This window comes from Culicoides brevitarsis, chromosome 1 (assembly GCF_036172545.1).
Source record: "Culicoides brevitarsis isolate CSIRO-B50_1 chromosome 1, AGI_CSIRO_Cbre_v1, whole genome shotgun sequence".
Classification (NCBI taxonomy): Eukaryota; Metazoa; Arthropoda; class Insecta; order Diptera; family Ceratopogonidae; genus Culicoides; species Culicoides brevitarsis.
The window spans coordinates 15,330,969-15,474,751 of record NC_087085.1 but is presented as its reverse complement, the minus strand read 5'-3'; the positions used below and the strand labels follow the sequence as shown (position 1 = coordinate 15,474,751).

Here is a 143,783-nt window from a genome sequence, read left to right as displayed (position 1 = left end):
TTTTTTATTAATTTAAATTAATAATTAATTAATTAATAATTATTTTAATAAATAATTTTTTTTAATAATTAATTTTGATTATTTTTTTTAAATAAATTTTTAAAATAATTATTTTTGTAAATTTATGAAAAACTTCTTTCTTTTGCGAAACAAATTCAAAATTGCCTTAGCCTTATTCCAAAATTCAATTTACTTACACTTGCAATTTCCTGGAATCCCAATATTTTGACAGTTCCAGCTATTTCTAAACAAAAAGCATAAAAAATAATTGAAAGACACGCAACGCTTCTTTATGTCTTCTCGATCACTATCATTATTGTTTTTTTTTCGCTTACGGGGCATTGGCCTACTAGCTGAACTCCTGTCCACGCTGGATTTCGTGAATGAAAAATACTCGTAACACATTCTCGATATGCTTAATCACACGTTAATAATAGTAATTGAATGAAAAAATATCTCAAATTTATTTGTTGCTCAAGTGTCTTTTTTTCAACCAACACGACACGATCTCCTGCTTCATGCCAAGTATGCTTCTTCATGCACAACTCACATCATTGATCTCAAGTGACCTTCAACAACGTGTAACAACGAGAGTGTAAGAGATGTTATTGTTGTAAATGTAAATGATACTTACTTTACAAGAAGATACATAGACGAGAAGAACATCATTATCATCACCATGCTAAATAACAAAAAAAAAACTACATGCATTGCTTTTAAAGAGATCTTTTTAAAAGTAACGAGAATGAGAAAAAAACGATGAAAATGCAATAATATTACTCTTTACTAATAAACTGCGTGATAGTTAGTGATCAATATTATTTTGTAATAATGTGAGTCGATAAAAATTTTTTTAAAAGAAAAAATAATGAGAAACCTTTGATATGAAAATATTGAACATTAAGCGTTACAATAATAATCATTAAAATACATTGCTCAATATTTATCCAATATGTTAACGAATCAAACCGAATCATGTGTGAATTGCATTGTTTACTTTTTTCTCCAATCTAATTTGTGTAACTATGTGAAAGTTTTCAAAAAAAAATTCAAACAATTATTAATAAAATATTACATCATTACATTGACACGACGACGTTCATAATTCTTTTTTTTTTAATTAACTGAAAAAAAAATTTCACAAGGAAATTCCTCAAAAAATTTCGTAATAACGGAAAAATTTTAATTTTCACGTTTTCTGTGAAGTTTTATTTTTGCCCGAACAATTACAAAATAAAACATGTCATTTTCCGCGCGTCAAACACGTGGTTCGGCGTATTAAATAATTTTTATTAGCTAGAAACAGATGCTGTTGACGCCCCATATAATGCCATATATATAAAAGTAAAATTAGAACGATCAGTCATGTGCGCGCGCTCGATGGTGAAATTCTAATAATAATGATCGAAAAATAATAAATGAGTAACCAAACCATGTCATATGGATAAATTTATAAATGATTGGAAACTGTTACAGGCCAAAAACACGGAAAAAATGTTTATTTTACTTGTTTCGATTTTATCGTCGCTGCTGTATTTATTTTAATCAATGAATCTAGTAATAATAATATTAAACCAGATTTTTTGTTTTTTTGATTGAAGCGCCCACCGCCCGACTCGCTAATGCAATAAAACTATGAGGAAAAAACCACTGCACTGCTTTTTCTTGCTACACTGGCATTTTAATCGTCTTCACGAGAGAAAAACAAAAAAAAATTGTGGCAACCAGATACTTTGCTCCAAATATTTGCGTGCGTGTGTGTTTATTATGTTGAGCAAATGTCTATAAATTTAACGTTTCCTGAAATATTTTATGTTACCGCCACACTAAATAAAAAACGAGTTGCGGATCGAACGGAAAAAAATGGAGCAAGTTAACAAAAAAAAACCTCGGAGATTATGTTATATGTTGTATTATTATGATTTTGTGTCGATCTGAGTTGGAACTATAAATATATCGATCACGTCATCAACACAATTTTTTTCATTTGTAGACTCATGGGGAGAGTCGTAAAGATGTTTTCCGAGGAATGTGCAATAACGTATCGGATTTTACAATGGGAATGCTTTTGGAGATTAACGAGCATTAAAATGGAGTTTTATGACTTGAAGATTTTTTTGAGCTTCTATTTATTTTTTTTAATGCAAGTGATATATATATAAAAACACTTGTTTCATCAAAAGTAATTCTTTTATTGTATTTGTTCTTCTATTGTAAAAAATTTGAGTGTCGGAAATAATTTTTTAAAAGAAAAAAAAATTATTTAATTATAATTTTTTTCTTAAGAGATTTAATAATAAAATTTTAAATTATTTTAAATAATTGAATTTATTTTAAATTAATAATTTTTAATTAATTATTAAAATTTTTTTAATAATTATTATAATTTAATAATAGGTAATAAATTAAAAAATATTTTCAAACTAAAATATCTAAAATAAAAAAAAATTAAAAAAATTTTTAAATTGTTTTTAAAATTCAAATTAAATTATTTTTAAACTGTTTTTTTTTATTTTAATGTTTTATTTAATTAATAATTTATTTTATTTTTAAATTTTAATTTAAAAAAAAAATAAATAAAATAAATTTTTATAATTTGAAACATGTAAGATTTAGTTTAAAAATAAATTTAAAAATTTTTAATATTTATTTTATTTTATTTATTTTTTTAAAATTAATTTAATTTTAATTAATTAATTTTTAATTTATTTTATTTTTTTAAATGTGATTAAAATTGAATCTCGCAAAAAAATTCAAATACCAAAACATGATTTTTTCACAATGTACAAATAAATATTTTCTTCTATGATAAAAATATATATCTTGAGACACTTATTACATTGTTTACTTTTATTTGTCATACTCTTATCATTTCTAAATAAAAACGACGCAATCATAAAAAAAAATTTTCAAGGTTGACTTTTATTATTAAAAAACTATTTTTACTCAACAAAAGCACTTTAGTAAAAATTATGCCAGACAAGTGGATGCTACTTAAACATGTATGTCAATAATTACGATTGAATGACAGTGTAAACACAACCGATCGAGGAGATATTATTAGAACTTACATCAAATTGTAAATAAATAAATATCCTACAAACATTGTATTGAACAGTTGCACAATCGGCATTTGTTTTGCAGCAGCAGCAGCGGCGATATTAAACACATAATAATGACGATGATGAAAATTATGAACATTATTCAACACATCAAAGCAAAAATTAACGGAAACGTCGTTGATCGAGAATTTTATTGCGATAAACTTCTTGATTTCATGTCTTTTGTGTGTAACTTAGTAAATAAAAAGACAAACAGCAGTTCAGTTAATATTCATAAGAAAAATAAAAAATATATTATTATTATGAATTATGCGGTAGTAGAGTCGCATATGATTAAAAACACAACCGACCAACATTAATAAGTAATAAAGCTTGATATAACATGATCTCCTCCTGTGTTGTGTGCAGCAAACATTTTTTTTTATTCTACCATTTTTTTTATTCATCATAAATACATAAAACATGTATGTTTGTTTGTTAATTTTTTGTAAATACTTTGGGTAATGTTTTTTTTTGTTGTATGCATAATCGGCTTATAAACACATGACTGATGTTACTGTGAAAATTTATTATTATGACGAATTCGGCGCGAAATATTAACATGTGGTGCACAAAATTACCAAGAATTGCCGATGTTGTGTCAAGATAAGAAAAAAAGATTAATCGATTGAAGTCTGAATCATAACTAGAACCAATAATTTTACATAAAACACGTTAAAATGACCAAAAAATTTAATGTCACAGTTATTTATTTCAATTTACCACAAAGTTTATGCCCAATAATAGTTCACTTTCGATCATTAAGTGCCCAAAAAAAATTTTAAATTATTAGATACATGCACGGTTGAGCGAGAACAGGTGTTTTGAGTAAAATTTCTCACTAGACACAACGGATTTTGGTGACAACGACGTGTAGTTTTAGACAAATTTAGAAATTCTCACCGAAATAAATAGTAAAGAAAGGGTTCATGACCTCTGCATTAACCGCATTAAGCTATAAGCCACACGAGAAAAGGTAAAATTTTATTACACCCATATAATAGTGGATTAAATTTTTCGTCAAATTCACATTTTTTTGTCACATGTGATGCTAATAAAAATTAATAAATGAGAATATAGCGGCGGCGACAGCGTTACGTCACACAAAAACCAACAATAAATAAATTTTAATGAAAAGTTGTGCCAAGAATATTATTTAGACTACACGGAGTTTCTTTTTTTTTTTTTGAGTTAATGTGCATGTTTTAAAAGAGTCACTCGCGCTGGCGTGCTATTTTTAGGGAAGTAGGTTATATAATTTTATTACACAGCTTTCATTCTTCTGTTTTTCCATTTATATTTAAAATGCATGTAAATTATCAAATTAATAAATAAATAACATGGAGAGAGAGAAAAAAATGTGTGGCACGTCACAAGACATTCTGTCGTCAGTTGTCCCTCTCCGAAATTAACTGCATGACACAAAATGCATACAAAATGCGTTATTTTTATAATAACATTATTATTTATTAATTAATTTTTCCATTTCACATGGTCCGATGGATTTACGGAACGCACTTTTATTTTTTGGGTGAAAACATTTTTATGATCATTTTCCTCTGTCTCTTATTTATTCTCTCTCTAAAATAATGAATAGTTTCATGTTTTTTTTTTTGTAAAATCAAAAACTCATTAGACCAGGTGCAAGCTGATTAGGTGCGTTATGATTATTTTCTGACCAGGAAATGTATCGTAAAAGTTGAAAGTTTTATTATACAAAAAAAAAATAACAATAAAAGGGTTTTAGTTCTAATATTTAAAAAAAATCATAAAATGGAAAAATATTTCTTTGCGGTAAACTACTGAACCGGAACATAATATATACTTACCTATGATGATACATAGCTCATGTTTTGTCAGAACAATGCCTTGTTTTTGACTTCATTTGGCAAATTACTAACATTCAAATAGCAGGAATGCAGCTACGGGTCAAAAGTTTTTATATTTTTTAAAAAATATTATTTTTTAAATTATTTTGATTATGATTTATTACTACACGGGAATTAATTTATTTTGACTGAAATTTATACACTTAACGTGCATGCACAGGAAACTCACAAAACAATTAAAGAAATATTTTTTCGTAATAATAAAGATATCAGAGGCGGTGTTTCAGGCTGGGTCTTAAATCAGAATTAAAACAATATAAATAAAAAAATATGAATATTTTATGATTTTTTTTAGATAATAATTTACAAGAAGAAACAGTTGTAAATTCAGGGAACCGTTTAAAAAGTACTCGAATTTTAGTGTAAATTACAGTTTTTATGAATATTTTATAAAAAAAATAATAAGACGAATAAAATTTATATTTTAATTTTTTGCCCCCTCCGATTTTGTCAAAAAAACTCAAAATAAATAAAAATTGAATAAAATTTTTTTTTTTTAATTTTTGGGCATTTTTTAAATGAAAATTATTTTTTTTAAATAAAATATTATTTAATAAATAAATAAAATAAATAAATTAAAAATAATAAAAAATAAATTTAGATAAAATCTTATTAAGTGACGTGACCAAAATTTTTTAAAAATATTTTTAAATATTCTAAGATTATTTTTTGATTTTCTCCAAATTTTGATTCAAATTTGAAAATAATATAAGATAAAATTTTTGTCAATGTTTAAGAATCAAATTTTGATTTCCAAACACGTTAAAAAATTTCAATAAAAAAATTATTAAAAAACATATATTTTTATTTCCCACTACCTCCCCCTCATGAAAATCTACATGGAACAAAAATATTAAATTTATTCGCCTAATTTAAAAAAAACTCATTTTGTATCATAAACACCTTTTTTTTCAAAAAACATAAAAGTCATAATATGATTTTTTTCTCAGGGCCTCCCATAATGACTTAATTATCAGTTTGCAGACGTTTCTGTACATTAAACATTTCCACTGCAGTAACGGAAAGAATAAAAAAAATCATTATTACAATGTAAGCAATTTGCCAAAGAGGAGAGCACAAACAATGCACAAAACATAACACATTGGCACGTTCTGTTTCGCTCGTTTTTTGATCGACTAATTATAAATGCATTTACCTGAAGTGAACCACAACAATGGCAGTTTGCTACTGTGAATGCTCAAATAAAATGTTTGCATGCTTTTGCATTTTGCCGCAACATGCGACACGCAATCATTCGAGCATTTGATGAGGAATTTAGAGCAAGAGGAAAGACGAAGCATCGCAGTGACAGCTGATTTATTTGCAAAAAAAAACGCGTCACTGAAGTTCATTGATCGTTCATGTTTACTCGATTTTCATACAAAGTTGCTTTTATTTAGAATTTTTTTTTATTCTAGTTTAGGTCATTGATCATTTAAATAAATTTGAATGGTGCATCGTCTCTTAGAATGCATTCCTTTGTTGTGCGTGGTTGGATAATAAAAATAACAAAAATAAAAAGAATTCATTTGTATATATTGACACACATTTATATTTGGGTGATCATCCATTTTTATGTTATTTTTTTGTATTTAATTTAAATAAAACGTCATAACATCGAATGAGAGAGAGACACAAAATAAACAGACACAACGACGATCGTAGTGATGTCGTCGTCGGCAATAAAAAATTCTTTCTTCTGATCAAGTCTTGTAGATCACTTTTCTTTTTTTATTGCTTTACGATACTTTTCTCGCGATGCAATTGAAATCTTGAAGGGAGACAGAGAGAAAGATCATGACTTGTGTACAAAAGTTAGCTGTTGTGTCATCTGTAAATACTTATTACATGGCGTTGTCTCCAAACAAAATTCACTTTCATGTGGTTTTTTTGTGCATCTGTTCAATGTTCAATATTTTTTTTTGTATGATGTCATGATTAAAGTCATTAAATTTCCAGTAAATGCTAAAAGTTTAAAAAAAATAAATTAATAAAATTTTAATAAGTGTTTAGGATGTTTACAAAAAAAATTGTGAAATGAAAACGAATAAAAAATAAATAAAACAGGAACATTTATTAATATTAAATAAATCTTATGTTTCCTTTGATAATGAAAAACATGATTTATTGACTATCAGAAAATTATTAATTGGTTTTTTTATCCGGTAATGTTTATTTATTTCCATTTTATTACAGTTTTTCTAACTTTTTTTTATGAGCTGTGAAGTTAAATAAATAGTTGTATGTTTAAATGATATTTTTTGGAGGTCAAACATTCGTAAAAGCGGATTTCAGTGCAATTAGGTGATCAATCTTACTTCCAGACCGCATGCTAAAAATACAATTGACGTCCATTTTAATGCTAATACCACAAGGAATGTAAATTTTATTGATTTTTCTGCACACCAACACGGACCTCTAAGTGCTTATTTTTATTTTTACTGGAAGCGAGTTCAAGTTATGGTGAAAAAAAAATATAGAGGAAAACTATGTTGATTGCATGTTACATGCATTCCTCGCTTTTATTACCATTTTCCTTCCATTTAATATTTTTCACAAAGAACTCTTTCATTTGTTGACGTCGTGAGTCATCCACATTTAAAAATTTAATGTTTTTTTATTGTAAAAAAAAAATTATGTGGATTTTTTATGTTCGCGTCATCCATCCATCCATTCACGGTCTAATTAAAATTATTGATCACAACGTTGCATTTAATCACAATAAAAACGCTTTCGGTGATACCCTTTTTATGTTTCTCATATACATCAAAGAACGCGTGCAAGATATTTGTTGCTTGATAAACAATTTGAAATATTTTTTCCACATACGTCACCCGGTTTGCTGTTGCTTTAAATGACAATTACGAGTGGCACTCCATACCGAAGAAGAAGAAGCGTGGTATGGTATTTCATTTATTTATTCCATTATTATTATTATTTTATTAAAAAAAAAGTTAAGCCCTAGGTCTAAAAAAAACAGAAATTCAATTTAATACTGTAAGTATTTAAGAATCACACACAGCTTTTAACAGAACAGAAGAAGTCAAGTACAAGACAACAAACAAACATACAAATAACAAATGGAAGAGTAATAACATTACCTAGAATGCGGGTTGGTCACGCTACCACACACACTCTCAGAGTGTTGTATGAAAGAAAAAAAAATAAAATTAATAAAAATTGAAAAATATGTGAACAATTAACAGAGTATTAGTTTTCAGAGAGTAATTCAACACAACATTTATTTATGAAGAAAGAGTAATTTAATGTAAAGTAATGAATGGGTTCTCTACACTTTTTTCACATAACCAAAAATAAATTTTGTTTCGTTCACATTAAGATTATATCACGTAATTGATCAAATTATTCATAATTTAGCTACTTTTTGGAGTGAAATATTTTTTTTTTCAGTAAATTTGTGTGTCGAAAGAGTTTTATTGAGTGTTAAAACTAAAATTTAAAAGTTTGAAAAATTTATAAAAATAGTATTTATATTATTTATAAAAAATAAAGTAATTTTACATTTTTAAATTTAATTTGAAAAAATATTTTTTGGATTAAAAATTTTAATTTTCGGATTATTTTTAAATAAAAATTTAATTTTCAAAATTATTTTTAATTAAAATAAAATTTTATTAAAAATATTTGTAAATTTTTCAATAAAATGTTCGTTTCCTTATTCGAGATAAAAATCAAAATTTTAAATAAATTTAATTTTCAAAATAAATAATTTTTTTTTTTTTTAAAATTTTAAAATTTTAAATTTTTAATAAAATTTCGTTTCCTAAAAATATTAAAATTAAAATTTAAAAAAAATCTTTTAAATAAAAAAATAATTTCTTTTAAATTAAAAAAAATATATTTTTTAATTCTTATTTATTTAAAGAATTAATTAAAATAATTAAATTAGTTTTAATGAAAATAAAAATTTTATAAAAAAAATCGAACATTTAAATTTTTTACGACGAAATGTTGTTTACCAGATAATAAAAACATTTAATAGCATTAAATTAAATGTTTTTAACAGATTAGCAATAATTTCGTTGTAATTCAATGTAAAACGTAATTTTATTGGAATTTTATTAATCCATCTATTGTTTACATGAGCCTATTTTAAGCCTATCCAACGACACACCCAATTCCAATTGAAACAACTAAATTATCGTTATCTGACAAGATCTTTACTGATTTCATAATAAGGCACCATGTTAAGCTAACGCTACGTTCGGTGAATAAAAATGTAATAATTTATCCACGTAGCAAAGGAAAAGAAAAAAAAAGTTAAAAATCAAATAAACCTGACCGCACACGCAGCTTAATTTTCTCCTCCACTAGAGAGAAGATGAGAACTTGATCAAAAGGATTTTCGAAAAAAAAAAAATGAGAAAAATATAACACGAACAAATTAATGAAATTTCTTTAAAGCGTAACACATAATAATAATAATGTAATCAAATCAATCTTCTTCATGCGCTTCGTGTGTTCACAACAACAGACATTTATCAGAAGCGAAGAATTATAATAAAGGATTGTATTCAAGAAATATTTTAATTAGTTCAAAAAAAAAAACAGTCGATTAACTATTTTTTCATTCATTTAAATTTATTTTAAATTTGAAATGAACATAAATCTCGACTTCATTTCATTTTCTGGGTCAAGTAATTTGTTCTTCTTCTATTTTTTTGTACTTTACAATGTAAATTTACATTCTTCATTAAAGCCAAAGAAGAAGATCTATTTCGTTTTTTGGTATAATGTGGAACAAAGAAACGTTTTTAAAAGTCATAATGAAATACACAAACAATATTTTAATGAGAATTCTCAAAATCGTACGAAAGAAGATCCTTTTCACGTGTCTGTCTTGTTGAAAGAAGAAGTCAACAATAGAATGAGAAAGTCCCGCTATCACCTGCACACCCATGAAAAATCATCGATCAATCTGAGATAGTTCACATGGCACAACATTGTAAGACAGGAACGACGAAATGGCTGCACCTACACAACAAAAACATGACAAACACTTTTTTCTCTGTACATTGTTGATCATTCTTATTATTATTAGTTTCATGTCCATATCGCATCTTTCCATCTTTAGAGATGTTTTGTTTTGAATAAAGAATTTTGTAGAAAAAAAATGTAAACTACACAAATGATCAATCATCAGATTTGTTAAAAGAGACACAATTACACGAAGCAACATGAATACGAAGTAAAATGCAATTTGGACAGATTTGTATTTGCACTTTTTCTAACATATGGAGTCACATGTCAGTCATGTATTACATAAACATACAATTTATCAATTAATTCAAATCTCGTCTATTTATTCTTCTTCGGTTAAATTCAGTTTTATACAATCGACAATTTATTTTTTCTAGCACACATTTGAATTCGATAGTTTTCGAATCAAAAAAAATTCCAATAATTGACTTTTTTTCTTGAAAAATGCGTATTTAGATAAGAATCCGGTCTTCGTTGTCAACGCATGGCTTCGAGGCAGAGGAGAAGAAGAAGAAAATATACAAAACGTGATACTCGTTAATAACAAAAAAATAAATAAAAAAAAGAAGAAGCAATCTAATACAAGAAATCGTGAATCAAATCAATAATATATGAGAGTTAGAAAGAAGAAATTCTTTTCACATGATCATTAAAGAAGTGTATCGTCGTGTGGAACGCCAATAATGTTTCTCTAATGAACTCAAGATCAATATGAATTTATGTAACTTATTAGATGGTGACGATGATACAACGAAAAATTCGACCCAAGAGACATTGATTAGGACAATTTGTCAATTTATTTAAAAACGTTCGATGACCGCCGCGAGCGTTGATTTATCACAAAACAAAAAGTTTATGGTCAATTTACTTTTACTTTTGATTGGTTCAAATGATTTGTCATTGAAATTTTATTAAATTTTCGATTGATTTTTGGGACTAGCTTTAGATGCATATAAAAGGTTTGAAAATTAGTTCAATTCTGAACCATTCTGAGAAAATGTTAATGTTTTGGTGAAAATTTCAATTGTAAGAAAGTTAATGAGGATGTTTGTTGTTGTATTTTTTTCCATCATTTAGATGATATGTTACTTTACTATATTTTAATGTTTTTAATCACATAATCTTTTGCTCTTTTTTTAAATTGATTCAATGTTAGTTCACTAATATCACAGGTTTTTGATAATTCGTTGTATAATGCTGATCCTTTGTAAAATACTGAGTTGGTTAGCAGGCTACTTGATGGTCTTAGTTGATTGTTTCTTCTCAAAAGGTAAGGTAAGATGTTTCCAACATGTGATATGTTTACTCTTAGGTAATCCGGCAACAGACCTTTGACACATTTATAAATAAGGACAAGCACATTAAAGTTTATTCCCTCTTTGACACTCAATAATTCATTTTGTTTCAACATATCACAGATTCTAGAAAACCGATTTGATTCAGTCAGTGAGCATTTAAGTATTTTAAGTTTATTTTAAGGCAAGAATTTTAGTCTCCATGTGAATATGTTAGTTTTTCTAGATTTTGCTGTGCGAAGTTTCACAGATGTTTCAGAATTTCTGTGAAAAATTATTCTTTTGAGTGTTAAATTCTGCTGAAATTTCATTCAAAGGAGTTATCTGTAATTAATGAAAAATTAGGTCAAGGTTAATTAATGAAAAAATACTTCAAAAGGATTGAAATGGCGTCACAATTAATTCCAATGAAAAGCTCGTGTAATGGCGTCCTTTGGAGCAAAGTATAAAAAGAGTTAGAAAGTTCCAATTTGTTCACAGTTTGTTTTAATCTCTTACTCAAATAACCTAAAAATTAAAAAAAATGGTGAAATTTCAAACTTTTGAAGAAATTTTTACCTTGTTACAAAAACAAGATTTCCGCAACGGAACTTTTTTCATCACCAAATACAAACCAAAACTAATCTCTCACAATTTGGCCCGCCTTTTCCTGTTCACCGGTCTCATCCTCGAAGTTTTCTTCTTTTCCTCGGCATTTTTCGGGCACGATCTCTTAGTTTTCATCTTGGAACTGATCGTTGGCATCATGTATGCAAACTTCGTCTTCAGTGTCATCGTGTTGAAGTTCAAACCTCGCGATACCGAAAACATTTTCAAATTTTGTCACGAAATGTACGACATTGAGAAAATGTTTCACGAAAAATTTCGCGAAATCGCACGGAAACACATCTTGATCGCACATGAGAGGGCACGGAAATTGATTCGTTGGATCATCTTAGTTTTCTACTTGGACACGATCCTGATGGTTCCTGTAACGGCTTTCATCTTTCATTTGCTACCAGATTCTATTATACCAAAATATAGCTTACCCGTGCCATTTAGCTTCATGTTTTTCAAGAATCAAACGACACCAACTGCTTATTACTTCACGATCGGGGCACAAACACTTTGTAGCTTGCAGATTTCAATTGGAGGAGCTTTGTTAAATTCCATACTTTTTGCGGTGATTTTTCATGTGTTTGCGTATTTGGACATCATTAGTGATATAACTGACATGTTGAACCAAGAGATAAAGGATTACGTTAAGGCTCGTCGTGAAAATAAGATTCAAGAAGATTTTGACTTACTTTTTTGGATCAAAATCATCGTTGACATGACCTCAACTTTGAAAGATGCCATGAAATCATTCAGTGCCGTGTTCAAGGGATTCTTCTTACTTTCTGAAATGGCAGCATTTGGCGCTTTTATCGCTTGCGGAATGGTTTTCTTGGTCTTAAAGAAGCAATACTTACTTGGAATTGGCATCACAGTTGCTAGTTTGCTCTTTTATTTGCTTTGCTATGTCAATGAGAAGATTGTCACGAAACTCTCGAACATCCGATTTAGCTTGTACGACATTGAATGGTACAATTTGAAGGCACGGGATGCCAAAAACTTACTTGTTGTCCTGAATGTTGACCGATTAAAAATTGGCTTCAGTGCATCCGGCATTCATGACTTGACGTTGGACCGATTTGCAACTGTAGCTAAAAGTGCGTACTCGAACTCCCTGATCTTGATGGATATTCTCACAAAATAAGTTGCAAAATTTAATCGCAAATTATGACTCACAGTTATGCAGTCAATTAATTCAATCGTGAAACTTCAACGAAAAACTTGATATCGATAAATATTTACTGATTTCTGTTTGTTTTGTAATTTATTTTAATTTAATGTCTATCTTGTCTTTTATAGTTTAGTTTTTTTTTCAATATCAAGACATGAACAAGCGCACTACCAGTAGAATTTATGTAAAATAGCTTTTAAATTTGCATAATTCTAGTTATTTATTGATAAATGCATGTTTTTATCTGACGCTTGAATGCCATCTAAATTTAGGATTGTTCGACAAATTAACTAATTTATTTATTTTATTGATTTTAAACTTTGCTGAAACATTTCTTCGTTTCTAGTTTATTCAATATCGGACACTTTTTCATTTGAAAATCATCCTGAATGGTGCATTTTATGGCATTCCTTGCTGCTTTAATTGAATTGCAATGCAAAACTAACGATAATGGCACGAATTAAGTGTTTGCACAGCGCCGTGCACGCTGCAAATTGCCCGATAAAGTTCTAAAATGGCATTAATATAACGACCGAGTGACATGCAGTAAACTGTGTTGCATGTTTTTTAATGCTCTCGCGACTTTATGATGGTGTGCTAAATAAATAATTGAAATTAATAAATAAAATAAATGCTTCAGCTTAGAGAAAAATAAGTTTTTTATTGATGGTTGTGTCCTACTTCTTGAATTTATAAGGAATTTTTATTCATGGAAAGTTTTTTCTTCATTTTAAAGAAAATATTAAAAATATAAAATTAAATTAAATTAATTTTTTTTAAATACTTAAAAAAATGAATTCTCAAAAATAAAAAATAAATAAATAAAAATTTAAAAATAAAAAAAAAAAATTAAAAAGAACATAAATTTTAAATATAAAATTTTTTTATGAATTTTTTTAAAAATTTTAAAAAAGTTCGTAAAAATTTTCTTTTAAAAAAAATTAAATAAAATTAAATTAAAAAAAATAAATTAATAAAAAAAAATCTGAAAATATCTAAATAAAATTACGAAAACTGACTTTGAATAAAATTACAAAAACTGACTTTGAATTACAAAAATTAATTTAAAATTGTTTTTTTTTTAGCAAAAAAGTTGACATAAAGAGTTAAATTTTTCATAACTTTAACAAATTTTTAAAGGCACGTTTTTCAATTTTTCGAAAATTATTAATTTTATTTTTTTTAAAGTGATCAAAAACTCTAAAATTTTCTATTTTTTATTTTAAAATATTTTTAAAAAATAAAATAATGAAAAGTCAATAATATTTACTAAAATTTATCAATATTTATTATTTTCTTCTAATATTTTAAATTAAAAATGAAAAGAAATATTTCTAAAAAATATTGCACTTGTTTAAATGTGTTTCATAAGCTAAAAAAAATATTTTTTAAAACATTGACCTTTTTATGCCTAATATCTAATATCAAATAGATCTAGAAAACTGAAGTTTTTAATTAAATTGTCTATCAAAAAAAAACTCCAACTACAACAAATTTGATCGTTAATTTTATTAATTTTTCAATTAAAATTTAACGACTTTTCCCATAAAAATTACTCAGTACACTTGCACCAAGATACCATAACGAAACGTCATCAATTGTGCATTTCATAGAAACGGAGTTGTTGGACACTACGCCCTTTTAAACGTAATCGAGCTCTGAACATTTCGAACAAACAATACAATCACATTTTTAATTTATTGTTTGTTATTTTATTCCATGAATATTTTTTTATAAATACATAAAAAGAAGTATTTCGTGTAAATTGTTGACTATGAGAAGCGCGTCACATGTAAATTAACGTTTGTTTGTTTGTTTGTACAATTGGAATTTTTTTTAGTTTTAAATATTAATTGGAACGTTTTTTTTCTCTCGTATTTGAACAACACTTGACTCATTGCCAGCGAATTTTTTCTGAGACTTTAATTTTTTTTGAATAGAAATATTTTTTTTATGAATGACTCAGTAAATGAATGAATGATCGAATTTTGTTCTCAATAGCTCCAAATAAATATTTAATAAAAAAAATTGGAAAGCAAGAAAAAAAGTGATCTCATTTGAATGTTAACTATTAAATTTTTAGTTTCACTATTTACAATTTTTTTCACATATGCGCCTTCAAATAAAAGTCTTAGACTCGAAAAGTACACAAAAATCCATAAAAAACACGATTTTTGAAGTTTATTATGTTATTTTATTATTTTTTCTATTACTCGTGTTCGGAGTCTTTAAATGCAGATGCTTTGATTAAATTTAACATTTTTGGAGGGAACATGCTGTTTTAACAAGTAAAATAGCAGTTAAACACTTTCCGACGGAATGACGTAATTTTCCGCTTGTAAAATGTTTATTTTACATTTGAAATCATATTCAATGTCGAATCATTTCAAAACATTTATTCCTTATCTCTTTTTAATTCCGTGATTCCTCTATTTTTAAAGAATTATGATTAAATCGCGTCTAGTTCCTAAAAATAATCATAATGAATAAATAAATGTTCGTATCACGCTGTCAAAGGTAATTAATTTGGTCATATCAGTAGTTGATCGTTGAAATGAAAGGTCAATTTTTTTTCAAGTACTCGAAAAAAATTGCGAATTTGTTAATCATCATCATTTAAATTTGAATTGTTCGAAGTTTATTGCCCTCTTTATGAATAAATTCAACTCCTTCTATTTTTTTTTTTGAACAAACCTTGACAAGTTAACATCTTATCCGTTAACTAAATTCTTGGAATTATTTTTTTATTTACGAAAAAAATCGATCGGTCAAGTTAAGCCGCTTTACAAATGAAAATTGGCTGACCTTCCCTATTTTCATGGCTGACAAGGGAGAAAAAAAATTTCCTTCTGTAATAATAAAAATATTTGTTATTGTTATTCTTGCATTAAAGGGCAAACAAGTACTACACACCCTGAAAACGGACACCACCAACTGACTAACTGACCAAAAAGCGTGTGCTCTGTGCGGTTAATGCCCACAAAAATGCGTATGAAGTAATTAAACGGCCTTCGTTTGTATTTTGATACGTATTTTTAGGGGAAATTACATAAAGTTTTGATCTATTTCCGTGTTCTGCGGTTCATCTTTGTCGTGAAAAAAAAACTTTAATGGACTTTCACGCCAACACTTGTCAAACATTTTCACCTACTCCATCTTTTTTTTTGTCTTTGATGTAATCGAATATTGCGCTGGAGGTGCATAAAAATTTACAAAAGTTGCAGTCGACACCTCATAAAACACACTTTGATTACTTTTTATTTGATATCGATACCTTTTGTGCATTTTTAAGTATTTTTAGTGACAGTCAATAATATAATATTTATTGCTTTGTAATATGCGCTGATTCGAAAATACTCCGGAAAAATGTGTAATTCGATATGAATTTCAACTGGGCGAACATATGGTCCGATTGGGTGTAATAAACTCTTAATCCAACGACAAAATTTTTAATTTTTTTTTTCATGTCAGCGTCACACTCAGCGTTACAACGTTCATGAAAATAATTAATATAATTAAGACGATAAATTACATAGTTTAAGTTTTTTAGTCTCTCGCTTACTCTATCTCGCGTCCCCGGCAATGATGATGTGAGTGTTGATAATAGCCGTATCTTCTATCTTTATCGTGCCATAAATACAACATAAAAATTTAATGAACGAATGGGTGCTTTTGCATAAATAATTGCCACTTTAATAACGACCGTTTATGTAAATTACGCATGAGTCGCGCTACCGAGAGCCGCAGTATCTCATGTGTGTGGTTCCAAACTTATGTTTATTAATGAAGTCAGTTTTCAACGAGATATTATAATTAATTCATGCGAGATACTAGGAGAATTAGAGCAGCCTATGGAGAGAAAAGGGGTTAATTTAACACCTAAAGAGGTTGAACAAGAAATATCCGCTTAAAAATTTAAATTTTCCCTAGTAGCATTTAAAGAATTTTAATAATGTTAAAAAGTCACAATTTGAGCGAGAGTTCCTCACTTTGAGAGAAACTACAGACAAATCAAGACGTATTTTTTTCTATTTCTCAATAATAGGTAAAGATCATAATTAAATATTAAGATTTAAAATTAAGGTACATAAAAAGACAAGAAAATCTGTGACTTCAACATTAAATTCTAAAATTTCATCTACGTTTAATTCAGGTTCCATTTTGTTTTTTTTAAATCATCACCTATTTTGTCATCCCCCATCTTATCCAGGGGTTAAAATAATTCCTTAAGTGGACAATCTAACACCTTAAGGAATTATTTTAATCCCTGAGAGAATAAATCTACTCTTCTCTAAAGTAGATCATCTACAACCCTAAAAAATCAATCCTTTTAGGAATCTACTTTGACCCTTGAGGTTATTTTAACCCCTTGAGATGTAAATTTAATCCCTTTTGATCTTTCTTTTTAGCAACAATGGATTGAAATAACTCTTCATGGTCTAAAAAGTAACAAAAGTAATTATAATTTCAACCTTAAAGAGTTATTTTTGATCCCTTGATGCTAAAAAACGATCAAAAGGGATTAATATAACACCTTAATGGCTTTTATAACATTTTAAGGGTCAAAGCAAACTCCTGAAGGGATTAATTGCTTAGGGCTGTAAATGGTCTACTTCAGAGAAGAGTAGATTTATTCTCTCAGGGATTAAACTAATTCCTTAAGATGTTAGATTAACAACTTAAGGAATTATTTTAACCCCTTTAGGTGTTTAGAGAAGATTAATCCTCTCAGAGATCAAACACTTAAAGAATAAGATTTATCCTTTTAGTTGTTAATTTCATCTCTTTTCAAACCACAGGACCTAAATTTAGTATTTTTAGAGTGATTTTTGTGTCCCCTTGAGTTAAAAATTTTTCAAAAATTATTATTATTACTGCGTAAAAATTCAATAAAATTATAGATAGATCGTGTATTAAACATATGTGACAATAATTTCACGAGAGAGACATGCCGCATGAGTAGATGACAAATGACATCGAGATACACATGCTAAGTATTTAATAAGGCATTACAAGTTTTACCATTAATATGCTAAAAGTTATATTGTTTCGCTGTGGGTAACATGTAACATCGGAGAGATTATCAGAAACATTACAACAATTATGTTTATTTAAGTTTCGAGTATCGTGTAACCAGGAAATAGAAATATACTCACTATTTATATAGATAGAAAGTTTAACAAAAATTATGAAAAGTGCTTCGATGCGTCCCTTCGAACAAATATAAAATAGTGCGGATCATGAAAAATAAATATCAAAAGTAAATTACTGCTCAATTGAAGCATGATGCAATTATTATTCAGACATCACAGACATATGTTCACTTTGTGTCAAACTAAGTTCAAGGTACATATATTTCACATTTTATTTATTGACACACAAAAATTTTGTTTTTTTTTTACGAATCACAGATAATTGCCGTGTCGGAAGTCTTTGGACCAGAACAGAACATAAATTTTGGTCTTACCTTGCTCGAGACTCAAGTGCCGCATAAATTTAATCAAATTTTGACTATAATTGCACTAACGGAACGCGATTGTTCTTTAAAAGCTAAGTTAAAGAACAGAAATGCGTTTATTTACATTAAATTGAAAAGTCATGTAATTTGATTTATGAAGGTTCACTCAACTCTGATGATATTGATGAAAGTGAAAAAAAAATCTATAATAAGATAATGATGATAAAAAAATTTATAATCGGTTTAATTTTTTTCTTAATGTTTTTTTGAAAAGAAGATGGAACGTTTATTTAAGCGGCATGATCACCTAAAAATACAACACTCATTAAGAGGGCGTTCATTGAAGGGCGTGTACCGTACCTTTTTGTACAAGAACACAAGAAAAAATTATTATTTTAATTTTTTTCACCGTATTTTTTGTTTTTGTGTAAAGAGTTATTTTTTCTCTTTCGGCACGATCTCGATCGTCTTCCATCCGAACACTTTAGAATCTTTTTTCGAACCTTGAATGCACACATCATCACACGGAATAATTACTTTTATTTTTATGTCTAGACATAAAACTATGCTGTGGCAGTAAAATCAGAATAAATGTACAAATATTTGACAGATAATAAGGTTTCATCAGGTACACCCTAAAAAAATTTTTTTTTTTAAAGAATGATGATTATATGTTGATCTTTCTTTCAACTGTTTGACATTAACACTCGTCATGATGTCACCTTACGTTACATGCTCGCCTTTTGTTTTGTTACGATGATAAATGTGACTTTACTAATCATTTTCTTTTTTTTTTCGTTTATTTGCAGGTATGAAGCCAATTACCGCTGAGATATTATTAAGTGATGACTTGATCCTCGAGGTATTTCAAGGTTGCATAGTTCAAGTGTTTGTGGCGGCATGAAAAAATTGCAACATTAAGATATTTTAATTCAACGGAGGAAAGAGAAAATAGTTATAATAACAAACAAACAATGTTTGCAATCTTTAATAATAATTTATTTGCTTATGTAAAATGTTTGGCCGGTCTTTGAGTCGCCGGTTTTTTACTCTCTTACTCTTTTTGTGTGGCAGAGATGTGGCTTAAAAGTGATGAAATTGGCAAAACATGTAAAAATTGTTTATTTTTGTTTAAAAAATATCAAAAAATATTTTTTTATTAAAAATTTTTAGATTAAATTAAGCTCGTTTTTACAAATTTTGGTTAAAAAATAATTTTTTTATTGAATTTAAATTTTTTAATGCCAATAAGAAGTTTTCAGTTAAAAAAAATAACAAAAGAAACTGATTTCATTAAAGAAAGATCAAAAAATATTTTTTTGCAAATTGCAAATTTTCTGTACAAATATACAAATAGAAGAAGTAAAATTTATTAATATTTATTTAAAAAAAAAAAAATAATTAAGAAGAAAAAATTAATAATAAAAAAATTAAAAAATATTTGATAAAAAATTTGATTTGCTTTTTTTTTTGAAAAAAAAAAATATTTTTAACTCACATTTCAAATTTTTTGATAAAGTAAAAAAATAAAAAAGTTAAAATTTAAAAAAAAATAATTTTAAATCAATTTTTAATTTTTTGTTGAAACTCAAGACAAGCTTTTGTTAAAAATTTCTACATAAAAAGCCAAAATTTTTACATCTCTGCCGTTTGCATCTCTTTCAAATCTCCCATACGGCACAATATTATTAGTTTTCATGATGCATGTGATGTAAAAATAAACATTGAGCATTTCCTTGAGAACACAGTTGAGCAAATATTTGGTTGAGATATTTTCTCATGCCATACAAAAGTGCATCAAGGACAATGGTCTTTCATTGTTTCCCTTTATTTATCTTTTTTGGAAGACTTCCGAAAAGACTCGAGACATTCGAGTGACAGATTACATTAATTTTACACCATCGACTATAGAACACAACCTCACAACTATTTTGACACATCGAAACAGGTTAATAAACAACAATTTTTTTATTACATGACACGGATTAATCGATTGATTGGCCATTCACATGTGTTTCGTTATACCTTTTTTTTTAGCTTTGGCACAGGTGTAAACTTATTTTTTTCTGCTGTTTAATTAATTTTTCAAACATTTTTTTGAATTTTTATTATTAGATTGTCCGTCAACAACTTGATTATTTTTTCGCAGGTTGTTGATGTCACGCTGTTTCAAATAAAATTATTTTACTGTTAATTTTATTGTTGACCGCATTCTGACAAGTAAGGTGCTTAATTGGAAATGATTAGGCGTGAGAAATGTCATTTGCTGAAATATTATTGTGCAAATTCTCAAAAGTCGTTGACACCGAGAATATTTTCTTTTTATGCAACAAAATGTCATTAAACGATAAGAAATGCACTTTTTATCGCTTCCTCTAGCTTGTGAGCACATTAATTGTTATGAAACCAGTATTTTTATTATTTGCTGATCTCATAAAGTTACAAAGAAGAAAAAAAAATAAACAGCGCACACTTTGTTGGAGGAAAAAAAAAAGATGTTGCTTTGTATTTAATGTGATAATAATTGCTGAAGAGACAATAAAATGATAGCTGAGGTAGAAAAAGAAAAGTTAATGTCTCATTAAGTGCCGCATAATGTATGATTGTGTGATACAAATAAATAAACGAAACGACAATGACGACGCTGAGATGCTCAAGATGAGGCGTTAAGTAATAAAGCGTTCTTCTTACCGCAACAACAACCTGTTATCTTAATTTAAATTCTTGCAGGACGTAGCGGAGCAGAGAAAGGTAAATATTTGCTGATGAATGTCAAACAACGTAAAAGAAGAGAAAAAACAAGAAAAAAAATGTTTTTGTACCAAAAGTGCATGAAATTGGTCTGGACGAGGAACAAAACAGGGCTGGAAAAAATTTTAAGTCGAAAGTGGGAAAAAATTGACTTTAAACTTAAGCTTAAGTCAAAATTTTAAAAAACCTAATTTAAAAAAAAAATTATTTTTTTAAAAATAAATTAAAATTTTAAATAATTTTAAATTTTTTAAAAATAAAATAAAATTTTTATTAAAATTTAAAATTTTTTAAATTTAATTTTTCAATTTAAATTAATTTTAAATTTATTTTATTAATTTAAATTTTAAAAAATTAATTTTAATAAAACTTATTAATTTTTTACTAAACAATTTTATTAATTTTTTTTAAATTATAAATTACAAATTAAGTTTTTTAATTTTGATTTTAAAATAAATAATTTGGCAATTTTTTTTATTTTTTTTTTATTTTGCCAATTAAAGTTTTCTTACTTGGTCCAAGTAACTTGGATTAAAATTTTAAATTTAACTTAATCTTAAGTCACTTAAATTTTTTCTTAACTTAAAACATTAAAATTTAAGTCAATTTTTTTTGAAGCCTTGAAAAAAAAACACAGAAAGAAATTTGTTGTTGTTGTTGCTTCTTTTTCTTATTCTTCTTCTAAAATATTTACAAAAAGTGGCGGCAACGACCGACAACTCTTCAAACAGATCATTTTACGATTTTGTTTGCTTATCACTTCTTGGTAATTTTTTGTTGGCACTCTTGAAGAATTTCCAAATTCAGAAGCTTTACAAATTCCTGCATCACATCAATTTCCAATTTGTAACAAAATACTCCCAATTCCGATAACAATGAGGTAGGTTACGAGCGGATTAGCCGATTTGTACATCGCACATTATGGCAATAAAATTGAAATGTTAATCCATTAAAATAGCTTATGGTTAAGGGCATCTGCCACATAATTTTAACCACATACTGTCCATGTACGAAAAACCGATAGAACGTGTGGTTTTTGTTTCCATTAAGACTTTTATTATCATTAAAAGTATAACAATCGGGGATCGGCCTACGTACATGTTACACATCTCCATCAACAAATTATTTATTATGAATATTGATTTGTGTTTTGTTTTTATGACCGATCATTGTCTAAATAAAATGAACCTTACACACTTTTTTCCTCCGATTCGTCATTCGAGCCAAATTTATTCACGTGATTGCCCGAAAAAATCACTTTAATTAGAATTTTAATAGTTATTTTAAGCTAATTTTGGGAAGACAGTCCATTTATTTTATTTTTACATGCATGTGTGGGTCGACACAGTGAACTCATTATTCCTTTTCTGTAGAAAAAAAACACACGTTCGTTCACCTATAAATGCCACGACTTGTTCAGCGTTTTGTTTATTTTGACATTTTGGTCGTAAAAATTCAAAAATTACAACAAAACATAACAAAAACCGAACAATATCGTTGATGCGTGCTTTCGTGATCATTCAACGCACACAAACAATCAGCCAGACATGCTTAATTGATCATTTTTAACACATTTTTACATTGCCCCATGCGCATAAGCAAGAATTATCAATTAAATATTGGCTGACCATAAATTAGGCGTTTTCCGAAAATTACATCGGACCCATCCCAAATTGGCGTAAATCACATGGGTAACTACCGTTGCAGCATAAAACTTGTGTTTTACTGAAAAAAAAGTAAAAATTAGCAGTTTTGATATAAAAAAAGTAGGACACCAAAGAAAATTTTAATCAATAATCGCTAAAATGTACAACGATTCGCAATAAAACTTATATCAGGAAGAGGCCCTGCAAGACACGTGCGTGTTAGATAGCACTAAAAATGGCAACAATAAAAAATTTTACTACCACTATCAAGATTGTCCTTGAAAAAAACGTTCCTTTTGTGGTATTTTTGCGATTTTACCAACAATTTTCCTACGTGGGCACTTCCTTATTTCTGAATCGTGAAAAATCGTGTGATTTTCATTCAATTAAGGCAACGCGAATTTTGCGTTAATGATGATAATGAGTTACAATCTTGAATAACTTCCACGCCTTAATACTAAAAATATAATGATTCCTTCTATTTTCGCGTAAAGTCCTCGTGGAATGGGAATTATTATAGTAAATGATCATGACATTTGTTCATTTAATGTCCTTTTGCCGTTTTTGTGCTTTTAATGATCATTATTAATTAAGTAAAATCTATAGAGACCCGTTTTTGTAAAAGTTGTTAATTAATTCAAAGAGTTTTAAATTGTTTAAAAGGCAATTTACGCCTCAGTTCATACATAAAATTACATCATTAGATTCGTCATCGTTTATTTCTGTACAAAAAAGTGATGGAAACAGGAAAAATTTCAAAGGGTTCAAAAAAATTTCCCATACCGGGAATCGAACCCGGGCCTTCCGGGTGAAAGCCGGATATCCTAACCACTAGACAATATGGGACACATACAAAGAACCGAAAAAATGCGTTATTGAATCAGCTTTTTATTAATAGTACACACAAAATTTGTACAAAAAAATTATATAATGTACAATTTTTGATCGTTATCTGTTTTTGTTAATGATTTTTGTTATCAGCGGCTTTTTTTTTCAAATAATTTCATTAACCTTTTCATTATTTTACATCACTGCAAAATACCGGTAACGTAATTTTTAATGATATCTCGTCTTTTTGAAGCAAACCAGACAACATTTGCCAACATTTCTTATTTTAAAATTCATTATGATACGGACTATTACTATTTCTAGGTTAAATTAAACATTTTTTTTAACTAAAAATTTACACAATACTCTCTTCTTTCTACTTTTCTATGTTTCTATTAATAAACACAATACGAAAATTCCACATAAAAATCATCATCATTGAGATGCATTCATTATATTTTATTAATATTGTTGTTGTAGTAGTACTAAAAGCTGTTTATGTTTCATTCGAACAAGAATACGAGAAGAGAAAAAAGTTAAAATTAAAATAAAACATAAATAAAAATATGTACAATATTTATTATTACATTTCTGTGTAACTTTTAACGATATGTGCATTGCTTTATTTTCTAAACGTAAATACTTAAAGTTTCTAACGTGTCTCTTACCACAAAACATAGAACAACAGTTATTTATCTCGCTCTTTTCCTCTCTCTCGCTCGGTTTTTCATTATATTATTATTATTTTTATTTAAAAGAATAAAATAAATAATAAAACAACATTCACTACTGCCAAGCAAATAAAATATGCATTTTATTTTTAACGTTTCATGTTATAATAATTTTTTGAACTTTTACATGCCTTTGAAGAATATGAATTTTAATTTTAATAATAATAATAATCAAAAAACTGAAAATTGAAAAAAAATTAGCATAATAAATAATAACAATAATTTTAAGTGCTAAAATATTTTTTTTGTCTTTGTTAAGACTCAACTTTGATCATTATTATTGTAATTTAACAAGCTTTAAAAATCTTCAGTTTTGAAATTTAAAAGAACGAGCGTTGATAATGTTAAATTTGAATTGAGAAGAAAAAAAACATGTTTCTCTAATGATTTTGGTTAAAAGCAAATTTTTTTTTGTTATGTGTGGGAATTTCGCAAACGTTTCACGATTATTTTCGCAAACAATTGAAAAAAAAGTACTACGAGAATTAAGTGATTGTTTTATTTTTATCATTTAATGTTTCGTATACATAATTCAATTAAGTGAAAGTTCCTTCGAGACAAAAACAATGTTCTATTGAAACATTGCTTGCATTGATCGATCTCGCCAGAAGGCTTTGATTTTTTTTTTGTATGCAAATTACATGAAATTTAATGTATTCAAAGGTTATTTGCGAAAAAAAATCAAAGAAAAGGTTATCAACTTATTTTTTCTTTGAAATTTTAAACATGTAACGACATTCAAAAACTTTTGAAGCGAAAATAGATTCTGACATCTCTTAATTAGAATTGATTTGTCAATCTATCTCATAATATCAATCAATTAATAATTGCCTTTGTTATTGTTTGGAATGTTAGACAAATCTCTCCTACGATCGTTCGTCTGTCACTAGCTCTACAACATGGTTCACTGAAGATCAATTTATCGTTTTTTATTATTTCAATATATTTCTTTGTACATTTAAACAAATATTAATCAAATAAATTAGTACAAAAGTTAATAAATTTTTTATAAATCAAATGTAACATTTTTATCCCACTAATTTGCCTTAATAAGCATCGTCGATGGCGATAGAGTCGTGCAACTTCCTTAAACAAAAATCTTAAAATGAGCACACCTTGTATTTACGTCAAAAAATGTGAAGAGAATTTACACCTTGTTACTAATAAATCAAGAAGAACGTTCAAGTGAGGCGCTAAGGTCATTACTTAAAGGGCGTTTGTGGCGTCGTAATTGGCCTGATGTCTTCTTAAAAAAAAAATTTTTTCGAATATCTTCAAAGAAGTACATTTATTTATCTTAAAAGCAGCTTTTTGCTGTAGATTAAAAAAAATCTCCTTGTTTGAGGGATAAGGAAGGTAAAAAATAAATAAATAATTTGAAATCTATACCCTACTCAAGAATTTTAGAAAAAAAATTATTATTATTGGATTTCCTAAGAATTATTTGCAGTGTCTAGATTTTTTTTGTTTGTTGTCTGTTCGTTCTTTTCGTAAGAACTTCTTATTTGTGGAGTTGGTTAGTCAATAAAATGCTACCAACTGAGCAAATATCTGATTTTTTTTTTAAATTGAAAATATTGAAAAAAAAAATTAAAACTTGAAAATAAAGCGAAAAATAAAATAAATTAAAATAAATAAAAAAAAATTGAAATTTTTTAAATAAAAATTATTTGGAAATTATTTATTTAAAAAAAAATAAAATATATCTCCAATAAAATATTTTCCATGAAAAAATTAATTTTCAAAATTAAAACAAATAACAATAATTTTTAAATTAATTCATTAATTTCGATAAAAATATTTTATCAATTTTCTAAGAAAAATAATTAAATAAAAATTTTTAAAAATCTCCAATAAAATATTTTTAATGAAAAATTAATGAATTTCAATGATTTTTTTTTAATTTTCTCAAAAAAAAATAATAAATAAAAATTTTGATAAATTTCCTATGAAAATTTTAAAATTCTTGATTTAGAACCTTTAAAATATTACCACATTTTTTCTTCGAAATGCGGTAAAAACTAAAAATTAATAAAATTAAACAGAAAAAGACAACCCTTATCCGAAAGATGTCTCGCAAATAATTTGAACGTTTCATCTTTCCTGTCATATACTTGCAATATGTTCCCTTTAATTTAAAAAAAATCAAGTAATTCAAGGTTCCAAGTAATAAACTTCTCAAAGTGAAGATGATGCATCATCATCTAAAATTTCTTATCATCGCTGGAAATCTCTTGTGAGTGTTTCAATACACAGACAGTTCATTTAAAAATATATTGAAAAGGAATGTAAATCAATCCCTGTTAAAATTTTGTTTCTCTTCTTAAATTCTTGAACAACCAGCAACAACAACAACAAAAAACAGACACACAATGAATCTTTGTCTGTGTTTGTGTGTGTGTCTCTTCTGACATTAACCTTCAATTTCTGATCCTTTTTCCATCCGTTCATAGATTTTTTTTTGTGCTGTGAAAAAGGTAGAAGAGGTATCGAAATGCATCTAAAATAGAAACCTGCTGTTTTTTCTACCAACACAAAGTAATGAATGTGTTACCTTGTTTTTTTTCTCTCTCTCACTCTTTGTTACATTCAAAAAAAAAATTCTAGAATGAGTTGAAAGTTGCACATTTTGAATCTTTGTTAATAAGGAACAATGCTGTTACAGCTGCCTCATTTTGGCATGGGTGTGTGTGTAATTTGTGTGAATCGTCCTGAACAAACCAGATCAAATGAGCGTGATAAAGGATATGAAATTATAATTTTTTATTATAAATAAAAAAAAAATATTTCCTCCTATTCTCCGAGAGACTTCACACGAGGACCAGAAAATGAATAATGACGTCATCGATCATCATCATGGAACCCTTTCAAAGTGTCGATCGACACAAGATTGAATTGAAGTAATCATTCTCTCATCATCATTGACTTGGTAAAAACATGTGTTCCATAAATAATAAAAAATAATAATCGATTGCTCATTTTATCGGTCTCCGTACAAATTTAATCGCAAACAACAAAAAAAGAATCAAACACACCTCTTGGATTATTATAGAGATTTACCTCCTCACAATATTTATCATAACATGCTCTCATAAATCAAAATGCAATGGAAATAAATTTTAAATTTTTTTTTGTGTTTTACTGTTTCTAGTTTTGTTTATAGAGCTGCTGAAGTATTTCAATTTTGCCGGATGATTTGAAACACATTTTGTTGAGAGTTCAATGCTTTCAAGAGGCTGGAAAAGACAAAACGTAAATCATTATATAATATGAAAACTGGAAAAAATTTCAGGGTCAAAAGTTCGACCTACCTTGAAAAAATAGGAGAAAATTTATTAACCGGCCTTGATTGAAAAAAAAACTGCATTTAAAAAGAGAATAGGGAAGAAAGTTGCATTAAAAGAGCAATTTCTCGTTATAAAATGCAATATTTATGCCTCGAGGGCATGCATTAACGACCAAATTGTATCATGTTTCATTATTGGATTAAAATTTTTTTTCGATTGTTACAAGGAAGATGAGCAAATGTGTTGTGCATCAAAGGGCGATTAGAATATATTTATCAACCGCGCCACGGTTCATCGTGAGATAAGAAACGAATTTTAATATTTATGCACTCTCAGTCTCTTTTCACCCTAACTTTGCTCTAAATATGTCACATACTAAAAAAAAATATTTCTTAAATTTTTTTTTGTTATTTTTACAAAGTGAAAGATTTATGTGCCATAAGGTAAAACATAAAATTTCGACCAGGAAGAACATTTAAACAATTTGTTACTTTTTTTTATTGCATTCTTGACTGTTCACATGAAGTGCATTATTATTTTTGTTCCTTCTCTTAAAAAAATGAACAACGCAAAGCAAATAATAATAATGAGGAAGGTCTAGGTCGAAGGGTGTTGTGATTTTCTACTGTCACAATTACCTCATCATATACATGATGGGACAATATTCTACTTCTCCGGCGTTATTTATTACGAACCAAAACCAATTTAGTGCAACAGTTACCGAAAAAATTGCCAACTTGAAAAAAATTATGTTTTAAGGCCAATACAAAAATTAAAAATGTTTTCGATTTCAATTTTCTAAAAATGAAATTTTTTAGATTTTGAATATTTTTCAACAAATTTAAAAATTTTCTTTCACTAAAAATTTAAGAAAAAAAATTATTTTGAACTTCTTTCAATAAAAATTTTGATATTTAAAAAATCTAACAAAGTTAAATCGAAATTTAAAAAAAATTTTAATTTCTGAATAATTTTTGATTAAAATCGGTATACTTTATTAAATATTATTTTTTCTAATAAAATAATATGTTCAAAAAAATTTTGTTATTTCAAATTTATAAATTTTTAAAAATATGAATTATTATAAAAATAATTTATTTTTTAAAAAAATTTTGAAAATATAAGAATGATTAGTAAATTATGAAATTATAAAAATTTTGATATAATATTTACAAATTTAATATACTCAGTATTAAAATTTTTATTAAAAAATGTTCAATAATTTTTTTTCCTAAATTTTTCGAGTTTATATTCGAAATTATAAAAATTAAATTAATTTTTCAAAATTTTACAAAAAATATAAAAAAAACATAAGAAATTTTAATGAAATATTTAAAAAAAAAATAAAAAAGGACGAAATCGAAAACATTATTGATTTTTGTGTTGTCCTTTAGTTAACAATATCAATTATAAGTAAGGGGGAATTAGTGATGCTAAGAGGCTTAAAATCCAATTGAATTCCCGAAAAAAAAATATAACTGAATCGTGCGTATTTTCATTGAGAAGCAGGATTATGCGAGAAGCCATGATACCGCCTTTTGTTGTGTGTTTACAGTTGACTGCGTCTTGCGTAGAAATGTTGTGAATACGAAATGAAAGGAAAAAGCACATTAGCTTTGGTGTCCTGCCAGGTGTTTTGAGTTTTCAACTAAATAATTTTTTCATGACACGAGCGTCTCTTGAATGAATGAGTGAACAAAAACTTACAAAACCAAACAATTCTTGGAACAAGTTTTTTTTTGTCTTTTTGTTTTGTTTCGTTTTTGTCGTGTCTTTAACTGTAAATTCTTTTGATTGACTGACAAAATTGTGATTGGACCTAAGCTACCTATTATTGTTACACTGACCTTTGTTAGCTGCTTCATTACACAAAAAAAACACAAATAAAGCGAAATATCTTATTTTAGAACGGTTGATTCATGATTTGTCATTAATCTAAACACCTGTAATGTCTGGCGGTGAAAAAAAAATTAAATTTATCTCACTTGATTGCAAGTTCGCAGCTTGCGATGAAACAAAAAGATCATTAATAACTCAAGAAAAAGTACCTCGAGGCACGTTCGGACTAATTCTTTTGTCTTTTTTTATGAAATTTTGTTTTGATACAATTTATTCACACACATTTTTTATTTTTTCTCGTTACAGGTAAGGCACATAAACATGAAAATTACGACAGAAGTCACAACATATGAAAGTGCGATGACACGAAATTAAAAAATCAGGAAAAAGTGATCATAAAAAATTTTTTCGTCATTTTTTTCACGCACGTTAATGTATGAAAAATTTTTAAAATACCTGAAATATTTACAAACAACGAAAAAAAAATTTTTTAGACAAATTTTAACGCACGCGACAATTTTATAGCGCATTCTTTGCTGATTTATGATGAAAAAGTATCAAAGCATCCCATAAATTTTTGTAAATTTCACAAGTTGATCCACATATCGCTTGTTAATGTCAAACGTTGTCACTTTTAATTCCCTTCCGCGACTGTTTTGTGTTAGAAATTTACACAAATTGACCTAGATTTGAAAATTTGAAGCGCGAAATTGATCTTACAATTACAAAAAATTAATCCAAGCACTTTATTGACCATGAGAAAAATCCGTCTAATCATGCCATTTAATATTTTATGTAACAAAAATTCGATATTGATCATCATCTCATCGTGACTCTCTCGCGATCAATGTTTTGTTAATTGTGCAATGACTTGACACTTTATTTTTGATATAAAAAAGATGAAAAATTTCTTATTAATAAAAACTAGAAATTAAATTCTCATAAAAAAACAGTAGCGGACACTATTAGTCATCAAATGCGGGAAAAATTTAATAAATTCTCGTTGAATAAAATTTTTAATGAATGAATCTAGTTCAATGTTATATTTTTTTTTACATGAAATAGGATGACGAGTCTCTTATTTATATTTTTAACGTGTCTCGGCGCGTGTAAGATAGCACTTCGGAAGTCCCAAAAATAACAGATATTTGGTTCTAATCAAATCTAATGATGTTTCTGTTTGCCACAAAGCAAAAAAAAATTGAATTTTTGCCAAATAACCGCGTGGTTCGCTGTAAAAATAAAAATATTGATACATAGAACAACAAATATATTATTAGCTGTGCGATGATGATGAAATTAGTAATGTGTCTGGCAGTTAGTAAATTGCTTGGTCTTATGGTTTTGCGGGTATTATTATTAAAAATGTGGTATTTTTCGTCTTTTCCGCCGCCTTGCCACACACATTAGCGGCAGAATATCAATGTCAGATCCGTTTTTGTGGTTTGTTTTGTCTATTCTTAGACTTTTGTTGTAATAAATGATGAACGATGTTTGTTTGTCGTTCAAAAAGAAACAAAAACAAGTCCTTTTCACTTGTTTTTCTGGAGAAAACTGAATTTATGACGTATCAAATTGACCTATATTGACAGGGAAACCCGATAAAAACGCGAAAAATCGATAATTTTCCCCCCGAAAATGCTTTGTAAACACTATCAATAATGTTGAAAAAACATTTTTTCACTATAATTTGTAAATTGTTCGTAAATAAAGTCTTCAATGAGACATTACGAACATTTTTCATTGTTCTAATTTCATGTTTCTAATAATTTTTGGGGAGTCGTTTGGCATTTCACGACTTTCTACCCTCCAAAACGCGCGACAGAGGCACAAATAAAAATATTTGATGTCATTTTTATTTATTCTTATCCAGTCAATGAGGCATATTAATGCGGAAACTTTATTTTATTCGTCATAGTTTAATGATTTACTGTTTCTGTTTCTTTTTTTCGCTCTTTATATGGCATGTCTCGACTGTTGATATGCAAAGAAATTTAATAAATGGGGTGTTTTTCAACTGTAACTCCGGAGGTGACTCATCTTTTATGACACAAAAATTCTTTTCATTCATGCAAAACAATTTGATACAATAAATTCTTTCTTTTTTTTCGTTCCTCTCGTGAATTTTTATGTCGTTTATGTAAATAAACTAAACATATTAAGGGATAATAAATAGTTTAGACCACGAAAAATAGCATGTCCAGTAAGAAGAGCTGATTCAATAAAAATTCGAAAAAATTTTATCTCCAGGGAAAATTTCGCATGACTCATGAATTTTTGTTATTTTTTTTTTCGTGTTTTGACTCAAAATATTCACACATCGCACGACTTCACACATGATTCATTTTGCGTTTTCATCTCGTTGTCTGATTCTAATCACATAAATAATAAATATGTTACAGAAATTTCCTTATCTGACGTTTGTAATCAAATCCAATTTAATAAATAAAAATTTTCTAGATCACGATACTTTCACGATATGCAGATGAAAAAAAAGACAAGCCCATAATTGAGCATAAGTTTACTTTTTTTTAGGAGGAAATATGAACATTGCATTTTTTAGATGTTAAGTACTCTCAATAGGGGTAGATATTACTTTTTTATCAAGATGATACAAAAAATGGATCAATTTCGGTTAATAACAAATAAATTGAGCTATTTTAATTAGATTTCCAGTAAATGTTAGTTTTTGGCGTAAATAAGTGGATTGTCATAATGAGGACTTAATTAACTCCTGCTGCTGCCTGAATGACTTTTTATAATTTTTTTTTTATTAAAAACGTGCCACATATGAAAAAAAAAATTGTTGAGGGAGGAAGCGATAGTTTTTTGTTCTAAATAAATATTTTAAAGGCTAATGCAATTTTAAAAAATATTTCACATTTTCTGACTTTTTCTAAAAATCCCCTAAATTAAAATAAAATGTTCAAGAGATTTTTTTTAATTTTCAAACAAATTTCTTACTTTAAAAAATTTTTACAGAATTTTTTTGAAATTTAAAAATAAATTTAATTATTTTTTTTCGATTTTTCATACAAAATTTTCAAAAGTCAAAAATACTACTAAAAAAATTTAAAATTTTATTTTTTAATATTAATAAATTTAATTTTGCCTAAACTAAAAAAAAATATTTTTAAAAAAATTTATAAATTAATTAAAAATTAAATTCAATTTGTTTTTTATAATTTCAAGAGATCCTTGAATAAAAATATTATTAAAAAAAAAAATAATTTTAAAAATTGACAAAAACAAAAAAAATAAAATTTCTTATTTCAAAATAAATAATAAAATTAAAAATTAAATTATAATTAAAATTAAATTATAATAAAAATTAAATAAAAAAAATACTGAAAAATAATGAAAACTTGTACTTGCCTAATAATTTAATGAAGATGTCGTGATCCATAAAAATATGAAAAATAATGGGTTAATTTCATAAAAAGCTGTCTTCGCTTAAAATAATTGGTAGCAGTAAGTCGTGTCCTTGTTTTATTATTAGCACAGAAGCGCATCTCCGCATCACAGCACTTTACACATAGCGACACGTTGTTGTCCCCAATAAAATGGCAGAGTGCGCATATCCTTGTGCCATACATTCGGAGAATGTCGAACTAACTCCCGTATGCGGACTTACATAAGTGTTGTTCCGATAAAGGTGGCGCCAAACAGGCGGCGCTCTTCTACCCGTACTCAGATTTGCTTTTCTGCGTCGTTGTGTTATGGAGCGAACATCCTTATAGCGCACGTCATGCCCCACATTCCATTTAGAAAAAATCGAGCACAGACATTGTTCTGCACTTTTATATTTATGTACTCTTGTGGCAACGAGAAGAGAGTAGGCGAGGAACTTCTTGCTGCAAATAAAATGTTATTGTCGATTGTTTTGTTATGTATTTTCTCGCATATTTATCTCGGCATTATGTAATAAATCTTCCACACAACTACGGAATTCTACGATCCCATTAACATGGAGACAGATAATTTTGTGTGGAGATAAAATTTCTTCTTTATTGAAAATGAGACGATAAGGCCAAGGACTTGAAAAACATTAGAAAATCAATAGGAGACGACGAAATTTTATCTTTTGAATGTCGTCAAAACAATTTGTCTCCTACCAGAAAAAAATCTAACAATTTTTTTCTTAAAGTTACATAATGTACGTGCATTGACCTTTGCATTGACATGACATGCAAACCAAAAAAAGCAGTGTTGAAACAGTTAACACCTGATAACTATTACGAAATTCATGCAACCAACACCTACCGTTTAACCCATCGTTTTAATTATATAACTCCACAAATCACCTTTTTCGCTCAATTATTTTAATGGAATTAAAATTATTTTTCATTATTCTCTGTTCTTGCTACCTGAAGCTGAAATAAAACGTTTCTAAGTCAGCTAATTACTTATTCGTCACGGTGCGTTGGGAAGACCAGCTGATTCTTTAATAATTTAGATCATTAACTCGTGGTCAAACTCGGATCAGTGACTCCTGCTGGGAGTTGAGAGTTATCAGATCTCGGGAAATGTTTAATGAAAATATTAATTTTGATGGTAATTTTTATTATATTGCTCGCTTTTATTATAATGTTGTTTAAATATGAGTTTTTTTATGAAATAAAATAAAAAAAAAATATTATGACTTTTAAATAAAATTTAAAAATTCGCTGAATAAATATTTTTCAAGATTTTTGTACTTTTTTAAGGTTTATGAAAATAAAAATAAAATATGTTTATATGAAATATTTGTTAATTTAAAAAAAAAAATTAATGCTTTTAATAATATTTAATATTTATGTCTCAATTAATAATATTTAATTATTTATTTTATTTTAAAAAAATAATTTTTATTTTATAAAACTAAAAAAGTCTTTTCAACTTTAAAATTAAAAAAATAATAATTATTTCACTTTTTTTTATTTAATTTTTTTAAAATTTTTTTGTAAAATACTTATTTGATTAAAATAATTAAAAAAAATATTTTTTTACTTTTATTCATAATTAAAATAATTAAAAAAATTTTTAAAAAAAATATAAAATATTTTTTTGTAAAAAAAAGTTTCAATTTTTTTTTATTTTAATTTTTTTTTTTTTGTTAATGATGTTAGAAAAGGTTAAAAAAATTTAAAAAAAAATTAAAATTAAAAAAAAAAAAAAAAATAATTAATTTTTATAGAATATTTTTTTTAAATTCTTTTAATTAACTTAAATTTATTTAAAGAAATAATTTTAAATTTTTAAATCGAAAATATATTTTAAAAAAAAACTTTTAAATTGAATATAAAGGAAATAATTATTTTTTTTAATTTAAAAGTTCAAAGGACTTTTCTAAACAAGAAAAAAAACATCCATATATTATTCCAACCTGACTTTTGTTGTCTGCTAACGGCTTTCTTTCTCCTATTCGTCTAAACCAACAAAGATTAACTGCCTTTTGAAACGCAACACTTTCCCTAATAACAACCGAACATGTCCCGCAAGTCCCTTCGTGGTGTGGCAACGAGCCATATATCGCGACTTCTAATCGCTAGAATCAAAGCATGCGAGTTTTTCTGTCACAATATTTCTGCTCAATTTCACCGAAAACGGAAAATTTATATCGTCAACCCGATACCGTAAATCATTCAAACAAGGAAGGGGGTAGCCGTTTTGGTGACAAATAAATATACGAATAAATAAATAAATTAAAATGGACAAACTTAATTATTTGACAATCACACCTAAAGTTGTATTTATTATTAAAATAGATAATTTGGGTGCATTAAAACAAATACGGGCGCTAACGCCGAACAATCCCGTATTTCCGTTGAAAGTTTTTTTTTTTGAATTTAATTTATTGCTGTATGTGATAAAATTTATCGATTATCGCGAGATTAAATTTTTCGTAAACGGAGATTCAATTGTCAAGGTGTCGGATAACGATAAAACAACTTTTTATGATGATTACTTTAAAAGAAAGTAATTTTATAGATAAATATTTGCATTTATTGTTCGTTGTTCACACATGTAGAATCTATTTAGTGTTCGATGCCCATGGAGTCGAAAAACGAATAAAAATTTATTTATTTATAAAGAAATGAAATACATCGTGTTCACAGCGGGCATTCCTTTATGTTATATGCATTTATTAGTAGTTTAGTTACACGCTAGTTTTTTTCTTTTCTTCAACTTTTATTACACGCCATGAATTATTCGACGCAAGATAATCGCTCCGAGATGCTAGAAACCAAAAGTGTTTGTGCCGAAGACAATTTTTCATGCGATTCTGACGCACGAGATGACAAAAAGTAGAAAAATCCTGCATTGTGATTCACTTCGGAGCAGAAAACAAGTGTGACTAAACCACATTTTGATGTAGGTAAACATTTTTTTTCTTTCACGGGATTTCATACAAGATAAGCGCGACTCATCATTTATTCACATATGTCTCTTTAACAAATCATGACACGTTCATTTTCATTTATATTATTTTGTGATTTTATTTCGATGCACCTTCCATGATGACTTGACAAGCGCGCTAGTATTTGAATGCTAATTATTTCTAGCGTTCTTCTTGTCGATTCCGTCGAGTATAAATAAATCAATAGTGACAAAGACATTAAAATTCCTTCACTCTTTGACTACTTGGTTACGGATTTTGATTAAAATTCCTCTTGAGAAAAGTTAATTTTGGGTTTTAATGACTCTCTTTGCATAAAACACCTTGCTTTGTGAAATTTTTTTATCTTTGTGTTGTTAATTACTTTGTTTGAAGTGGCAATGAATGTTAACCTTCAACATAAGAATAATTAAGATGACATATGTCGAGAAAGTGCCTCATTTGTGTCTGCGGCGACGATGTTGTGAAATGTGGGGCAAATTATTCAAAGGAGTGGTGCTCTCTACAATTACGAGACATTAAAACGCGGGTAAATTACGGGTTGCATAAATCACGTAACGTTTCTTTTCTATTATTATGCTTTTTTTTTCGAAAGTTTCATTAAAATAGAGCTGCTGCAAGAAAATGTGCTTAGTAATTTTTATTGACGAAATATGATGAAAAGAAATTTACATAAACAATTTTTTTTTAATTTTTTGAACAATTTTAGAAATTGAAAAAAAAAATAATATTTGACTTTTTAGATAAAATTTTAAATTAATTTTTAATTTTTTTTAATTTTTAATTTAATTTTTAATTTTAGTTTAATTTATGTTTGTAGTTTAAAAAAAAATTAAAATTTAAAAAATTTAATAAAAAGAATTTTTGTAAAATTTTAATTTTATAAAAAATAGTTTTAAAATAATTTAAAAAAAAATTAATAATTAATTTTAGTAAATTTTAATAAATTTATAAATAATCTAATTAATTTCAATTTTTTAAAGAATTTTTGGAAATAAATTGAATCTGTTAAAAAAATTAATTGTTCTATTAAATTTAAAATAAATTAAATTTTAATTTAATTTTTTTTTTATCAAAATTATTAGGTAGGTAATTATTTAAAAAAAAAATAAGATTTTTATTTTATATAGATGAAAAATTATTTTTCGCTGCAAAAAATGCATTTTTCACAATTTAGTAAAAATTTTCTATTTAACACAAAAAAAAACCTTTCGACATTTCTTGTTAGCAAAATCCTTTCATATTTTTCAATCGATTTGTGCGATTTTATCCAACACAACACGGAGTCAATCAATTGCTGCCTTTCAACACATCGTGCATCATATTTCGCCACCGGCTGCAAGAAAATAACACAAAATAACAAAAAAAAGCAATATAATGAATGAATTGCAATTTTCAATGCAACGTTGCAATATTGACAAGCCAAGACGCAAGACAAACAAGTAACAACCAGACAATTTGTCTGCTTTGTGTTCACTTTAATTTACCTTGACATATAACATCTATTGCGTTGCAAGTAGTTTCTGACCGATAATCATAAAATAAAAATTTCTTATGATTATTTTTATGTGTTTGCACTTTCCATCATGGGTTGTGTCCATTTTTTTCGCTTGCACAATCGGTTTTATTGAAGAAAAGGAAGTAAAAATGCATGTGTGTCATTAAATATCGCCACCTTTTATTGCTTTTTAGCTTTTTTCTAACATAAATGATGACATCATGTATGCTCATCTATAATAATATTTTCACACCTGAGTGATTGACATCAAGGGGAAACTTTTTTCGTTGTTGTTGTTGTAATTTGGCCTGAAAAGTAAAAGCCAACTCAACCCAGGAGAGTAATATTTTTATTATAATTTTTTTCGTTTTTATCATCATTTAAAATCAATTTGCATTGTGAATTATTACGCTCAGTGCTGGACTAACATCTGTTCTAAGCGATTTTTTTGACGTTAGAATAATAAAATTAAAACGAAATTTCTTTTTTCTCTTCTGATACAGAAAAAAAAGATAGGAAACGACATTGGTCTTAGTTTTTTCGCTTTTTTTTATTATTTTTGTTATATAAAAAAGATTGCTAGAGCAAGAAAAGTCCATTAAATACATTAATGCTGATATGTTTGGCAAACAAACCTTTTTCTCATTGATTTTTTCAACCCACTTTTAACGCTGCCTGGTTGTTTTGTACATTTTTTTTTTATTTTTTTGGCAAATCATCGCACCGTCGTACACCACTGACACACTTTTCTTGCCACACGAAGATAAATAGAACCTTGTTATCCTTGAAGGATGATTATCATATCGATGTGGATACGGAATAAATATTAAAAGTGACACATTGAGTTACTTTTAGAAACGAGGTGTGGTTAACTCTAGGAAATTGCTTTTATAACACGTTTCACATGTGTTCTTGTAAGTGTCGGGGAATGTGATTCCTGAAAATCGTAATTCTTGTAAAAGTAAAAGTTCATTTTTTTGGGAACTTATCTAACAGGTTTTGATAAATAATTAATTGAAATTAATGTCCCTAAGGATTTTTGGGAGTGTCTCTTTATTTGTGAAAAAAATGTCTAAATTGCTGTTTTGGAACTGTGAAAAATTATTGTTTCTCAATGTATTATTTTTCTGATTTTTTAGTAAATTTTAAGCTAACTTTGAAAAAAAATTATCAAAATTTTTTTCTAAATATTAAAAAATGATAATTAAAAATTTAAAATAATAAAAAATTAAATAAATAAGTGTTTTTTTTATTATTTTAATAAAATTTATTAATTAAAAAATTTATTTATTTGAACAATTGAATTAAATTAAATTTATTTTTAATTAAAAATATTTTATTTTATTCATAAATTTTATATTTTAACTAAAGATTAAATTTTTATAATATTATTTTAAATTAAAATAATTTAAAATTTATTTAAATTTTTATTTGTTTTTTATTTTAAATAAAAATATTTTAATGAATTTTTTATTTCTTTATTTTTTAAAAAATAAAAATTAATTCTTTAAATATTTTTTACAAAAATTTAATAACAGATCAAATTACTTCTGCTAAAAAAATATTAAATTTTATTATTATTTTATTTTTATAAAATTTAAATAATTTATTTTAAAAAATTATTTTTATTTATTTTTTAAAATATTAATTTTTTGATCGAATTAATAAAGTAAAATTTAAACTCCTTATACCTCGCAAATTATTTTTTACTCGAAAAACTTTCATTTTTCACACTTAACAAAGGGACACACGCGAAATCAGTTCCCATTAGCCGTGCTACAAAAAATAATTCATTCACCTCAGGCCCTACCTTAACACTATTTAATGGTCAATGCGATAATTCAGCGGAAATGTGTGACACACTTATAAAAACAAGAGCTCTCCTTCATCACTTCCACACATTATTAGTGATTTGGCAGCGATATATTTGCACAACACAGATCATACATTGATCGGCAAACAACACCTCGGGTTAAGAACAAACACGGTAATAATTATTAAAACCAACATTATGTCATGCCGTCCAATATTTACGCAAACGTTTCTCATATTGAAGACTTTGCGTGGCGTATACAACTCAATCATGATCGAATCAAGTCATCGACACGTTATCTTTTTTTCTAAAGCGACTCCAACGTGACATTCCTCCACAATTTTTTTCTAAGAAATTCGTATTTAAATGAAATTAATGGTTCGCGTATTGATTTTCAATTGTGTTGTGCAAACAATTTACTCATCAATTCAAATATAGCACAAAAAAAATGATGATGATTCAGTACGAAGTCGATAAATTAAAGCATTTTACGAGTCTGAGATGATTTTCAATTAAAATTCGGTGCTGACTGACAACTTCATGAGTCAAAAGATGCGGTTAGAGAGTCCAGAAGAAAAGTTCCGATGATCACATCGCTCGAAAAAAAAGTATTTGACAAAAAATAATACTTTTACGTGACATGACTCCAAAAATTTCCTCCGCATTCATGATTCATAAGCCTCAAAACCGCACCAAAAGACAATTTTTCGTGAGTTGTCTAAAAAAAACAAAAAAATTTTTGATGACGTTATCAGTTTTGGAGAATCAAGTGCCGTTAATTTAATATTCATAACGAGAAAATTTGAATAAATGCTCAGATTTTTAATTGTTTGGTACATACCGGTAATAAAGTGCGTGTCCGCGACTCAATGTCACTTCTTTAAACGTACCTTTTATTGTTGTTGTTGTAATAAAAACGTTTTAACGTTTCACCGAAACCCGACATTATGACCGTTTCTCATGAAAAGTTGGATGATGCTCGAAAGTTTCGTGTCGGAGAGTCAAATACTTTGTCTTTTGATGTAACTTTTGAGGTCATAACGCACTTTTAACGACTGACAAACAACTACAAAAAATGTTGCTTACATGTAATTCCATCATTTCAACACTAATTAGGCACTGTTATAAATCATTTCTCTCGCAGCATGCACGATAAACGATAAATTTCCTCAAGTCAAGTCCATCTATTTTGTCTGTCGTGTTACTATGTAGCGATGATGATAAAAACAAGAAATTTTTCAAAAAGTGCATAAATAATGATTCTATTAACGAAAATGCATCTGAGTCGTTGAGAAAAGGCGTGGGATTGATGACGCTGCCACTGCAATGTTACACTTAATAAATAGACGTGAGTGAAGACAATCTATCACTTTGATGATAAAAATTAATTAAAACTCACCAGTTTCTTCTATTTATTACATTAAGTTAAATAGTTTGGTGTCATCCATTTCACGAGAAATTCATTCTTCAACGCTTTTCTGACAAATTTTTGTAACACGATAACTTTTCTGGACTGCAAATTCCTTATCGGCGTTCTAGATCTCTAAATTTCTAAGCAATTCTGAAAAATAAAGAAAAAAAATCACGAAGATTAGTTTTACATTTTATTGTTGTTGTGCCATTAAAAGGAATTATTCAACGTAATAAAAATAAAATACCTTGTCAGTCATCATATTGATCGCATCTAACGATAATAAAAAATGAACGCGCGCAACTCTTCTGGTTAGGTCAAAGCAATATTTGAGAATGTTGTCTATTTCCTGAAGAAAATATTTATTATAAATTTCTTATAAATTCTCAGAAATGTATCTAAAATATAAGAAAACTTCAAATTTTGTAAATTTTTTTTATTAATTTTAATTAATTTTTCTTTAATTTAAAAAAAAAAAAAATTTTTAAATTTATTTAAATTTTCGAAAAAAAAATAATTATATAAAATTAATATTTTTGCATTTTAGTAAAAAAAAAAACTTATAATTTTATAAAGAAAACATTTTTTTTTAAATTTATATTCAAAAACATGTAAAATCTATAGAAGTTTTGAGAAAAATTGTAAATATTTAACTATTTTTTTATTTTTAATATTTTTAAATATTTTTTTTAAATATTTTTTGTAAAAATTAATTTTTTTAAATAAAAATTTGTTAAAATAAAATAGTAAAAAAATTTTAAAAAATTTCTTTTTATTTTTAATTTTTTTACAATTTTTTGATAATTTTCTAATTTTTTAAGGAAAAAAATATTTTTTTTTAATTTCATTCAATTTTTTCCTAATTAATTAAGTTGTAATGTTCAGAAGGTCTATGAAAACGAAAAAAAAATTATTTTTGTATCGGCCTTACTCGTTGTCCTACATTTAGAAAGTTAGACATCATCAAACAATATAAAATTATAATCATCTATTGTTCACTATTTTTTATTGTAATGTTGACAATAATTTAATGTACATTTTTACACTCGCCGAAGAATCGAAAAAAGTCATGAAACGCATCTTTTTAGATTTTTTTTCTATTTTCATAAAAAAAAACAAATTGTGTAATCATTTCGCGTACATTTCTACAAAAATTCCATTGACAACTTTTTTTTCTATTACAATTCGATTCGAGTTCTCGTTCTGGAGTTGCTCTGAACTTGTATACTGATCGACACACAATACCGTCATTGTAATGAGTTTTCTAATGTATTTCTCGTACCATGCGTTGATGATGATGAATAACAGACCGATAATAATAAGAAACAAACAAAACAATGAAAGAAAGAAAAAAAAACTTGAGGAAACGAGTTCATATCTGATCAAACAACATAAATCTCAATAGCTCGCTTGTGCTAAAGATATAATCGGGGAATGTTGTTCGAGTCAAGTGGTGACGATTGTGACGACGACGAAGCGACATGTGGTTTATTTTTATGTTATGCGTGTGCATATGCGGAGAAAAGTGTCGCGTTTTAATATCATAGCACAAGCATAACGAATTTTACTTCATCATTATTGTTATTGATGAGTGGAATTGAAATAACATAACTTGATAATATATAATGAGCGCTTGACGACATGATGGAATGTTTTATGGAATTGCATCGAAGGATCGATAAAAAAAAGTGTCTTTTAATTTTATTCATGTTTTGTTGTAGGTGTATGAAAATCACTTCAAAAACGATATTTTATCATGAATTTAGTTACTAAAAAATATTTTGATAAATTTTTTGAACTCAAATTTGAATATTTTTTAATCAAATTTAAGCTTAATAATCTTATCTTGTGTCGAATTTGATAAAAAAAAATACAAAAAATGCAAAACTTTAAAAAAAATTTAAAAATATTTAAAAATAAAATAAATAAATATTTAAATTAAATAAAAATTAAACTTAATTAATTTATTAAAAATTATTGATAATTTAAAATTTTCTGTAAATGATATTTATCTGAAAAAAAACAAGAAAATTACTTACAATATAATTTAATAAATAAATTTAAGAAATTAAATTAAATAAATAAATTATTCAATTTATTTAAGTTTAATTCAGATTCTTTTAATATATATTTTAAACATTTAATAAATATTTTTTCATCATAATTAATTTTTAATAAAATTGAGCGTGAAATATATTAATTAATTTTAAATTAAAAGAATTTCGACACTTTTAATTTTTTTTGAATAAATTCTTAAAAATTTAAACAATTTCCAAGCTTAAAATAATTTTTTTCACTGTTTTTTAACAATACAACACATATTAGTTACGCCCCTACTCATAATTTACATAATAAATTGTCATAAAACTAGCATCTTTCTCCCCATTATAATGATAATCTTCCGAAAAATGCATCGATCGAAATTTCTTATCAAATTAACCCACTTAAGTTACGGCCCGAAGCAGACAGATAGAGACATCACCAAATAAATTTATTACTTTTGCATTCAAATGACACACAGAAGTCATCACTTGAAGCTTAGAGACAGAAAAAAATAAAATAAATAGTTTTTTTTTCGAAACGCGTGTGATCTGTGAGTATTTTGTCTTAATAAGGCAAGAGACACCAACATAAGAAGCTTATCAATCAATTAAAAATGTGAAGAATGTATGGCGGCAAAATACCCATAATGAGTTAATTTAAAGAAGAAGTTGTTGTCAACAATTGAAAAATTTATGCTCTTTACAAATATTCTCATAATTACGAAAAAGTATAGTAACCTAATTAATTTAACGAGACATTTCTGCATCGCGCTTCTTTATTTTTTTTTTTTTTTTCTCTACCAAATTAAATGGGTTAAAGGCTAATTTTAATTTTCTCTTCATTAATTTTATTTTTTTTAAGAGAGAGAGAAAATGAGTTCTAAATATATTTACTCACTTTCGTTGTTTTCAAATTGTTCAACTAATCAAAATAAATGCACTTCGGTAGGTATGCAAAGTTCTTGTGTGGCGACGACTTTTTAATGCACACACAAAAAGAAAAATAAACAACGTGTCACATGAAATACGACCAACTGTGAATGAATTTTACAAATTTTTTTCAATACATCTCCTAATATTACCTTTTTTCCTTCGTCGTTTTTCTCTTATTTACCCAAAACATGTCAAAATACGATTTTTTTTTGTTTTGATTTCGTTTGACACGGAATGAGATCCGAATCTGTGACGAACAAAAATTTGTAGTTCTCAAAACAAAACGGCTTTGTTTGTTTTGTTGCAGCGGATTAAATGTAAAGTAGCGTAAAAATGCGTTGGCAGTGCAATGAAAGAAGAGAAGTAGCGGAGATAAATATATTTCTCTGAATGATGATGATGGCCCTAAGACGCAGATTTATAAAGATAAATATAAATAAATGTTCGTCTTTCGCTTCTTTTTTTTTGTGAAATGTGAAACAAGAAAAAACATTGGAAATAAATTACGAGACGACTTTACCACTGATTACTATGACTCGGTTACTCGTGCTTTGTCTTCGAAATGAAAGGAACGAAATTAAATGTTAAATCAACATTTATGTCTATTGCCCCGTAGCAAACGTAATCCGAAAGTATTGAAATGCAATTTTCATAAATAACAATTTTTTACGAGTTTAATCTTGTTTTGGCGAACGTCTAACTGTCTGTTGACCATTTGATGTCAAAAAATTCATCTGAAAAATAAAAAAAAAATAAATTTAATCAAAACTAATAAAATAAATATTTTGGCGAAAATTTGTCATGCATGACAACAACTAATTTTTTTTTTTTTTTTTTTTGGCAGAACGACATAAATAAATAATTTTATTTTATTTAAAATTAATAATCATTCAATAAATTTGATTTCTAATAAAAAAAAATATGGGCATGTGCCTATTTTCGTCTTAGAGAGTAACTATCTAACTTGATGACATGAAGGCGCATGTTTGCTACTTGTTTTACGTGATCAAGTACACAGATTGAAGCCCTTTCCTTTTATGTCACATAAAAAATGCTAATGCGACATGTTACAAAACGCTTTCTATTTAATTCATTTATTTATTTTTTTTGTAGCAGTGACCACTACAAAGTCGTGCTTATGAATTAAAAATAAAATTTTATGAATGAAACTGCGATCTTGACAATTTTTTATTAATACCTTGACATTTAATTGAAATATTTTGTAACTCGAGCAATTAATTCGAAACAAAGGAAATGCATTTTTTTCGTTTTTTTTTTGTTTTTTCTTGATTGACGACTTGTTTCCGCATTTTTTGATGATTTTTGTCACAAAATAAAATTAATTGACGAATCTCAGGTTAAACTTTTCGTCAAAATAAATCATTCGACCCCTTTCAATTATCCGTGAGACACGATCGGGCGAAGCTTATCTCTTTTTACTTGCGTGACAAACGTCGATTTATATTAATTAATGGTCTCGAGCTGTTTTCGAGTGTGTTGGGAATTAATTTTTGTCTCTTTTTTCTTTGTTTATATTAATTTTTCTTTTTTTTTAATTTTGCAATTATTTTAAAAGTTAAATATTGATTTTTTTATTCGTTTTTTGAACTCCTCTGATGTAAGTAAGAGGTATAAAATTAGAATAAAAGTTAATTATTCCTATTTCGCTCCATATTTTATGAAATTATATGGTCATTCATTACCATAAGCCACCCATCAGACGCTTCTGTGTGGAATAGGACATAAATCTAATTTATTGGTTTAGTGGGTTTGTTCGTCTATAATAGCATAATTGTGATATATGAATAATTAAAATGATGAGGAATGGTCTTAATACTGTAATTATTATTAATTTTAGCTCTCTTTGTTCTTTAACATTTATTTCTCCGACACTCGAAAGTCATGTCTGATTGTTTTAAAATCATGTTTTGCCACGAGCCTTATCTGCATGTCATATTGTACACGATTCATTTATCACTTAACCATTAATTTATTTTTTTTCTCTTATAAACCGAAACCAACAACTGACACCTTGTCAAAACAATTCAAAGAGAAAATAAAAGTTAAATAAAGCTAACCCTTTTCTGCAAATAAAATGCATTTTTTGTGTGTTAAGTCAACAGAAACGGACGTAATCTCATGCATATTGAATATCGCACGCCTAATATTAAGGCTGATACAAAAAGTGAAAATGTTTTCGATTTTATAGAAATTATAAATGTTAATTTTTAATTTTTATTAATTTAATTTAATTTAATTTTAATTAATTTTTTAATTATTAATTTTTATTATGAAAAATATTTTTTTTATGATTTTTTATACATAATTTTTAAAAATTAAGACTGATAATTTTTTTTCTTTTAAAATTGATTAATTTTTAATTCATTTCATAAATAAGATTTATAAGTAAAATTGATTTTTTTGGAATAAAATTTAAAAAAAAGAAGAAAAATTGAATGTTTAATTTATTTTGATGAAAATTTTATTATTTTTTACAAAAATTTCGTTGAACATTAATCAAAAAGTTATTGAAAATTTATTAAATTATGAAATACTTATTTTTAACTGAAATTAGTATCTATTCCCTTATGAGAATTATATAATCAAAAAGATCGAAAACATTTTAAATATTTGTTCTGGCCTTACAACACAAATTCCAGTAAATCTAGAAATCAAAGACATCTCTTATTTCATTAATCATCATAATAAAAATGATCACAAGTCGAGGCGTCACCCTTACAAAAACAAATTCCCATTATTATTAAAGGTTTCTTATTAACCCAGATAGATCAAATTAACATTAAAACAATCAGCTTTCGATGTGATGACAATAAATTACAGTTAAGTGCTTGCGATACCCTTATTGAGCGGGAAATGTTTAATTTATTAATGACTCAGTTTTCATGCGAGTCATTGTTTATGGAGCGAGAACTTGCTACAAAATCAAATTTAACTGTTGTTTATAAGACCAAATTTTGACAACTTCAGCGAAAAATGAGCAAAGTGCGGCGCCAACTTTAATTTAAATCATGTTGTCCAAAATTGTTGAAACATAATGACTCATAAAAAAATACAAATTAAGAAGTAATAAAAATTCGGACGTGATAATTCATTCGAAATTTGTAAACAATCAATTTTACTGTTAATCGGATCTTATGACACAAAAATTCTAACACGATCGAATATTAATTTTTTAATTTTCTTTTCCTTTTCAGGTCTTAGTAGGCCAGAACCTGCCAATGATAATGACGATAATTATCAGAATGATGCAGAAGACGAATATCAAGACGATGACAACGATTATGCGCAGGATTATGATGATGACACCTCGAAGGATCAGTCAAATCAAAATAAGAATAAGGAGGAAAAGGACTCAGCTCCGGCTTATTTTGAAAATGATAAGATGTCAAAGGCAGCGAATTCGTCACAAAATGTTGTTTTAGCTTGTCCCATCAAGAATCTCAATCCAAGTAAGTTTTGCCTAAAAATTAAAAAAAAAAGAATTTTTTATAAAAAAAAATTATTTTTAAAAAAATTATTATAATAAATTAAATTAAATTAGGTATAAATATTTATAAAAAAAAATACTTTAATTTAATTAAATTTAATTTTAAAAAAATTATTTTTTAAAAATTTTTATAAAATAATTTTTTTAATTATTTATTTTATTTTATTTATTAAAATAAAATTATTATTTTAAAAATTATTTTTATTTTTATAAGAAAAAATTATTTTAATTCTTTAATTTTTTTTTTAATTTTTTAGAAAATCACGTCATCATGTGGTACAACTACACAAGCTTATTGTTCCAAAAACTCGCAAAAATCTCGACCGATTCTCGTCTCACACTCGATGACAACTTTTCGCTTCACATCAAGGACGTTCAAGTAACTGACTCGAACATGTATTTGTGCAAAGTTTTCCCCGAAAAGATTACCTACACTGTCAACTTGAAAGTCCATGGTCCTCTTACGCGTGCTTCGATCTTTGCCAATAACGTCGATGTAACGAGCAAAAAATTAACTTATGACGTGCGTCATCCATCTCCCGAGTTCAATGGGGAAGTTTTGCGTTTGGAATGTCGTGCAAGTGGCGGAAATCCCGCAGGACGTGTCACCTGGTCTCACAAAGGCAAAAAATTCGAGCAAGGAACTGCCAGTCATCACATCCATGTCTACAACAATACCTTGGAAGTGCGTCATATTACACGCAAACACGCTGGAGACTACCAATGCTTGGCTGATAACGGATTTGGAAAGCCCGTACATGCCTCTGCTGAGTTAGTTGTTGCACGTAAGTATGAAAAATATTCAAAAAATCACAGATTTTAAGAATTTTCTATGAAATTTTTCAGATAAACCAGCATTCTTGAAGGAAGAAAACGCCGTGAACACAGCTTTCGGCGAAACAGCCCAACTTCACTGCAAATTCGAAGCCAATCCCGAGCCACAACACGTTCACTGGTACAAAGTTGAAGGAGCGCAAGGCAACGAACGCATTCACGACACCGAAAAACACACAATTAAGAACCATTTCAGCAAGGATGGCGGCGTTTCGACCACAACTCTCGTCATTCACAACATCAACCAACAAGATTTGCACGAATACACGTGTCAAGTAGAAAATGCCATCGGAAAAGCCAAATCGAAGATTTTCTTGAACAATACACCAGCTAGCCCACAATTGGTATCGCACTCGTACAAAGCAGGCACATTGACAGCCAAATGGGAAATTCACAGTCATCAACCGTTGGATGAGGTAAATGTCATGACACGTGCCAAGGGACACGAATGGGTCTCACACGTTACTGCTGTCACAACGGAACACAAGCCACGTAACAATGTTTGGACGTAAGTTGTTGAAATTTTCCTGAAAAAATAATTTTTATAATTTTTTTTTAATTTTTTAGCGTCAAAACTCACATTAACTTAGAAAACGGTGATTACGACATCAAAGCCAGAGCCAAGAACATCGAAGGATGGTCCGCAATTTACAGCGATGAACACAAACTGAATCTCGAAAAAGGTAAGTTTTACTAATAAATTTCAAAAAATGTCATTCCAAAAGCGAATTTCCGTAAATATTTCACAAAAATGTAAGAAACGGAGTTTTTTTTATTTATTATTTGAATTTATTACCACACTAATAATATTGCTTGAAGTGAAATATTTTTTTTTCGAGTGTTTTTTTGAACATTTTTTTATGAATTGCCATTTTTAGAGTACACACTAAAATCCTACTTGATTTTTACTTTTTTTTTCTAGAAAAATTCTTAGATTCACAAGATACAATCAATTTCGTTGAAGATGGTAATGATTTTTGCACCATACACACGACGACACAATTTTTTTCTAAAAAAAATGCTTTTTTATGTGTCCACGTTTTTCTCTACACCTATTATTTTTTGCAAAAATTGTCGCTTAAATTTATGTCACGCCTAATTTTTTGTTAGAAAAAAATTCGGAATTGTTAATTTTTTTGATGTTCTTATTCTATCACATGGTTTGGTCAGTTCCTTATTCAATTTTTATGGTTTTTTGGGTTCTCCAATCTATTTTTGATGGAGTTCTTTATCGTTATTTGTTGTCGCCAATGTTGATAGAATAGCGCTTTAGTAGAATAGAAATGTTTTAATTAACAATTTTATGTTTGTGTTGTTCAAAGTGCTTCGAATTTTTCGCATATTTATCCAATATTTCACGATTATTCGATAATTACTTAAATTGTTTGTGAATTCCCAATGTTTCTAATTCAGTGCTCTGTTACATGTTGAAATTATTATTTTTTTAAATAAATTTTAAAATTGAAATTAATTAAATTTTAATAAAATTTTCAGACACTGATGAAATTGCAGTCGCCAAAATCGGCGGAGGAACTGGAGGAAGTCAATCGATATCGAGGGTGTCCGTTTATGCCTTAGCTTTACTGGTTTCTGCTGTGCTATTTATCCGTAACTAAAGTCATATAGTTGTTAATAATGATTTAAAATAAAGAAAATTAGTTTAATAGGTAAGATAATTATTTTTAAATTTTTTGTTAAATAAATTTTAATAATAATTTTTTTTTTATTTTTACAGGAAAAAATAATAAATGTTTATTTTAATTCAAAATACTGGCAAAAATTCAACAAAAAAATGTTATCACGCGAAGATGCTTTGGAAAAGTTAAAGTAAAATTCTAAAATGAATCAAAATCTAATGAAAAATTATATAACTAACTTAATAAGTATTAATTATGCATAAAGTAATAAAAAAAGAAGAAATAACGAAAAGGATACCAAAAGAAAAAAAAACTGTAGTTAAAATAAAAATGTCTTACCATTTAAAATTATAGAGAAAAAAATACAAAACTTCCGTATGATTTCACTTCTAAATACCACACACCGCATCATTCTCCACAAAAACTACAAAAAAAAAATACTTATAAAAAATGTACTATTATTACTACTACTACATATTATAAATAAATAATAATATTAAATATGACTAAACTACTTATAGATGCCATTTTGTCCATTTTCATTTTATATTATTTTTTCTTTTGTTGCATATCGTTGTATTTTAAAAAAATAAATTAATAATAATAAAATAATTAATTAATATTAATTAAAAAAAAAGAGAAAATCATTAATATTTTTTAAGTTATATATTATTAGAATTAAAAAAATACAAAAGAAAACAAATTTATGTATAATGTAACAAGAATGAAAGTGCATTTGAATATTTATCAAACACAAAAAAAAAATAACGCGCCAACGATGACACCTTCTATTTTCATCTTCTTGTAGTCTAGAACTAGAATTATAATAGAAAGTTTATTTTTACGTGTAAAATTTTGTTTGAACGAAGTGTAAACATTAATATGTATTAATAAATAATAATAATTATAAAAAGAAGTGAAAAATGAGGAAAAAAAGTTAACCCACTTTACAGTGATACGACTTTAGAGAAAAGAAAAAAAAAGTAGAGGAAAAAACGAAACATAGTCGATGACAGCAAATATATATGTTACAAGTATTTTTGTCTTGTTCCACTTTTTGAACATGCATAATAATATATAATCTCTACAAAAAAAAAATTGTAATCCACCCGTTTCAAAAAAATATTCAATCATCATCATGAATTAACAAAAAAAAATCTTAAAGTGCAACGAAAATTTTTTCTGCATACATTCAATCATGTCTTAGCGAGTTACTAAAAGAAAAGTATTTTCCTAAATATATCACTTACCTATCTACAAATGAATATACTTAGATATTTACACACGAAGATGAAAAAGAAAACACATATATTTATGTAAATGGACGTACTGTAGCGAAAAACAAGAGTTTTGTCGTAATCTTAAACATATGTAACATGTCTGATAAGTTGTGTGAAGGAAAAAAAACTTTGAGCACACAAAAAAGTCTCAAGTCATACCTGATACTTTTTTTGTGTGTCAGTAGTTTTTTTTATGAATCAGAAGTCGAATGAGTAAAATCGCCAACAAAATATTGGAAAGAAAAGTAGTGTGCACAAATGCTTAAAAAAAAACTCATACAAAAAAATATTTAAAAAGCAACCAAAGCTTCAAAACACGTCCATCAAACTGCATCGAGGATCGTATTATAATTTTTTTCTCTCACTGTATTATATTATCGTGCCTAAAATAATAAAAACGTAAAAAAAAATTAAAATCAAACATTATATATGAAGACTAAACTTGTAAGCGACCTTATCAAAAAATAATAATAATAACATATTTTTTATTAAATATTTATTTATTTTATTATTTTTTGATAAATATTTAAATTATATTTCACATTTCAATCGAAGGCACGCTAAAAAAATAAATAAATAATATAAACTGCACATTTTTGTAAATATTTGTCACTTTAAAGTTTTTTTTTCTATATAAATAAATAATTTAAATAAAATGATTAAAAATTTTTATTTTATTATTTTAAGATTTAATCGTAAAAAATAATGAAATTAATTTTGAATCATTAATTAAATATTAAAATTTAATGAATTTCCTTTGTAAAAAAATTATTAGAGTAACGCTTGAATATTAAGTTAAAGATTTATTAAAATTTAGATAAACAGCCTTTCAAACGGAATTCTCATTGATAATAAATACCAAAATAAAATAACTTCATGAAAATCAATTTAGAAACAATAAAAAAAGTGGCTTCACGATTAAAAATAAAATTAAATAGTAAAATGTTACAAATTTCAAAAGAACACATATTTTAATAAAAATATTGCAAACAAATTAAAAATACAGATCTAACTAAATTAAGCGATGAATGGATGTTGAACTTGTAAAAAAAAATAAAATATAATAAACTACTTAGTAAAAACAAAAAAAAATGATTTTTAATTAAATTAATTTTAATACATTACAATTAACGGGACATGGTTAATTGTTTATGGTAAGTTTTTTAAATACTTTTGATGCAAAATTGCTTTTAACATAGCTGTTTTAAGGATCAAATTTTTAAGTCATTTTTTAAATTAAATTTTAAAAAATTTTGGATTTTCTTAATAGTTTTTACTTAACGTAGCTTAATCTAAGATAAAAGCAAGAAAACTAAAAAAGTTGACTGATTATCAAGAAAAAGTTAAAGACTTAAAAATTTCATCTTAGCAAAATAATTTTTGTAATAATGAAAATAATTTTAAAAAATTTTTAAATTTTAGATTTTCTTTAAAAATTAATTTTACTGAAAACTTTAATTAATTAGGTAATTATTTAATTTTATTATTTTAATTATTTAATTTTATTATGTATTTTAATTTTATTATTATTATTTTACGTTAATTAATTAAAATCAAACTTAAAAACATTTCATACTCACAAATTAAGTTAAAAAATAAAAAGTTTTGTTAAAAATTTAAATTTTTACGTGAAAATGGTAATAAAACGAATTTTCCTTTTCCATAAAAATTTTCACATTACGGTAATTTTGAACCCGACATCGGAAGTTGCGGACAAAAATTGAACTAACGAGTTGTGAGCTCCAACCCATTTACGACTTCTCATTATTTACAATTTTAAGTAATGTAAATATTGCTGATTTCTTCAAAAATATCTAATTTTCGACGAATTTTATTCAATTTCTAATTAAAATTCAATTGAAACAACTCAACTTTTATTGATTTTTCTTGTTGTTTCATTCATAAAATTAATAAAATTTCGTTTTCAAGTTTGTTTTGATAAGCGAGGGTTGGAATACTTCTCCATCGAACAAAGAGAACTGTCAGTTTAGCAAAAAAATGTATTATCGAATGTGATATACGTGTGAAAATCCATTTTTAATTTAAGATTAAAATGCCAAATTTCATAAATTGTCTCTATCTAATAGTCCTAATTGTACAACCGACACTCTATGACGCAACCCGCATCACCGGAAGCTACAGAACGGATGAATTCTTTCACTTCATCAACAAATTCGGGTTCCAGAAGACGGACAAGCACTCGCAAAAGGACAGTTTTGGCTACATTTTCGGCAATATCACGTCGAACGATGACTTGAAGGAGACCCCAATTACGCTCGCGGTGCAGGACAAGTACACCTTCATGGAGTTCTATGGGAATCGCAGCATCAAGGATCGTGATGTGGCATGTGCAAAAATGTTCGAAAAAGTCGGAAGAATCGCCTTCGACAGCGACTGCAACCCGGATGCCAAGGGCGACTATTTTCGGAAGATTCCGTGCAAGCCAGGCACCGTGTGCAAGGATGAGGAAAGGTCGACAGTGATTCCCGGCAGCCAATTAACTTTTGAAATTAGTGACTTAAAGCAACCACGGTAAGAGTCAAGTTACACAATTATTTTCATTACAAGTGCATGTAACTGTGTATGCCTATAGAAAGTGTGGGGCAAAGAGAAAGGAGAAAATAATTATTGAAAAACACTCTTTGATTAATTATTCACACACTTGTGTACTTTTCTCATTGCCATCTTGAACTTTTTGCCCTATCAAGTGGTGTGCGCCAACGTTTCATGTTTCATATTTATTTTTTTTTTGCTCGTTCACAGATTCTGGTACGTGAGCATGGTGGCCTGTTATCGAAATGTAACAACATGTACATGGCACTATTACGACTATCGTAAATTCAATCATGCCCGTGCTCCAATCATTTCGTTCGACTTGTACTTGGTGAACGGAAATCCCAAACAAACTACTGCAGACAATGTATTCGACTCAACAATCAGTCCTCTAGAGTACCATTTCTCGTTCGATCGGCAGTACATTCTGCAAATGTACTTGATATTCTTTGCGGTGTACTTGGTTTTAGTGCCGTTACAAATTGCCGCAGCACGATTGCAAAAGCACCCCGTCACACGGCTCTTTACCGTCAGCTTGACGTTGGAGTTTATCAGTTTGTGCTTCATGCTGGGACACTGGGTGCGATTTGCCTTCGATGGAGTCGGCAATGAAAATTTGTCCATTACTGGATCTATTTTTGATATTTTTAGTCGGGTAAGTTTTTAAAAATTAAAAAGCTTAAAAATTTTTTTTTTAATTACATATTTTTTTTTAGATTTAATTTATCATTTTTAAGAATTTTATAACTCAAAACTGAAAATTACATAGTTTTGTTTTGAAAACTAAATCAAGAGCAAAACTATTTTCATTTGATATCATTTTGAACTTCTAAAAAATTGAAACTTAAATTATATTTTCATTTGATATCATTTTGAACTTCTAAAAAATTGAAACTGAAAAAAAACCATTTGACATAGTTTTGTTTTGAAAACTAAATCAAGAGCAAAACTAAATCAAAAACTGTGTCAAAGCCATTTTTGTCAAATCTTGCTCCAAATGGATAAAAATTTGTCAGAGGGCTCTAATTTATCATTTTTAATCATTTTATAAATCAAAACTGGCAAAAAATTGAAACTGAAAAAAATTGTTTCCTTTGACATAGTTTTGTTTTGAAAACTAAATCAAGAGCAAAACCAAATTAAAAACTAAAAACTTTCAAAAATTAAATTTTAAAATAGATAAAAATTTGTCAGTCAATAAAATAAACAAAAAAAATTAAACTTTCAGAAAAATTTTTTTTTAACATAGTTTTGTTTTGAGAATTTTTTAAAAAATTATTTTAAATCTTAAATTTTATTATGAAAAAATGTATTGAGACAAAAAGTTTAAAATAAATTTAAATTATATTTAATTTTAATTTAATTTTTTTTTCAGACATCATTCATGCTGATATTACTACTTTTGGCAAAAGGATGGGCCGTCACTCGCCTGGAAATCAATCGGATCGATTGGTTAATCTTAATGTTAATCTGGATACCATATTGTATATTCCACATATTTTTGTACATCTGGAATAGAGTAGAAGTTGACATAATTTCCGACATTGATGAGTATCAAACGTGGCCAGGTTGGCTTGTGCTCGCCTGTCGCTCCCTGATGATGCTCTGGTTCCTGTATGAACTACGAAACACCATGAAATACGAACATTCATCGAAAAAATTAGACTTTTTACTTCACTTTGGTGCATCTAGTCTCGTATGGTTTATATATCTGCCTATTGTAGCATTAGTTGCTTTACAAGTCAGTCCATTATGGCGTTATAAATTAATTTTAGGTAAGAACTTTTTTTTATTTTTTACTTAAAAATATTAATTTTTTATTATTTTTTGTAGGAATAACAAACTCAGCAGACTGTTTGGCATACTGCGTAATGATGGGACTCTTGTGGCCCAATCGTACGGGTCAGTACTTATTATTGGCAGCATCGAATTACGCCGGCATGGATGAACTGGATGAATTTAATGAGGCGCCGCACGTTTTGCCGCGACAAAATTTCAATCCGGCACTTGCCAATAGCATAGAAGATGACGACGACAATGGCCTTGATGCCGATAGTGAGACACTTGTGTTAAGCACAGATGATCTTTTAGTGAATAATCACGGTGATAATGCTGAACATGTTATTTTTTCACGCGAAATGAATGGACATGCCGTCCATGACTTTACACGAAATAGTAGAAATGTCGCATAGAAAGTTTCGTTCTCGACCTCGACACACACAAAAAAACACAAAACACTCGTTATTGTCGTTATTTAGAGTAGAAAAAAGACTTTATATTTATTATTGTCTTATGTGTTATAGACATTTAATCAACTACTAGTCTGTGTCTATCTTTTAAGAAAAAACTTTTTTTCCCTATTCTTTCTAACAAGTCAACAATCTGTACTTTCCATCCATCCATCCTCTCTTTTTGAATTAATAGCAATATTTTCTTTTCCTTAATTCAACAAAATACTTACAAATAATTGCCAAAATACATATATACAAATGAAAATTATGACAGGTTATATTGTTGAGATTATTTTTTAAGCAATGTTAAGGCGCGGATTTTGCTCACTCGCCTTTTGTATTAAAATAATTATTTATAAACAAACATATATGTTAATTTTATATATAAAAAAAATATATTTTACTTAAAAGTAACAGATATATATCATATATAACATATATTATTATTGTATATATTATAAAACATATAGAAAAAATATTAATTTTAAACTAGATTTTAAACGTTTAGAAATTATAAAAAATTATATAGACGTGAATAGTTTTTAATTTCACACATTTTAGACAAAAGAAACACTAAACACTATCAAAAACCTATTTTACACGAAAACAAAAAAATATTAATAGCAAAAAAAAATAGAAAAATGCTTTTAATGTTCCTAAAAAATAAACCAGATCAAATAAATAGTATAAAAAAATAAACTTCAGGATAATTCAAACCGCTTTATATGAAAAAATAACACAAATAGTACAAGATAATGTGAAAAGCAAGTAAAAATAACTAAATTTTGTATGCATGCGTCCATTTTTGCTAAATAACGTTATTTTTCAAAAATATTTTCAATTAACATAAATGCACATGTCAAAAAAAAAAAAAATAACTAAAAAATAAGCAAAAATTAATCCAAGTCAATTGAAACGAAATCCAATATTTTTTTAACATTCCCATAATTTTGCGTGATACAAAAAAAATATTAAAATTGTTTGCTTCCAAAAAATACAAATTTATAAAATTGTGTGATTATTTTAATTATTAATTTAAAATAAAAAATTAATTTGAAAATTTAGTACAAACAAAAAATTGGAAAAAATTTAAGAATTACGGCACTAAAAAAAATTTTAAAAATTACACGATAAAAAAAATAAATTTTATATATAAAAAATTATTATCTAATAAAAAGATAAAAAATAAACGGTGGCAACTAAATTGATAAATAAAATGAAACCCATGTACGTAATTTTCGTTGTATTGTAACTTTTTTTGCGATACAAAAGAAAACATCTAGTTGTATTGATAAATTTATGATTATTATTAATTAATTATTAGATAAAAAATTATCAAAAAAAAACGATCATTGATATTATATTTATTTCAAATAAATATTAAATATTAGTGCAAAAAATGTTTTTCATTCAAAAATATCTAAAAATCCTCACTCTATTGATTACAATTGTGTTTTCAGCAAATTTTCGTTATAACTTAGTATGTAAAAGGGTCAACCACATTTTGCGCTTCCGTTCAACATAAATTCACCTTGGACATGAAATTAATTCTGTATGTTGTGGTTGGTTGCGTTTCAATTTGATGATGAAGGAAAAACCTCGTTCTTAACTAAGGATTTTCTTGTGTTACGTTTCTTTCGCACGTGATGTGCAAAAATCTTGAAATTCCTTCAAATATTGGATTTTTTGTTATGAAATTTGGACATGAATGAAAAATTTTATTTTTTTAATGATGCGAAGAAATTTTTTGTGAGTAAAGTCTGACCTCTGTCAAAGTTGATACGCATCACCTTCAAAAAAAAAAGCTTTTTATCGTGCTAATTAAAGCAGTTTCCTCATGTTGTAAATGACCATATGTGTGGAAAAATTTAACATATTACTGTCGAAAATGGGCCGTGATTTGTTTCACTATTTTTTGTGCCTTTTTCGTGTTAAGTTTAGTCATTTCCACAAAAGGAATAATCCTCACAGTAATTCTTTTTTTATTTGTGTAATTTTTTACGAGATACCATCAACGAGACTGTTGCTGTATTTTTCTTTCCATCAAGAATTGTAATTATTTTGGAGGTATGGTCGAGACTTTTGTGCTTATTTTTGGTTCAAACACATTTTCAGCTTTCGTCTCATGTCACAAAAAAAAATCAAAATTTATCAACTAATTTTATGGCAATTAAATGTGAAATCAGGGTTGGGAAAACTTTTAAGTAAACGTTAATTAACTTTTAAGAAAAAGTCAGGTTGAGGTTTAATTTAACTTATTTTAATAAGCAAAAAAATTGCAAAATTTTAATATACTTGACTTTTACTAAATTTTTAAACTTTATCCTTATTTTAAAGCTTTTAAGTCAATTTAATTTCAAAACTATTATTTAAATTTAAGCTTAAGCTTTTAGTTGTTTCGAAAAAATTTTTTTATAGGAAACTTGAAATAATATGGTCTCGAAGTTCATTGAAGTTGTTACCATCAGGAAAGTCCCACGAACGACGAGATCGGAGGCTGGGATCAAATGGGTGCGACACATGTTGTAACCAGTTTATTCATTAATATTTTACTTCAATAACATTATTTTTGGTTAAGTCAACATATACGGAAATATTTACGTAAAAAACTGTGGTGATGATAAGGATTATTAACTAAAGTTTAGTTTGTTGGCGAGTTACCCTTTTGAAAATAGTTTGTTCTGCATCTTCAGTCGACGGATCGTTTGCTTTCGTTTGCTTATGCGGTTCCAATGGAGTGTTTGCCTTCGTTTTCTTGGTCGAAACTGATTGTACGGCGTTTGCCTTCTGAGGAGACGGATATCAGCATTTTTTTTGAAGAAAAATCAGCTTGAAGGCAGGCTCTGAAGTTTGTGTGGTCAACGGTCGACATCAAGTTGGTTATAATGTTTCGAGTACTGTGAAGGAAGATTGTCCCTTTGGCGAATGGAGCGCATTGGTTCTCTTTGGTCGCGGATTCGTTCCCTTTAGGGATGCCAGAATATAACCAGAATATAATTTAATAAATAATAATTATTGATTTAAAGTCAAAATTTTTCCCAACCCTGTTCATAAGTTTTTTTTGTAAGTTTGACTCAGAAGTTTTTTCGACCCTGTCTGAAATGATATTTTGGTTTGAAAATGGAAATTACAATGATTCAACAAAATTTCAAAAAGTTATTGCTCTTTCTCGAATGAATCATCCAAAATCAGACGTGCAAACAAAAATCCTTAAAAAAATTAATTTATAAATAAAGGTCAATGCATGTCCCACTTATTATCCTAAATTAACCCAAATACATCAAACATTAACTGATTACTATTCATTTTGGTCGCGGTAATGAATTATGATGTAAAAGATCGCATTTAAGATATGTTTTTGGGACGTTCCTTGAGCTAGGACACGCTTGACATTTTAAAAACCTAAAAAAAGGTTATGGGCGTTTATTGGCAAATATTTAATTAAAATCTGCCCACACTTCAAAAAAATAATTATTATAATAATACATGATGATTATAATGTGACACACAAAAAAATAATAGTAAACATAGTTATTATGCAAAAAGAGAGCTGTCGTCGCTACACAAATCCACACAACACGCGAAACTCTTGCTCTTTGCCTCAGAGAAAAAGAGAAAATCAAAGTTCCTCGTTAAAGTTCGTTTTCTTCTGCAAAACAAACCGTTCTCCCGTGCAGTCGTGTAGCATGAAAAACCAAATATTGAAGTGTGCCTTCACATTTACTTGCTGCCGTCTCTTGCAAAAATCGCTAAAAGTTGACGTGTCACGCGAAGAAAATGCCTCAACGACTCAGGGCAGCAAATTTTATACTTTCAATTCTCTTTTATGGAATTGACTTGAATGGGGTGGCAAAATTGTAGTACCCTCAATATTAAAATGCTAATAACACCATTACCGTGCTTGCTGCTGGCAGTTGTGTGGAAAAATGTACAGAAAAAAAAGAGAATATCGGCCAGTTTCTGCTACATGCATTGAAATGTGTGTGTGTGAGTTTGTGTTGGCGTTTAGCACTTTAGCCATAGTTATTTCTTTCTTTTTATGACACAACAGGTTCGTTTCTAGTGGTCAAGTGAACTCCTTTTCAGTATATAATCGTTATTTGTTTCACTTGCAATAAGAAATGGAGAGGTGGACTCGTCGGTAGTGATTTTTTTATACAATTTATACTCAAAAAAGAAATTTTTTGGAGAAAAACAAGAAAATTCATTAAAAATTTGTGATAAAAAAAATAATTTAATTAAATTTAAAAAAAATGTGTGAAAAATTTTAAAAGTTGAACATTCAAGTTAATACTCATACCCTACAATATATTATATAAAATCGAAAAACAACGCTTTGTTGTCCTAATTAAAGGTTGTGAACATTTTAGCCGACCGACGTCCACTTTTTTGTACGGCAAGTTTAAAATTTTTGTGAATATGGATTTGTTTAAATAAGAAAAAAATGAAAAATATCAAGAAAATAAAGAAAAGAAGGAAATAATGATATAGGATCGTGATACAAATGATTATCATTAAAGAAAGTGTTATCTAAAAAAAATAAATTTTCGCATAAATAACAAAAGAGAAATAAATGAGCAATTTTAGTTGCACATTACGGCCCACAATCAACAAACACTGAATGGTTTTTGCATCAAATACTAAAAGCATGTTAATTTTACGTAACATTTAGTGGTTTTTCTATATATTGTTCACCCAATTTCTACTTTTGTACGTGCTGCATCACATGTATGTCGTGTAGTTTATTCTAAGGACTCGAAAAAAAAAAATAATAAGAAAAATATGAAAATTTGTAGTTAACCAATTACATTAAATTAATAGTAATAATAATAAATGTGCCATTTTTACCACGACGACCGAGTGTTCTAAAAAAATATATTTATAATGAATAAGTTATTGTAATTTCTGCCACCACGCACAACCCATACACGAAAGACCTCGAAAACATGCATGGAATTTGGGGTTTTTTCCGACAACATAAACAGCAGCAGCAACAACAAAGACGACAAGCTCAATAAAATAATAAAGCATAACGAGTGAAATACAAATAAAACGAGTATAAAAAGAAAAAAATTATTAATAAAAAAAAGAAAGAAATTACCGGAAAAGCATCATCATCATCATCATCGTCATAAAATGGAGCCGTATCAGTTGTCATCATCATTACGATCGCGCTACGACTATTACTACTCCATTTCGTCGCCGCCGCTCATGTCGCCCGCCTGTAACTACTATGACAATCAGGAAGCCAGTTTATTTGGGGATCCAGTGCCGCCAGCACCTTCCACAACCTCCGGATTCTCCGACACGTTTAGCAGCAGTCTTCTTGGGTCCTTTTCGCGTCACATTGATCCAAAACTGGCAATTAGTTGTGAAAAAGCCGATTTATGGCAGAATACAAACAAAAATATTTTCAAACCGCGCGCTTCAACGGCAGTTCAGCGATCGGATAGTCCGTCATCGCAATCTGTGACGTTGGAAAACCCAATGTACCGCACAAAAAATGTCCTGAGAGCAAGTACGAGTATGACGAGGAAACGACCGAGAGCGTAAGTTGATCTTTTTATTTTTCATTTGAGGCGATTAAATTTAATTATTTCAATTTTTGTTACAATTAAATTTTTATGAGGGGAGAAAAAAATTTTTTTTTTTAATTTTTGAACAAAAAAAAAAACGTTTAAAATTAATTGAGTTATAATTTCTTAATTTTAATTTATTTTTATGAATTTAATTTTAATTTATTTAATTGAAAAAAATAATTACATTTATCAATAATTTTTATTTAATTTTTTTTTTTAAATATTTAATTAATTAAATTTATTATGAAAATACACCACAATTAATTTTAATAATTCTCATTTTTTATTTAAAAATTGATTAATGTAAAATTTATTAATTAATTCCATTAATTTAAATTTAACATTAATTTAAATTTCAGTTTATGCCATTTTCTATTTTAAACAAAAAAAAATTATTTTAACTCGCCAAAAAGTTTTTTTTTTTTGTAAAATCTCGAATATTATTTACAAAACTTTTATTTAAATTTTTGCTTAAATTAATCTTAAATAAAGAGTTCAAAAATATCATACAAAAATTTATTTTTTTTTTTATTTTTTTTTTTAAGTTTATAACTGAATTAACTTTTAAAAAAATTTGCGGAAAAAAATTAATAAAAATTAAATAATATTTTTTTTTGAATTTTTAAACGAAAAATGAAGAACTTTCGCTATATTCTCAATAAATAAATAATAATTTTTTTTAATCTAATTCTTTATAAAAATTTCTCATAAAAGCAAATTTAATTAATTTTTTTGTGTGATTTTAATAAAAATTAATTTTTTTTTATTGTTTTTTAACTAAAAATATGAAAACATCTAAAAAATTTTCACTTTTTTATATTTTAAAAATTTTAATCCTGAATTTTCTCGAGAAAATCATATAAAAATGACAAAAATTGAAATAATTTTTAAATAAATTCAATCGCCTAACGTCTTTTTTTATTCATGGTCCTGTCCGTAAATCATTTTTCCTTATCTTATTTCTGAAAAAAATGAAGGATTATTAGTAGTAATAGTGAAGAGTCTAACGAAAGGTATGTTCTTAAGTTATGTTTGCTGTTCTATAGAGCTTCATGTTTTAATGTTCATTACAAAACCAAAAGTTAATGGCAATGCTTTCTTAATACGAAAATTTATTGCTACAACTGAAAAAAAAATAATTATTGTTGTTGTTCTAAATTCAAGTTAATTTTACAACTGAAACGTGTCGCGGTACATTGACTTGAAAAGCTTTCGTTTTTTTTTAATGTTCTTTGGCATGTACAAGAGCTCCATTAATCGTTTTCTCACGTTACAGGGACTACTCGATGATCAGCACAATTACGAAGGATTGTCGACAGCCGTCTTTCACGAAGATTGACTACCCCACGGACTACGACAGCGAAACAAATCATCATTCATACTGTCATTACGCCGCCACTCCTTCGGATAATGGATCGGAATATAATTACAATTCGCGTCTGATACAGTCGGCGTATCCGGGAAAACGGCGCGTTGTGGAAAGTCCGAGTGTGCAAAGTGTTTGTGTGAGACCGTACTCGCGGTTCAGTCAATATAACGAGTGTTGCATCGAGGAGGAGGACGAGGAAGACCGGATGACGCCGCGATCAGCTATTGTTTCAGAAATTGTGCCAATTGGGGATGGATATCGGTAGGAAATTTAACTTTTCTTTAAAAAAATTTAAAAATAAATAAAATTTTAAATTTTTTCTTTTAGGATAAAAGACGCTCGAACCCATAAAATTTCATCATTTTCGGTCATTAATGAGAAAGCAGCAAAACGATCTCGAAGTCCTTATTTAGTAGATCCCCTAAATGAAGTTCTTCGACCCAGATCTGCATCTTTAGACTCCACTCTGACACGACAATCGCGGAATCTCTTGTCTCCCGACACCGTTCGTGACTTTAAATTCGGTAAATTTCCGCGATCGCAAAGCAGTTTGCTGCTAAGTAAGAAACGCGCGCACGAAGCAACAATTATTCGTCCGGAAAAGTTCAAACAGGAACCAAATGCGACAATTGGCAAGTCGCGTCGCACGTATCACGGCAAAATTCCGCAATATTGGAAACGGGCGGGACACGATGCGCGCGTCATGAACAACCTGAGAGAATCTTCGATGGGCACCGACATTAGCACAACCTCAAAGACTGAATCCGCCGACAAAACTGCCACCGATCCGAAAAAGTCTTCCAAGCTTCTCAACATTCCGAATCCGACGAGTAAGCAGCGCGGTTTGTTGCGTCAAATGACGAAGGACAGCAACGATCATTACGAGCCACGTGACGTGACGCGGTCAAAAAGTGCCATTAAAATGCCCGTTATGACGGCAGCACAAAAATTGGCTGCGGAACGAGCGCGGCGAGCAAAATCTAATTCGCCGGCGCCCACGCGAGACAACGAACCGCAATTTCTCGAGGTAAAAAAACGTTTAAAGACCCCGTTTGAAGTTGTCGAGAAGGATGTGAAAGATCCAGCACCTGAACCGCCGCCAAATGTGAAAGGAAAAGTCTCGAAAGCGAGTAACTTGTCGCCGATCGCGGGAACGCCAAGCAAGGAAGGCGAAGAGAAAAAAGACAAGGAAAAATCAAAGTCCTCCAAAAATAAAGATAAATTAAAGGAAGCAACGACGGTACGAGGACGCCTAAAAATTGCCGTGTCTTCGGGCAAGGAGAGAGATAAAAAAGATAAAGACAAAAAAGGGAGCGGCAAAGAAAAAAGCACATCGCGCGAAAAATCCGTCGATAGTGCAGGCAAGAAAAAAAGTGCAGTTAGCAGACAAAAAAGCACCGAAAAGAAAGACAAATCTTCAGCACGTGACAAATCCGCGCGAAAATCCGGAAGAGATTCGGAAAAAGAAAGATCGACAACACGAGAAAAGTCTGCAAGAAAATCCGCGAGCAAAGATCGTCTCGGAGTTTCAGACAGATCGAGTGCGAAATCAACTCGTGGCAAATCTGGAAGAACTTCTGCGAGACCTGACAAAGACAAAGATAAAAAGGACAAGAAAACATTCAAAGAAAAGGGCTCATTAATCAGAAATCTCGGTTTTTTACGTGGCAAGAAGAAACCTGAGAAGGAAAAATCCAAATCGGCTTCCTCACAATCGGGCAAAGATTCTGCCAAATCGCGCAAAAGCACTGCCGTCGAACGCAAAGGACCAAAATTGAAGTTGCAAAAGAGCACATCTGCCGGCACACTGAAGAGTCAAGACTCGATCGACCTCAAAAAGGAAGCGGAACTCAACAAAGCCTCCAGTTTCCGTATGAGTCGCAAAGATTTGACGTCAGCTCTTTCCACGCGACTCAAATCTGCGATGAAACGTGACGGAGACTCCAGCGGGCAAAGTAGCAGATCGTCTTCGATTTTTAGTTTGACTCGCATGAAGGCAATTTCGCACAACAAAGCCAACGAAATCCGCAAAGTTGTGAAAAATCGAAGACTTGAACAGGAGTTGATTGAAGAAGATGCCCGCAAATCCGCGAGACGTCTCGAAAAAATCGAGTCAAAGGACAGTTTGATGTCGCAAGCAACGGCAGCGGGCGACACCCAAAGTATCACGAGCAAAAAAACCGTTATGAGCACTGGGAGCAGCACATCGCTAAAACGCCTCAAAATCGGAACGCCTAAAGGGGGCGTGAACACGACAATTCTCGCCGCGAGCGCGAGCAATTTAACCGGCACGGTAACTGAGTACTTTGACCAAAAAGAAGTAGGTAAGAATAATAAAGACGACAATAACACTGAGATCGGAGCATCAGGATCTGACATTGCGATACTTGAAAAGTTGAAAAGTATTCAGCGTACAGTGAGTGATGCTGCTGACGAAATCCAAAAAACTATCGACGAGAATTTGACTGATTTACAAACTTTAGATAGATCGGTGCCGCCATCCGCCAAGTCCAAGGTGTCAAGCAGGGGCGGAGGAGGAGATGATGGCGTCAAAACCACCTCGAGTCGCATTGTCTCTCAAAAATCCTTCGAAAATGAGAGTAACAACAACAATAACAACAACGTCGACTTGATTGACGTTGAGAATAACAATACGATACCGATGGTTAGTAACTACGAAAAGGACGCGATGCAAGCGAATATGAGTCGCATCGATGTCAAGAGCGACAAAATGTCGATGAAAAACGACATGGATAAAATTGAGAGTATGCATAGCCCCAAAATGACACCTATGGCGGGTCCAAGTACGAGCCAAATGAAAATTAGTGGGTAAGTTACGAAAATTTACATTTTTTTAATATTGCAACTTGATTGGATACGCAATAGATTAAGACGAAACCGCGGTATGACAAAGGTAAATATGCCATAAAACAGTGAATGAATGAACGTATTAAAGAAAAAATGACATGCCAAAGTTAGTAATCTGTGTTAGATATCATGACCTAAACAAAGGATATGAATAACACGAAAAACAATCGTAAGAAAATCAGAACAAATTCGTAGCGGAAAGAAAATGACTTAAATTTTACTCGATAAATTTTTAATTTTCATAAAAGTAAATTTTTAAAAAATGTATTTAAAAGTAATTTTTAAAAATTTAATTTTTTTTAATTAAATTTATTTAATTTTTGAATAAAAAAAAAAACTATAAAATTTAATTTAATTTTAAAAATAATTTTTAAGAATTTAAAAAAATTAGTTCAATTTTTAAATTAAAATTAATTAAATTTTTGACTAAAGTTCATTAAATTTTAAAAATAAATTTAATCTAAAATTTAATTTAATTTTAAAATTAATATCACTAAATTTCGAAATTAAAATCAATTAAATTTGAAATTAAAATAAATTCAATTTAATTTTTTTTAAACATTTAATTAAATTTTTAAAATAAATTTATTTTTTATTTTTCTTAATTAAGTTTTTAAAATAATTTAATTTAAAAAATAAATTTAATTATTTTAATTATTTTTTTTTAGTTTCATACACAAATTTCAATCAAATCCTTCCAGTCGGGTCGAAAAATTCGACCAAAATGAAGAAAAATATCGCGTGACATCAACAAACTAATGAATTTAATTAACACTGCAACGCCGACTCTCCGTTGTAGAAAAAAATTCTCTCTCAAATCCGAAGCTCTCTCGAGCAAAATCAGGATTCGTTACCATATTTTAGCATAAATGCGTGTTAAAAACGAGACGACTGCTCTACTTTTTATTTCATACCTAAAAAAAATACAAAAAAAGAAAAATAACAAGTTACCGGTAGTACACAACACATCAAGTTACTTAATATATTTTGACGCCGTACGAGTTCTTCACGCTCCTAAATGCGTGTTCTGATTCCATGTTCCGATAGCCTCAATATCTTGCGTCGTTAAATTACAACTCAAAAAAAAATGTTCTAATTAAAGGGAAAAAGTATATTTTCCGTTCTGATTTTTCGCCTTGTACGTCATGAAATTTAGAATTTTTTTCCATTATCTTAAGCGAAAATATTGACCCAACCCAATAAAATTTGAAGGAAAGGGCAAATAAATCACAAAATTTTAATGGATGATGAAAAATTTTCAATTACAGTGTGAAAGTAAATGTTTAGGCACGAAACATGCAGGCCCACACCCACTTGAAAAATTGGATTTTCTGCATGTTTTTTTTTTTTAATTTAATTGGAAAACGGGTTTTTTCAATCATGATAGAAGCATCATAAAGCAATAAAGTAATTTTAGATATCCTTCGGTTGTTCCTTTTGCATGTCATCATGCATGAAGATATTTTTAACGGATAATTTTTTAGGTCTATTGAATTATTTTGACATAAAAATTTAAAAAAAATAATAAAATTCTTGGCCAAAAATGATTTTTAAGCGAAAAAATACTTTTTTTGACCAAAAAAATTTTTTATGCGAAAAAAAAAATTTTTTTTGAAAAAAATTTTAAAATTTTCTTCTGTCAAAATAATTTTAAAGACTCAAAAAATTATTTTTGAATGAATTTTTTAACAATTTTTCAAGACTCAAGCCCCAAAGAAGCTCCAATCAGGTAGGTGAAAGCTTCCACACTGAATTTCCGTTTAAAAAAATCACTAAGCACGTGTAGATTGTTACTTGTTTATTTAGTCAATGCATTTTTTGTACTTTTCACGACGTTTTGCTTGACCTCCTATAAATTTAATAACCGGCCATAATTATTATAATGTAGAAATAATAGTTGGAAATGAACCAATACCGTAATAACAGAAGAAGACGATGAAAAAAAGTCGGAAAATCGTCTTCCAAGCAACAAAAATGCCTACCCGCTACATGTAATTTAACGAAATTCATTCATACCATATCATTAGGAGAGCCAAAAAGAAGCTTTTGCGCCGAAAGCTTTTTTGCCATACACACGTACAACTTTTCCGAGGGAGTAAATGTAAGATTTGAGTGTGAGCATAAGAAAGGAACATGTTTGTTTTCATTAAAAAGTACAACTTCGTGGCAAGAGCGGCAACGAGGAAGCCCGAACTCGTTCGTGTAGGCAATAATTAGAAATATGGTAGGGCCTAAAGACGTTTTTATTGTTATTGTAGTAAAAGGTGTATGTTAACAAAAATTGTTTAAAGGAAAGTCTTCATAAAATAGCAATAATAAAGGTTTTTGGTCGGCATGTTTGATAAAATCTCGGCTCGGAAGTGTACAAGTTGTTGTCGAGTAGCGTACGGGAAAACAAAAGAAAAGGGGAGGTGGAAATTTCGTACGTTCGAGCACGCTGTACTGAGGGTTTATAAAAATTATTTAGCATTTTTCAGCGACTCAAGTGGAATGTGCTTAGCTGGACACTGGTTAGTGTTGAAAGGAATGTTGTTGAAAAATGTACATAAAAAATTGTTGAAACGAAAGTTGTAAATATATATTTGAACTGTTGAAAAATACACAAAAATTTTATTCAGTGATATTTTAAAAAAATAATTTCGGGGAAAATAACGCTTTTTTATTGAATAAATTAAAAAAAAAAATAATTTTTAAAAAATTGTGATAATTTCAAACTCTTGAAAAATTAAAAAAAAATAAATTACCACAAAAAAATTAATGAAATAGATAAAGCGGAAAACTTTGGTAATTAATTCCACTATCAAGTCAACAAAGCAAGAAAAAAAAACTGTTGGAAAGTTCAAATAATATGGTATACAGTATAACTTTGCAAGGTGACGACGACTTGACGAGAGTAATTAGTAGGTAAGCGCAGTAAATTAACACGCAAGACGATGAAAAAAAATTGAAAGTTATACCCCGATGTTAACCCTTTCTTCTTTCACGAACAATTTCGTTGACTTGACACACATTTGGGGTGAAAGAAAAAAAATGCTATATTTTGTTGTGTCGTCATAAAATTTGAGGTTGCTCGTAATAATGTAAATCAATAGAGGAAAAATGTGTCGATGTCGCATGTGTGAGGTCATCATCAATGAAAGTGTTTTTTATTTAATTTTTTATAAATATTTTAAGCAATTTTTAGTTATTTTTTCAAAAAAATAAATTAATTTTTAACTAAAAATAATTAATTTAAAAATAAAATAATTAAATAATTTAAAATAAAATAATTAATTAATTTAAAATAAAATCAGTAAAAAATTTTTATTTTTAAATTGAAAAAAAAATTGATACCTAAATTTTAAAAGATTAAATTAATTAATTTTTAAATATTTAATTTAATTTAAATTAATTTTTTATTAAAAAAAAATAATTAAGAAAAAAAAAATTATATAAATTTAAAATATAAAAATTTAAGTTTTAAGGATAAAAAAAAACTAAAATAAATTTTAAAAATAAAAACTAAAATTCAACAGCATAAATTAAAAGCTTTCTTTTAAATTTTTAAATTTATTTTAATCAAATTAAATTAAGAACCTCAATCAAAATAAAAATTTATTGACTTCTACAGACCTTTTATTAAAACGTTATAACGCTATTATTTTTTTTAAATCGATCTTAGGGGCGTACCGACCCTAAAATTTGGGTGCGGCGATTTGAAAAAATGCGCCTTTTTGGCTTTTGGCGCCCCCTCCCCCTTAAATGTTGATCAAAAATTCCTTAAATTTTTCGCTTTTTAGATAAAATTTTTGAATTTAAAATAGAAAAAGTGAATTTGACGCTCTAAAATAAAATTAAAAGATTGAAAATTGAGAAAAAACATGACAAAATAAGTTCAAATTGGGTTCAAAATTAATGAAAATTCTCAAAAAAAATTTTTTTTTCATTATTTCTCATTTTTTTTCCTTTTTCTCCCCGAAGTTGCGCCTTTTCCTTTTTTGCGCCTGCGGCGGATTGCCGCACTCGCCGCACCCTTGTTACGCCCCTGACTTTGAGTAGTAGCAAAGAACTTGACCTCACCAAAATATTATAAACGAAACAATTTATGCATCCATCGGCAGTACCGGAACACAAAAAATGTTTGCACAAACCCATTATTACGGGAAACGCTAATTTCAGTCGGGAACTGAAGTCCCTTCGTATCACTTGAATATATTGACGAAAATTAACATGTTTATTTATTACTCTCCGTATAAATTGCCAAAGGACATGTTAATTTTTCGCGATCCAAGGAGGTTCCTTTTACGAAGAAAATTTTGACGAGTCAGTTGATTTTCATTTTTCATGCGGACAACAACAAAAAAAAAGGAAAAATCTCGAAAAAAACGCGTTAAATGTGGCGAAAACGCATTTTAGAACGACAAAAGTCGTCCATTGAAGACGAAGAATCCGCTCATCCATCAGAAGATGAAACGCGTTCGCAACATTCTGAAAATTCGGAAGAAGGTTCCGACAGAAGTGGCGAAAGTTCAGCGAGATCTGATCGTTCTGACCAATCGGAGGGCTCTGAAAGGTCAGATCGATCGTCAGCTACTTCCGAAAGTTCTGGGTCCTCGCGATCGACAAGTTCATCAGATACGAGGTAAAAAAATACGAAGTTATATAACGAACACAAAAAAAGTAATTTAAACGAAAATTAATGTGGAACGGAACTAATCAAGAGTACAAAAGAGAACACTGCATCGAATGAGGCAATTTAGAAAGTTTTCCGAGCGTTTCATTAGCATAACAATTAAAAACAATTGTTCCGACTATCATAAACCGATTATCAAGTTCTTTAATATTTTTAGGCCGAAACAATAATCTAAAATGTTTTCAATTTCCTACCCATCTTGAGGAATTTTTAGCAGAGATATTTTTATCGAATATCTAAAATTCAAGAAAATTTTCAAAATTTAGTACTTTTTGGTTCAATAATTTCACGAAAATGAAATAAAAAATCGTTAAAATAAGTTCAAAAGTAAAAATTTTATTAAAATTTCTATTTTTAGAATGAAAATTAAACGAAATTTGAAAAAAATTTGAATACTAGGCTTTTGCACAATATAAAAATCAAGCAAAATTTCACTTATTTTATCTAAATTTTTATTTAAAAAAAATTAAATGATTTAATTAATATTTTTTTAAATAACTTAATTTAATTTAAATAAATTAAAAATTTTTATTTAATAAATTAAATTAAATTTAATTATTTAATTAAAATTGAATTAAATTAATTTTTAAGGTTTAAATAATTCTAGAACTTGATTCTCTAAAAATATTTTAAAAATATTAAATTTCCATTAAAATTGTACTTTTCAGCTCGATTTTTATGCTTTTTAATGTTCAAAAAATCTAATGAAATCGAAAACATTTTTAACTTTTGCAACGGCCTTATATGAAAACACTCGTAAAATATAAAGAAAAAGTGCCGAACAATTTTCTCGAATACCAAACCAATAAAAAAGTGAAGGTCACACCAAGCACATTGAAAAAAAAATGTATTAATTAACGTGAGCAGTCAACTAACTCCCGTTTTGATTTATGACTGGCACGAGAAAAAACGTGGAATAATAATTAAATATAATGAAAAGCAAAATCCTTGTTTAGAAACATGAAACGTGTAAAAAAAGGTTAAATGCTTTGATGGATTACTGGATAATTTTTTATGTCTAAAAAACCTTGTAATGCTTGACTTTTCACTGTAATTTAAAGAAAAATTATCAAAAAATTTTCCCCGTTATCAAATCAAAGTTTTGCAACAAATTGTAAAAAATACAGGAAACGCCTCTAATAAACTTAACTTGCATCGCTATTAACTAACTGCTTTTTTGCGATGCATTTCTGAGGGGAAACTCTTGTAAATTAATCAATTTGTCTTGCATTGCGACGTGGCACAGCGCTCGAACAAAAAAAGTTAAATGCAGGTATACTTTTTTTTCAAGTTCCTCAAAACAATTGCGATAACTTGCATTACGACAAAAAAAAAGTTTTCCCACATATCGCATTAGATTATCATGCGAGCGTGACTGAAAACTTGTGTAAAAGAAAATTTATTGTTCTGTGTGGGTGCTTAATTTTGTGTGTGTGTGTGTTTTTAAAGCCAGAAAAAAATTACGTGTCTGCGTTTTTTCTTTACATTTCTTTAAATATCGCATTCCATGGGGTGGTTTAAACCAAGTAGCGGCAAAGTCATTATTTTTAAATGGATCACTAAGTGTTTTTGTTTCGTTGTGAAATGAAGAAAAAATGATCTAAAATCTTTTCAAATGGAAAAAATTACAGGTTTAATTGCTTTTTAAAATTTATTCATGGCTTAGCTTTGGAAAAAAAATTATTTCAATGCATTTTCTAACATTTTTCTTTGTAAAATATTTTTTTCAGTTCTGATGATATTCAAGACGAAGCTAAACAAGGTTGCTTAGGTAAAATTTGTGGTCCGTGCAAACGCAAGAAGCCTGACGACGACAACGAAATGCAGCCTGGAAGTAAATTTGCCGCCCTAAAGAAACTTAATTGTTTCAAAAAACAAAAGAAAGAGGTGAATATTTCAATTTTTTTACAAAAAAAAAATAAAAATTTATTTTATTTAATTTAAGGGCTCGACGGCGACGCTACAATCAAAGGACAGTCAAATGATGGAGAAGCCTGGTTTGTGTACGAGACTTTGTTGTTGCCGGCGAAAAGATAAAGTCAGTGAGAAAAAATCTGTCACAATGATGGATTCTGAACCCAAAAAAGGACTTGCGAAAATTTGTCCATGCTTTGCGAAGAAGGAAGATAAGATGAAGGCATCGAAAGCATGGTCGAACAAGACGAGCATGAGTACCCAAAGTGCACCAAAAAAGGGGTAAGTATTTAATATTTTTATTTTTTGATTCTTTTAATAAATAACAAAATTAATTTTTTTTTAAATTTAGATTTTGCGCACGTTTATGTGAAAAATTGATGTGTTGTCGAAAAAAGCCAAAAGAAGAGGACAACCGAAGAACGAGTATTATCAGTAAGAAGCCAAGTATCGGACCGACAGTCAAAACTGAAGTAAAAATAACAATTTTTTTAAAAGAATTTAGTGATTAATTCAATTTTTGACAGGATTCCGGACCCAAAATCGATGCAAGTCTAGTCGAACATGCGTCAATGATGCGAGCGGCAGTGCCGATACTCAAAGTACCATTAGCGTGGATTTGTTGCGTTTTAAATATAATTATTCCGGGATTAGGTAAGTTTTAGTTTTTCACTAAAATCGTTTTTTAATCATTTTTTTTTTTCAAAGGAACCATAATTTCTGGCTGGCTGTGTCTCTGTTTCGGACATCCCCGATTTTCCACAAGTGATAATTGGCGTGGAAGAATTGGAACGTTCATCATTAACATAATTGTAGGTGTCTCACAGGCATTTACGATTATTTTCTGTCTCGTTGGATGGGGATGGTCAATTTGGTGGGGCATGATGATGATAGAATTAGCAAGTAAGCACCATTTTTCATCGTATTTTCTATAAATTTTTATAAAAAATCAAAATTTTTTTTCATAGAAAAACATAAAAAACTCTCAATGGACGCAGCAATGGCAGAAAATGTGGAAGAAGGCACGATATCGAGCAATAAAACGGGAGCAGGAGCAACAAACCCGCCAGCAGCTGTTCAAAATAACGGCGCACGATAAGAAAATTATTAAAAATTGGTTTTTGTTGTTTTCTTACCTGTACATTTTTACAAAGAAAAATAGCTTTTAATAAGTTTCTTCCTGTCAAAATAAATATTAGCATGTTAATTAATGATAAAAAGTGACTTACTTCATTGATTGAAGATTTTAAAAAGGATTTTTTTTAATAATTTTGTAAGTTATAAATAAAAGACAGTTTTTTTTATCTTACGATACAATTACAGAACTTTATTCATGGTTCATTCAATCATAGAGAGAAGAAGAAAAAATACAAACACATCTCACACTCATTAATAATAAAATAAAATAAAATTGTAAAATATAAAGGATATGCAGTTGTAAATAAAAATTTATTTAAAAATTTGAATACCTAGTTCTATTATTAACTATTATTATTTATGATATTTATATAAAATAAAAAAATAAAAACAAAGAATTGTATTTTTTTCATATAAACTTGAGGTTATTTTTTTTTATAAAAATATGCTATGTGTGTGTTTATAGAGATAAATGATATCCAAAGGAAAACGTTATAAAATTTTGGGGTAAAATTTTCAATAGAAAATGTAAATAAATTTTCTGTACTTTTCTTTTCTTATAATATATAATATAATATTAATATTTTTTGTGATTTAATCTTTTTTATGTTTTTTTTTTAGTTTTCCGTATGATAAAATTTTTAAACTCTTTACTGTACATACATGTATTTTTTTTATTTCTTGTTTATATATAATAATATTTTTTTTTTACTCTTTTTATATTGTATATAGTAATATAAACGTTCTGAAAAGGTGTATACAATATATAATAATGATGACAAATTCTTGAGACAATTTTATGGTCTCTATACATTCATATGAGATAGATCTATTGATTTTATTTCTGATTTTTTTTTATTTGAAAATTAAAAATTTATAGTGAGACAAAGGATAGAATAATTCTTTTTCTGTTTTTTTTTCTTATTTTTATAATTTAATAATTAGTTTTTTTTTTATTTTAATGTAATAATTACAATCTAAGCAAATGTAAAGAAATGTGCTGAGAACGTCGCCATCTACATATCTTTAAAAATTGTATTTTTTTTTGTCCTGCTGAAAACTGCAAGATAATCTAGTAAACTTTATAATATATGTATTATTAACATCTTTTTATAAGTTTTATGTTTTTTTATTTATCGTTTAAAAATGAATTTTCGAATTTGTGAAAATGTGTGTTTGTGCCTAAAACCATTGCTATTTCCTTGTTGAATTTTTGAATGTCCAAAGTGCAATAAATGTGCATGATTTCTACGTTTGCTAAACGACAATGCTTCACAGTATTGCTTTGGATAGAGATTTTAATAGATTTTTTTTTCATTTTAGTTATAAGAAAATGTCTTGTAATACAAATATCAAAAATGTTGCTGTAAAGTTACTATAATTCATAACACCTCTTTGCATACATTTCATTTTATTAAAGATATTCTTTTTTTTAATATTTGCTTATAGTGTATAGACCTGAATTTTTCTGTTTATTTAAATTTATATATGCACAAAACATATATTTTTCTTACAAAGTATTGTATATATTAATAAAATAGATCAGCGCACTTGAATTTAATATAATTTTACTTTTTTTTAAAACATGCTTGTTATTATTGTGTCATTCATCATTTGTTCTGGTTTAACAGTGTATTTTTTAAAGTTTTACAACAAATAAAAGAATATAAATTAAAAGCTGTTTCTATAACAATCAATGTCGATTTGAGTGAACAAAAAGGAAGAACAATCAATGAATACCAGAATAATGTATTTCATTTCATTTTTTTATCTTTTTAAAATTTTTCAGATTTTTAGGGGTTTTTTAATTTTTTTTTGTTTTTTTTTTAATTTTTTTTTATTTAATTTTTTACGCTACAGCTGAAAACTTTTGTCATTTCGAATTGTTTTGCAATGCGTTATTTATCTGTGTCCACAACTCTTTTTTACACGATTTCGATCGACGAATTGACTGGAGCCAATCCTTGAATTGCTGCGGTCCGTCGGGCGTAATTTGGAACGCATTTCGAGCCGAGAGAATTGTGCTCGTGAACACTTCGTAGTCAGCAACCGTCAAATGATACAACTTCTGATGAATGCTCTGAATGTACATTTGTTGGCATTTTTGCACGAGGGGACTCAACGCGGATCTCAGATGTTGCAGTACCAATGTTGGGTTATTTCTCGCGAGATAATGCGCTGATTCGATTGCAACTTCGTGCAAAACGAACGGACTGACGATGGAATTCACAACACACACACAAAATTGATGCAAATATTGCGTACCGAGACGTTTTGAGATACGAAGCAACCATTTGATGTCGTCGCCATACGGAGGATTTCGCGCGTATTTCGCTTGAGGACGATCATCGTGAACGCGACGTGCAAGTGTTTCAAGAGCGAGCATACCAACGTTGTATGCAGCGAGTAGATATTTCAACTGTGTCGGGCTGAATTGATGGGGATGACGAGTTCGAGCGCCCATCGCTTGATTTGCTCCTGGCACATTTCCGGGATTCATGTTGTTATATTGGTTGAATTGCGCTGGATGCGGATGTCCATTTTGACGCATTTGTTGTTGCTGCTGTTGCTGGGCTTGCTGCTGTTGCTGAACTTGCTGCTGTTGTTGCTGAGATTGTTGTTGATTTTGCGGAGCTCCTTGTGGATTGGGAACTTGCATATTGGGATTGTAGAAGGGCAAACCTTGTGGCATGGGAGCTCCATTTGATCCGGGAACGGAAACCTGAACAGGCGGTTGAACCTGTTGGAATTGCTGTGGCGGATTCACTTGCATCTGTGGGAAATTTTGATTTGGTACAGGCGGATGTACCGGAATGGCAGGGAACTGACCATTTACGGAGTTATTGAATGGCTGTGGCGGCTTGGGCTGCTGTGGCCCATATTGGAATTGCGGCATATACATTGGCATCTGATTTGCGTGGAACGGAATGTTCTGATATATGCCTTGTAAGTGATAATTGAAGGGAACGTATGGCTGCACGATACGCGATACGGGGTTGATGCCTTGGGGTGGGAATCCTGTTGTAGGATTTGCGGCAACAACTACAGGGGGAATTGGAGCATTCGTGTTGGGAGCTTGTGCATTATGTTGAATATCTCCCGATTCGATCAACGGCATGAGATTGACATTGAAATAATCATTTTGTTCTTCGGGCTCTAATTCACCTCCAGGAGTATTACGCAAATACAGTTCATACCAATAACGAGCAACTTGGAACAAAACTTCTGGATAAACACCTCCGCTCTTGGCAGCATTTTCCACAGTGAGACATGCTCGTTCCAACATAAGATCACTTTGTTCCTTACACTGCAAAATCGCTCTCTGAATCTCATTGGGATTCAAAGCTGCAGCGTGTGGTAAGACAGAAAGCGCTAATTCAGCAGCTGGTAATACCATATTACTGTCCCATCCACGAGATGATGCACGATCAGCCATAGCTGCGGCTTCTGGCGGCGTTAAATGACCTTCCCAAGTGTCGATCATGAAAGAAATTGCCGGAGCTCCGATTTCCATAGCTTGTCCCATTATCCATGATACGTGTGAAGAATATGTTCGTGACAACCAGTTTGAGCTAACGCAATTATGAAGTCCCAAAGCATAAAGTCCCAATTGGAAAGCACACATATGAAGTGCGCGATGCGGTCCATGATGATTGTTGTTCGTAGAAACTTGCGTAAAAAGCGATGTAGAGCTCGTACCGCCGGCTTTCGTTAAAACGTTCTTCGCTAATTCAAATATAAAGTGAGCTCCTGCTTCGGAAGGTTGATTCGGGATGCTCGGATATGATCGTTTGCCCTTATAACGTGATTCCTTTGATCGATTGGTTATTGAAGGTCCCGGATTAACCATCGACACTTGATTCGTAGTCGGTTTTGCGGGATAACAATTGAGCGAAAGTGCGGAAATATTGTTTTCGAGCTCAGCACTTGTACTGCTTTGCGGACGACTGTTTACAGACAAATCGTTTTGCACAGACTCATTAATGTGAATTCTTGCACCTTCGTGATCTTCCAAGCCTCTCATCTGAGACGATTGACTTCTAATTGGAGGGTTGTTTGAATAATAAGATGGCAAGAGAGGCGTTTTGATCAACGTATGAATATCTCTATCCAACAACTTTTCCATGATACGACAAATATTACGTGGCTCATCTTTGTAATGATAGAGTAAAGTCAATGCTAAATCGCCTCTTTGTCGTCGAGTGCCTTCACACAACAATGGATGCTCTGACTCGGCAACGTTAGCTTTCAAACCTAAAGCAGCAACAGCTGCTTCAAAGCCAAGCTGCTCATCTGTTGGTAGTCTATAGGCAGATAAAACTTTCGGTTTCGGTTCTTTTGACACATTGTTTGACGTCACCAACGCATCAAATATGAAACTCGCCAACATAATTGGCAACAAAGCATTTCCACGAGATTTGAATGTGCCATCTCTCAATTGTTCAGCCTTCTCTCTTATCTTTTTCAACTCTTCCGGACCCAAATTGATCTTTTTCAAATGTGCTAACAAATCAGATTCCTGATTGTTTAATTTCACTTCGAGTGGTTTTGTGCTCGCTGGAGGACGTGCCATCTCCAATCCGAACAAGCAAACACGGAAAGCCAAGTGATAATGATCGCTATTTTCCGATAACACGGTGCATAAGAATGCACACTTGGCCAATGTTGCAGATGCCAATACACTAATTTGATGGAAAATGGGATTGACGTTGTGTTTCTTGCCCTTTCGCTTGACTGGAGGAGCAACATCAACCATCAAATTCGGCGGATTTGCAAGCAATTCTTCTGCCAAACGGATACCCAATGTACAAGCTTCTCTATCGTGACCATGAGCATGTAAACCTTCTGCACGAGCAAAAAGAATATCCCAAGCATCTTCGGTTGGTCGAATATTGGAAAATACGGGAAATTTCGAGGGTGTCGCTTCTTGTTGTTTTGCCTCGATGTTTTTGAGTTTTTCCTCTTCTTCTGCATTTGCTGCCTTATTTGCATCGTAATAATAGACACTAAAGTCATCTTGATGGCTTTCAGAACTAGAGAAGCTTTCGTCTTTCGAAGGTCTTCGATTTTGGGCAGCAAGTGCTTCGGCACCAGCTTCATCTCCTTGTTTCTTCGGCGATTCAACGGATTTAACTTCTGCGATATTTTGTGGCTCGCCACTTGTCGAGGGTTGTTGTTGATCGCGTTCAAATGCCGCTTGCAACGAATTTGAGTCGTTCGATTGAGATGATGACGACGAGGACGAGCTACTGATAGAAGAGTCTAATGCCTGTGTATTTGTTACCAAAGCATTCACTGAAGTTTCAGCCTTTGAGTCTTTTGCCTTTTCTTCGTTCGCTACAGCAGAAGATTCAAAGACATTCGAGCTTGAAGACGCTTGCACGTCGTCGAAGCCAACCGAGTAATTGGCAGGCAAGCACATATCATTTGACGTTGCCGACGATGAAGTAGACAGTTGTGAATTTAATATGCTAGAATTGTTGTTGTTACTACTACTATTTACATTATTAACAGTATCTTTCGAGTTAATATTATTACTACTATTAGAACTACTAACTATTTCAAGTGTAACGGCGGTAACAACTGAATTGTTCTGAGATATTATAGAGTCGTCTTCGTTTTCGCAAAAACCTTCACTACTTACGCTAGAACGATTTCCCGGAGCACGGTCCTTCAAAGCTGCTGCGGCGCCATGTGATGATGTCGATGCGTGACCCTTGCTCTCGGCGCTGCTGTTACTGCTACTGGCCATCTGTTGTCGATCGCGATACGCTTTCTCGCGCTTCTGACGAACAGCATGACTGTGATGATGCGTTACAGCGGGATTTGACGTGCTACTATAATGATGTGTGTTGTTCGTGAGTACCGCCTGACTTGAGTTTATCTTGCTATTTATTTCAGTCTTTGAATCCGTGTGTTTAAAACATGTGAAGGGGCAGTGGTACATGGGATTTGTATCAACTGTATGCGTTATACCTGAAATTAGAACAAACGGCAATTAGTGTCATGCTAGACAACAAATAATATCAACCTTCTAACGTACCTGCTATTGGATAATCCTCCCAATCTAAATAACATGCCTCGATGGCTGGCTTGAATCCGGTAAACAATTCTGCATCGTTTCTCAAATTTTGCTGTTGTTTACTGCTGTGTGATGACGACTGCACAAAACACTTGGTGACACGATCAAGAATTTTCAAATGCCAACTCGTAAATTGTGCATGTAACATGTCTCGTTCATCGGGCGCCAACTCAGGATTGAGAGCTGCTAATCTCCAAAGCACCACTATCTCGTCACATAATGAAGCACACGCGTGTTGCGTAGCATTCGTATTACTGTGTGTGCTACTATGTTTGCCTCCTCCATGGGCTCCAGACCCAACGAGAAGAGCTAATTTTATATTAAACCACCAAACTAAAATTTGATCGCATGCCATGCATTCCTCGGTGATTATTTCCAACAATCGGATGGCATTGCGATCGCATCGTCTGTACATCTCGCGAACAATTGATAACAGATTCCACATTCCTTCGGGCTCTCGACCACGCAAGGGACGTAACAGAGAGCTCCATTCAGCTGCTGCTGGCGGCGCACTGTTTGTCAGATAATTCACATCGCTGAATACCATGGGAGTTGGCAGACAGAATTTTGTCAAGATTTTCTTGATGTTATCGTGCAATGTCTTTTCATCGAGATACCAATTCGTTTGATCATTTACGGAGGCTCCAGCGGTTGGATCAGGCGCTCCACAAACGGTATTGATTGTTGTTGGTTGTGAACTCAACAATTCGTCAAGCAAACGTTGTGCTGTCGGCAAAATTTGTTGAGGCAACTCGCTTATCAAATATTGCGCAAACTTTTGCAGTTGATCGCGTTGCAAGCGTGTCAGCGATTCCGAAACGGGCGCTCTCAAACTCACCTTGCTCGAGCAATGAATGCGATACAGACAAACTGCAACAACATGAGAGCACCAATACGCAGCTGATGTACATGTACAGTTACATGATGAGATCCGTCTTCTGTCAAACGTGACAGCTACATTATATTGATTTTTTGGTTGACTGGTTACAACAGTCGCTGACAAATGAAAACCAATCTGCAAGGGATCCTTGACGGCGCGACTTTTGAAAAGTTGCTCGCCTCGATGAAACTCCTCGGGTGAACTGTTCGCAAGACACGAATACAGTCGAATGTCCTCCTCGTTATCGGGAAAACTCCAAAATGCAATTCGTAGTTGCAGTTGCTCCGGTACGGGTGGAAAAACATTTTCCACTAATTCAAATGGTATATAAGTAGCTACACAAAGTGCAGCTAATTCTGTTAGGGGAATTAGGGCATCTGGCCTTCGTGCAATTTGTCCATTATTTAAGACAATTGAACTGGGTTTCTTCCAACCGCGCCAATTGTTGCACAAACTTTCGGGCTCTGAGCTCCAACTACAGAGGGAATCTTCCTCAAAACGATCGGAATCTTCGAAACTAAATCTGTCGTTCTCATCATTGTTCCATTCGCCAGCAGCAGCTGCACCATTGGCTCCATTGCCAATGTTATTGGACGAATCTGACCTTTGCACACGAGCTCGGGCCGAAGCGCCAGCTCTTTCTCGATCTGACCCGCTCGCCAGTCTGAATGTTTAAAATATTTTACACTATGATTTGCTTTTCACTTTTTTAGACGACTTCTTCTTTTTTTTTGTTAATTATTATTATGTATTTTTTCCTTTCTCTGCACGCACACACACAGATACCTTCTGTATTTATTGTGTATATGTCTGTGTATTTGTATATTAACAAAGACAAAGACAATTGCTGCAAAATATTTTCCAACACATATTTTTCACATTTCCCGCACCTCTAGTCGCTTTTCTCTACGATACGCGTTTTCCTTGGCCAATAAACTCGTGATTTGATAATTTTTTAGACGAATTTTTACAATTTTAATTGAGACAAAATGAATGAAAAATACCCATAAAGAAAGGCGAACAGCAGCGGATCGATGACTATTCCACCCAAACAAAAACCTTCTACTTGTTTGACAGTTGTGTGTTTTATTCAGTTAAAAACGGTACATGTTTCAATTGTGCACTGGCAAAACTTCATGAAATTAAGAATTTTTGTTAATTTTTCGTAATTTTTGAATGAAAATCTTTAAAAAATAAATTAAAAATGATTTTAATTGATACTTACATCAATTATTTAATTTTCTTCATAAAATTTTCTGTTTTGAAAATGAAGCCAAATGAAAAAAAAAACAAAATTTATTGTAATAATTCTTTATTTTTTATTTTATTTATCAATAATCATATATTATTATTATTAGTGTGTACACGTATCCAAAAGCAATAAATACATTATTTTATGTTACCTTTATCATACTTACAGATATTTTATGAGTTTATTTATTTAATAATTGTTTAATTTAATGATTTTCTTTAATTAATTTATTTATTTAATAGAAGACTTATCCTGTGTGTAGTATGCATAATATGACCAAAAATTTCGTTATGGCCTTTTTTTACTGAAAATTGAATCAACCAATTTGTTTCAAAGCTTTATAAGAATATTCTGTATTTAGTTTTTCTTTTAAATATTTTTTGAACTCAGAAATACTTTTGATTTTTTGAATTTGTTTGAACTGTTTTTGGCAGACAGTGTATAATAATAAATATATGTTAAAAAATAAATTGTTTTCTTCACACACACCCGTGGAAGATCATTTGTCTATGGAAATTCTACTGTTAAAGTTTCTTTTATAACAAAATACTTGTTTTCCTTTCTTTAAATGGTTCATGGTTTGTGTGCGTGTGTGTCAAAAATCTAAACTCAGCTAAATGTTTTGTAATTGTTCTTGTTGTTGTTGTAAATATTGATCATTTTATTTTATTTATATTTTTTTTTAATTTTTGTATTTTTTTATATTTTATGAAGATGTATAAAAACTATTCATTAACCATTTACTTATTTTCGATGTAACACAAATTTTCCTTAGAATTTTTTCCTTAATTTATCGAATATTTTTTTTAGTATTTCACGAACATTCAAATGGATTTAATTTTGGAAATCATATCTCTCAAAAATTGATTGCTATTCAAATTAGGAATATATAATATTTTATACTAAATCTTAAATAAACTATATTTTAGACTATAAATCGCGCGAGACATCAGTTGCTTTTTATATTAAATTTTCAATAGAAAATAAAATAATAATCAAATTCTAGCAAAAAATCAGCAGATTCTTTCAAAATAAAGCTCATCAAGAGCCACACAAATACTTAATTACTGATCTTTTTGTTATAGTTTCGTATCAAAAGGACAAAAAAAAGTTAATAATTTAATGAAAGAAAAAAATTAAATATAATACAGTGTATAATACGTAAATATAATACATTATGTTTGGTTACTTTTGGATTTTAAATCACTATCAAATGTTTTTTATCATCATGATCCAGGTCATTTATTTATTTTATTTTGTAAATTAATTAAATCCTAAAATTATTTATTTTTACTACAAAGGTAAGGGGGTTTGATAATAAGTAGACAATAAATGCTGATGATTTGTAAATATATTTTTAACATAATAACAATTATGAATGTTGTTGTTCTTTTTTAACAGGAATCTGTTTTTATTTATTTTAAGGTATATTTATTTTTTGATATAACACATGTTATGTGTATTTTGTGTGAGTGGTATTATATTTTCACGGTAAATACGATGGTAAATAGAAAAATTTTCTATTCTATTAATAGAGTTATAATGGTGTTGTTTCCTAATAATAGGCTCTTTTAAAACTTTTTCGCAATGTATTATGCTATTATTCTGGATCGATTTCACATTTTATTTATAAAGGTAATGATTATTATGAGTTGTTCTTTTCTATAATTATTTATAATTATTATCATTATTATGTTAGTATTGTAAAAAATTCGTGTATTTTTCTACATATTTCCTACCTTTTATTATATAAAAATCGTTTTTAAAGATTATATATATATATAAATATTATGTTTCATATACACACGATTGATTTTCTTGTAATTTCTTTTCTCTTCTCTTTACGATTCCATTCCTTTGTAGTAGTAATAATAATGTATTTATAGTCATATTCTTCTCAATCTTGTTATTTCTTGTTTTTGTTTTGATAAAAAAAAGAAACCTTCGAAGCATTTTGATGCAATTTATGTATTATTATATTAAGTAAATGTCTTCCAATTGTTTGTTTTTTTCCTTTATGTATATTTACACGGACAAAGCTACTCAGGTATATTTTTTTAATATATTTTGTTTAATACTAGTGTATTTTATTTTTACGAAGCAAGACATCGTTTATGCGTTCACACTGTTTATTTTTATTTTTTATGATGATGTTTGCCGGTAAATTGCTTTGCTGTTTTAGAGATTAATTTATAATATATTTTTTTAATGAATATTTCCATTAGTGTGAGATCAAAACGTTCATTATTCCGATACTTTCTTAGTTGAATTATAATAAAGTAATAATGAGTCTAGCCGACCCATTATTTTTGTATTATTTTTAAATGTTTATAAAGTGCGCATGATAATAAAGCTTGTAAAATGTCTAGCTATAAAGAGGCAAATTAAACACGAGGTGTGATATTTTAACAATCATCAAACATTATCTTACAAAAGTTTACTTTTTGTTAATTCTCCATGCAGTACAATTATTAATTATTTTAATTTTTTACGTAAAAAAGGTAAAAATGACGATCTTTCTCTCAAATTTATCAAAAACTTGTAATTTAAAATTACGTTATAGCCTTTATCATAAAATTTTTGTGTTTTCTTTATTTTTACTACTTAATCTGATTTCATTATTGTTTTATTTATTAAATTTTAATTTCGTATGAATATTATTTTTGATTATAATTAGTTGGTTTTTCTTGTGTGTTTGTGTATAAGATTGCGAATATAAATCGGAGTAGTAGTCTAATGTAATATAGAATCATCAACATCATAATTTTATTATATTTTATTAATTTATATACGTATGAACGAGCGAAAAAGTTGGGAATAAGATAAGTTTTCGGTTGATATTGTTAAACCTTTTTTTATTTATAAATATTTTTTTTTTGTTCAATTCAATAATTAATTTTGTTGAATGTTTTTTTTTCTTACTAAATTTATTTTTAGTACAATAATGAATGATTTTGTTGTATAGATATATTTTGTAGTGTTTTAAAATAAATGATAATCTTGTTGTAAAAAATACTCACGTCGCGTTTCGTCGCTTAAAGGATAAATTAGAAGCTTTACCTACGATTAAATTCAGACTTGATCGCTAAAAAACAAGAAATTTCATAAAAATTTAAGTTAAACTTGTGAAAAATTTAAAAACTTACCTTCAATTATCTCCTGTTTCGCCTTTGCGATTTCTAATTTCACTTCTTGTATGATATCAGCCTTAAAGTTTTCCAAGTCAATGGCACTTGGAATTGAAAATCCTTCTCCGTTCACTTGCTGCACATGAAAAAATACAATTTTTCATGAGAAAAGTTTTTGTTTAAATTTTTTTTCAGAGTCTTACCTTCAAAATGGTTTCTTCGCTGGCGCTTCCGAACCGTTTACGCAGTGGCTTGGGTGACTCGGATCCATTTCCTGTATTATTACTGTTCGAATTACTGGAATTACTGTTAGCTCCAAGTTTGTGTGGCAATGTGTTGGATTTCTCCCATGGTCGTTGACGCGACGAATCGTCGTTATTTGAGTCCGGCTGTAAATGTTAAAACAAAAAAAAATATTAAAACAATGTAGATGCATTTAGTAAATTGCGCGTAATTGGGTCACATCATATGCACAATTTCCATTATTTGTGTCACAATAAAAAAACGTCATCTTTTGTTTTTTTGCTCTTACCTCCTTTTTATCTACTTGTGCACGACGTCGTGCCAATGTTTTTGCCATTTCATCCATCATAGATGCCATGCCGCCCGTAGTACGACCTAAAATAATTACGCCATTAATCTCTTTATCGTCGAATGAATGAAGAAAAATGCGATTTTACCGATTGTGCCGTAATTTCCACTGCCTCCGCTTGATGTGCTGCTTCCACTATTTTCTGTTGGTTGCGGCGCCGCCTTGGGTAACGTTTGACTTTTCTTTAATTTTGCGGCTTGCAATTGTGCAGCTAATGATGACATATCCATGCCATTTGATTTTGAGCCTCCGCCCATTGGCATTGGGGGAGGAGGCGGGGGACCTGCGCCTCCCATTGGCATTGGAGCAGCTGGCGGCTAAAATTTGAAAAAGGTAAATTAAATTAAAGAAAAATTCAGAACATTTAAAAAAAATTAGAAATTTTTAAAAAAATTTTTTATCGAAATGTCGAACAGTGAAAAAAATTTTGAAAGAAAAAAAAAATTTGAAAACTCTTTTCATCTAAATTAGAATTTAAATTTCAAGTTCTTAATTTTGATAAAAAAATTTTAAAGAAAAATTATTTTTTTTTTTAATTTTAAGAAAAGACAAAGAACAAAAAATCAATTTTTTACAAAAATTCAAGAAATTTCATACCTGTGGAGGAGCTGGAGCAGTCATTCCATTTCCAAAATCGGGCGGAGGGGGAACAGCTTGCGGCGGACTGCTAACTTGTGGCACTTGAGGTGGCATTGGCTAAAAAAAGTAATTTCATCAATAAGAATTTGACCAAAAAAAACGAAAAATCAAAAAAAATCTCTTACAATTTGCGACCCATATTGCGCTGGATATCCTCCGTTGGCTTGAACGTGTTGTTGTCCGTAGTTATTCATCATTTGTGGCGGCTGCGGCGGCGCTTGCGGAGCCTGCGGAACTTGTGACGGTTGCTGCTGCTGCTGCATGGGAGGCGGCGCAAACATGTTAGGCGGATTTGGAATTTGCTGTTGTTGCTGCGGAATCGGAGGCTGTTGCTGCATTTGTTGCTGCTGATTTACTTTTGACACGTTCGATGGTACATAAATTGGCCCGTTACGAGCATTCGGTTGCGACTGACTATTCGGTATTTGCGGCTGTGGTGGTATCATATTTTGGCCTTGTCCCTGGTACATTTGTTGCTGTTGATTATATTGCTGTGAGCGCGCGAGAGAGAAAAAATTTCCAATTAGATCATTAATTTATGCGATTTGCACGGAGAAAAAAATTTAATTCGTTCAGTTTCAGAAAAATTTAATATAAAAATTAACAAAATTAAGTATATAATTAATTTTTGTAACGTTTCGAGCTAAGAATTTACCATAGACCTCTAAAACATTAAGAATTTCGGATATCGAAAAAGTACTTACTAATTTTAAATTTTTCAAATCTTGCATATTTTTCATCATTAATTTTAAAAATTAATATGAAAATCTTTATAAAATTGAACATTTTTCACTAAAAATGAATTAAATAATGGAAAATTTTGATCTGATTTTGACAAAATTTTTATATTTTTAAGTTAAAATTTTTTTAAAGTTTTTAGAGTTTGAATATTTTTTTTATTTTTAGATACTTGATATTTAATATTCTACCTAAAAATTCCTCAAAAATTAGAAAAATTAAATTATGAAACATTTTATGTTAAATTTTAAACTGAACGAATTAAAATTTTTTTCCGTGTTTTTCTATTAGACAACGGAGGGTCAGATACTCACTTGGGTTGATACATAGATTTGACCTTGTTGCGATTGCTGTTGCTGATAATTCGGTTTTTGCTGAACTTGTTGCGCTGGCGGCGGAACTGGCGGGGCACTATTGGTGCGATGATGACCCTGTGGCGGACTTTGAGGAGTGCTTGTTGGTGTTTGCGGCGAGATCACATTGTTCGGTATAACATTATTGTTTTGTTGCATAATGGCAGCATCTTCGCGCGTCATTGTCCGATATCCCATATCGAGGTCGTCATATCCCATACCGGGTCCCAAAGGCGCCGGTATCCTGCCACTTAGCACCTCTAACGAATGCATCATGGCACGCGCAAATGCCTCCGCATCTTGTTGACTCGAAAAATTTAGACCATACACGAATTTGGAGTCACGCCATTGATGGAACGTCGCTGTTGCCTGATTGTACTTGAGTCCCTTCAGGATGGAACAATTGATAACAACCTCGTGATCTTGTAGCTTACGTCCTACAACACGGAATGTATTATTTTGCTGATGATGATAAATTTGAACCTTGCTAAGGCCAGATGACGTTCCCGAGGGAATCCACTTTTTCTGATTATCATCGTACACCATGACGGACGCTCGTGCGCCGATAATACTTTGCTCGCTGAAAAACACAAAAAAATTGTTTAAACAAGTTATTGATAGAAGATAACGAAACAGGTCATCAAACAAAAAACCAGGAATAAGTGCAACGATGAGTAAGACAATGAGATTTACATTACTTCAATTAGTTAATATCTTTTTGTTTTTCTGTCACACACTCACTTGTCGTCGTTGTCGCTTTTATGACATGACAGAGGAAGGCATATGTTAATTTAAAAGTGTTTATCATTTTATTATTATTATTAAATTTATCTTGAAAATTTGTGCGAACGCGGTTTCTCGGCAAAGAATGACAAACAGTCAACCAGGAAACGATCGCTTAATTAGGATATCACACAAAAGTCACACGTCTTTTCTTTCTATTTTTGTTCTGTACACAAAAAAAAAAACGAATATCTTGATTGAAGAAAGCACACATGTGAATAAATCTAGCGAGTAGCAATAAAAAATCAATTTATATGCGGGACGTAACGTTACGCAGTGAGCAGAACACACACACAAAAAAGTCAAAACGAAGTTTGAGATTTGTTTCATCTGTTAAAAAATTTAATGTGACTGCTTGTGCAATGAACGATAAGAATATTTGAAGTACACTTGCTTTTAAAATTATTTTTTTTTTGTGTCGAATTACATTTTATCAAATATTAAAAGAAAGAAAAAAAAAATGAAACAGAAACCTTTTTAAAAAATGAGGCCAAAACAATTAGATATTAATTTTTTTTTTTTTTTTGATTTCCAACCAAATTTTTTTTTTAATATTATTTTTTTTTTTTTTGATAAATTCTGAAAAACAATTAAAATGTTAAAAAATGTTCCAATTTTAATAAATTGTTGGTAAATAAAATTTATAAAAAAAATATCGCTAAAACCAATTCAAAATTCAATAATTTTAAATTTTTAGAAAAAAAATATCAATTTTGTGATGAAAAATATTATAAAGTACAAAAAATTTTAAATTTTTAAAAATTCTAATTCAAATCAAAATATTAATTTGACTAGATTTCTTTTGAAAAATATAAAAATTGGAGCTTTTATCAGTTCAAAATTCAATATTTTTAAAAATTTTAGTGAAAAATTATAAATTTTTTAAAGAAATATCTTCATTTTTAGGTGAATAATATTTTATTTTTTTTTTTTAATTTTGACGAAAAAACTCAGAACAAACAATTAAAAAAATGTAAAATGGGAAAACTTTTGGCATTATTTTGATTAAAAATTCATGAATAATTACAATTCTCAACCAAATTAAACCAAAATAAAAACGAAGAAAATTTACTTTTAATTTATTCGCCTTTCTAATTTTTACTAAAATCCTTAAAAAATTCTAAAGAAAAAAATTTAACTTGGCTGAATTTCATAAAAAAATAAAAATTTCTATTAAAATTAGTTCAAAATTGATTGAAATCGAAAAATATTTTTGATATTTGTACCAAACTAACTCGATCGTGTATTTTTCTTTTTTTGGGCTAAGCTATTTTTATTGCCAAATCGATTAAAAATTAATATACTCCCACACACGTACCTTTCTCTATCCATTAATGTTATTGTCACAGTATTCTCTTTAACACACAGAAAACCCTAATTTAACATGGTCAAGTTCACGACACAAATGTGACTGTCAGTTTCACTTTTTTTCTCTCTGTTTGTCGTCTTTTGTATCGTGACGTATAATTTATTTCTGTTTACATAATAATTTAATTTAATTGATTCATAACGAATAAAGGTACATATCGATAAGACAGCGGAAGTTGACTCATGGAATACTTTATTACGCAAAAAAAAAAAATCACTGTCACAAATGTTTCTCCAGAACGAACGAAAAAAAACATAAATAAATAAGTTACTGACATTCCATCCATCGACATCCAGCTATCTATCGTGGCTAAGTATGTAGTAGAAGGCTTGGCTCATTTTCAATGTAAATGTGTGACGACCTTTTTGTCAGTTTATTTTTCTTTTTTTTTTATTTTTCGCTCTGAACTACTAACATCAAACAACAAGCCTATAATAGTGTTTAAAAAGTGATTTTTCGTTGCTTTTTTCGTAATATTCGCATGAGAGACGTTTTTCGTATTACGTGCAATAAATGACTATTATCACACGGGACAGGACGATATGCTAATAATAAAAAACGAGACTTTGTAAAGAGCAAAGTTACAAGTCACAATCATTTGGCACTAGTTTCGTCCTTTTTGTGTGTGTGTGTGGTTTTGTATGTACACGTGTCCTGTCACTGTTCCGCCATATAGACATTGTTATTATTATTGCCTCATAATAATTTTTGGTGTGTCACTCGAATTCAGCGAGGGTGATTTTTACAATTTTCCTGCACTTTAGAATTTTTTTTTCGTTCTGTGTTAATTAGTGGGCACTTTTGTGTGCATTTTGCGTGCCCTTGCAAACGGCATTAATGAATAAACAAACAAGCAGACCATTGAGAAAAAGTCAAAAATGCATAAAATCGCTCCATTTGCGCTGTACGAGTGTCCATTGCATGATCATTTCGGGCAAGCACTGTAAAAATGGCATAATAGAACAAAGTGAAATACACAAATAATAACAACACCGAGAATAGAGAAAAGCAGAATGAATTAACATCTGCGTCGTGCTCGGCAGTGCCGTGCGTTGTACGTAAAAAGATGGATGTCAACTGCGGTGCACGACGCCTCATCGATAGACGTATGCGCGTTCAACGCACAGCCGAAGAAAGAAAAATGTTCCTGGTGGGAGTTTCCTCATTAGATTATGTATATGAACTTTTTTTTGTGTCCAATTTTAAAACAAAAGGAAATTCTATTGCCGATTTCCGATCTTCGGCATCAATTCAAGGACATCTGAGTCACAGATCCGCACTTTTAAAGGGAATTTCCGATAAATATTTCGTTCTGTGTGTGAATGGTGGACCATTTCAAAACACACACACAGCAAAAAAAAACTCATTCCGCGAAATGAAAAACTTGACTGCTCTCGAATCGGCATGAATCGGAGCGATGCAACGGCATAACAGTGTTTGCTTAATTGCATCGTGGAGTTGCTTATGCATGAAGACCATTTCTCGAAAAAAACACAAAAAAAAATATGAAAAGAATGAAAATGGATAATGCAGGGCGCACACATACACAGCGGAGAGAATCTATTTGATTGTGCAAAAAATGGAAGTCGCAAACTTACCACATCTTTTATGTGCTCGGGATGACGGGTTTTTCACGAAATTTCCACTCGATACGATTTGGCGACACTTGATTCACAAACTAGCACACTTTTCAGCAATTAAAGGGCTCGTGCTTCCATAATAAGTGAGAAAACAAGCAGGAGACGACACAGTTTTCAATGGTGTTACTGTTTGAGTGATTCACGGTACGGCGTTGCCTATTGGTTTTGCAGCGGGTAACGTAAGATGTATGGGTTTGTATAGTGTTGTTCACACAATTGTGCAATGTGTGACGTTGAAAAATATTTTTATTGGGCTTTAAATATCATTTTCATTCGTCTCACTACTGAATTTGCTCGAAAAGAAACACGCGGCGTGGGTTGTTTTCGGAAAATGGTACTGTCTTCCGAAAAAATAACCGAAAATTTTGCGAGAGAATACGTCAGTGAGACGAATGAAAGTGATAAAGCTAATTTCTGTTGAATTTTCAATCATTTTCATGAAATTTTCTTCCATGAAATCTTAAAAATGATCCCTTTTTCGAATTTTTAGGTTGAAAATTATCTAAAATATCGAAAAATTCATGAAAAATTTCAAAATAATTATTAAAAATTGCCTTCCGTTAATTCAAAAAATTATTGCGACGAGGAGTACTGAATTGTAAATGCATGAGGCGTTCAAAAGTGATTTCATTTCGGCAAGTCATCAGGCACAGCAGCAAAACAATTGTACAATTTTGCAAATTTTTGATAGATTTTCGTGATTAAAACAAGAAATAATGGCTCGCGGAAGTAGTGCTGGCTTCGACAGACACATTACCATCTTTTCGCCCGAAGGACGATTGTATCAAGTTGGTAAGTTGCGAAATTTCATCCGGTTTCTCCTCTTCCTCTCACTAAAAATCTTTAACTTTTCCAGAATATGCCTTCAAAGCCATCAACCAAGAAGGCCTCACAACGGTTGCCTTGAAGGGAGCCGATTGCGCTGTTGTTGCGACACAAAAGAAGATCCCCGACAAGTTAATTGACCCGAAAACGGTAACACATTTGTTCCGCATCACGAAAAACATCGGAGCTGTAATGACTGGCAGAATTGCCGACAGCAAATCTCAGGTGCATCGCGCGCGTTACGAAGCCGCAAATTGGCGCTACAAGTACGGCTATGATATCCCGATTGATGTTTTGTGTCGTCGTATCGCCGATATTTCGCAAGTTTACACGCAAAATGCCGAAATGCGTCCTCTTGGGTGCAGTATGGTGCTCATTGCGTACGATGATGATCTTGGACCTTCGGTTTATAAGACAGATCCCGCTGGTTATTATTGCGGATATCGCGCGATTTCTGTCGGCGTGAAACAAACCGAAGCCAATAGCTATTTGGAGAAAAAGTTGAAGAAGAAAACCGAGTTTAATGAGGAAGAAGCGATCCAATTAGCGATTACTTGCTTGTCACAAGTGCTCGGAGTGGACTTTAGAGCAAGCGAAATCGAAATTGGCGTCATTACGAAGAAACATCCGGAATTCAAGGTCTTGCAGGAGAACGAAATTGAGGATCATTTAACTGCCATCGCCGAAAAGGACAGTTAAACACATTTTTTTTTTGTTTTTTTTACACATATTTCCTCCTTACATGTAATCAGTTTATTGGAAATACAGAATAAAAATCCTTAATTCTAGTTTTTTTTTCGTATTTTTTAAGATTACTTCCCGCCAGCACTCGCCAAGGGGTTTCGCAAAACCAAAATCACCGAATCGCCTCGCAGGAACATCTTCGATATGAAACGATCCTTATTGACGGGTTTTGCCTTTTTTCCTTTGCCTGTTCGCGGTACTTCGGTCCACATCTCCTTGACATTCTCCAAGACCATGTTGCAGTGACGATCGAATGCTTTTACGCGACCCAGCAATTTTTTGTTGTTGCGGCAGTTGATGAGTACCTGAGTGTTGTTCTTGACGCTTTGCGTGAGGACCGAAAGTGGGCCGGTGTCGAATTCTTCTTGTTCCAACTTTGCCAATTCCTCGGGTGTGAGTTCAGATTTGGGTTTTGCCAAAAGAGCCCTGAAATTTAAAGAAAAATTTAGTGAGAAGGTTAGCTTCAATAACAAGCTTTGCTCAAAAAATGAGTTTTTAGCAGGATTTTTGGGTGTTCTTGAGTGATACTTACATCGTATTGTGTTTATTTGACTATTTCTAGCTAAAAATTTGCTGAAAATGCCTTAAAAATGCGAGAAAATTGTGAAAATGGCAAAACGTTTGTCGAGTTCGGCAATGTTTAGTAGGATGACCAGATATGCGAATCAGGGACATGGGTTCAAGTTTCTTGTAGGCGTCATCCATTAATGCGGTCGGCAGTTTAGGAGGGTTTAAAAATTTTTCGTTTTGAATTATTTAAAATAATTTTTGAAATAGGTATTTCAGACTTTGCAATCTTTTTTTTTTAATTTTTATTTAGGCCGCTTCAATTTTTTTTCTATGTTTTTGTCCCCTGCCCCAAAAAGTTACAAATTTCATCAAAATTGACCATTTTTTGGTCTTTTTCCATATTTTTTCAAGAAATTTTCAAAAATTTTTAAAACATGTTCGATTTTCAAGAAAAACGAAATTTAACATGAACTTTCTTCTCTAAAAATATTTTCAAAAAATTTTTTTTCAAAATTTTTTGATAGTTATTTTTATGAAATTTTTTTGTCTGAATTTTTAACTTGAAATAGATTTGGGAAAAATAAAAAAACAAAACAAAAATTGAGACGCTCAAAAATTTTAAATTATTTCAATCTCAATGTTTCTAAATACGGTAAAAAATATTACTAAACTACTAAAATATTCATTAATGATCAAAAATTTTTCAAATTTTGTCATTTTGTATGAAAAAGTATTTCAAAACTTTTTTTTTTTTGCCCCCTTCCATTTCTAAAAAAGTCTTTGGGACAAAAACATCGAAAAAAATTTGAAACGGCCTTAATTGAGTTTTTTTTTTCAAATTTTTCACGAGCCCTCATTGAAATTTGAACTGATATTAAAAATTTACTTTTCAGTAAGGGGGGATCAAAAAATGCCCTATTTTAGCCGACGCCATTAATGGATGACGCCTGTACAAATCTTGTTATCAAATCTGGCAACCCTAAAGTTTATTGAAAAACAAACACCCAAAACAAAGGAATTTTCCCATATTTCGGGAAATTCAGACAATTTTCACGAGCGCATCATGAAATAAACCAAAGAAAAGCTAAAACTTCATTCATCGAATGACAACTAGTCGATAGTGTTAACCAAAAACGTAGAATTATTCACAAATAATCGATCCCAAAGAAAAACCAAGTGAAAAACCTAATCAATAATTTTTCACAAATTCAGTACAACGATGTTTAATTAAGTTTCCGTCAAACCTCATCAAAGTTACCTGGAACAGATTGCATGAATTTCAGGTGAGTTTTGAGCGTCAAATTATTTTTTGCGGAAAATTGTCATCTTCATGGATCGGGTGGAAAATTCACATCAAATGCACACAATTTTTGTCTGTGGTTGAATTTATTGCTCATCATTTGCTGCTATTTTTATAAATAGAACAATTTTCACATTTTTACACACAGAAAATCAGCTCCCACTTTTCTCTTAGTTTCGAGTGAATCTCCTTTACGTAAAGTCGATTTCTTATAAAATTTGGTCGATAATTTTTTTCAACTGCAAAAAAAAAGTTTTATTTTCACGAAAACGACGATCTTGAACCTGCTTACGCATCAATCAATCATTTCACTTGTTTAACTTGAAAAATCCTAAAATAAATTCGCAATAGTGCTGTAAAAAAAATAAAAAATAAAAGTCAAGGTGATTTTAGTGAATGCCAATTATTCGTTGCACATCCATAGTGTCGTCGCGAAAAAAAAATCGCGAATTGAGTAGTGTGGCGAAAAATAAAATAGAAAAAAAAAGAAAAATACGAACTTCCAAGTAGCAGCTTCAATTTTCCTCGACAAATCTATTAATAAGACAGACAATTGTGTAAGCGACCGTTGGTGTGTACAAGCGAAGAAAATATCTTGCGAACAATCTTTTTGATAGATGACTTGAATATTTTCGCAAAAATCTAATGCTTTTTACGAAAGAAATAGTTTAAAGCGAAAATTTAAAGTGAATATTTTCATCTAAATTCAAAACAGTGGCAAACACTTCAAGTCAAGTTTCAATTCAAAACACCAAAAAGTGGTCGTCGCAATTGAATGCTCTCTCGCAATTAATTTTTTACTCTCCTCTCGTGAAGCGTGCGAAACGGAAGAGTCAACGAGATGTGGCTTGAGCGGGTTTTAAATAAAAATTTGGAATTTTTAAAAATGTTTAAAAATAATTTTTAACGATTTTTAATTAATTTTTTTAAAAATTTTAATTTAAAAAAAAATTAAAAATTCAAATTTATAAATTTTAGTACAAATTTTACAAAATTAATATTAAATATTTTGATACTTCCAAAACTTTAAAAGCAAAAAATAAAATTTATTTTATTGGAAATCAAATTTAAAAATTAGTAATTAATTAATTAATTTAAAAAATTGATTATTTAATTTGATCATTTTTTAAATTTTTTTTTTCAAAATTTTAATTTTTTTAAAATTTAAATTTATGAATTTTAATAAAAAATTAAAAAAAAAATTAATAAGAAAAAAATTAAATAAAAAAATTAATTTAAAATAAATTAAAAATTATTTGAATTTTTAAATTAATTTTTTGAATTATTTTTTTATTTTTTGTCACATCTAGTATTTTAAAAATAATAATTTAATTTAATTAAAAATTTTAAAATTAATTAATTAATTATATTAATTAAAAATATTATCAGTAAAATTTTTGAAATTAAAAATTTTTGAAATAAAGTTTAAAAAAAAATATTTTTAAAATTTTTAAAAATTGTGACAGACAGACATCAATATTTAAAAAAAAAAATTTAAACGCCACACCACTCATTTCGCTCAACTCAACCATTCACACAATTTGCCGTTTCTGTTTTATTACATTTTTCGTCGTTCGTTCTCTAGGCTCACTACTCAATCAAAATCAACACAACTGTTATTCTAGCTTTAGCAACGCAACTGTTCAAACCATATATTTGGCCAAATTTTAGCGTGAGTGTGTGTCAGTGTGGCAGTTACGGAATACGAAAACAATAGAAAATAAAAAAAAAACTAAAAAATATTGCCAGAAACAAGATAAATAGTTCATTCATACTACTACAAGAAAAATATTCAGCTTAAAATTATAATTAAATAAAATTAAAAAAAAAACGACAACGAGCTTCAATACGAAAAAAAGTGTGAAATTTATCGAATAATTGGTGAAATATTTTACAATTGCCAAAAAATAATACAAAAAAAAAATATAAAAAGAGAGAAGTGACAACGCAAAAAAGTGATAATTAAAAAAAAAACAAAAATATGAGCGAATGACTTCATTTATTCTACTTTATTTATTAAATATATACCGGTGTGTTTCGCTATTATAGACACAATTCAATACAAAACATTTATTTATAAATTTATAATAATTATTTTGAACTTTTGACACGCGGACGACGGAACTTTCGGGTCATCGATATTTATTGATATCAAAAAATTGATTTGGATTAAACACGAAAACAGGTAAATTTGTGCTAATGAAAACGACTGGTTATTAATTCTTTAACGATTCCTATCTAAAAATTAGTTGAGGCAGGTGTGTGTAAAAAAACCGGTACAAGATAATGTCACGTCAGATGTTTGATAGACACATTTTACGACAACGACACTTTCTTACGATATTAACGCGAACGAAAAAAAAAATTGAGGAAAGCTCATTATTATTATTAAAACTCGCCGCAGCCGCGGATTATCGTCAATTCAACTGTCTATAATCATGTTATGTATGTTTGCAAACAAAACACACAAAAAAAAAAGAAAATAAAAAACCAAACACATCTATATTTAACTTGAAAAATTTTTATTCAAAACAAAAATTCAATATTTAAATTTATTTTAGAACTATTGAACAAAGAGTCGTGCGAACAAGCGTGCAACGATGAGACGCCATATGTTCGTCTATTTTAAATTAATTTTTTGAGAGTAGTTGAAAATAAATGTAGTGAATTTGCAAAAGCGTGGGGGCTCAACTCATTTTTCATCATCGATAGAAGGATGGTGTCAATAACCAAAAATATTTTTAATTTTTCACTTAATTTTTTTTTTATTTTTTTAAATTACATACAATTAAAAGGTTCGTTATAAAAATCTAAAAATTGAAAATTAAACAAAAAATAATTTAAATTAATATTTTTTCATTAATTATTTTTAAATTTCACGAATTTGAATTGAAATTAAATTAAATTATCGAAAATTTATTTAAAAAAAATTAAATTAATATTTATTCAATTATTTTTTATTAATTTCACGAATTTAAAATTATTTTATTTTTCATTACATTTAATTTATAGAAAATTCACAAAAAAAAAGTTTTCTAAATTATTATTTTTTGTTTTTAAATTTGAAAAAATTTTCATTGAAAATTCAAAACAAAATTAATTAATTAATACGTTTTAACTTGAAAGTTTTTAAAGATTTTTTTTAGTTTTTTTAACTAAAAATTTAAATTTATATTAAAAATTTTAAATTGTAAAAAAAATTAGAATTTATGAATTTTTTTTAAAAGAATTACAATATTTTTTTAATTTTTTAAATTCCATTAAAACTAAAAATTCTCGAAAATTATAATTAACCCAAAAAATGTCTTTTTCGAAACCTAATATATTTTTTCACACTGATCCATCCTAATTCAAAATTTATTGTGTTCAATAAACTTTTTCGGTACTTTTTTGGCGTAAGAACCAATAAATGGATGGATGAATGGCATTAATGTGTGTTTATTCAATATCGATTTGAGGCCAAAATGGCTCTTTTTAAACTCATTTAATTGACTGGCGTAAACTGGCGTTGCATGATTTGGGTAAAGGACGAGCAGAACTAGGTTTTTTGGCAGAAAAAGCTTACAACACACGCGATTTTACAACTTTTTATTCATAAAAAAATTATTATTTAAATTTATCCAAGCTGATGGAAAAACAATAACAAGATTTTGTTTCATTGCAGCGATATTTACCGTTCCGTGCAATAATTAATTATCATCATGCGTAACAAACAAAACAAAAAAAGCATCATCTTCATTACCTACTTAGTTTTTCTTCCAATATTTTTGCATGGCACAGCAAAAAAAATGGATCATCATTTAATGATATGCAAAAAAAATCAATTTCAAAGTTTCTCAACCGTGACAAGATGGGCCATGAAACTAACTTTTAATAATCAGTTCTGTTCTATTAAATTGACAAACGTTCAATTATAAATTGCTTGCCAATGAGTGACCAACATGACACAATTTTTGACACAAATGAGCGTGATTTCCAAAAAAAAATTGCCTCGAAAGTAGGTCAAAGCATAAATGTCACACGAATTTCTCAACGGGTTGTTTATAAACTTTTTTTTTCCAGTTGTTGCCGTTGCTCTTTTTTCTATAAATATAATTGGAGAAAAATACGATAAGTTTGCGAGTGGATTCGTACTATGGACTATGAACGCAATTACATACCGAAATAATAATTATTATTTATACTTTCAGTAGTAGTTGGTCATTATAAACAGTTTTTTTGTAGCTCATGATAAAGTTCAATGTCAAACGTTTTTTTTTTTGTAAAATCTTGAGTGAGCAAAGAGTAAATTCCACTTTTTTTTGTTCAAAACTATTTCTTTTAACGTTTCATGGCAAATGAATGTTGGTTTTAATGCCAAAATTTGCTCAACAAGACCATTAAATTTCAATTTCGTTTTCATTTCATTCTGCATTTATGTAGAAAAAAAGACTGAATTGTAAATAAAATTGAATTAAATGAAAGCTTTGAGAATGAAATGCTGTCGCTTTAACAAATTACATGTTATTTAGTCTAGCATTTTTTTTGTTTGTTTAGTTTTTTTTTTCGAATTACATTGTTGCGCTTCGGTATTTGTTTAGTCATAGAACGGTAATAAATTATGCGAAAAGTGTCGAGGAATGAATAACTTGAGCGTTTTTTTTTATTTTTTTAAATTTAGGCCGCTCCAATTTTTTTTTGAACTTTTTGTCTTAAAAACATGTTTTCAAAATGGGGGGGCATAAAAAAAAATTTAAATAGTTTTTCATACAAAATGACAAATTTTTTAATTAATTTTTGACCGTTGATCAATATTTTCGTTGATTTTAATGTATCTTAATAAAGATCTTCTTATTTAAATTGATTTCAAAGCAATTCAACTAAAAAATTGAAAAAAAAATTTCATGAAAAAAAAATTTTTTTTAAAAAACATATGTAAGTTCAATGATTTTCGAAAAAAATATTTTTAGAGAAGAAAATTTTTGTAAAAATATCATTTTTAAGACAAAAGTTAAAAAAAAAATTAAAAAAAATATTAAAAAATTTTTGAAAATTCATTGAAAATTATGAAAATAGAACAAAAAACGGTCATTTTTGATGAAATTTTCAACTTTTTTTTTTTATTTTGCCCCATTGGATTTTCGGCTTTTGAAATGGGGCATGGGACAAAAAGTTCAAAAAAAAAAAATTGGAGCGGCCTTATTTTTGATTTGACATTTTTTATTATGAAAAAGTTTTTAAAAAAAATCTAATAATTTTATTTAATTAAAAAATTAAATTAAATTAAAAATTTAAAAAACATTTTTTTCACTCAATTAGGATCAATATTAGTAATTTTCGAGCAAAATGTGATGTTTTATTATTATTTAATTTTTTTAACTTATAATTCACACAAAATGCATTAAAAATTACAAAAACTTTTAAAAATATCGATATTATTATACATTATTTATTTTTTTTATTTCATAAATTTCCAAAACTTAAAAGTACAAATTTCAATAGAAATTCTGAAGATTTTACATTTGAAAATCCATCAAAATATACAGAAAATGCAATATTGTTTGATTAGAAAAAATTTAAAGAGAAAAAATTTTAAATATTTTTTGACTGAAGCTTTAGTTTTAAAATAAGAAAAAATCAATCAATTTTCATTGTATTTATTTAAAAAAAATTATTTTTATTAAAAAAAAAAAAAAAAAAAAAAAAAAATTTTTAAATTAAAAAATAGAAATTTTAAACATTTTCTTATATGCAACAACATCGATTTTTTCAAAAATTCTCGAAATGCTTGAAAAAATAAATTTAATTGTGGATAAAATAGAGTTCAAGAATTTTAATGATCGTTCATTAAGTTTCGTCCTTCGAGAAATTAATTTATGAAAGCTTCACCTGAGCCACACTTTTTTTCATTCTCGATATTTATTTGTGAATAATTCAGACTTTGTAAACGTTTTACGCCTAATTTGTTTTCCTTAATTATCAAATTTAGACATTGCACTGTCGACTGCCAAGCCCATTGTTGTGTATTTTTGGATGTACAAGCCGCCACAATAGAACATAATTTTTCACACAATGTATTTCGCATAAAATTACGTCACTTTTGCCGCGCGCTCTGTCTAAGACAACGAATTCTGCTATTCAAATTAGAATAAATGTAGATAAACCAGTCTAGGAGAAGCACTTCTTGAGCTTGAATGAAAAACAAATAAATGATGATGACTTTAACATCGTCGAATATTATTTTTTTCATCGCATTTATGACATCACCATCCGAATGTTGATTCTTTCACGACAAGCTAAAAATAGATTAACTTAATCTGCAATCTCTTTTGACGTTACTTTACTGTTATTACGTGCCACGAAGTCGTTTGCCAAAAAAAAAAACGTTTTAGAATCTTTCGTGTATGACCACATGTTAGCGTTTTTTGGCTTGTGACGGCACTCTTTTATTTATTTATTTACACAGTCAATTTTGAAATGACGACCACTTAATCGATACATGCCATAATTATTAGCTCATATGATTTTTTGTTGTGTTATCATTGTTTGACCTCATTATTGGCGCAGTTGAACACTGGTTGAACCTAATTAATTTTTTAGTGATTGCCGGTCACTCAGCACGGAAAGTTGATTCAATCTAGAAATAAATAAAAAAAAATATTTAAATAAATTTTCTTTGAGGTGAGAAAGGGAACAACAGCTGACGTGACATTGAAACTTTTTCATATTCATCACATTAACACTCGATATTTTTTGGCACAATCAAGTCCAAAAATGACTATTTACCGGTAAAACATGTTTTAGTGAATGGCGTGTGTTTTCGCCATAAATCCGTAAATTGTGCGTATGACATCATTTTTTGCCTTTTTTGTACTTGTCAGTGGTTGATAAAGAGTTTCTTGCGGCAGTGGCTTATCTCAAAGCAAATATTATTGACGTCTATTGAAATTTTTACTCACATTTTTCTTTCATTGCAGATCGTCAAACAGGACAAACATCAATCTGTGATAAAAAATCAGAAGAAAAAATCCATATTTTATACGAAACTTCACTTTTGAACATCCTATCAGGCCTTCATTGATGATGGCAAACAATTATTGACACGCTGACGAAGACATATTATGGCAATTGAAGATCTAGCAGATCAAGTTGAAGATTACATTTGTACATTTGAAGGTTTCGGAGACATCGCGATGGATTCCTTGGCTATGTTTGTATTTATTTGGTCCCTTTTTGTCCTCATCTCCATCTGGCTCGGCAAATATTTGTACGCAAAGTACATCAAAAAAGACGCTTCGGTCGAATCAAGCACGAGTTCAAGCACAATATCCTCCGTGACAGCAAAAACAGCAACTTCCGTGTCGAGCAGTGCTCCAATTCGCAAGTCGGAACCGCGTGAAATTCATCGAAATGGCGCCGGAATGAGTCGTGGCATGTCCGCCACTCCATCACGTGCTGATACGCCACTCGCCAATCAAGCACAACTCGCCCGCAAACGTTTAAGCAGAAAAAGTCCCGGACCCGAGTTGCGAACGAGAAATCGTTATACGCCAGTGCCGCAAAATATCATGGGCGAAGATTCAACCAACATCACTTGGGTTACGAGAACGTTCCGATGGTTGTACAGCGACTTGACGATCGTTAATGAACTCTTGCAAACATGGACCACGGCGGTAAATGACTTTATCCGAAGTGAATTGCGCAAAGAAGACATCACGATTGAAATTGTGCGTATTTTATCGGAAACTGGTGCACCAAATTTGGGCAATTTGTACTGTGAACCTACCGGAAATGCACAAGAAGTGGTAAGAAATTTCAAATTTTCATCAAAAAATCATAAAATTCTAATTTTTTTGTTTGAAATTTTAGTTGCTTACCTGCGATTGCGACTGTAACGTCGTGTTCCAAGCCAAAACGTTCACCAACAACAACGACAAAGTCGAGGTTTCGCATTATAAAGTCACCGTTTCGCGTTTTAAGGCTCGTTTGGCAATCGTGATGAATTATATTACCTTAAAGGGCAACATGCGTATCGAGGGCTATCCAGAAATTAAGTTGGTTATCAATAGTATCGGCGCTATCAAGCCAGGAAAGGAAGAATCTACCGTTCAAGCTGCAATTAATGAGACTTTTGTCACTGCATTGCGTGAAACTATCTATCCAATTGACTTTTCAATTTATGCAACGTGTCCTCGTGGCATGGATATGGAACCCAGTTATGATAGTTACTCAATGACAACGGTAAATTATGATTAAAAATTGTTGAAAAATGTTCAAAATTTATTTTTTTACAGTCAGAGGAGGAGTACAACATGTATAGAACTCGTTCCCCGACACTTTTATCCTCAGTTTCTTCTAGTCGACGACTTCTAGGTAAGAAATTGAATTTTAAAATACATCTGTCTCCATTAAAATTTAAATTTTTAATCGTTTCACAGTCAAAGTAGTTCGTGGCGAACAAATTCTCGGTGCTAAAGAGAGTTATTGCGTTGTAGAAATGGACGAGCCGGCACAGAAAAATCAAACAAACACAAAAACTGGCGATAGTCCTTACTGGGATGAACATTTCTTGTTGTAAGATTCCTCATCAAATCACTTAAAACTATTTTTTTAATGAAAATTATTTTTTTGTAGCAACTTGTCAGCAAATTCCGCTGAATTACTCTTCGAAGTATACGATACTCCCTTAAAACCGAATGGTGCTCCGAAATTCTTGGGTTTGGGTCTCGTTGGCATCGATGAACTCTCGATAGGACTCGCATCCACGCAAATTCTCACGTTACAGCCACGCCCGTATGAAACGGAAACCGTGCATGGCTCCATTACGGTAGAGTTTGTATTTATCGAAGGTGCGAACATTGACGCAAAACGACCTGAATTAGTGCCTAGAACATTAAGACACGCTGCACAGTCACCAGCATCGCCAGCACATAACGGTATAAAAATTCACACAAAATCTAATTTGTATTCGGCTACTACTCCGAGCAGTAGCAGTTTAAATAGCGACTCAATTTGACGAGAAAATTCGAATTTTTTGATCATCTAAAATTTTTTAAAGCAAAATTTGAGCTTGTAAACATTCATTTTCTCATTTAATTTTGTTTTTTAAGTCTTTTTGTAAATATTTTTACCTTCTAAAAACGAAAAATTCATCAAATAATACCTTCCCTCTCATAGATTCCACTTTGAGAACTACAAATATATCCCCAATCAAACCCGAGCCCTACGATCGTCGAAACCTCTATAACGATAACAAATTAAATGCTATGCAAACGAATGGAACTAAAGAGCCTGTAAGTTTTTTCATGCATGGTTTTGATCATTTTTCTATATTTTTAGTCCGTAAATTACCTACTAATTCGATTTTTCTTTTTAATTTCTCATTTTTCATCAGTTAATGACATCCAAAGATACTCATGCCAATACTAATGCAAGTCGCAATGCGAATCAATATCATCAGAATGGTTTGCTTAGTCCCACACCCGTTAACTATCATAACTCATCCGCAAGTACTAATAACAACAACAACACATTATCGCCGTATTCGGGAAATACGCTGAACGGAGATCACAAAAATGATGCCAGCAGCAAGTTAATTCATCAGGAACAGCAAAAGCAGGAACAAAATAATTTGGATGACAGAGGACGTGCGAAGGCAAAGAGAAATTTCTTTGGAAATATTAAGAAACGGTAAAATTTGTTAAAATTATTTTGAAAATTTGATTAATTTTTGTTTTTTTTTAGTTTGACACGTTCTAAAAGCAGAGATCGCGACAATTACAACAGCATGGACTCGAGATCAGCATCTTCTGATCGTCCCTCGACTTTACCTCTACCTCCTCGGAGTCATAGTGAGTCTTGTGTTTTGATTATTTGCATTGGCAATGAATTAGTTTTCAAAATTGCATCGATTTTTAGTTTATTTTTTGTTTTGTTCTTCATTCCGAAGAGTTCTGAATAATTCGTAGAAATAGTTTTCAAAATTAGTAGCGTGAAATTGCACTTTATTTATTATTTTTTTGAGAGATTTTTATTAACTCTTATTTTTTTTCTTATTTTCTTTTCATATTTTTCGAAACAAACGCATCCCGAATATTTTTTGTAATGAAAATGTACCTGTTATTGTGTAAAAATAATGTTGTGTCGTGTGTGTAAATAGCTGGGGGGTCACAAGGTGGTACCTTGCCGTCAATGAATTTATCACGTCGATCATCTGTTTCAGAATCGTCAAATGTTTCGGGCTGGTCAAGTGCATCCGCCAAGACATTTGTCCACGAATCATCGACTCTCGTACTGGAAACTGTCGAAAATGGTGTCAAAAGGTAAAAATTTTATTAATTTTATTTAAAAAATTTTTTTTTGACGAAGAAATTTTCTTGTAGACACTTTTTAGTTCCATTGGCTATTGCACAACGACCACGATGGAGGCGCAAGGGAACAAAATTACACATTTATAACGATCATACTTTCATCGCGAAGCATATTAGTGGGTAAGAACCGTTAAAAAATTTAATTTTTAAATCAATTTCATTGCTAAAAATTTATTTTTTTTAGTGGAGCAATTTGTGAAGTATGTAATCGTTCGATAATGCGTCGTCCCGGCAAGCAAGGTTACGAATGCCGAGACTGTGGACTTAAGTGTCATAAGCCATGTCATGTTAAAACAGCACAAGTTTGCCAAAAATCAACAATTTTATCAATTGAATTGTAAGTATCTGACCGTTGAAGCATATATTTTATAACAAAATTGGCCTAAAATGCACAAAATTACACTTGCACCACTCCAAAATTACACATTCAACTAAAAATGACACAATTATTTTATATTCACTTTTTTTTTCTTTTTTTCCATTTCTTTTATTTCGTTTCTGTATCATTTGAAACACACACGAAAAAAGGTCTTCTCTACCAGTTTTACAAGAAAATAACTTGTAACACAGAGAACATGGTAGAAGCTCTATCAAAAAATCAAAAATATATCAGAAATGCTTCTTTTTTACTTAAATTACATTAAAAAAATAATATATTGTCAATACTTAATGGGATGAGGGTTTTCTTGTGTAAGGTAAGAAGTGAGATAGTTTGTTGCTTCTCTCTAACAAAAAAAAAATTTTTTGACGAGTGAAATTTTTTAACTTTTTAATTAGCTTTCATTCCTTTTTCCGATAAAAAAAAACGCTAATATTTTGTACTTTTGGTTAAAACTCATTTTTAATGCTCACTGCCAGCATGATTAATAACTCTTAACTCCCACGTTTTGAAAAATTTAATTTTCAAAAATTTTTTAAATTAATTTTTTTCACAGATTCAAGTTAAATGACGCCGAGATGGATCGCTATACGCGTAAGCTTTAACAGAAAATTTATACTTTTATACCTATTTTGTGGATATTCAGCTTGAAAATAAGATATGCAGCAAAGATCAAAAACACAACAAGAATAAAGAGCATCGCGCACCACTGAACGCCGAATGGAGAAGAACAAAACGTGATGCCTTACGAATTTTTTGCTAGACAAACGCAACATTAAGGAACTTTGCTACTTAACTTTTGTTTTAAATTTTAATAATTTTTTTTATGCGGAACGGAGCCCGGTGTTGACACTTACTCTTAGTATATTTATACTACTTTAATATAATTTATTGGTTCAATTTAATTTTTTCGAATTTTACTTTAAAAATTTTATTTATAGGAATTAATAGATTTAAGTTGTTGACTACTGTAAACCACAAATCGTGCTTTCTCATCCAAAATTTTTATAAAATCTCACATTTTTTATCATTTATTTTACAAATCATGACAGCTTATGCAACTATTTCAAATAATTTCGCAGCCATGTAGTCCTTTTTAAATCTTTTTCATTTAATTTTTTTTTTATTTTAAACCTCTTGGCATGATTTTGTTTCAGATTTAAAAAGGGTTGTGAATAGTTTTGCATAGCATTTAATTTTTTTATCCTTTTTCGGTAACGACGTGTCCCCCTCTTAAATCTCTCGAAAAATAAAAATTTTATTTATTTTATTATTTAATTTAATATTGTTCCTTGATGAAAATCCGCACTATTTTGCACTTTTTAGAAGGATTAACGATTTTAGTGTTTAAGGTTAATTTTAAGAATTGTCGAATATTTAATTTTTACACAAAAAAAAAATATTTTCTCGTTTTCTGTCATTAATTCAAAAGTACATATATTTATTAAGATGTGATTGTATCTCATGGTTGAAGAAATGTCTTCTCATTTTATATTCTTATTTATTAAAATATATTATCTACTTAAAAATATTCAAAAAAAATTACGTGTTTAATTGACAAGAATGTACTAGTGAAATAATTTTAAAGTAAATAAAAAAATAAATTAACAAAAAAACCTAATTTTTATGATTTTTTATTAAAAATAAAAATATAAAGTTGCGAAAATACTCAAAAACACGAAAAATTTCATTTCTTTAAGTTTTAAACCCGCACCCGGTGCTGGAATATAAATTTCCGGATCAGGCCAGAAATTCCAATTAATTTGACCCGTTTTTACAATTTCAGCATACGCTCTTGCCGAAGCTTTTGCATATCTCGGTCGTTTCGGGTCATTGTAATCAACATAATACATTCCAAATTTCTCGATATAACCAGCGAGCCATTCAAACGAGTCCATTAAACTCCATGCGATGTATCCGGTGACGTTGCAACCTTCATCAATGGCATCCAAAGTGGCATCTAAATAGCTATAAAAATATTTGATTCTTTCTGTGTCATTCGTACCTCCTCTGTCACTGACTCCAGATTCGGTAATAATAACCGGAGGATTGTCATACGTTTTGCTGATCCATTTCAATAAATTATAAAATCCTTTCGGGTAAACACGAAGCCAATCGCTTCCACTTGTTGGCCAATTGGGATCTATTGTCCTGCCGATGTTCATATCGTGCAAAAATGACGGCACTTTGTACGTATTGTTTGGTTTCGCTATTGTCACGAGATTTCCCGTGTAACTGCAAATGCTGAAATAGTCACTTGTGTTCACGATTCGATCGATTTCTGCTTCGGTGAACGTTGGGAGACGTGATTCCGTGAATCCTTGTTGTTTACTGAGCTCCCCAATTCTTTCGATCATGACAGGCGGATAATTTCCCTTGAAAATTGGATGAGCAAACCATCCAAGGAAGAATTGCAAGCCTCGTTCTGCTGCTTCTTTGTCAATATCGGATTCTGTTAGCGGTTCTAGCCACGAAGAATCGAAAGTTATTCCAATTTGACCCCCGAATTTCGGTTGAAACTCTTCGCGATACATGTGAACTACCTCCGCATGAGCCTTTAAAATGGTATGTCCACACAAATATCCTCCGATACCGGGCAAATCCACACCTGGAGCCATAAATCCCTCTTCATATCCTTGACAAATGTAGTATGGCTCATTAAAAGTCGACCAAATCTTGATTCGATCGCCGAAAAGTTCGAACATGACCCGTGAAAAGTCAATGTAGTAATCAATCATCTTTGAATTTGTCCATCCGCCGATTTGTTGCAAGCGTTGTGGTAGGTCCCAATGATAAATTGTGACCATCGGAGTGATATTGTACTTCAAAAGTTCATCAATCAAGTTGTTATAGTACTCAACTCCTTCCTTGTTGATCGAGTCTGGAAATCCAGATGGCAAAATTCGCACCCAAGACATCGAAAAACGATAAATTTCGACTCCTAGTTCTCGTATCATCTCAACATCACGACGCCACTGAAAAAAATAACAATTTAAAAGATATCTTTAGATGAAAAATTATCAATTACATTGCGATAACTATCAGCAGTCGTATCTCCGTTGCTTTTGTCGCGGATTTTGTTTGGATTGGTGTGCGTTATGTAATCCCAAATTGATTCTCCTCTTCCTAAAAAAAAAGAATTTTTCAAAAAAATAATTATTTATGAGAAACAAATTTTATAACTGACCTCCTTCATTCCAAGCACCTTCAATTTGATATGACGAAGTTCCAATTCCCCATTTAAAGTCCGATGGGAATTTGCGTTTAGCGGTTTCAGATGTCGTAAATTCATGATTTCTAAGGAAAAAATATTTTATTTAATATTTTCATAAAATAATTAATCAAAAGTAATTTTTAGGCAAGTAGATTAAAAATACTTACAAAATCACGAAGAGAAGGAAGAAAAATATTTTCGAAGGATGCATTTCATGAAAATTTCTCTCGATTTATGGCTAAAAAATTAATGAAAATTTAAATCCAAAAATGTCTCCAAAAATTAGTTTTTCATTAAAATCACTCGAACGACTACAAAAAAATTAATCAATAATTAATATTTTAATTTTTTATTTTTATTTTATTTTTTATTAAAATGTAGTTTTTTATGAAACTTTAGAAACATTTTTTAGGAAATTTTAATTTTACCTTCTGCTGATGCTCGATCTACTTTAAAATTTTTTTAAACTAAAATAATTTTAAAAGATTTTTCTTTGTTCTGAATTTTTTAAAAATTATTCTTTGCTTTAAAATTATTCAGAATTTTTCGTCCTGACACTTCACACTTCTTTTCTCAATTACTTTTGATCAATTAATGTGTCCAAGGTTGGCAATCACAGTCCCTACTGAAAAAAATCAATTAAAGATAAGCTAAATTTTGTCATTTATCAGGTATTATCATTGTTCATTAAAGGTAAGCACTTCAGGTTCATTAGAAGTAAGCACCTAAATATCACTTGACTTTATTTATTTAAATAAATAAAAAAAACACAGTTTACGATGAATATTGACTTACCTTACGAAATACATTTTAAACACAATTTAATAGACATTTATTTCAAATTTTTCAAAAATTGTTTATTTATTCTAATAAAATCGTCTTTCAACAAACAGTTCTGATCTTACACAGAAAGGAATTATTTTTTACTATCGGATGTGGATGAGGGGTTCTTATATTTTGATTTCTAAAATTTTAAGAACAATTTCTTAACGTTTCCTGTATTTCTTGTGAATTCAATTAATTACTTTTTTAACTAAAAAATCTAAATATTTTTTTTAAAAATAATACAAGCTGACTAATACATAAAATTAATAAATTACTGTGTGTGGGTTTGTGTGAAAAAATCTCAAAATTAATTAAAACCAAATGCGAATCTATCAGTTCTGAATAAAATATTAGTAAATAATTGTTAATATTTTTTCTATACGTATAATTTGTGTTAAATTTTATAATTAGTATTTTTTTCAGTTTCTGGAATATTTTTTAAGATTTTTTTTTTAATTTTAATATCGATCAAAATTTTTCGTTCATTCCTTTCGTCATTTACTTCCGATTATAAAAAATTTTTGCATACTTTGAGATACTCAAAACATTTTCAATTTCTTTTCGAAAAATTAGTAAAAAACTTTTTTTCTTTGATAAACACTCTAACTAACAATTTTCAAGAAATTTTCCTTTTTTTCATTGATTTTTTTTAGATAGAAACTGAAATCATTCACGATCTAAACATTAAATAGTATTTATTATTAATATTTTTTTAAATATATATTTCTTTTAAATTTACTCTGAAAACGTAACCACTAAACAACTTAAATAAATGTTGGATTCTAAAACAATTTTACACATAAATTTGTTCCAAGTTTCTTTAAAAGTGACTTTTGATCGAATAATCGAATTTCTCAAAACAAAGATATGTCACCGGGTATGTTACGTACTTTAAATAGATTTTTTTTATTTTTTTGTTTTAATATACCATCATTATTACAGTTAGTAATATATGTGTGACTCTATTATAATTTCTAAAAATTCGAATAAATATATAGTATCTACCATAATTAATTATAAGAATGCATGTTTGTGTTCGGGTACATTTTGTGATTGGGTTTTCTTCTTTTTTTGTGTAATCTAATTTTTTTGTTTTATTATCTAACGCTAAATTTCCTCATAAATGTTATAATAAAAATAGTACGCACTTTAGTAACTAGCTTCGTGTCCTGCCAGAATATACAAATCATGACCTTCATCGGTGCTCGATGATGCTTGAGCATTGCGGGTCATTAATTTACTTTCAAGCATAACCACTCTGAAAATAAAAAAAAAAGTTAATTTAGAAAAAATTACGACGAAAATTGATGAAAACTCACTTATCACTGCCTAATAATTTGTAAAGTCGACTAGTATCGGTAATGTTTTGTGTAATCTCTCCGTTCCGAAGAGACCTTCCTTGCATGCCGTGTTTGTGGAAGGCTAATACGCTGTCAGGTAAGCAAACTACAAGAAAAGAATTTGATTAATTTTTTTTTAAAGTAGAAAAATTAAATTTTCTTACCAATACTCTCAATTTTGAAATCAAAATTGATCTGGGATATAAATTTTTTGCTATGTTTTGGTTGTCCTTGTAGATTTACAATTTGAACCACGCTGTTGTAGCATACAAGAATGGCATCTTTATCCATCTGGATATGAAAAAATAGTTAAAAATCTATTTTATTAAAGAAATTTGTTACAAAAACTCACCTGATGGACTTTAATTGTATTGACAAGTTCCCGTCGAGGAACCATCGTTGCTGTTCCATCAACTTCCTCATCTGGATTGAACCAACTTGTAGCTAAAATGACATTTTTTCAACGAAAATTAATAATTTTTCAAGACTTTTTTAAATTTTGACACTCACTGCTATTGGTATTGATCAAATCTAACTTCAATCCGCCTTGATAGTTTTTCCGTACGCCCACACAAATGATCGGATATTCCAGTTCTGGCGTAATTACCAACTCAAAAACGCTATTTTTCGATGGATCGTGAGCAATTGAGGGATTCACGCCACCGCCGTTGGGACTTAATGCCGCTGGCCAATCACAAGTCTTTAGCAACATAAATTTGTTCAGCGGATCATACCATTGCATCAGAAAAATGCCACTTGGTAACGCGCCACACAAATATTTGTAACCATTATAGGGGTTTCGTGTGACACAACATTGACTGCATCCTAAAATTTATGGAAAATTTTTAGTTTTTGAGCAAGAAAAAAATTTTTAGGAACAAACCTTTCGTATCTGGCACTTTTGTTGTGAGCGCAAACTTCCTCGGAACAAGTTTCTCGGGAATTTTCTTCATATGGAGTGAAAATCTGTGCGTTTGCTTTGAATGTATTGCTATTAAATCATGTCGATACAATTGAGGGGTCTTGCCTACGAAGAAAAAAAAATAATTAAAAAATTTCAAAAAAAAAAAATTAAATTTACCTGAAAGACTCATGACAAAATCCTTAATTACGTACAACCAAGTGGTTCGTCGCGGATAAATTTGAACAATTTCGGCTTCGTGCAACTCGTTCATGTTCAATGTGAAAATGCCCTCTTCGGCGCCAATCAGCAAATGTTGATCGCGCGTCTCGGGATGAATCCAGGATGCCGTGCAATTAATTGTGAGTGGACAACCGTTGAATACTTTGGAGAAACAGGCTCCCATGTGGACTTTTGGGGTAGGCGGTAAGCCATTGGCGACAGGTCGAGGCGGCGTATGACGTCTACGGTGATTGCGTTTGGGCGGAATGGGGGGTGTGTTGTTCAAGAGGTCAGGTTGTGACGGATCTTTTGAAAAAAAAAAAAATCATTAAAAATCGTTTTTTAAAGGAATTCTAAGAAAAAAATTACCATCATGATCGCCATCGCTCAAACTCCGTTGCCGATTATTGGATTTGCCCATCTCATTTAGCAGTCCCATAATTTGATCCATTGAGTTGTGTCGCTTTGGTGACTCTTCAGAAACTCCGTTCTACAAAAAAAAATTAATTTAAAAACTTTTTTTAAATATTTTTTAAAAATCTTACCCTTGTAGTTACTTCGCCATTGTTATCATACACATTCAAATTTTCCGTCACATCATTTCCGTAATTCGAACCTGCTGCTCTGTTATTCATGTTGTTTGGCAAATGATTGCATGAACAATCCTGCGATATCAGATCATTCATCGACAATGGTAGAGTAGCTCTGTAATTAAAAAAAAACATTTTTTGGTATTTTAACACACAAAATTCCGTTAATTTAATTTTAGCCCGCACCAAAATAAGAAATCACACTCTTTGCATGTCTCTAATCGATTATTTAATTTGCAACAAAACAAAAAAAAATAAAAATAAATCATGCAAGGTACTTTTAATTTCATTATTATTATTATTTACTTTGCTTTTACTCTATTCGCTTGAAATTCAGTGCCAAGGTCGTTCACAACACTTGACGCACACTTGAATAGCAAAGAAATTATGTAAAAAAAAGAAATTAGCAAATATCCAATTATGTTCGCTGAAGATGTTGCATTCACTTTTATTTTCATGTTTCGATTGACTGAAGCGGAATGCGATGCAAAAAGGTGAATCTGGAGCAAAAACGTGATATTTTGCCGGCTTGCTTCGGCATAACTGATTTTTTTTTAAATTTCATTTATTTTTATTTTTTTATTAATTTATTTTTTATTTATTTAATTTAATTTAATTTTTATTTTTATTTTTATTTTTATTTTATTTATTTTATTTTATTTTTTTTTTTTTTGATAAAAATCACTCTGAAAACTCAATTGTGCTAATTTTAAATAAGTGAAAATAAATTTCTACACACACAAAAAAAATAATAATAGGGAAAAATAAAAAAAAAACAACAAACACACGCTAAGTAGTATGTTAGTTATAAATTATCGTTATTTTGGTAATTATTAAGCTGTTACTGTCAATAAAGGCATTTCTTATTAATTTATTGTACTTTATCGATCATCTAATAGCAATCACATAAATTAAAATTGAAAGTGCTTGAATTTTGTTTTCCTTCGCTCATGTTTTGTTGTCTCGCCAATTTTTTTTTTCATTATTTTTATATCCCAACATGAGCCTAATTTAATTAGTTTTGTTATCCAACCTTCACCCATTATTTTTTAAAATATTTTTTGTGCATGCTTTCGTGCAATTTACATTTTTTTTCTTGCAATTCCGAGAGACGAACGTTTAATTTTATTATTTATTAAAAATATTTTTAAAGAATTTCTACCGAAATTAGTATTTTTATTATTACCTTAGTTTTAATTCCTCGTCAATATATTGTAATAAACTCCTATAAAAAGAAATTATAATTGACAATGTTGTAGAATTGATACAATTATAACGCATAAGAACAGAATTTGAAGAAAAGAAGAAAAAGACGTTTAAAGAAAAGAAAGAAACGAAGCCGAAGTCAATTTTTTCTGAGAAATTATCAATTAGAAATAATATTTTAATTAAAAAAAGTGATTAATGAAGGAGTTTTTACAAGTTTTTTTGTTTGTTTCCACATTTTCAATTAAATAATTTATATTAAATTGCCATTATTAATGAATATTAGTGCCACCGATCAAAAAAAGTTTTTTTTTATATGTACAGGGAAGCAGTCAAGCGAATCCTCTTTGTGTTTCAGACCGATGACGAGCGATGAATGAAGAAAGAAAGAAATGATAGGCTAATGAAACAAAAGACGAAATAATAATAAAAATAGAAAAAAAAGAAAGAGCAAAAATTTTGTTCCAACGCAAGCAAGCTACCAATTCAAATCTAATAGCACAAAGCACTTTTTTTAGTGGCAGCGGCAATTCCCATTTTTTTTTGTCTGTACAAGTGCAAAAGTAACGAAAAACACGCAAAACAAGTACTTACATATCACTTGGCATAGTATCCGGACTAATTGATCTATCGTTCTGTGATGTTGATTCTAAAAACAAAAATAAAATTAATTTTTTTTCTATGAAAAAATTCGAAAAATTTACCATTGTAATTCATATTGCTTGTTGAAGAAGTCATTTTGCTTGGTATCCGTTGCGGGCCATTAGCGATCGCGATGTCAAGATCGTCGTCAGGCGGCTCCACGTAATGCTGATGCGGACTATGGTACTTTTGCAGCAAATCTAATGCGAGTCTAATTGACATGTCGTTCTGGAAAAGGGCATGTTGCAGCAAACGATCCGCCGTTGGTCGTTTTTTGGGATTTTTTGTGAGTGCGGTTTTGATAAAGCTATTGAACGTGGGACTGTATTTGTCCTTGTCTTTCAACGAGGGCGGCTTGAAGCCACTTTTTGACATCAAAAAGAGTGCTCGCATTGGATGTAAGTCGAACATGGGTGGTTGGAGTTCAGCCAATTCTAAAAAAATATTTTTTTTAATGAATTTTTGATTTTTTTGAGAGTTAAAATAGAAATTTTTACCAATTGCTGTAATTCCAACAGCCCAAATGTCACAAAGTTGGTTGTAACCGCCTTTTCGTTCAACCGCAGCAACTTCAGGCGCCATCCAGTAGGGTGTGCCAATGAAACTCCTTCGTTTGTTAATTGTTGCGGTAATTTGTGCCGAGACACCAAAGTCTGCGAGTTTAACGTCGCCACTTTCGGTCAAGAGAATATTCGCTCCCTTGATATCTCGATGCATTTTGCCCATGGAATGCAAATAATGCAGTCCCATGAGCGTTTCGCGACACATGTAGGCAATCTGGAGTTCCGACAGTGGACCAGTAACTAAAAAAAATAATTTTTTATGTATTGGAGACACGAAGCAACCTTGACCTATTTTCGCGTTACCTTGATAAATGTCCTGTAAACTCCCTCCGCCACAGTATTCCATACAAATCCATAGTTTGTCGCGTCTCAAGTACGATCCGTAGTACATGATAATGTTGGGATGACGACAATCTCGCATCATTACGATTTCCTGTTGAATTATTTGAATGTCATCGCCAGGCTCGAGCTTGATGACTTTGATCGCCGCAAAATCATTCGTGCCAATTTTTTTCGCCTGCAAAAGAAAAGAAAGAAAGTGAGTCAGAAACAGGTTTTTTTTACACCTTGCTCGTCAAATTAGCTGCATTTGAGACGAAATTATGAAGAAAAACAAAGATTCGTCGCAAATTTCGAGACAAAGATTTTAGATTTTTTTTTAAATTCCAACGACGCGTGTGTGCTCTCCATGATAATTAAGTACTTATAGAGACGGAACAATGAAAGGGTTACAATAACAAACAAATAAAGAGTCCCCTTTCATTCACTTTTTTTTTCAAGCCCAATTAAACCACAAATTGTATTCTTTCCAGAACGGAATATTGTGTCGTCTTATGTAAGTTGTTGTTGGTTTTTTGCACAAAACAGATACATTTCACAGATAAGACACGTTTAGAATCGATATTTCGATGCAAAAATGTAATTAATCCGAGTCGATGAGGGTGGATGGTGAAATTTTGTCGACCTTGTAACTTTCACGTTGGAACCTTTTTTCACTGCACTTTTTAAATTAACTTTAAAATGTCACTTTTCGCGTGTCGGAGGGCGTTTTTTATGGCACACAGATGTGAAAATCGTAAAAATATGTACCTTGTAAACATCGCCATAAGTGCCAGACCCAATTTTTTGCACTAATTCGTAAAAATCCTGCGGATTCCTACGAGATATGTCACTCATGCCTTGAGCCATGTCTGCACTTGTGTATTTTCATCAATTTTGTCTCTTGGAATGGACCACGAAGCGGGCTAGAACATTTTTAATTGGAGCTCGAAGGAATTCTCTTGTTTTGTATCAAATTGAGACGACTGAAATTGATAAAAGAAAATTGCATTTTTGTTAATTCATGCAGTTCAGTTACATGAATCAGCTGGATGCGATTTGATTTATCACTTTCTTTCGTCTCACAAAGCGCCATTCATTAATGACGTTAGATGTTTGGGGGGCGGGGGTCAAAAAATGACCTTTTTTATAAGACGCCATTAATGGATGTCGCCCAAGTGCTGTCGGAACGCGAGATCAATTTTAGGATTTTTCATTAAATTTCACAGAGAAAAAATGCCTCGCACTAAAGTAGCCAAGAACAACAAGCGAAGTCGTGGAGTGAACGACGAAAAATTGCAAGAATTCGAGATAATGGGTAATTTCAAGTTCTGAAATCTCGAGTTTTTTAATGTTAACCTCATCTTTTTCCATAGTTGATGTCAAATTAAACGAGCTTGAGGAGAATTACCAAACCGCATTATCCGACATCGAACAAAAGTTGAACTGGATACGCAACCAAATGCCCAGCAAAGTGCTTAAACTGAAAATGTCTGAAGTTCGGAAGATCACAACTGGCAGCTTCATCGATTCGCCCATCGTCAATTCGAGTCTCAAAACGAGTGGCACCAACAGTTTCCAATTATCATCTCGTAACGTCGCATCTCCAGCCTGTCCTCCGACAATTGCACGATCTCAACACTCGGACGAGGGATATTTAACCCATGAGGAATCCAGAAAAATCTCCAATGGTCCCGCACGAATGGGTCCTTTCATGTCGGCACAGAAGAAAAATCGTCGCAGCAGATCGGCAACGGGGTCCTTGTACACTCCACAATTGATGGGATCTCGTTTGGCGCCACAAAATCCATCTCGTACCTTGCTGAAACGCACACAAAGTGGCTTACTCGGTGCTCGTCCATCCCGCAACAAATTCCGAACTCCGATAATGAATGGGCGCACAAAAGCCGTCAGTGTTGATCGCTTGATGATCACGCCAAAGGTCACGCCAAACACTCCGATGGCAGTTTTGCGTCATGCTCGTACTGGAGAAAGTGTATTTTCCGTTACCGGAAGCCCTGTGATTACTTCGGTGTCGGGCGAACGCATGGCAAACGTGAATATTCCAATTGGCGATGCTATTTTATCGATTCGCCCCACGGAAATGGGCAACATTGATCCGTCGTATGTCTCGCGAATCGATAAAAATACCATTCAGCACTTGAAGGTGTTGCAACAGAATATCAATCGGATCATGGAGACTGCGAGTCGTGTTCAAATTGATCAAAACTAATTATGTGATAGATAAATTTCGTTTTAATTTGTAGACAAAATTGTAATTTCACATTTTTTTTAATATTAAAATTCAATTATTTTTGTTGTAATTTTCAGTCAGAGATGAATTTTTGTATCATGCAAATAATTTTGCAAATTTCTTCTTGCGGTAAATTGAGATATCCTGATAGAATGACGTACAATTTACGAACGCCGTCGTAATCGTCGACCTCGCGGTATTCTTCCAAGTACATTTCGTACAAATGGATCACTTGTTCCATTGAGATCACGTGATTTAACAAAAAATCCAACGTATCTTGCATATCCTTGTAGTAAATTATGTTCCGTTTCAAATATTCTTTGAGGTTGTGCAAGTCATCTCTTGTCATAACTCGCGTTATTGTCGATAAATCCTTCAGCGTAATGATCGAAGTGACAGTTTGAAGGGTTGGAAGCTTTTGAAACAATTTCAACTCATGTTCGAGCGAAAACCCACAATTTTCCTTGATGCAAATACTTTGTAGATCATGACAATGATTCATCACATTGGCAACGAGAATCGAATTACGACAAATATAGTAATCCACTTCACCGGGAATTTCCAAAGTAGTCAAGTAAAGTCCGTAAATTAGAGGTAGAAGACATAAAACGGAGATCAATCCGCCTTGAACATCCAATTTGAATTGTTCTATCAAAGGACAATTGTCAGCCAATTCGGTAACCATTTCCTAAAAAAAAATATTTTACTTGAAAAAAAATTTAAAATTGAAAAATTAATTTTCTTACTTCACTCATGAGAGAAAATCCAATGCCAGTAAGTCTCAAAATCCGTAAATTCGACAATCGAGGCCATTTTGCATCATCCGAAGGTGCTTCGCGGGATGATGTTTCAAACACAAGTTCATGCAAATTCGTCAAATCCTTAATTGAGGGCTTGTTTTGATCCAAAAGGGAGTCGATGCTGATCTAAAATTCAAAATTTTATCATTTAATTGAAGAAAAAATTCAATAAAATTTCTTACCGTAACATTTCCGGTGCCATGCAAAATGAAAAGATTCCTAATTCGCGGCATATGTTCACAAAGAACCGAAAAATGGCTACTTTGGAGAGAGAAATTCTTAATTTTCAGGTGTTGGCAGTACGGGTAAAGATGAAGTTGTAATCCGTTCAAGACATCGATCGACTGCAATTTTTTCGGCATCACCATGTTGCCTAAAAGAACCTCATCGAGCACTACGAGACATTTTAATTTCGGCATTTTAGTGTAAAGTAACTCGTTTAAGATGTTTTCAAAGGCAGCATCATTCAATGTTAGTAGGCTTTCGATTGTCATATTTGTGACGTCTTCTTTAACGAAATCCAGGAAGCGAATCATTGTGAGGAATTCTTCAAGCGTTTCGGGAAAGGATTTGATCTTTACATGCGTAAATTGACGCATTTCCATCGTGATGCGGTCGAGAAAAGTATTGAAAAGCTCTCCGTTTCGGCTGTAATTCATGTCTTTTGTTAGAATTAAGCAGCTGGCAGCGGGAAATTCGGAATTTACAACTGATAACCATCTTTTGTTGACTGTCATGACTGTTCGTTTTTCATTTTCGGAGAGAAACGTGAAAATTCTTGCCAAATCCTGTAAATTTAAGATGCATTAGATGACGCTATAAATTTTCGGATCTACTTAAACTAACCTCTGTTCGTAAATCATTGATGGTTGTCGCGTTCTTTTGTTGCAAAATCATCACTGGAGGCTCATTTATCTCGTAATCCATGCAAAAATCGTCCATTTTCGCGATTTAAATGCAAATTTACACAAAATTCGAACAAACAGACGCGATCCGCCATTTAAAATTTCCCTTTTTACAAAATGACAGATTGCAGTGCCGGACCAAGATGAAATTTCTAAAAGGGCTCCATCCCTGCTTTTTAAATTTTTCATACGTTTTTCCTATATTTCAGGTGTTTTTGTGGAAATCCACAAGTGAAACCGTAAATATTCGTGCCATGTAAATTTGTTGCCCGCAAAATAGTGTAAATATTACACAGATGAATAAACTCTGAAAATAATAAAATTGTAAAACTTTATCAAAACATATTCTAGTGATACCAATATTTTACATATATCGGTTTCATATTGCACACATATGCGAATAAATAAGTGAATTATCATAAATGCCACGCTTAAATGAAAATTATGATCTAATACAGTTCGCGCGTTGAACTAACGTATTTTTATGCAAATTTTGTGTGTGTTTTCATTGACCGTCGATGCACTGAGTGCACCATTATAATTAAAATTGACCTTAATGTTATAAATATTTTTTTCGAAATTAAGCTTGAAATAAATTTTTGATTTAGTGGGCAAGTTCATTAAATTATTTTTGAATAATTTTAACCAAACAGGTGTCATGTGGTTTAAAAACAAATAATTTTTTAACTAATTTTCTAGATGTTTATTTTACAACTATTACAAAAAAAAAAATAATTATAGGAACCTACCAAATAAAAACTATTTATAAAAATAATAATAAAAAATAAATAATTTATTATTATAAAATTTTTTAAATAAAAAAAATAAACAATTTTTTTTTTTCATTATTATTTATTAAATATTTTTTTAATTAAATAATTTCAAATAATTTAATTTATTACTTAACAATTTTTAATTAATATAATAAATAATTTCACAATTTTTTAATTAAAAAAAAAGTAATTAAAATGTAGAACAAATTTTTTGTATAAACTTAATAATCTTAAGTCAAATATTTTAATGTAAGTATTATTAAATTATTTTTAAATATTTTTATGAATTATAATTATTTTTTAAAAATATTTTTTTATAAAATACTTTGAAAAATTAAAAAATTAAAAAAAAATGATGTAAAAAAATATTTAAAAAAAATTTAAGATATTCATATAAAAAATAAATTAAATATATAATTGACTTAAGTTCCTTAAGTTCATAAAAAAAGTTCAGTACATGTATGACCCGTTAACTTAAACCATTTAAATAAAATAATTAAATTCAATTGCAACATTTTGCAACAATTTCTGACACCTATCATATATTTTTTCGCGTCAAAACTAATTTTTTTTATGGACTCACCCAAAACATGTGCGATGTTATTTTGTTGTGATGGATAAACAAATCGATTTATTTTTAAATCTTTATGCATTACAATATCTTGAATAAATACTTTTAATGACATTATCTAATAATTACACTCAATATATCAATTTAATACAAAATCTGAGAATATATTAGCGCAGAAAAAGTAGAACACATAACCACACCCAATTAATGAATAATGATAATAATGTATCTGTTATATGTCGTAGGTATAATATTAATATGTATGTTAATGTTATTGAATTCAAAAGATAGATTTTTTGGTGTTTTCCTTCGCATAAACATTTATCACGTATGTAACATGCAACATATCTGATTGCAGGCGCGAGTGTATTGTCCGCTGACAAAACACACAAAAGCAATAATAAACAAAAACAAAAAATGTAGTTGTTAATTTGAACAACTTTTTACAATATATCAATCAGCCACTTACTTTTTACCTTAATTTTTTTTCGATTTTTTTTTGTGACTAATCGAATTGCAAATAATATAATAAGAATTGAATAGTGTTAAAATATAAATGACTGGCAGTTTAGCAGAAAAAAATAGGAATGTTCAAGCAGCTCAAGATTTATGTTATGTTTGTTCTCTCCAGCCATTCAATTGCTATTCCATAAGTCATTTCTCTGTGGAGGCGACTGGTATTTCAACTTGATTTGCATAATAATAGTTTTCATAAAGTCTAGACTGTTATTATTTATGATTATTAGTAAAGCATTACATTAGAGCATTTTTGAAAGAAATTTGTTTTGAATTTATCTCAACAGCCAATGACAATTAAAGTTATCACATTGTGATTTATAATTTTGTAATAATTGTAATTTATTGTGAAAAAACACAACACTTGTTGCCTCTAAACTGTTTTATCGATGAAAGAATCGGAATATATTATGTTCGTTTGAATCAGTAGCAGCTGAAATTTTTGAAAAGTTGTTTACAATAAATTTTAAAGTGTTATTGAAATGGAAGAGATAACTTGTAATATAATTAAAAATATAAAAGAACGGCAAATGTTGATTTCCCAACGGCAATGTCATTTTAATTACAGCCTTTTAGAACATCATTTTAGTAGCGCGTGAGTCATTTATTCCATATCGAAGCAGTTGCAATAATTTCAATGCATTTAGGCGATTTAATTTATTAATCTTAATTTTTGTCAACTCCCCCCTTTGATTTTTTTTTAAAAAAAATAATAATTATTTTATTATTTATTTTTATTAATTTTTTATTATTATTTATTTTAGATAATTATTTTAAATTATAAATTTATTTATTTTTTTATTTTATTAAATATTTAATTTTTTAAATTAGGTAGTTTTTTTTAATATTTAAATTTTAATATTTATTATTTTAATTAAATTAATAAAAAATTATTTTTTTTAAATAAACAAGTAACCTTAATGAGACAATTATATTCAAGTTTATATGAAAAATAAAAAAAAATTAAGCGAAATTTTTTTCATTTTAGAAAATTAAATAAATTTTTTATTTATATTTTATTTTAATTTTTAATTTTTAATTTAATTTAATTTAATTTTTATTTTATTAAAAGTTGTAAAAGTTGTATTAAAAGTTGTATTTATATTTTAAAATTAAATTAAATTAAATAAAAAAAAATAATCAAATATCAAAAATTATCATTTAACGACTAAAAATGTTAAAAAAATTAAAATAAAAAAATATTTTGATCTTTAATCTGATGGAACAAAAAAAATAAAATATTAATATTTTTCGCCTTATTAACAAAAAATTTGTTTTCATAATAATTTAATGATTCAATTGGAGACCTACACACGTGCGTAAAGTATTTTTTAATTCTTTTGACTGTCACACAAGTCAGTCGCGCGCATAACTAACATACACAAAGTCGCATGATGTAATAAAGTATTTATCATGCATGTACTGAGAAAACTTTTTCTAGTTGCAAAAAAATGTAAACAACAAAACTTCAGGTGTGTATGAGTTCTTTTGAATGCAACGAATGGGTGTAGAAGCGAGTGAGAGAGAGGTAGGTTTGCAACAAACGAACGACCTAGGTATCGGTTCAATGTTAATTCTAGATCATAAAACTAAATTTTGAATGCTCAAAAGTTCACCTATGTTAACACACTGCTGGTAAAAAGGTATAAAAAGCGGTGCACTTGCAACTGCCAAATCACAGTTTTAAGTTTCGCACTGCAAAAGCAACACGCGTGGATAATTAAAAATGTTCAAAGTAAGTTCAAAAGAGAAAAAAACACAAAAATATGTGAAATTATTGGAAAATTAGTGTGCCAGAAGAGCAAAAAAAGAGATTAATTGTCTTTGACATGCAAAGTGCTCGACGATGTGTCGTGATAAATGATTTAGATATTTTAACTTTTGTTTGCGATAAAATGCAGTTAATTGCTCAAATTGATGAAATAATGACGATACATTGTGTGTCTGCTGTCAATTTAATTAGTTAATTTCCTCGCAAATATTTGATCTAATGCTCTCCAAAATTAATTTGTAGTTCGTCATTCTTGCTGCCTTCGTTGCCGCTGCCAATGCAGTTTTGGCTCCAACTCCTTATGGAACTGCCGTTACCAGTCAACATGGCAACATCCTCCGCTCATACGGAAATTTGGGACAAGTTTCGACCTATTCCAAGACCATCGATACTCCCTACTCTTCCGTCAGCAAATCTGATGTCCGTGTAAGCAACCCCGGAGTTTATGGAACTCATGCCTATGGTAAGAAATTTTTTTAACTAAAAAAAAATTAAAAAAATTAATTTTTTAAAATTTTAATAGCTGCCCCAATTGCTCCCATTGCCCATGGATACCACGGATATGCCGCTCCAGCTTATCATGGATATGCTGCTCCCGCTTATCACGGATATGCTGCTCCCGCTGTCGCTAAAGTTGCTGCCCCAGCAAGCCTCTTGGGTAATTTTTCACCGAAAAAAGCAAAAATAAAAAGGAAATTATTTTTAATTGAATTAATTCTACTTTACAGGAGTTGCTTACTCTCCAGCTGTTGCCGTTTCTCACATGAGCTACCAAGCACCTGCCATCTCTTATGCTTGGTAAATTTCTTAACACTTGAGAAATTTTGTATTGAAGACATTTTTTTTATACCACAACTGTTACAAAAAAAATCTCGCAGTCATTTTTTTGTATTTTTAAATAAACTTAATTTATTTATTTTTTGTTATTGTTACAAAAAAAAAATTGTCTATTTCCTTTGCTTGTCGAGAGTCCTACGCCGAACTACTTTACGTTTCTAGAGAAACCAATTGATCGCATTTATCTGTCGTCTGTTGTTGACACACAAAGAAAAACAAATTACGTCGAATATTTGTTGGGGAATTTTATGATAATTCGCGGAAGCAGGAGAGGAGAAGTGAAAAGTAAAAAAAAAATCTTGAAATATTTTACCTTGCAGTTTTTGTTGTAGTTGGATAACTTTTTCATGTTTTGCATGTTTTTATGTTAAATAAATGATTTTATTATCTTCTGCGAAATTTTTTGATGAATGTTAACAAGGTGAGAATTATTAAAAAAATATAAATTTTGTAAAAATACTAAAATAAAATTAAAAAAGTTAAAAAAAAACTTTAAAAAAATAATAAAAATTTTAATCCAAAATTTTTCTATATTTTTTTATAATTTTTTTATTTTAAATTGATAAATGTTTTCAATGTAACTTTTTAAACGAATTATTTATATTTATTTATTTTATCAAAAAATTTAAATGAAACAATTTTTTTAAAAAGCAAAAAATTAATTCTCTTGAAAATTCAAACATATTTATTTTTTTATAATTTTTTAAAGAAAATTTTTTCAATATTTTGTCAAATAAATTTCTACAATTCTTAAAACCTTGTGAGATTTTAATACCTACATTGAATGAATTAAATTATTATTTTTTCTTTTTATAAAAATAAATTCATCAAATAATTTTTTTATACAATTTTTATATTAAATTTTATTTAAATTAATTTTTTTTTAATTATAAAATTAAATTAATTTTTAAAAAATATTTTTTTTTTACTCGAAATAAAATTAAAATTAAATTAAAATATTTTTTTATCAAAAAGTTGAATGCACTAAAATGCTATAAAAATGCGACAAAAACATTATTTTATACATAAAAACAACACCTTAACATTGCAATAAAGATCCGCACCCAAAAAACACTCCATAAATGCATCAAAAGTTATGAAACATTTTCCAAGCAAACTAAATAAATATGATTGATTCAACTTTTATCTATTCTGACAACTTGTCTTACTACAAATAAAATGTAGAATATTTCTCAAAACATTACACTAAACGAAACAACAACATAAAACAGAAAGAGACACGATTGTTTATTCATAAATGCCTCAAACTATTGAATATGGTAAAACTTTAAACACACCGGTAAGGTATATATGCAAAATGTGCCAATTACTATATTTGGACACGAACAAAAAAAAAACTTTAAATAATAATATTAATTATGTTGTCATTAAATTAATACGAAACAGTGTTAATGGTCCGTAATTGAATTAAATTAGGATATGTTTAGATAAAAACAATTCATTTGTTTTTCATGTAAGGCAAAAATTCCAGAAATGCTGAGGTTTGTATGCAAACACCTTTCCATTTCATGTGTTTCTGTACGAAATATCTTAACGATATACAATCGTACGAAAAGATATTCGTATTTTTACTGCTAATTTTCTTCAATATATTTATGTGTTTATATCATTTACAATTGAATATTCTTTTCTTAAGGCGTTTTAAATAAAAAAGTGGTTTTTCATTGTTCGAGTGTGCAAAAAAAAAATATTATGACGATCCTCAGTTTCGAAAAAAATTATAAAAAATATTAATTTAATGAAAAAGTTCATAAAACTCAAAAAATTAAAAAAAAAATATCTTAAAATGAATTAATTTTAAAAAAATAATTATTTAATTAAAAGTTTTTAGAATCTGCAGTCATAAGAATTTAATATCTTAATTAAATAAATAAAAAAATATTTAAAAAAATAATTAAAGTTATACATACATTTAAGTTAGTTAAATATTTTAGAAGAATTATTAAAATTTAAAAAAAAATTAATAATTATTTAAAAAATGTAAGAGATTAAAATTAAAATTATAATAATTAAAATTAAAATTCTAAATTAAATTAAATTAAAAAAAAAAAATTATGTTAATAACATTAATTAAATATTTTATAAAAATTAATTGCAAATTAAAAATTAATTAAAAACATCAATTATTTTTTAAAATTATTTTTCTGCATTTTTTTTTGCAAAAAATAAAATATTTTTTAAATAAATAATAATTTAAATATAAATAAAATATTTTAATTTAATTAAATAATAACTACCAATAAATAATAAAAAAAAATAAAAATTTAACAAAAAAGGCGATAAAGTTATTTGCACGATTTAGGATGTCAACTACAATTCAAATCTCATTTTATTATTATATCTGTATTATTTTTTTTGCTTGTAGATATACCAACACCGCACATCAAATCGTCATGAATTTAAAATACGTGTGGAGAATCTTGTTAACAATTTATCCATTGTAAAATATATATTTTTATGTACATTATTTACTTTGCTTTGATGTCCGCAAAGAGTGTGTGAGAGGTATATTTGGTATAGGTGCAAACTGATTTTAAATTCACGACTCTCATCAGTTTGATTTAAACCTTTGACGTAGCAGCGAGCTCAAAAACAACAAAAAGACGATAAAACTCTAGAATGTTGCTAGATTAAAAACTTTTGTTTTTTTTATTGCTCCAAAAATTGTGGTTTACGCGTTAATTGTGCTTCGCGGAAAAATATTATGATCTGCAAATTGAGACAATAAAACAAGGATTAAATTTTTGGAAAAATATTTTAATAAAAAAAAAGTGTCTGCTTTGAAGGAATATCGCAATTTGAAGGAATGTAAAAGGAAAAGGAGAGGAAATTAACATGGAGGCTACTCAAGCAATTCTCTACGAACGTAAGTTTAAATAAACATCTGGCTTTTTAATTAGACGAAGCAACAATCTGTGAAAGAGCAAATTAATTTCATACCTTTTCGACACACATAAAATATACGTGATAACGAATAAAAGTCAGACCAAAAGACAGAGAGAATAAAATTTTATGTAATTTAATTCAAAAACTCTCCAAACACAAGTGTGCCGTGATTTTATATATAATATGATAAAAAGTGTAAAAACAAGATATCTGGTTGCTAACTTATATAAATTTAGGACAATTTAGTTTTTTTTTTAGATTATTTTGTATGTTATACAGAACTTTATGATCTCTCCGTAATTTTTTTTTCTAAATTGTCATTTCCTTCTACACAAAAAGTAATCTGTCCATCATAAAAAAAATATGTGGCATGTGTGGGCCTATTTTTTGATTTAAATCATATTGAGTGAAATTCGTCTTTTTGTTGTCTCAACTTTTTTTTTGTTGTGAAAATTATTGTTATTTGATGTGGTTAAAAATTGATGAATGAAACAGTTGCGGTTTTCAAAGTTAAAATTTTCTTAACTAAAAATTTCCTTTAATTTTTTTTTTTTTTTTTATAATAAAAAAAAGTTTCTTATCATATATCAGACCGAAAATCTAGACGCCTTTTCACCTTTTCACAAAAAAAATAAATAATAAAAGATAAACATTTTGTTATAATGCAGCGAAATTTAGCCCGTAGGAAAATTGTACGACATGACCTACTTTAGACACAAAAGGAAAATTTTGAACAATTGACTTCAAAGTTGAAAGGTTGATGAAAAATTCGCAAAACCTCCGTCGTTAATTAATTGCGGTTAAAAGTCTTTTAAAAAATTCCGCTGCGATGAACAAACTTGTTGCTATTGTTCTGCATTTATAATAAAAAAAAACTTTTTCTTTTGAGATTTTTATGATAAATCTTTAAAAAGTTAAAAAAAAAATCCAAAAAGAATCAACATGGAAATACTTTGTTTATATCACACCACGCTAAAAAAAAAGTTTAAAATTGGATCAAGGTTTTTTCGCTGTTCGAATAGAATTAGGGGAGACCATTAAAGTGATTTATTACCTCATTACGTGTAAGGTACATGTGATGTGACAATTATAGTTCAGTGAACTTTTGCTCACTTTTTTTTCCACATCAACAAGTTTTAATCCTTTTTCCTTCGTTTTCGCATTTCAAAAGACAAAAACGAACGAAATCCATTTAAAACGATTACCTGTCCACAAATCAATTACGAGAAATTTGGATACAATGGAGCTCCATCCCAGCGTTTCAATTACTGCTCTCTCAGTTGGATAAATACACGCTCGCACCAACTCTCGGTAAATGAATGAATCAAGTATGTTTGACGATTATGCACACACAATAGAATTTAAGTGCGGATAAGTGCACTTCAGATTTAAGTGTATCACCAACAATATCATGATGATACACAACACACACACAGGGAAGAACATTAAATTTAATTTTTTGTTTGTTTCTATTGTTGCAAAGTTTTGTAGTTGGACTCTCGATGGTTTTTAAATATTCTTTTTGTGCATTGTTGAGAATTTTTTGGGAGTTTCTTTGTTTAATTTTTGAATGTATTGTACAAAAAGTGATGAAAAATGTTTCAAAGCTTACAAATAACTTTAGAAGAAATTTATTGCAGTAGAAATAAAAGAGTTATGTTGCAAAAAAAATTACGTTTTAACATTTTTTAATAAAAAAAATAATAATAAAAATTAGTTGTTTCGAATTTGTTTTGAAAAGAAATTGAAAAAATTTTTTAAATAATTTAATTTTAAATATTATTTTTTTTAACTTTTAGAAGAAATTTAGACATTATAAAAATTTATTTTAATTTAATTCAAAGTAATTTATAAAATTATTTTAACTTATTAAAAATATACCAAAAATTATTTTGAATAATTATAAAAATAGTAATTTTTTTATTTTATTCAAACAAAAACTTTATTTTAAAATTACCAGAAAAGTTTGAAAAGTAATTTATTAAATTAATTTAACTTATTAAAAATTCAATTAAATTAAATATCAAAAATTATTTTGAATGATTATTACAAATAGTAAATTTATTATTAAAAACACTAAATTTTAAGTACAAAAACATTAAAATAATAAATAAAATGGTCCATTTTAAAATATATTTTCATAAAATTTTTTAAATATAAAGAAAATTTTTAATATACCGTAATATAGATAATTCTTATGGAAAAATAAAATACGTTCTATTGGCGAAAATAGGTTTTAAAAATCGTTATATTAACATTTTTAAGTATAACTTATGAATATTTAACAAAATTTCAAATTTTTTCAACTAAATTTGTGAGAATGAAATACTTTAAGGAATTTTTATTAATTTATTTCATGATTTTACAAGAAATTATTATCCATTAATTATTAAAATTTTTTGAGTTCGTATGAAAAAAAATGTACTTTGAATGAAATAAAATTACTAAATTAGGTTTTCCAAATGAATCGTTATTTTAAAATTTTTGAAATAAAAATATAAAAAAAATAAAAAATTTTAATTTTTAACAAATGTCAAATTTTTTAAAAATTTTCAATTTGTGAGAATGAATTATTTTAACGAATTTTTATTAATTTATTTTAAAAATTGAAAAAATATTTTAATTAAAATTGAAAAAAAATTAATATCATAAAAATTTTTTTTTTGAAAAAAAAATTCTAAAATTTAATGAAAAAATATTTTTTATTAACTTCAAAATTGATGTTCCATTAATTATTACCATTTTTTGAATTCGTATCGATTTTACGGATTTTAAGAAATATCTACTATAAAATTACTAAATTAATTAAAAATTAAATAAAAAAAAATCAAAAAATATCCTGGATTTAATAAAAAAAATCCTCATTTATAATTTATAAATGAAAGTTAAGAATAATTAAATTTAAATTATATAAAAAATTTTAACTTTCAATTATTATTTATAATTTTATGATAAAAAAGGTGAAAGCAAGTAATATTCTTAAAAATGAGCAATTTAGCTTAAAAAATTAATTCCAATAAATTATATTTGAACTAGAATGACAAAAAGTTCTCGATGTGTAAACAGTAAATATCAAACGTGACGTCAATAGAGATATGCCTTCAAACGTTCATTACGTCGACACCTTGTGATTATTTCCATTTGTCTCTGTCTAAAACGCATCAACGACCACTACATACGGCAGTAAAAAAGACCAAGCATCCATGGGTAAATATGTTCGTTCAACTTACTACAATATTGCATTAAAATACATTAATCTACCTCTTGCCGAGACACATCCACATTGCAATAAATGCAAAACTAAGGATTTTATTTGCACATAACAATAAATAGATAGATTGTGCCAGTAGTGTGTGGTGTTTAGGTGAAGGCTGTCGGGAGGATAACGGTCCAAGGTTACATTTTCCATCACATATGCTACGTGAAATACTGTTTTTATGCATCATATAAAAAGAGATTACTACCATTTTCATTTCCACGAATCTCTACTATACTTCGACGTGATATGTTTCGGCAAACATATCGAAAATATTACAATTTCGATTTGGCGAAAGAAGATCTCGGCTGATGGTACTACTTAAGTGAACAGTTCACTTGAACTGAGTGCAACGATTGTTGTATCATCGTCGTGTCGTCGGTAGTTGGGAGAGTGTCATCTCAAAATCTCGCACACATCATGTATCTACAGAGCAAAAAAGAGGAGAATTTTTAAGAATTAGTGGGGTAAAAAAATTCTTCGTCTCGCAGAGATCATGCATTGATGACCAGCAGAAGAAGAAGGACGATTGACCACGAATTTAATTAGAAAAATAAATGAAATGATTAAATTATTTGTGAAGAGCGATGTTTGTGGAATAATTAATTGGATTCACGTGAAATGGAAAAATGACCCACCTTCCAAGAAGACGAAGACGAGGACAGAAGAAGTTTTTGTATTAAAATCAAATCTTACCTAAATCTGCAGAGATTTACTTTGTACACATAATTATTACAGGTGGTTTCATTAAATCTCCTCCGTGAGTAACGTACAGCGCGACTTTCCACGACATGATGATGTATCCCCCAAATAGGCCATATATTGAGATGTTTTCATAGCTGTATGGAAAAAGATACGTATCCTCTCCACTTGATGATACACAGACCATGCCAATTTTACTCTCAATCACGATCATGCGTACTACTTTTGCACTTACATACGCGACACCCAGAGACTGATGAGCGGCGGCAATGTGTACGATACTGCACGATGTTCATATTTTAATTATAAAATAAAAAAAAAAGATAACAAATAAATAATTTTGCACCCAAGTGAGAGTGATCAGTTGTGGAAAAGCGAACACACAAGACGGTCGAAATTGTTTCACGCGTGCAAAAATATTTTTATTATCATCCACAGTGTTGTGTGTTTTGATTAGGCATTCTCTTTCAGCAGCAGCAGTAGTAAATAGAAAGTCAAACAAAGTGTACGTGATTTTTGTGATGAGGAAAAATTTTTTTAAGATTTAAAATTCTTACAGTGTAAACAAAATTCGTGTAAATTTATGCTTTTATGACACAAATTTTTTATTTATTATTTTTTTTTCGACCAAAATATTTGCACATTTTACAACAAAAACGAAAGAAACACAAAGTGAGCTTCAGCATGTTTTTAATTAAAAACATTGCAGCAACACACGTTAAAATTCATTCAAATAACAATTAAGTGAAGGAAACAAACAAATAAATCATAAAATTCTATTAAATAGTGAATTTATGTTTATTGCAATAGACAACTGTATTTTTTCCGATCTAAATAAAATGCATTCGCAGCAGAAACAATAATATTAATTTAAATTTTGAATAAACTTTTTAATCTTACTTCTTCCTATTTTCCCTTCTCGCATTCGTTGCGTCTCCTCACGTAGTTTTTTTTAGTGAAAAAACGTATGTATATCTATTTATTATTTGCCACATACCTCAAGTTACTATTAAAAAATTTATAATATCAAAATGAATACAAAATGTGTATAAATAGATTCAGAGCGACACATATAATATTGATGAGAAGTGTGTGTTTGTGTACCTCTAAGAGTATTTTCTATCCACATTGTAGTAGTTTTTTTTTGTTGTTGCTTACTTGCTTGCTTGCTACCAGAATATTGTAGTACTACAATAGACACTTGACTTTTATTATACTCCTTACTATTATATTGTTGTTGTTATTGTTGCCAGTGTTGGTTTTGTTTATTTTTTTCTGAAGCCACAATGTTTTGACGTGTTAATAATTTACATTTCTTTTCTTTTCAAAAATTATATGAATGATATTTTTAATAATTGTGTTAATTGATGATTTTTTTTAAAGTGTCATAAAATTATTATTTTTTTTAATTCATCATAAAATAATAAAATTTAATTTGTTTTTTTTTAAAATGAAATTCATATTATAAATTTATGAGATATTAAAAGAGATGGACTGTCGAAATGTATATTTTTCTGAAAAATAAATTAATTTAGCAAAAAAAATTATTTACCTAAATATTATAATTTTTATTCATATTGCAATCAAAGCAATTTTAATTTTAATATGCAAAAACATAGTTTTTTTTTGTTTATATTTCAGATTAAAAAGATTAAATTAATTAGAAGATCGAAAAATTAAAAAAAAAATCTATAAAACTTGTTTTTAATCAAAATCAAAATAACGTATATAATAAATTTATATACATATATAATAAAATAAAATTAAAAAACTATATTATAAATAATAATTATAATTAATTTACGTTTATGGAAAAATTCAGAATTTTGATTCTTAATTTTTTTTTAAATTTAATTCATAACTATAAATTTTATTAAGTTATAATGTTCATTTGAATATTTATAATATTAATATTTAACTATTGACAAATAAAAATTAACTTTTTAAAAAAATAAATAAATTTTATAATAATTTGATTAAATTCAACAATCAAAATTGCATTGTATATTTTTATTTTTTCAACTGAAGTAAATTTGATATTCAATGAATTTTATTTATTTTTACATTTTTTTAAACAAAATTTATTTTAAATTAAATTATTAATTATTTTATAAATAATTGAAACATAATTTAATAATTAATTAATTAACTTTATAAAAAAATAATAAATTTTATAATAATAAAATTCAACAATTTTTTAAAAATATATTTTATTATATTGAAACATTTTTTTTTGATAATTAATAAATTATTAATAAAATTATTTATAATTTTTAAAATATGAATTTATAACAAAAAAATTGAGGGACCCTTTTGTAATTTTAAAACTATTCCATCTCTGGAATTAAAAAAAAAACATAATGACAAATAAATATAAAATAGTCGAGAATAAACAAAACAAAAACCTACACAACACCGTTTTTAGTACAAATTTAATCCAATTAACTTGTTTAAAATGTAACTCAATTCTCTTTCATTTGATACTTACTTCATATCTAAAAGATATATGTTCCGCGTTCAGCAGATTCTATAAAAATATATTTTATTTTTATTAATTTCCCAACAAACCATCCTCTTGAAGTAGTAAGTCCACGCAAAAAATAAATCACACGCATGAGGAAAACCAAATTATTTATACGAGCTCTCCAAAACTTTTTCTTTTCTGAATTATTACGACGAGGACAAGTGCTATTCAGTTCATACAAAAAAATAAGTAATATTACGACATAAATGTATGAAAGCACTTCCGTTTATCATTTTGATTCGATTATATTTGCCATCATACATTTAATGACACTTGAAAAGTTATTGGGAGTGCTCGACTATTTAGCAGCACGCGCCAGGAAATTAAATCACTTGTGCGTTTTTGTATTCTCGACTTTTTCGGTTAGCAAGTTGCCAACAGGGCATCCACTTTATTGATGATACTCAATAAAGATAAAATAACTATTGTAATTAGTTTAGTTGTTTTTTTCTTTTTTTTCTCTTGTATGAATGGAGATATCAAGTACTTAATCTTCGTTACATTACTTGAAGAATGTAGAAGATAAATGATTGAGGAAAAACTAACTTTATAAAGTTTAGATCAATTATATTGGCTTTTTCCCGTTCTTTCCTGTTATTTATCTCACATTAACTTATTTACTCGGGGGAAAAATTATATCAATAATAATATTATTATATTATTTATATACTAAAGTGGTTTTCCTCTTTTTTTATTGAGTTTTTATACATATATAGAAAAATGTATATTCGAGATGATAAACTTTTGTCCATATTCAATCCATGTTAACATTTTATCTTTATTATTGGATTATCGCATTCAGTATATCTTGAAAAAGAAATGTATATGGTCAAGGATTGTTAAAAAAAAGTTAAAAGAGTAACCCTTACATGAACAACTTAAGCGTATTTTGATTTTTTTTAGAATTTTTATATTTATATATATTTTGAATTTTTACATTTATCTATTTTATATTCAACACAAATTATTAAGAATATTATTTAAAAAAAAAAATTAATACTATTTCACATCTATTTCGGTATTTTAAAATATTTAAATAATGTTTGATTTTATATTTTTATTTTAGTTTTTTGATCAAATTCAAATAAAAAATCATTAAAAATAAATCAATAATTTTCTAATGATTATTTTTAATATTTAAAATTATTTTTGAATAATTAGAGTTTTCAGCTATTTTTGTCAAAACTTTTCAAAAACTGCTAAAAAATTACAAATTATTAAAAAAAAAATGGTTTTTTGCTAAATTTGGTAATTTTTATGTATTTCTTGTTATTAATTTATCATTTTTAATCATTTTGCAACTCAAAACTGCCAAAAAATTGAAACTGAAAAAAAAAATTTTTCTTTGACATAGTTTTTTTTTTGAAAACTAAATCAAGAGCAAAAAAACTGTGTCAAAAACTGTGTCAAAGCCATTTTTGTCAAATCTTGCTCCAAATGGATAAAAATTTGTCAGAGGGCTCTAATTTATCATTTTTAATCATTTTATAACTCAAAACTGCCAAAAAATTGAAATTGAAAAAAAAAAAATGGATAAAAATTTGTCAGAGGGCTCTAAGTTATCATTTTTAATCATTTTATAACTCAAAACTGCCAAAAAAATTAAACTGAAAAAAAAATTTCTTTGACATAGTTTGTTTTATTTTATATATTTTTTTTTAATTTTCCTCTAAAATCAATTAATTTTCTATAATATTTTTCTAAAATTTCTGAATTATTGATATTTTCGCTAATTTTTTTAAATTAACATTAAACGGACAGACATAAAAACGCACAAGACTCCGTACTTTTTAAAAAATGTTCCAAACTGCGGTAAAAATCACAACGTAATCTCCTTGTCCATTTATTCATTCTCGCTTCACAAACATATCGAAAACAATGTAATCTGCGCGGAACAATGCCTTTTCACCAGAAAAGTGGAAGTAAATCATTTGTCTCTATGGAACCATTAAATTATGTTCATCATTACGTTACGATGGCCATTTAATATTTAGAGATCCATTTTATTATATTATCACTCCTGTTGTCTTAGTGCATGCTTACCGGTATCAGGACATGGCATTCTCGTCATCATCACTCCGTTTAAGAAGATTAACTGTTTGAGTGATTTCGCTTGAATATAAATCACACGCATGACAAACTATGTATTATGGCACAGGATTTGAAGAAAATTTTATCACCATGATGACGATTATATTTAATGTGGTCCTAATCGTATTAAACTAGCTTTGACACTGCGCCAAAAATACTTATCTTAACTGAACGTTTATTTTATTTTATTAGTTTTTTTTTTGTCGAATAAAAAAATTTATTTGAGACGCCCGAAGAATCTGTGGGAACAAATAAAACAGATTTAGCGCAAAATAAATTTTTATAATTATGAGACACAAGTTTTCACATACGCGAGCGAACATCAAATAAATATTATTATCAAAGAACACAGGAACCAAAACTCAGCGACTGTCATAACATAATGCCATAAATCTCGCAAAATCCTTGGATTCAATCAAAGTCCAAGTGTTTGCGTGTTATTTTTATCGAAAGAATCACAAAATTAAAAAAATTCTCTCTCGATGAAATACATTTTTTTGGCGTTCAACTAAATAGTTTGTGACAAAATAATTAAATATTTTGCGAAACGTCTTCTTTAGTGGCAAAAAATTCGTTCAGTCATCAAAACGTTGTCTCACGGTTAAAACATTCATCGAGAAAAGGGTTTCTTTCAGTTACAACAAACACGTCGACGATTCTATTTAATTTTTTTTCTTGCTTTGATGTTGTCGGCGCGTTGATGACAAGAAAACGAAATTCAAGTATTTCAAATATTTAAGCCTCCCTCGTCATCTTTTCAAAACTATGTGCAAGTGTTTTTGTTGAAAAATTATTTTTCTCACACCGTTTTTAATGTTCAACAAGTTAGAAAATTATTTGAATTACATTTAGACATTTTTTTTTTCGTTTGAAACAGTGCATCGCACGCGACTCAACAAGAAAATCAACAAGCAGTGAAAAAGTGAATGACAAAAAAAAATGAAAACTAAAGAAGAAAAGTGATACAAAAAAAAAATAAAAAATTCTCAAGAAATGTAAAACATATCACACACGTGAAACAAAAATCACAGTGGTCAATTATTGTAAAATTTGGAAAATTTTTGAGAAAAAAAAATTATGAGTGAAGAAGGTAAGAAAAATGTTTGTTGGTCAATCAGAATCACACGAAAAGCACGTGTTCGGTAGTTTGTTGTCTAATAATTGTTATTGTAGCCAAAATGACGAGCAACGAGAACATCTGTTTGCAATTGACACATTTGTTCTGCCTCTCTCTTTCTCTGTCCGAGCTACTTACTGGCTAGACAGCAAGTCACACATTTTCTGTGTACATTGCTAATTATTATTGCCTGCGATATGAGGTCACAATTTGTCAAGTACGGTAGGCAGTGCAGTAGATTATCAGAATTACTTGTCAAATTTCTTTTATATCACGCGCCAAGCGTGGTTGTTCATGTGAAGAGCTGAAAAAAATTTTAAATTAAATATTTAATTAATTTTAAATTAAAAAATTAATAATTTAATTAAAATAAAATTAAACAATACATTTTTATTAGTAAAATAATATTTTATTTGATTTTATTAATTACAATAATTAATTTAATTTAAATTAATTTAATATTTAAATGTAAAATTAAGAATTTTCAAGTTTAAAATATTTTTTTATTGATTAATTTAATTTAAATAAAAAAATTAATTAATAATTTTAATTTATTTAATATTTAAATGTAAAATTAAAAATTTTCATATTTAAAATAATTTTTTATTAATTAAAATAATTAATTTAATTTAAAAAAAATATTTTATTAAAAAATTTGCCGAATTGAAAAAAATAAAAATATTTTCTAAAGACGTGCAAAATTTCATAAAAATATTAAAATATTATGAATATTTTATTTATAAAAAATTTTGTTTAATTAAAATATGAAATAATTTTTTAAAACAATATTATTTTCTGAAAGATTTATGAATAATATAAATTTTTATAAAAGACAGAAAATAAATAAAAAAAAAGAAAATTCAAAGTTAAATAAAAAAAATAAATAAATAAAAATGTCATCAAATCATTTTAACTATTTTTTAGTTTAAAAAAATATCTAATTTTTGTTTAATTTTTTTTTTATTTCCGGCTGATACAAAAAAAAATATAATCTAAAATTATTTCTTAAAATAGACCATTAAAAATACGAAACACGCGAAATAATATAATTAAAAGTTATTTTTACGTCAATAATTCCAGATCTCCCATTTTCTCACAAATAATTGCAATTTATTTATTTTTTTTTGTCGCCAAAAATTAATGGAAATCAATTTCGCGCAGACAAAGTATTGAATTTTGTTTGAAGAGCATTTGCTTTTACAAACAGACAATCGCGCAAATATTTACTACAACACTTGATGATTACTTTAAATCCGTTTAAAATGTGACTATCTCAACCTCTTTCGTTTGGCGACGCGCCAAATAATCATAGACACTAGTTGGTGACGACAGCGCCAGTCAATTTTATTTTATTTTACCACAAACCCCGCGTAAATAAACACGAATTTGTTTGTTTCCTCAGTTGGCAAAAAAAAAAATAAAATAAAAATTTATCTCGTTCTAATTAATATTTAATGAGACAATTTCTAAGATAGTGTAAAATTTATTTAAAATTAGTGGGTTAGTTTGTTTTAATTATAAACTCATTATCAGTCGGAAAGGGGAGGCATGCACCGCATTTTCCAAAGTAAATGTGTCAGTTTTCCGGCGCGCGTATTAAAATTTTATAGAAATTCATGCAAACGAGAGAGAAAGAAAAAAATGCGCGCGCCAAGATGTATTTTTTTATTTAATTAAATCAAGGTGACTAATTTGATGCAACGTCTTGTGAAAAAAAGATCACATTTCGTGTCGTGTTTGTTTTCCGCGTGACATGATGAGCGACGTGCCGTTGTAAAGGGTGCGCTTTTACAAAATTTTAAGGATTTTCGCTACACACACACCTTTTGTTTGTGACATCAAGTTTTGTGTCGTACCCTCTGGCAGAAACTTTTCTCATGATGAGAAGATAATTTTTCGATTAAGTTCACACATTATGTATTCCTGTGTGCAGTCACGAGTACGTATGAGAGGCTCTTGTGCACATGTCGAGCCTTCAAAGCATAAAATTACACAAGTAGCTGCGACAAGAGGTCGTTTTAATTAAAGGGTTATTGGCATATCACATTTTTTTATTTGAGAAAAAATGTTTTTTGTTTTATTTAAGGCGAATAAATTAATTTATTTTACTTTTTTTATGTTTATCAATTTTTAAAAAATAAAAATTGAAAAATTATTTCTTTTTCAAATATTTTTCTTGTATTTTTTAATAGAAAAATTCTTTACAAAAAATTAAATTAAAAAAAATAATTTAATTTAAATTAACATTTATTTAAAAAAAATTAACTAAAAATAAAATTTAATTTTTTTAAAAGTTTTCGGATTAAATAAAGGGGACAAAAACAATTTTAATTTAAAAAAAAAAATTAGCTGAACTTTACTTTTTCTGAAGAAATTCGAACTATTTTTTTTAAAAATAAAAGTAAATTAAAGAAAATTAAAAAATTAAATTGCTTTTTCTGAAATTTTATTTAAAATTTTAGTTAAATTAAATTAAATTTAACTAAATTTTAATTTTATTAATTTTTAAAAAATTAATTTTAATTAAATTAATAAATTAAATTTTTATTCAATAAACTTGTTGGCTTAAAAATTTTATTAAACATTAACTAAAATTAATTTAATCATCATTTTACGATCGAAAAGCGTTAAAAATAGCATGAAAAATTTAAATTATTTTTATTTCTTTTTTTATCTTGATGCAAAAAAAGTCAAATAATTAAATTTAGTCGCCTTCGAGAGCTCAAACGGCATATCGTGCAACTTTTTCAACTAATCTCCAATCATCAATTAAATGAAGCTCTGATTACCTTTGAGTCTGTGTGCCGATGCCGATAATAATTAAGAATTGACCGACATATCAGAGAGATCATGGACTTGTGTGAACACATATTTGCACGAAAGTAGTAAATAAATTAATTGTAATTACATTTTACGAACTCTACTTTCATGTTGCTTCTCTGTCGGAGCAGTCGTATCAAGTTTTTTACTATTTTATTTTTTTTCTTTGTTTATTTGCAGTCAACTTACGGAAATCCGATGTAATGGTCAATTCCACGGGGTCAAATAATGAAACAGATTTATCACTAAAATGCCCGGAAGACGGGAAACATCAGTCTGGCACGGCGGCACACCAACTTGCCGATGACGAATGTGATATAATCGGGACACTGATAGGCGATTACGGCAGATGGCAGTTTCTTATGACCCTATTATTAGCTTTATTTCAAGTTCCAAATACATTTCACATTTATTCGCCGACGTTTCAGGTGAGATTTTTCTCGATTTTCTTCTTTTTTGCGTCGAAATTTATTTTTTTTGTCCATTAGGCAGCCGATAAGGTTTATTGGTGCAAAAGGCCCGAACGTTTTTCCAACTATTCCATAGCAGAATGGATAAAATACTCAAATTCATCAAGTAATTGCAGCATGTATGACCTGAATTACGATCATCTAGTCGACGAACAACAGGCAAGTTTTTTATCTTAAAATGCGAATTTGCATCTGGCAGACGATAATTGCCAGTAACAATCCACTTTTAATTTTAATGTCCAAAAAAATTACGTCAACTCGTTACAAGCAATTAAAACGATGCACCTAGAAAGCAATTTCATGGTTCACATAAAACCAATTTAATTCCCAACCACATATGAGAAACAATTTTGCGCAGATTCTGTCTCTCTTCGCATAAAGTACGTAATTGATAAAGCCTCAAACACAGAAATTACACAAAATTATGGTTGGTAATTAATACGTAAATGCTCAAAATTATTTTAATGGACCAACGTCAATTTGTGTCTGATGAGATTTTGTGAGTTTAATCGGCTTTCAAATGGTCCTTTGATTAATATTTCATGATCACTCAACTTTGTCTAACTCCTTCTACTTAAATATAAATATCTTCTCGAAACTAATCTTAAGATTCTGTAAATAATTCCCTTTTAATGCAAATTGGTACAAAAGATTTACATGTCTCGCTTGTTCGGAAATTTATCTCACATTATGATAACAATATATGACACCCTCCTCCAACCCCCAAATGCTAATTAATAGATAAAATATTCACGAGATATTAGCGAACATTTGTTTTGGTTCTCAGAACTCATGCTCAAAACATTAACTCATTTGCATTAATTAGCCTTTACTAACAAAGTTTTCTCGGCGATATGTGAAACAGTTTTACATGAGGACGGAGCAATAAATGAAAATGTTTCTCAATATTAGAATTAATTAATTTTTTTTTGAACATAACTTTATAATTTTTTTTTTATTTTTCACAAGTTTTAAAAATATTTAACAAAATAAATTTTAATTAAATGTTTTAATTAATTAAATAAAACATTAAAATTTTTAGTTTTATTTAAAAAAAACTATTTGAAACAAGTTCTTATTTTTTTTTTCTAAAAAAATACGTGAAAGTAAAGTTTTTAATATTTATTGATAATATGTATTTTTAATATTAATTGATTTAATATTTATTTTTTTTATTTCTCAATATATATTTTAAAATTATTTTTATTAATTTAAAAATTTTGTTCTTTTAAATTTACCGACAAATTTTTTTACAACAAAAAAAATTTTTATTAAAATTAAAAAAAATTTTTATTAAATTAAATTAAAAAAAAATTAAAAATTAAAAAAAAAATATATAATTAAAATTTTTTAAATTTCAAAAAAATAGAAAATTAAAAAAAAATAAATAAAAATACTTAAGAATTTAGGCCAAAACTAAATGAAAAGCTTTAAATATATTTTAGATTTATTAATTAAAAATTATAAATATTTTATTAATATTATTAATTGATGGAAAAATTGCTAATAAGTTAAAAATGTTGAGAAATAAATTAAATATATTTCGGTAAAAAAACAATACATACTACTTTTGACAGAAAATTTTAAATACCTATATTCACTAAAATTATCATAAAAAAATTAAATTTTAGAAAATTAATTTTTAATAATAATATTTGACAAAAATCAAGATTTAATTTAAATATCAAAATTTAAAAAAAAAAATTATGATAAAACTTAAAATTCAAAATTTATCTAAAAAATTTAATTTTGTTATTTTTTTAAATTATCTTTCACAATAAAATTTCTTAAAATAATTCTTAAAATAAAAAAAAAGAAAAAACATGAAACATTTTTGTTCATTGCATCTCCATGCGAAACAAGTAACGATGACGAAAACATGAGAAATGCAATTAAATCTATACCTAAGCAGCATATTGAGAGACAGAACACTCGCTTGAACTTAATCTATTTTGAGCTTCTTCAATTTGAAAGTGAACCGATATGATATTAATTAAAAGTTATGCATGTGAGAACAAATTCACGAGAACACATATAATAAATTCATATTTATTTATTTAGAAAATTTTGTCGTATAAATCATCACCTTTTTTTTTGTCGTTGGCATCCAACCAATATTTACATTTATTTGCATGTTTTTCATGTTCGCAGAGATTACAAAGTGGCATGATTTCCTGCACGGACTGGGAATTCAAAGAGGATGATCTCGGCAACACGTGGACGTCACAATGGAAACTCGTGTGCGACAAGGAATGGCTGAAAAATGTCGCGGAAATGTTTTTCTTGGTAGGTGTTGCGTCGGGCGGCATCGTAAGTGGCGTCTTGTCGGACAAATTTGGAAGGAAACGTCTTTTGTTTATTTCAGCAGTATTACAAACGTTTTTTGGTGAATTAAATTCTTGAGAAAAATATTATTTTTATTGAATTTTTTGATTAATTTCAGGCTTGGCACTGTATTTTGCCGATTCCTTTGAACTTTATCTCTGTCTGAGAGCATTGCTGGGTCTCGTTTCCGTGTCTGTCACATATGCCGGTCTAATATTGGCAATGGAGTTTGTCGATGGCAAGTGGCAAACGATCGCTGGCATGTACAATTTATTCCCATTACCTGTTTCTTACATCATGATATCTGGAATTGCTTATCTAACGCAAGACTATCAATATCTTCAGTTATGCATTGGCTTGCCGGGTGTTTTCTTGTGTCTGTTATGGTACGTAACAACATTTTTTCGATTATTTTTAGAAAAATCTTATATAAAAATTAAATTTTTCCACAAAGGTTCGTCATTCCCGAATCACCGAGATGGTTGCTCATCAAGGGAAAAACCGCAGAAGTGAAGAAAATCGTAAAACAAGCTGCTGCTATGAACAAACGCGAGTTACCGGAAGACCTGGATATGCTATTGCAACCGCCAGTTGTGGAGGAATCCAATGCCGAGGTCTCGGAACTCTTTAAATCGAAATATTTGCGACTCATTACGTTTTGTTTTCTGTGCATTTGGTTCACCATGAACTTAGTCTACTACGGATTAGTATTAAACATGAATGCATTAGGTGGCAACATTTATTTGAATTCGGTAAAATTTTGTTTTTTTTTTATAAAATTTTAAATTAACGTAATTTTTTTTTAGACTTTAGCTGGTCTGGTCGAACTTCCTGCGATCGCGCTTGCCATGTACATTATCGGAAAAACAGGCAAGAAATGGCTATTTTGCGGAACATTGATGACAGCAGGTCTGGCGTGTTTAGGAGCTGCCATAATGGAGGGAAACGACGAAATGCTTTCGGTCAAATTAACTTTCGTCATGATTGGTAAATATTAAAATTTTCACAATTTTTCAGGAATTTTCTCTTCAAAAATTGATCTTATAGGAAAATTCACAATTAGTGCTGGTAACACTATAATGCCAGTTTACACGGCAGAACTTTATCCCACTGCCATTCGGAATATCGGTGTGGGAGCTTGCAACGTTTCTGCTGGATTTGCGCTCATTTTAACACCTTATTTGTCGATGTTGGTAAGTTTTCTTCAAAAATAACTTTTTTAACAAATAATTTTCTAAAAAAAATTTTTCAGACGAGAATCCAGGTATACTTATTTATGGCAATTCTCACTGCTTGGTGTTGGTTCGGTGCTATTGTCGTAATGTTTTTACCGGAAAATCGCATAATTCCTGCCACAGATTTAGATCGAAGAAGATAAGATAATAGGCAACAACCCAAAATTAACAATTTATGCTATTTTAAACAATTCGTGGAATAATATGATTGAAAATTTCTTAATTTGAGGGACGAAATCGAATCCTTTCCTTATATCGGAAGAAACAAAAAATATTAAATTACCTGCGAAATTGTCACAAAATTATTAAAATCGGCGATATGAAAATTCGTAACATGAAAAAAATGTAGAACTTCAATGAATGAATGTTTAAAAAAATATATGTAATAACTACATTACAGCCGTATTATAGTTATAAAAATAGTGCAAAATATTATTTATGTAGTTTTAGCCATATAAATTATATTTAATGAAAAAAATTTAGCAACATTTTAATAGGATTCCATTAAATTGTCAATTATTGTTATATCAGAAGAGGATGTATAATAATTTTTTACACATAAAATATAATTTGTTTAAATTATTACGTACTTACAACATTAATAATTCTCTCTAAATAATAATTTTGTTAAAATTTCAGTATAATTTATTGGTTACTAAAATTAATGAAAAAAAAAACTTATCAATGTGTCGTCAATTAGATAAATAAACACAAGTCTGTAATACATGGCACTAAGCGTCAATTGAACAAAAAGTTGCAGATAAAAATTAACATATATAATAATCGTAAAAATAGAAAAAAAAAGTAAAAGTATCACAATAATAGCATTTATTTGAAATAATAACAGCAAAAGAGTAAACTACATTAGTGGAAATAGAAAAATATTTAACAATAAAAAAAATATTTCTAACAGGTTTTTAAAAGATACAAAATTTGGCTGGACCAAATAAACATAAATAAAATGGATTTTTTATTATTATCATTATTATTAAATAATTTTTTCTTTAAATAAAAAAAAATATTTAAATAAGTAGCGAAGCACACACAAAAAAAAATAGTAATCGTTTCTACCAAATTCAAAATAAAAAAAATCAAAATTAGAAAAAAATCAACAGAATTTAATGTATAGTGCAAAACTTAGTGGAATTAATCGTTGAAGGCGATCAAATAAATGTATTGAGTGTGAATGTTATTTCAAAAAAACAAACAAAAATGTACCATTTTGAGAGTAGTTAGTGTTAAAAATTATATAAATGTATGTTCATCCACAATGTAG

The 143,783-nt window shown here is 28.9% G+C and overlaps 14 protein-coding genes and 1 non-coding gene across 20 annotated transcripts in view; 8 read left to right on the top strand and 7 right to left on the bottom strand.

The window, feature by feature from the left end:
* The window catches only part of LOC134838020 (neurotrimin-like), a 55,445-nt gene extending 5,765 nt beyond the window's left edge, over window positions 1–49,680 (top strand). Inside the window, exons 2-7 of one of the 2 annotated variants that reach the window (XM_063853455.1) lie at window positions 46,883–47,137; window positions 47,433–47,960; window positions 48,022–48,517; window positions 48,577–48,692; window positions 48,932–48,976; window positions 49,504–49,680. In XM_063853455.1, coding sequence (XP_063709525.1) covers window positions 46,883–47,137; window positions 47,433–47,960; window positions 48,022–48,517; window positions 48,577–48,692; window positions 48,932–48,976; window positions 49,504–49,625 — 1,562 coding nt within the window. In that variant the 3' untranslated portion in view covers window positions 49,626–49,680. The remainder of the gene's footprint in view (window positions 1–46,882; window positions 47,138–47,432; window positions 47,961–48,021; window positions 48,518–48,576; window positions 48,693–48,931; window positions 48,977–49,503) is intronic. The other variant, XM_063853457.1, reaches the window with a different exon arrangement.
* On the bottom strand, window positions 23,681–23,752 carry Trnae-uuc (transfer RNA glutamic acid (anticodon UUC)). Its single transcript has one exon. It is a non-coding gene; the product is annotated as a tRNA-Glu (tRNA).
* A 3,245-nt stretch (window positions 49,681–52,925) lies between the features above and the next one.
* Window positions 52,926–56,105, top strand: LOC134838051 (uncharacterized). The gene is made up of 4 exons (XM_063853499.1): window positions 52,926–53,458; window positions 53,690–54,134; window positions 54,855–55,254; window positions 55,313–56,105. The coding sequence occupies exons 1-4, from the start codon at window positions 52,980–52,982 to the stop codon at window positions 55,669–55,671; spliced, it is 1,683 nt and encodes a 560-aa protein (XP_063709569.1). The 5' UTR covers window positions 52,926–52,979; the 3' UTR covers window positions 55,672–56,105.
* Window positions 56,106–60,846: 4,741 nt separating this feature from the next.
* On the top strand, window positions 60,847–73,211 carry LOC134837328 (protein stum). The gene is made up of 10 exons (XM_063852698.1): window positions 60,847–61,259; window positions 62,566–62,919; window positions 62,986–65,462; window positions 69,922–70,147; window positions 71,929–72,085; window positions 72,144–72,394; window positions 72,465–72,585; window positions 72,640–72,766; window positions 72,821–73,015; window positions 73,081–73,211. The coding sequence occupies exons 1-10, from the start codon at window positions 60,847–60,849 to the stop codon at window positions 73,209–73,211; spliced, it is 4,452 nt and encodes a 1,483-aa protein (XP_063708768.1).
* Window positions 73,212–74,965: 1,754 nt separating this feature from the next.
* LOC134827535 (zinc finger SWIM domain-containing protein 8 homolog) lies at window positions 74,966–80,864 on the bottom strand. Its single transcript, XM_063840225.1, has 4 exons — window positions 79,293–80,864; window positions 76,130–79,225; window positions 76,017–76,054; window positions 74,966–75,818 (listed from the first exon to the last, which is right to left on the bottom strand). The coding sequence occupies exons 1-4, from the start codon at window positions 79,876–79,878 to the stop codon at window positions 75,123–75,125; spliced, it is 4,416 nt and encodes a 1,471-aa protein (XP_063696295.1). The 5' UTR covers window positions 79,879–80,864; the 3' UTR covers window positions 74,966–75,122.
* A 3,440-nt stretch (window positions 80,865–84,304) lies between these two features.
* Window positions 84,305–90,822, bottom strand: LOC134827534 (protein enabled). Its single transcript, XM_063840224.1, has 9 exons — window positions 90,664–90,822; window positions 86,875–87,493; window positions 85,948–86,313; window positions 85,781–85,879; window positions 85,272–85,500; window positions 85,124–85,209; window positions 84,795–84,980; window positions 84,610–84,727; window positions 84,305–84,548 (listed from the first exon to the last, which is right to left on the bottom strand). Exons 1-9 carry the CDS (start codon window positions 90,666–90,668, stop codon window positions 84,520–84,522), a joined length of 1,737 nt encoding a protein of 578 aa, XP_063696294.1. The 5' UTR covers window positions 90,669–90,822; the 3' UTR covers window positions 84,305–84,519.
* A 508-nt stretch (window positions 90,823–91,330) lies between these two features.
* LOC134834617 (proteasome subunit alpha type-6-like) lies at window positions 91,331–92,318 on the top strand. The gene is made up of 2 exons (XM_063849353.1): window positions 91,331–91,497; window positions 91,562–92,318. Exons 1-2 carry the CDS (start codon window positions 91,422–91,424, stop codon window positions 92,227–92,229), a joined length of 744 nt encoding a protein of 247 aa, XP_063705423.1. The 5' UTR covers window positions 91,331–91,421; the 3' UTR covers window positions 92,230–92,318.
* LOC134834627 (probable small nuclear ribonucleoprotein Sm D2) lies at window positions 92,242–92,939 on the bottom strand. Its single transcript, XM_063849365.1, has 2 exons — window positions 92,807–92,939; window positions 92,242–92,700 (listed from the first exon to the last, which is right to left on the bottom strand). Coding segments are annotated over exons 1-2 (360 nt in total). The 5' UTR covers window positions 92,809–92,939; the 3' UTR covers window positions 92,242–92,342.
* Window positions 92,940–93,802: 863 nt separating this feature from the next.
* Window positions 93,803–105,830, top strand: LOC134827822 (uncharacterized). 3 transcript variants are annotated; one of them, XR_010161815.1, is made up of 14 exons: window positions 95,692–96,269; window positions 101,041–101,868; window positions 101,933–102,304; window positions 102,358–102,436; window positions 102,502–102,637; window positions 102,698–102,999; window positions 103,241–103,356; window positions 103,458–103,753; window positions 103,808–103,914; window positions 104,223–104,385; window positions 104,446–104,553; window positions 104,618–104,770; window positions 104,962–105,128; window positions 105,369–105,830. XR_010161815.1 is itself a non-coding variant. In XM_063840665.1 (13 exons), exons 2-13 carry the CDS (start codon window positions 101,185–101,187, stop codon window positions 105,415–105,417), a joined length of 2,565 nt encoding a protein of 854 aa, XP_063696735.1. In that variant the 5' UTR covers window positions 93,803–94,067; window positions 101,041–101,184; the 3' UTR covers window positions 105,418–105,830. The 3 variants fall into 3 exon arrangements, 2 of the variants coding, with proteins under 2 accessions (XP_063696735.1, XP_063696734.1); XM_063840665.1 differs by lacking the exons at window positions 95,692–96,269; window positions 104,962–105,128 and adding an exon at window positions 93,803–94,067; XM_063840664.1 differs by lacking the exon at window positions 104,962–105,128 and having other exon boundaries at window positions 95,693–96,269.
* A 542-nt stretch (window positions 105,831–106,372) lies between these two features.
* On the bottom strand, window positions 106,373–108,558 carry LOC134837182 (myrosinase 1-like). Of its 2 annotated transcripts, XM_063852543.1 has the most exons (5): window positions 108,455–108,558; window positions 108,194–108,264; window positions 108,000–108,109; window positions 107,841–107,938; window positions 106,373–107,787 (listed from the first exon to the last, which is right to left on the bottom strand). In XM_063852543.1, the coding sequence occupies exons 2-5, from the start codon at window positions 108,235–108,237 to the stop codon at window positions 106,450–106,452; spliced, it is 1,590 nt and encodes a 529-aa protein (XP_063708613.1). In that variant the 5' UTR covers window positions 108,238–108,264; window positions 108,455–108,558; the 3' UTR covers window positions 106,373–106,449. The 2 variants fall into 2 exon arrangements, with proteins under 2 accessions (XP_063708613.1, XP_063708614.1); XM_063852544.1 differs by lacking the exon at window positions 108,455–108,558 and having other exon boundaries at window positions 108,194–108,297.
* A 1,419-nt stretch (window positions 108,559–109,977) lies between these two features.
* On the bottom strand, window positions 109,978–115,606 carry LOC134827792 (mitogen-activated protein kinase kinase kinase kinase 5). Of its 2 annotated transcripts, XM_063840624.1 has the most exons (15): window positions 115,405–115,606; window positions 114,619–114,832; window positions 114,250–114,555; window positions 113,815–114,186; window positions 113,705–113,759; window positions 113,091–113,129; window positions 111,860–112,019; window positions 111,684–111,804; window positions 111,273–111,620; window positions 111,075–111,218; window positions 110,702–111,016; window positions 110,544–110,635; window positions 110,356–110,482; window positions 110,171–110,297; window positions 109,978–110,109 (listed from the first exon to the last, which is right to left on the bottom strand). In XM_063840624.1, exons 1-15 carry the CDS (start codon window positions 115,501–115,503, stop codon window positions 110,001–110,003), a joined length of 2,628 nt encoding a protein of 875 aa, XP_063696694.1. In that variant the 5' UTR covers window positions 115,504–115,606; the 3' UTR covers window positions 109,978–110,000. The 2 variants fall into 2 exon arrangements, with proteins under 2 accessions (XP_063696694.1, XP_063696693.1); XM_063840623.1 differs by lacking the exon at window positions 113,091–113,129.
* A 194-nt stretch (window positions 115,607–115,800) lies between these two features.
* Window positions 115,801–116,967, top strand: LOC134836925 (borealin-like). The gene is made up of 2 exons (XM_063852210.1): window positions 115,801–115,951; window positions 116,010–116,967. The coding sequence occupies exons 1-2, from the start codon at window positions 115,801–115,803 to the stop codon at window positions 116,864–116,866; spliced, it is 1,008 nt and encodes a 335-aa protein (XP_063708280.1). The 3' UTR covers window positions 116,867–116,967.
* LOC134836924 (uncharacterized) lies at window positions 116,873–118,693 on the bottom strand. Its single transcript, XM_063852209.1, has 4 exons — window positions 118,534–118,693; window positions 117,870–118,475; window positions 117,634–117,813; window positions 116,873–117,575 (listed from the first exon to the last, which is right to left on the bottom strand). The coding sequence occupies exons 1-4, from the start codon at window positions 118,627–118,629 to the stop codon at window positions 116,961–116,963; spliced, it is 1,497 nt and encodes a 498-aa protein (XP_063708279.1). The 5' UTR covers window positions 118,630–118,693; the 3' UTR covers window positions 116,873–116,960.
* Window positions 118,694–122,178: 3,485 nt separating this feature from the next.
* Window positions 122,179–123,025, top strand: LOC134837327 (cuticle protein 67-like). Its single transcript, XM_063852697.1, has 4 exons — window positions 122,179–122,187; window positions 122,467–122,686; window positions 122,747–122,881; window positions 122,952–123,025. Exons 1-4 carry the CDS (start codon window positions 122,179–122,181, stop codon window positions 123,023–123,025), a joined length of 438 nt encoding a protein of 145 aa, XP_063708767.1.
* Window positions 123,026–125,861: 2,836 nt separating this feature from the next.
* On the top strand, window positions 125,862–142,922 carry LOC134837326 (organic cation transporter protein-like). Its single transcript, XM_063852696.1, has 9 exons — window positions 125,862–125,947; window positions 138,658–138,905; window positions 138,966–139,106; window positions 141,099–141,333; window positions 141,391–141,658; window positions 141,727–142,024; window positions 142,079–142,259; window positions 142,320–142,465; window positions 142,525–142,922. Exons 1-9 carry the CDS (start codon window positions 125,917–125,919, stop codon window positions 142,648–142,650), a joined length of 1,674 nt encoding a protein of 557 aa, XP_063708766.1. The 5' UTR covers window positions 125,862–125,916; the 3' UTR covers window positions 142,651–142,922.
* The last annotated feature ends 861 nt before the right edge of the window (window positions 142,923–143,783 follow it).

Excerpts from the sequence above, each read along its gene's own strand:
- LOC134827792 (XM_063840624.1), bottom strand. The coding sequence starts at position 115,503 with ATGGCTCAAGGCATGAGTGACATATCTCGTAGGAATCCGCAGGATTTT. Across the intron at positions 114,833-115,404 it reads CTTATGGCGATGTTTACAAG|GCGAAAAAAATTGGCACGAA; the intron begins GTACATATTTTT and ends TTTCTTTTGCAG. Across the intron at positions 114,556-114,618 it reads TTTACAGGACATTTATCAAG|TTACTGGTCCACTGTCGGAA; the intron begins GTAACGCGAAAA and ends TATTTTTTTTAG.
- LOC134827822 (XM_063840665.1), top strand. The coding sequence starts at position 101,185 with ATGGCAATTGAAGATCTAGCAGATCAAGTTGAAGATTACATTTGTACA. Across the intron at positions 103,357-103,457 it reads CGAATGGAACTAAAGAGCCT|TTAATGACATCCAAAGATAC; the intron begins GTAAGTTTTTTC and ends ATTTTTCATCAG. Across the intron at positions 103,915-104,222 it reads TCTACCTCCTCGGAGTCATA|CTGGGGGGTCACAAGGTGGT; the intron begins GTGAGTCTTGTG and ends GTGTGTAAATAG.
- LOC134837326 (XM_063852696.1), top strand. The coding sequence starts at position 125,917 with ATGGAGGCTACTCAAGCAATTCTCTACGAAC. Across the intron at positions 141,659-141,726 it reads GTTTTCTTGTGTCTGTTATG|GTTCGTCATTCCCGAATCAC; the intron begins GTACGTAACAAC and ends TTTTCCACAAAG. Across the intron at positions 142,466-142,524 it reads CACCTTATTTGTCGATGTTG|ACGAGAATCCAGGTATACTT; the intron begins GTAAGTTTTCTT and ends AAAATTTTTCAG.
- LOC134837327 (XM_063852697.1), top strand. Across the intron at positions 122,687-122,746 it reads TTATGGAACTCATGCCTATG|CTGCCCCAATTGCTCCCATT; the intron begins GTAAGAAATTTT and ends AAATTTTAATAG. Across the intron at positions 122,882-122,951 it reads TGCCCCAGCAAGCCTCTTGG|GAGTTGCTTACTCTCCAGCT; the intron begins GTAATTTTTCAC and ends TCTACTTTACAG.
- LOC134827535 (XM_063840225.1), bottom strand. The coding sequence starts at position 79,878 with ATGGTATTCAGCGATGTGAATTATCTGACAAACAGTGCGCCGCCAGCA. Across the intron at positions 79,226-79,292 it reads GGAGGATTATCCAATAGCAG|GTATAACGCATACAGTTGAT; the intron begins GTACGTTAGAAG and ends TTCTAATTTCAG. Across the intron at positions 76,055-76,129 it reads GTATATGCCGCAATTCCAAT|ATCCGCCTGTACCAAATCAA; the intron begins ATGGGCCACAGC and ends CCATTCCGGTAC.
- LOC134838051 (XM_063853499.1), top strand. The coding sequence starts at position 52,980 with ATGCCAAATTTCATAAATTGTCTCTATCTAATAGTCCTAATTGTACAA. Across the intron at positions 54,135-54,854 it reads TTTTTGATATTTTTAGTCGG|ACATCATTCATGCTGATATT; the intron begins GTAAGTTTTTAA and ends TTTTTTTTTCAG. Across the intron at positions 55,255-55,312 it reads GCGTTATAAATTAATTTTAG|GAATAACAAACTCAGCAGAC; the intron begins GTAAGAACTTTT and ends TATTTTTTGTAG.
- LOC134837182 (XM_063852543.1), bottom strand. The coding sequence starts at position 108,237 with ATGCATCCTTCGAAAATATTTTTCTTCCTTCTCTTCGTGATTTT. Across the intron at positions 108,110-108,193 it reads TTCCTTCTCTTCGTGATTTT|AAATCATGAATTTACGACAT; the intron begins GTAAGTATTTTT and ends TTTTTTCCTTAG. Across the intron at positions 107,939-107,999 it reads AGGTGCTTGGAATGAAGGAG|GAAGAGGAGAATCAATTTGG; the intron begins GTCAGTTATAAA and ends CTTTTTTTTTAG.
- LOC134836924 (XM_063852209.1), bottom strand. The coding sequence starts at position 118,629 with ATGGACGATTTTTGCATGGATTACGAGATAAATGAGCCTCCAGTGATG. Across the intron at positions 117,814-117,869 it reads ATGGCACCGGAAATGTTACG|ATCAGCATCGACTCCCTTTT; the intron begins GTAAGAAATTTT and ends TTTGAATTTTAG. Across the intron at positions 117,576-117,633 it reads GATTTTCTCTCATGAGTGAA|GAAATGGTTACCGAATTGGC; the intron begins GTAAGAAAATTA and ends ATTTTTTTTTAG.
- LOC134836925 (XM_063852210.1), top strand. The coding sequence starts at position 115,801 with ATGTCGCCCAAGTGCTGTCGGAACGCGAGATCAATTTTAGGATTTTTC. Across the intron at positions 115,952-116,009 it reads GCAAGAATTCGAGATAATGG|TTGATGTCAAATTAAACGAG; the intron begins GTAATTTCAAGT and ends CTTTTTCCATAG.
- LOC134834617 (XM_063849353.1), top strand. The coding sequence starts at position 91,422 with ATGGCTCGCGGAAGTAGTGCTGGCTTCGACAGACACATTACCATCTTT. Across the intron at positions 91,498-91,561 it reads AGGACGATTGTATCAAGTTG|AATATGCCTTCAAAGCCATC; the intron begins GTAAGTTGCGAA and ends TAACTTTTCCAG.
- LOC134837328 (XM_063852698.1), top strand. The coding sequence starts at position 60,847 with ATGGAGCCGTATCAGTTGTCATCATCATTACGATCGCGCTACGACTAT. Across the intron at positions 70,148-71,928 it reads ACAAGTTCATCAGATACGAG|TTCTGATGATATTCAAGACG; the intron begins GTAAAAAAATAC and ends TATTTTTTTCAG. Across the intron at positions 72,395-72,464 it reads CAAAGTGCACCAAAAAAGGG|ATTTTGCGCACGTTTATGTG; the intron begins GTAAGTATTTAA and ends TTTTAAATTTAG.
- LOC134827534 (XM_063840224.1), bottom strand. Across the intron at positions 85,501-85,780 it reads CTGCTCCAGCTCCTCCACAG|CCGCCAGCTGCTCCAATGCC; the intron begins GTATGAAATTTC and ends TTCAAATTTTAG. Across the intron at positions 85,210-85,271 it reads TGGAAATTACGGCACAATCG|GTCGTACTACGGGCGGCATG; the intron begins GTAAAATCGCAT and ends TAATTATTTTAG.